Raw genomic sequence first — 144179 nt, 5'->3', positions numbered from 1 at the left:
ATGTAATACATTTCATTGAAAACTTGGATGTTATCAAACTTGGATGAAAACAGGAGGTTATCAAAATAATGGAAACACTTACAAATTTTTTAGAGAATTTTTTTTTTATTAATAAGCTGTAGGCCCACCTCAGGCTGTTAGAACACTATGAATTTGACATGGAATAGACTGATCCAAGTCATGTATATAAGATAATGGAATTTGGGACCATTCTTCCTATAAAATATGTCCCAACTGTGCTAGTGATGTTGCAAACAGAAAATGTGATCGAACTTTGGAGAACTGATTCGAGAACAACACCTTGTCCGTTTCCATACCTTATCATAATCTTCGATACTGTGGCTCATGGTACACCTACAATTTCTGCCATTTTAGTCACAGTAGCTCCTGCAAACTGCACTTCAATGATCATATCTTTTTGGAGGTCACTGAGGTCTGACATTTTGCACACTACTGCACAACAGCTAATTCAACATCAATTATGGCACTATATGACAGCCGATATCATACTGAACCGTCACATTGCAGATGACATCTCTATGAGTGCAGTTAATGTGCAAAATGTCAGACCACAGTGATCTTCAAAAGGGTATGATTATTGGAGTGCAGCTTACAGGAACTGCCATAACTGAAAAAGCAGAAATTATAGGTGGCTCGTGATTATTAATTTAACTCATTAATAATAGTTATTTTATGCAGGATGCTGCATAAAATAACTGTTATTAATGAGTTAAATTAATAATTATTAATTAATTATTAGTATAAAATAAAAAAAAATAGTGATTCGCTCATTAATGTATAGGCTAGACTACCGCGAAGCAATCGTATCGATTGCACTAGGCTACCAAAAACCAATCAAATTGCTGCTTCTATGTTATCAATGCATGAATCGTTATACCTGTAAATAAATATAAATTTCTTTTTCACATTATCTTTTCATTTTTGATGCCTAGTGTTAGTAATATGTATGACATCTACAGTGTTTTGTATCATATAAGAAAATATTGATGTACATACTGACAGATATGATTCATCTTGTAAACAGACGAAGTAAACTTACAGTATCCATAAATACAGTACAATAATGTAAATCTATTTTCACTTCCTTATGATTTTCTTAATAACATTTTCTTTTCTCTAGCTTTATTGTAAGAATATAGTATATAATACATACATACCATACAAAATATGTATTAATCGACTGTTGACCGGAAGTTTGGCTTCCGGTCAACAACAGGCTATTAGTAGTTAAGTGTTTGGGGAGTCAAAAGTTATGCATGGATTTTCGAACAATGCAGGGAAGGGTCAGCACCCTTAACCCCCACGTTGTTCAAGGGCTAGCTGTATATAGTTTTAGAGTAAAATTCTCAACATGGAGATGTTGAAGATCCTATAAAGAATTTTATTACTAAGTTTTATCACTGAAGTTTTTAATTTCTCGCTACATTCTTCAACATTAGCAGAATCATATAAAAAATACCAGCTGCATTTTTTATATGAGTCTTCAGTCATTAATTGATAATTGGCATCTGGTACATAATGTCCTTAACCTGTTGGAAACTGAGAGTTTTACTACACATAACTCCTTGTCTATAGATGTTTTTGTCTGTATGTCAGGATGTCTGTAAAATCCATCTAGGGACTTTACAAACATCTTGTGATATGAAACTTAATATAGGGTGGCCATGGAACATGCCATAGAAAGAACCTGTTTTTGTGAAGCTACTGCATAAGATTTTTAACATCACCAGATTTTTATTTTTTTTTTATTATTAGTTATGAAAACCCACCTCATGTAAATGTCTTCCAATTTCAGATTCACAAAGAATTTAAGGATCTTTCCTTTTTATCTTCTCTTTCGGGTCCTTTCTTCAGAATGTTCCATGACTTATCAGCCATCCTATATATATAGCAAGTGGCAGCACTGACAGGTACAGATTCTAAAGAGATAATTTTTTACATGTGGTGGTGCTACAGAATCAAATAATATGGCAATCAAAAGGGTAGCACATTTTTTTGCTGAGAAAAAAAGGCAGGTTATTACTACACAGATAGAGCCTCCGTAGCTCAGTTGGTATAGACCAATGTTGGTGAACCTTTTTATATGCACATGCCAAAAATTCACAAATCGAGTTGCTGACGTTGCCGGGCAGTTTTAATAGGAAAAAAATTAATATAACTTAATTAATTTAACAAATATAAAGTACGTTTAAATTAGTTATCAATCACTGGACTAATGAAATCTTGTAGCATATTGTAGTTTCCTCAGGCATCATTAAATTAATTTATGCTCATTTTCATTGACATACCCCATTCTGATCACCAAACATTTATATTATTCGGTGTAAAATTGATTATTATATTATTAAATTGATTTTAATAATGTTGGTTTGAAAAAAAAAACAGTAGTGAAAAAAAATATTTATGCATTGTAACTCACCATAGAAGTCAGCTGAGCAGGACAAGCAGCAGAAGGATGTCAATTTGTCGGTGAAAAGCTTACTGTATTTACTCGAATATAACTTGCACCCCTGATTTCACTTTATGAAAAAAAAAGACATTAAAAAGTTTTCTCGCACACAAAAAATGTTTAAACATGTTCACATCGAGGCAATAGTAACTTGCTCCCCCACGGTTAACAACACGTCCTCCCCAACAGCCATTATACTGCAGATGCAAGAAAAAACAAGTAGTTTTTTTGTATCCCTGAAAAGGTACAGAGGCTTTTGCAGTCTGTGTAATATATTTCTCAACAAATAGTGCAATTAGAGACAGCTGGAATAAAAAGTGCTAACTAATGAATCACATGTCCCCTCTCACAGTAACTATGCTGCATAGACTCAAGCAAAACCATATGTTGCATCAGAAACACAGTATCTAGCTAAAAACTACATGAAATAAGTGTTTATTTTATTGCATTTGAAATTCTCGATGTCATTATGACAGATCACAAAGGCTAACTTCAAATGAAATTCTACCACAAATTGAAAAACATGTCATATAATGAGTGAGTTCTCTTGCCAGCTCAAATGCAAACAAGCAGCAATAAAATTCAACCAAGGGTTGAAACTTTCTGTGAGTTGAGCCCGCCGGTAATGAGAAGTTCTGTCAGAATGATAAACGACATCCCGTCGTGAATGTGTTAAAACTAAGAAAATATATAGTGAATGTTGTTATGACAGTTTCAGATGTTATGGATTGGAAGAGAATTAGCATTGGTTACGGTTGAAGAGAATTAACATTTCAACTAAACAATTGTCGGTTGTCTTTGGGTCGCATGATCTTTTGTTAATACCACACCAATCGTATGCACGTCTTCATAGCTGCTCTCTCGAGTAAAACAAAATTTAACTTGTACGTATTGTAACAATTAAAAAAAAAAAGGTTGAATAATTTATAAGCATCTAAAAGGATATCACCTGTAAATTAGTAGATAGTGTGGCCGAGCGGTCTATGGCACTGGTTTTAGACACCAGTCTTATTGAGGCGTGGGTTCGAATCCCACCACTGCCATTTTTTTGAAGTGGCAGTGGTGGGATTCTGGTTTGAAGATTTTGGAAAAGGTTAGGGCCTGCATTCAGAAATGGGTTGACAGTGAATCTCTACTTTGCAATGAACATGGGTTTACTAAGAGAAGGTCATGTTTTAGCAACTTGCTCACATTCTATAACAATGTTACCATTGAACTAGACAAGGGGAATGGATACACCATGATACTTTTCGATTTTGCTAAGGCTTTTGGCAGACTGCTTCATAAATTGGAGAAAATGGGTTTGGGTTATACAACATTAGCATGGATAAGAGGATGGCTGACTGACATATATCAAACAGTGGTATACGGGGGATCTGAGTCTACAAGGTTTAAGGTAACAAGTGGTGTACCACAAGGATCAGTACTTGGTCCACTGTTATTCAATCTGTATATTAATGATATTGGGAAGGATTTGACAAGCGACATACAGTTATTTGCTGATGATGCAAAGATAGGTAAAATAATCAGGAATGCTGCTGATATGCAGTCTTTGCAGAATGATTTGAATAGGCTGGAATTGTTGGCATGGGAAAATGGGTGTCAGTTCAATGTTAGTAAAGTCATTCACTTCGGCATGATTAGATATCCAATGTCGTATTATATTGGTGGGATTAGGCAAGAAGAAACTAATGAGGCTAGGGATCTTGGAGTGTTAGTAGATAGGAAGTTGAAGTTTAGGGGCCATGTGGCAAAGATTGCAAATACAACTCAAAAGATAATTGCAATGCTGAAACGTTCACATGTAAAGATAAGGATGTTATTTTGCTTCTTTACAAGGTCTTGATAAGACCTCACTTGGACTATTGTGCACAGGTCTGGTCTCCTGGTTTCCGTTGTGATTCTGATATATTGGCGAGAGTACAAAGGAGAGTGTTAAAAATTATATCAGGATTATGGAATACTGATTATGATGAAAGATTGAGAATTTGTAGACTGCAGACACTAGCAAACAGGAGAAAGAGGGGAGATATGCCTGAGACTTACAAACTTCTGAAAGGGTCATACAGGATTTCAATTGATGGAATTTTTCAATTTATGAAGGGTGGGGAAAGGACGAGAGGACATCCTTGAAAGCTGAGAATGAAGGCCGCCAAGAAGGGTGTGAGGGCTAGATTTTTCTCTCAGAGGGTGTCTGATTGGAATGGATTGCTACTGGATGTTGTGAGTGCAAGCAGTGTGAATGAATTCAAGAATAAATATGATAGCTGGTATGTGTAGTATGTGGCCTCCCTCAATGAGTCTCTGACTCTCTGGAGGTCTCTCTTAATAATAATAAATCATTGACGTATCACAGGTTTGCCATCTAGGGTATGGACGAAGCCCTTTGGTCAGAAAGACCTGGATTCAATTCCCATCCATGATGTGTGGAACCATTATCTGGTCTCTTTCTAAAAGTGAGTTAACTGGGCTCATATGGAGGTAAAGGGGTTTTTCTCCCAGAAACTCGAGTTTTTCATCCCTCAGAACAGGCAAACCGGCCCATGAACACACAGACCTACATTCTTAAAAATACATACTTAATCCCTCACTAAGAGGGCTCGACCAGTCCACATGAATAAATAAATAAACTACACAGATGGTAAGTAAATTGTTTGAACAGTAGGTAATGATTATTTTATACTTAATATTGGAAGATAATCAGTACATAAACATGATGTCTTATCTAATACTTAGTAATTGGTGGGTTTTTTTTTTTTTCATAATACACAATGTATTTATTAAAATGAAGGATGTTATAGATTCATCTATATTTTATAGTCAAATACAGAAAATCATGGCCATAATTTTGGTCAGTTTGATTTGTTTCTTTCATGTTGCTCAGTTTACAGCCAAAATAATTAAAATTATTGACTTCTTCAATTTGTTTATTATTTATAACTATCTTGATACTTATTGAATCCCTTCCTTTAAATGCTTTAACTTTTATTTTATCAGGAGATATTCTCATGCCATAACTGGTAGTAATCTTATCCTGTATAGAGCAAACTATAGTTCGTCTTCATTAGCATATAATGCATTTAGTCAGAAATTTGGTTCTAATTGTATTCCTTTATTATTTATACTGCCATTCTTTTAATATCTCATTAATATATATACAGTCATCCCCCAACTTACGTGAATCCAGAGTTATGCGGTTTCTTATATGTACGTATTCCCGTCCCGCTTCACGCCTCACCACTAGTCGTATCTTTCAGGCGCCGGCTACATTCGCCAGTGTCGCACATGCTGTGAACAAGCAGTGACATGTTTCGCGTGGTCTCCATTCATACACAATTTTTATAGTCTACAAACCTTGCGATTGTTTAATGTTATGTTCTTGATAAAAAATTTTAATCACATAAAAAATAATAATGTCATCCAAAAGAAGCAAGTCTGATTCTTCTACAGCTAGCAAGAAAAGAAAAACATTGACTTTGGAAACAAAACTCAACATTATTAAGAATTTTGAAGGCGGAATGAAAATTTGTGAGCTAGCAAAGAAGTTCGATCTACAGGAATCCACAGTAAGAACAATCATAAAAGAAAGGTTTACAGATTTTGGAGGACATACATTCTAACGAGGAACAAACTGTAGCCCCAAGGCAAAAGGCAAGGAATAAAAAAAATCATTAGCTTGCTATGAAGAAATTTTGCATGACAAGAAAAAGACATTATGCCGCCTGATGAATCTATTAGATTTTATGAAACCATCAACATCGAAATAACTTTCTTTTTTTTTATGTACGAAAAACTACAATTGTGATTATATTTCTTAAAAAATATAGGTGTTTTTGTAAACCTTTGGTCCCAATTGTATATTTGTATATATATATAAATTACATGCAAAATTATACCCCGAGTTACGCGAATTCGACTTACGTGCTTTTTGTTGGTCCCACCTACCGCATAAATTCAGGGTTTTACTGTATATATATGTGTGTGTGTGTGTGTGTGTGTGTGTTATTATACAATGAAAAAACGAATTTATAATTTCCAAATTATGTTTATTTTTCAACATAATCTCCCTTAAAACTAATACATTTATTCCATCAATGCTCCAGCACCATTATCCCGTCCCTGTAGTGGTTCTCAGTAAGATCTGCAAAATACTGCTCTATAGCTGCAATCACCTCTTGATTTGAAGAAAAACGCTGACCAGTGAGGAAGATTTTTAGTTTTGGGAAGAGATGGAAGTCAGAGGGAGCCAAATCTGGGGAATAGGGTGGATGTCCCAACAATTCATAATTTTCCCACTGCCAAAACACTTTTGTGGGCAGGTACAATGTCCTGATGAAAGATGATTTTTTTTTCTTCTGCAAATAGGGTCTTTTCTCACGAATTTTTTCATCTAGTGTGGTCTTTTTTTGCCCTGCACAAAAGTGCCTGATCAGGCGGGGTGCCATTTCAAGATGATAATAGTAAATTTTTCTCTTATTCAAAATAAAACTTTACTACATAGATTGCATGACTTAAAATAAACAGTAAGGCAATAAAAAATGAACAGTAAGGCAATAAAAAATGAACAGTAAGGCAATAAAAAATGAACAGTAAACTCAACAACCGATTAGTCACTTTGCTTTGACGTACCGCTTCATGAGTGGTGCGTCAAAGCAGGTTTGAACTGTGTTGTGATTTTTTTGTGATAATTGAAAAAAAAAAACATTTTTAGATGCTCTATTTGTATATACATATACCTTGTGGTTATATACTAAATAAAAATTTCTTGAAATTAATTTCATTTTTTAATTTCCAAATTCTGCTTTATGTAAGTAAATTTTATAGTTCGTTGCTTGTGGTGAAATCAATTTTTTAATTAGAATACTGGGAATGCAAAAGTAGTATACAGTTGTGTATCTTTTATTATTTTGCATTCCTTATTTTTTGATTTGTTTTATGAATTTTCCAGATAGTTATGGCTGGTAATTTAACCAACAAGCAATGAAAGTGGATAATAAAACAAATACTGGAAGACAGAGAATGCTGAAAAGGTTCAACAGAAATGGGGTGAAAAAATTGATATACCTCTACCAAGTAGGTTAACAATTGACAGATGGACCCAGTCTGATCAATTTGGGCCCATCTGTAATGCACCAAAGTGTGGTCAACCTGTCAGCTTACTACCCATAAAATAAAAAGCTTCTAGTGAGTTTGGCATTCCCCACAGATCTTTGGGTTGTCTAATGCAACATTTAGGTATGAAAATGTATTGGCCAAGATTAATGCATAGATTATTAGAGGATGATCTTTCGTAATCATCATTATGTTTTTTTTTTCCCCATAATAACTATATACCTACTTTTGAACCCCTGTGTATTTGAAGATGTGTTTAATGGCTTTCTAGATAGTGAATATATGTATTGGCATTTTAGAATAATGTAGGGTTTAGACAAGTTACTTTGCAAAGAAGACATGCAATTGTGGACATTGTAAATAGCATAATTTATTAATTATTGGGGGATACTGGGGAGAACAGATGAGAGAACAATAATCTTTGGATGGTAACACCTGGGTTTGAATCCCATCTACGATATGAAGAACAATTATCAGAACTTTTCAGCTGAAGGTAAGGTAGCAGGTGTCATCATATGGAGGCAGCAGGTTTGTTTTTTTTTCCTCCCAGAAACTCCTGCAAAATATAGGCAAACTAGCCAGAACACATGCAACATACAGACATAGAACACTATGGAAATAAGGAATAACTACTCTGTCAGATCTAGTTTTGAAAGCCTGCATGGTATAGTGTGGGTCTAATGCATAAACATAAAACAGAATAAGTTTCTTGGTTTATACTGTGATTGAAGAAGAGTATTTGTAAGCATTAATGAAATGTGTTAACCAATCTTTTGATACAATAAGGGTGACTGGAAGAGAAATGTAAGTAGTTTCCAATGTTGGCAAATTAGTGGTAAAAAAAAAAAATGGTGGATTTAATATCCACTTTAGTTATATAATTTTGCATTGCTGAACTGAAGCCTTTTGGCTCTTTATTTTATTAAATACTTTTAAGCATCGACCGAGAGTTCATTTATGAAAAATACACCTCTCCGACATTTCAAGTTCCTTAGTACTAAACGAGAGTTTTTGCTCTCTTAAGGTTTCTGCCTGGTCTCTGTGGAGAACCAACCAGTTCAAAACAGCTGTCAGGCCAGTGAAACCTTATCAAAATGGACTAATAGAAAGCCAATATATAGATGCTTGGGCAATGACTATATTTTCTAAGTGGTCCACACTAAGGCACCTCGTAAATGACAGTGAGCTTATTCCCGTAAGCTCTCTGGTCAACTTATTTTTACGAAACTTTCATAGGTAATACATCTGGCTTTGAAATAATGCTGGATCTGATATCCACTTTACTTATATAATTTTGCATCACTGAACTGAAACTTTTTGGCTCTTTAGTAAATAAATTTTGATTTTTTTAGTAATGATCTAATTAGCTGGGAAATAAATTTTGTTGTGGTGTGTTTGTATGAAATTAAGGAGATATAGCATAGCCTGGTTTACATATCTTTATTTGTCTGAAAATAGTAGGTAAATGGCTGAACAAGGAGTGATTTTTGTTAAGAGTATTTATCAAAAATCACTCCTCGTTCAGCCAGAGTTGATGTAAAATTTTTTTTATTTGTTTTATAATATACGGAGTAGGGTCATTCTGTAATTATTTGCATGCAATACAATCTAAACATGCCCCATAATTGAAAATGTAACAATTTTTGAGTTGCTGAAAGTCTGTAGCAATAACAATCAATCAGGACATTAGAAAGACCCTATCTAATCTTGTCCTCTTGGCACTTGAACAAAATAAATTACTCCCCATTCATCTCAAACCACCAAAACTCCCTGCTACTAGTGAACCAACCAAACTTCTTTTAATACATAATCTTAAACTTTTGTTTAGTTTCTTGGCCATCTTTTTAGAGATGCCTTGGATATATGGAATGGTGATTTGTCGTAAGCTATGTTTAAATAAAGTCATCTTCACATGTGTAAAATTTAAACACTGCTTTCACTTGAGCAAGGTGCTCTGCATTTATAAGTGCACTAGCTTTGCCCCACTATCGGAAGCAATTAGCACTAAATGTTGCTTGTCAATGCTACAAAGCTATTTGTACACTGCAAGAGGAGCTTCACTGCCACACTGAATGCCAACCTATGGAAGATCCTCTTAGAAATTATAAAAACATCAGCTGACAAAGAATTCCAAAAAAAGTAAAAAATCAGCATATCAAAAAAGCTTGCCAACCTAGTGAAAAACTTTCCAAAGCCTCTAAAAGACTACTCAAAAACACAGGTTGACTGTGTTTTGGGGTAGTCCTTGCAACACAAACTATTAGTGCAGTGAGTTGTGAGCAGAACTTCACTATCACTCCCAGGAATATCAGACCAAAGATTTCAAGATACAAATCAAGCATGGAACCTACGACCTTTCTGCCAATGAGGCCAACAATATTAGGGTAGATGTGATGAAGGCGACCTTCCACTGATGGTACTGGGGAGGTCCCATTTTTTAGCCCCCCTTTTTATTCTTCCTATTTTTCTTTCCTTATTCTTCACTCTACTTCTCTTCTGATTTTTACTATCTTTTCTTCCAGACCACATCACTGGGATCCAATGCCCTGCTGCCGTGTTTGCCATGTAGTGTGAAAGGGGGGGGGGGATCCCGACAGTCTTGCACTATTTTGTCCTCTGCTTTGGCAAAATGGTGATCCTGGATGGCCTAGCCAGGATCAAAATGCTGGTATAGTGTCTGGATAGCCTTAGCATTCCACTTCCAAGCACAATCACTGCTTGCCAGTCTGCAGGCATACACGTGTGGCTCTGTGGTAGGTGGGGAACTCTGTTGCCAAACAAAAAAATCCTTCAGCATGAATTCTTCATCCTCAAATGCTTCAGGGGCCCTAACAAGGTCCCAACCAAGAACTGACAGCATAGACACATCATTTCTTAACAGAAGTAAAACACAAAAGATGTGATACCAGTATAAATGTACCAGTGTTTCTAATCATCCATGCAACAAGTGAAAAGCCAACAGGAAAAATGCCACCCTTCTTTATTAGAAGCGTTTAGGACTGATAGGATCTCCCAAAACTGTCAAGAAACAACATTTTGGTGATATCCTTGTGGAAACATCATGCCAGCAATATTCCGAGAAACTGCTGAGAGCAACATCAATAGGTAGAATACCATTCACAAGAAAACCTCATAAAACATTCAATTCTTGTAGAGGAGTGATGGAATAAGATCTCCTTGATGTTCCTGATGAAGAAATATGTTCAGAGCTTAAAAGTCAGGAAGTGAGAGATGTGAGGTGCATCCTGATACTTAGGAATGTCACTTGGTTCTGACCAGGAACATCATCCTTACTTATGATACCCTAAGCCTCCAACATCTGTAAAACCAGGATATCTCAACTGTCCTGTTAGACTGTAAATCCCTAATCCACAATGATGCCTTAAATGTCAAAAATATGGGCATGTCCAAACTGCCTGTCATGGCTCTACCACCTGTACCAATATGGTAGTAAAGAGTATGATAATAAAGCTTGCGGTACAAAGAAAGCTGACTGTGAGGGAGATAATCCTGCTTACTACCATACATGCTGGACATGGAAAGATGGAAAAGAAATACAAAAGATTAAAACAGAATAAAATGTATCATATCAAGGATGCAAAAAGGAAGTTAGCTACCACCACACCTGTCTTGAGATTCTCTTATGCTGAGAAGGTGGCAGCTAAGAAAATGTCAACAGCATCTCAAACATGTAAGTCTATTCCATTATCTGATAATTTCACCATACCTGAACTTTATGATCATGAACTTCTCTCTTGAGTACATCAATTGCATGACCTATAGTCTCACTCCAAAAATGGTTCCATTCAATGAGAACCCACTTGTCAAAAAAATTATGGCAAGGATATTACTTAAAGATAAACCACCAAACAGCCCAACAAAAAAAAATGGATACTTTGGTATCCATTGAAAGTAAATTAAACTTGCCAACTGATCCTGAAACATCAGATGATGTATTGAATTTTTTCAGAGGAAGAGATAGGCATTATACATCCATACTTCCCAAATTCAATTGATAAATATAAATCTGACAAATGTCAGCTCTCAATCTCCCGAAAATTAGACAAGTCTACAAAGCCAAAATAATAGGAATATTTTTACAATGGAGCTGTTGTAGGTTTTGCCAAAATATAGATATCAAGATTTTGCTGCACAAACACAAACCTTTGTTTCTGTCTGCAGGAAACATTTAAAACCAAATGAGGATCCTATCTTAAGGAATTTCATTATTGTACACAGGGGGAGAACTGGATGTGTCCTGCTCATGGTAGAGTATCTATTGTAATAGGCAGTCACACTCTTTCCATCATGTCCAGCTTAATACTGCTCTGGAATAGTAGGGATTTGCTTATCCATGGGATTTCTTATTACAGCATATTCAATTTATTTACCACCAGATATTGAGTTAAATGAAATTAATCTTGATAATCTTATCTTGCAACTGCCTCAGCTCATAATTCATATGGGTGACTTTAATGGGCACAACACTTTGTGAGGTAGTGCCAACACAAATGAATAAGTTTTTATCATTGAACAAATCCTTGACAATAATGACCTCTCCCCTTTTGAATAATAGACTCGATGCTTTCTTACATATGCTTACCTGTTCATATTCTGCAACGATCCTACAATATGCTTACCTGCCATTTTTCCACTGCTCACATGGGCTGCCGAAGACATCTATGGACATGATCATTTTCCTGCTATTTGCAAAATGTCATTGCACAAACCATGTTCTCCTACATTGATGTCCATATGGAAAATAGACCAAGCTGATTGGAATACTTTTCTCCATCTTGCAAAATTTAATGCTGATACAGTCTTAGTCAAACACATATCAATGAAGCAGTAAAGTATGTAACAGATTACGTAGTCCAGGCAACAACAACAGCCTCAATCCCAAAAACATCGTCTCGATTTCCACTTGATCCAAAGCCCTGCTGGAATCCAGAGTGCAAAGCAATCAAAAATAGATCAGCACAGAACATGGGATATATTTCAAAGATACACCATCACATCAAATGTAATAGCTTTTAAGTGTGCTTGGGCCAAAGCACATTATGTGAGACGTCCAAGTCAAAAACAATTGCGGATCCAATTTATCTCATTGATTAATCAAACAACCAGTGCAAAAATTATATGGGATAAAATCTAGAATATGAAGGGTATTGTTGCTGATCTCAAAAGTAATTGCAGATACTTTGGGGGAAAATTTTGCCAGAATCTCAAGCAACAGCTTCATATTCTCCTGAATTTTTAACATTGAAAGAGCAACAAGAGAAACAGCAACTTTTTTTTTTTTACACCAATAGTCGTACAATCAACCAACCAGCCAACGAAGAACTAAAAAGAGCTCTTCTACTGTCTCACTCTAGTGCAGTAATTCCTGATTACATAATTATGAAATGATAAAACATCTTCCATTACTTTCTATGGATCGTTATCTTAATATACAACAGAATACTTGCAGAGGAAGACTCTCCAGATTCTTGGCATAAATTAGTTGTCACCACTATCAGAAACAGGAAAGGATCCAACACAAACAAATAATTATTAACCTATTGCTCTGACTAGTTGCCTTCGTAAGACATTAGACAAAATGGTTAATGCCAGACTTCTCTGGTATTTAAAAAGCAACAATCTTCTCTTCAATATATAATGTAGCTTTCATAGAAATTGTTCAACTTTGAACCATTTAGTCTGTTTAGAAACTTATACAAGACACATTCCTGAAACAAGAACATCTGGTTTCTGTGTTCTTTGAAAATTAAAAAAGGATTATAACACAGCCTGAAGATATGGCATACTAAAAGACTTCTATAACCTTGGTCTCAGAAGACACCTTCCTGTACTCATTAAAAACTTGCAGTGTAAGCAAGCTTTCTAAGTCAGATTGGGAAGTATACTATCTTGGCCAACATCATCAAGAACACTATGTTCCCCAAGGCTCTTTCTTAAGTGTGACACTTTTTGCTATCAAAGTTAACTCAATTACTAAACAGCTTCCTTCTGCTGTAGGCAATGTTCTACATGTTGATGACTTCACAATTTACTGTCACTCTCATAACATGACAGTATATGAAAGACAACTTCAGCAAGCAATTGATCGGGTCTCTCCATGTGCTCTTAGTAATAGGTTCAAGTTTTCTGCAGAAAAAAAGTGTCTATGCACACTTCTGTTGAGACACTCTTCACCCAGATCCAGAATGACAGAAGTTCTTGGGACTCATCTTTGACAGAAAACTTACATTCCTTGCACATATTCATCAACTAAGAGAAAAGTGTAAGAGAGCACTGAATCCCCCTTTGCACACTACTGGATGAAGTACAGATCAATCTTCGTTGCTTTGTCTTTTTTGTGCACTCTGATTTCTGTTAGCTGTGCTTCCTGACATAAGCTTTTAATAGACTGCCACACAACACGCTGTTAAAATTGAAAATGAACCAGATGGGATTGGATAACAGACTTCTGAGCTGGATCAGTGACCGGCTCTCAGATAGGTATCAGAAAGTTGTATATGGCAATGCAGTATCCCGAAAGAGGAATGTCACTAGTGGTGTGCTGCAGGGGTCGGTTTTGGGACGATTGTTGTTCAATTTGTATATTAATGATATTGGGATGTGTTTAAGTAGTGATATGCAGCTGTTTGCAGATGATGACATTGGGAAGAGCAATGCAGAGTCAAGCAGATGTTATGGTCTTACAGGAGGACTTGAATAGAGTACATGAATGGGCAAGTAAGTGGAACTATCAGTTCAATGTGTAAGGTTTTGAAATTTGGTAAGCAGTGATGGGATGCAAAGCATACACTTGGTAGGGAAACTTTAAAAGAGGTAGAATAGATGAAATATCTGGAAGAAGTGGTAAGAGACAAGGACCTGAAATTCAGGGGCCACATTGCACAAGATGTGAAGATTTCACATCGGATAAATGGCAATGGTGCAGAGGACATGCAGAAAAAAAGGTTATGATGCTGAAAAGCCAAACGGCTATGTTTTTCTGGTGAAGTTAATTAAATTAAGGGAATAAAAATCCCCTTAATTTAATGCATACTGGCTGTAAAATAATAAGGGATTTTTATTCCCTTAATTTAGGTTATGATGCTATTGTATAAGGCCTTGATCAGGCTTCATATGGATTATGGTGCACAGATTTGGTTGCTGGTTTTTTTTTATGGTGATGAGGATATGTTAGAAAGGTGTCCAGAGAAGATTCACAAAGGTTGGAATGTGGAGTATGAGAACAGATTGAGAGAATGTAAAATGCAAAGCCTCGTGAATAGGAGGAGGAGTGGGGGATATAAGCTAGTCAGGAGTTATCCGGTTGACATAGAAGAGATTTTTCAGAGAATGGAAAAGGGTGTAGAACAAGAGGCAGTTGCTGGAAATTACATAAGGAGGGTGTGAGCAGAGGAGTGAGGAACAAGTTCTTTGCATGGAGAGTGGTTGGTTGGTTGGAATGCATTGCCTGAGTGTGTTGTGAATGTAGACAGATCGAATGAGTTTAAGGCATGGTTGAATGAGCATTGTGTGTGTGATAGTGTGTACTTCCCAGAGTCTCTGAACTCCATAGAGGTCTGATGTTAGTAATTATTATCATAATTACTAACATCAGGCCCCACGTGATTATAGTAATTATACAGCAGAGTTCCATACCATTCAGCTTGCACTTGTGCATATAAAAGAAAACCACTACCAAAAACATGTAATTTATAGACTGATTCAGTTCTTAACAGGTTATCTCCTCTTTCCTGTGTACAATCCACATCCAATGATTTTTTGAGGTAATACACCCTGTTTTACAAAATGAAGATCCATAATTTTGATGTTTGGTTGTGCTGGATTCCCAGCAACATTGTAATTAAGGAAAATCAGATAGCAGATACTATACAGCTCATACTTTTTCCACATAAAATCAAAGCTAATTGCTCAATGGTATTCATCATGGCAGGAAGCACTGACAAATTGCATAATATTAAGCATTGTCAGTGTAGTCAACATAGAAACAAAAGAGGAAATTGTTCTTGCTAGGTTCAACATAGGTCACAGTCTTCTTACACCTTCTCATTTTCTGAGGAATGATGACCCACTGTGAAAAATGCAACAAGTGTTTTACTGTTTGTCATATTATTGTGAAGTGCCAGCACTTCACACGAGAAAGAAATGAAATTTTTACCTATCTAGTCGAACCATACAAAGCCAGGCAGATGTTATCAGACTCAGACAAATTGCATGATGTGTTTAGCTTTTTAAAAAAAAAATAAAAAAAATCAGCTAATGCCTTTTTATTCTCGTATACGGGAGTAGGCGAGGCCATTTAGCCCTATCTAACTTTGGAGACTGAGTGGGCAGTTCAATCTCCACTGGTACCCAATCAGAGATAGATGGTCCAAGGCTATCACTAATTAAGCAGTATGCAGTGAAGAGAGAGATGGCTCAAATGTGCCACCATCTCGTGGTCCCTAACCCTAACACAATATATTTAATGTCTGAAATGATGTGGGTTCTACGGTCGATTTTCTTGAGTTTACAGGATGAAAAACCCGGTTTCTGGGAGGAAAAACCCACTTGCCCGTGCCAGAGATCGACTAACTCGGGAACCGGTCGAAAAAGGCTTAGAAAAATTTCCTCTAGTCGCCGACTAGACTCGAAACCAAGTCTTCCTTCGTGCGGCCAAGCGCCGTGGTGTGCAAATGCCACATCCACTGAGCTACACAGTTTAGCTTTTTACAAAGAATTAATTTATATGAACAGGTTTGATTATAAATTTTATTTATATGTAGATGTTGCACTGCTTAACTTAATTTTTGTACATACATATTATTTACTAATTTATATCTTTCTGACTATTTATTAATACCCTGTGTACTTCTGTAACCTTTGCATCAATAAACCATAAATCGACCAACCTTTTTAGCCAATGGCTACATCACCCTTCACCAGATAAAAATAATATAATACTAATACCTGCCCCCCCTCCCCCTTCCCCATCCAAACAGATTACAACAAATCCACCATTTCATATATACTGACTCAGGAAAGGTGGCCAAGATCTAAAAGAAATACAATCTTGTGACCACCATCATGTTTGTATTTTTAAAAAACCATAGAGAAAGTCAGCATCCCTTATCCACTCTCTTAAACAACAGCTGCAACCACTGGATTTACCTGGAGTCTAACAGGTACTTTACAGATTTTCCTACTTTAGCCAAACAGGCAGGACAGCCAACATTAGGATATCAATCAGAGCACTAAGACTACACTGATTTCCACTACTATGGCCACTGAGGTTTAGGAGACCATGTTCTAAATCCCTGCCACAGGATTTGATGGAGAAAAAAGCAATCTCATTCCACTGAAACAAATTTAAATTTGAGAAGCTTTTCCAGGAATCTGCTTCTGCCCTCATGAATTATCCTAACCTGAACAAATAAGGTTGACTCAAATTGCCTCTCAAAAGGAGAAATGCATCTGCAGACAATCAGCCCAACAGCCAATAAGTGGCACATTATACGCATCCCTGTATTTCTTTCATTCAGTTACTTACGTAGTTCCTATGAGCACGGTAACAAAAGCATATTATTCCCCTGAAGATACCAATTTAACTTTGGCAAAATACTGGAAGTAAATTTTATTATTGTACCATATATGTTGTTAATTTTCTTAAACGTCATGTGTACTATATGTTGTTAATTTTCTTAAACGTCATGTGTACTAATCAACATATAATGCAGCACCAGAATTAGTAAAAAAAAAAAAAAAAAAAAATCAGTTAACATAGGGAGTAGGCGAGGTCATTTTAGTTCCAACTAACTTTTGGAGACTAAGTGGACAGTTCAATCTCCACTAGCAGCCAATCAGAGATAGGGTTGCAATAAGATGGTGGCACTTATTAATTGCCATGCAGTGAAGAGATGGCTAACAAGTGGCACCATCTTGTGGTCCACTTGTTAGCCATCTAATGTCTGAAAATAGTGTGGGTTCGACGGTCGACAGATGAGAGAGGAGGGTCATATTTCTCTTAGTCATTACACTCTCTCCAAATACCAAAAAGTACTTGATCCTGATGGCAAATCATCGACCTATTCCAAAGATCTCTGTTCCAGAACTGAATGCTGTTCTATATCACCTGTTCAGTTTATTCTGAACCTTAGACATTAGTCCGAACTTATATCTAAAAAAAAAAAAAAATGACAAATCTTTACCATCAAAATTATTTCTCTTCATTACTTCAGAAAAAATTTAAGTGAGAAACATTTGAGACAGTAATTTTGATGGTAAAGATTGTCACTCTTTTTAGGAGTCCATTAACAGTCAACTACTATGCCAGTTAGAAACCTCTACACTAATCAACACCCATTACTGCTCAACAGGGAATCTTCCTTCATATAACACCTAGACAACTGCCACAGAAAAGTCTGAACCTTGTGATTGTTCTTGATATCTCTGAAGCACATGAACAAGGAATCCTGTAAACTTCTGGATGGGAAAAGAGATGAAAGTTGCCTCTTTGCAGAATGAAGCTGATCTGCAAAACAGATGAAGGAGACAAAGATTTATTTGACAGATATCTATTAAATAAATCTTTATCTCCTTCCATCTGCATTGCAAAAATGTTAACATAACTGAACCATACTGAAGGCTTTGGAGAGCAAATGGCATGACATGCCAGTGAAAGTGTGTGTTCCATGTAACAGTTTGCCGTGACAGAAGAGAATTCATAGCAGTTCCTTTAATTAGCCTGTATTGTTTATTTGGCAGAAAAAGTATCCTGCATTTATAGCAAAGTCAAAAATAATTTTACAGTATCTAGAGGGAAATCGTTCTGTAGTAATTCCCTCCAAATATCTTAATATTTGTAAAGTGTTAAACAACACTTAAATGGTCAGTTGCTAACAGAATTTCACTATTGAAGCAGAAGAAAATAACAGCCTTAGACTAATGGTTTACAGGTCAAGTTTGTCTCTTGCATTTAACAATGCATATTCTAACACCCACTTATTTTTAATTATTATTATATTTTCATTTTCTATTTCTAAGCACTGATAATGATCAAGAAACTTTAGTGAAAATTTTGCATTTATTATATAACATTCTTAACACAACTGAATTCCATATTTTATTTGTATTATCATATCATTATTTAAGTGTTAATTTTTTGCTATATTCCAAAATATCAACCTCTACAACCCAAATTTCAATTACCTTGTTAATTTCAACATGAGCAAAAGCCACTCACTCTGTTTGAAAAACCATTCTTACTTTTGACAACACTCAATCCTCTGAACATGACTAGATTTCTCCTCTTCAGATAACTAAACACCAATCTTTCCTGGCATACATTATTACAAATATTGCCTCAGAGCACCCAAGAAACTGGTCCTCTTCTCCCAAGGCATTAATTATAGTGCATGTACTTCTGAACAGCTATTAACTCTACATCTATTACAAATTTATCCATTCACTAAATAATGTTAGACTGTTCTCACAATCAGGATGGTGTCTCTGAGAGTTCCCTAAAAATACTCAACTTGGTACAGATTAGAACAATTAGGTTGATTAATGACCAATCTTTCACCAATTCCCTCTGCACTTTCACATACAAATACACAGTTTCTGCTGCTTGCATTTTCTACCAACATTTCCTTGGTCACTGTTCATCAGAACTTGCAATGGTAATTTTCCCACTCACCTACAAATATGTTAAACATATGAAACAGATATTTAATACTCCTTCACAGAACAAATATTTCTTTCTCTTTGTTCATTCTCTTATCGCTATCTTTTAGAACAGTCTCCCCTCTTGTGTATTTCCTAAATAGCATAATATGCAGGTTTTCAAATCCAATGTCAAATTTCTGCCTGTCTTCAGTAAAAACACAATATGATTTAAAGCTCTAATGTATGGGATTTCCATGAAAAAATTTCTCACTGTGTATGCAACAATAGTCATTTAAAGTGCATCCCCTTGCCTTTGTACAGTATGGTACAAAAAAGTACTGAAAACTACAACAATATATGTTAGGAAGCTCAGTACCCTTTTTTTTCAGCATTCCATGCCTTGCTGTGACATGATTTGTCACTAGAATGCATTCTGGGATAAAAATGGAAGTATCAGTATAATATTTGCAGCATGTTCAGACAGAATATTCATACTACACGATAAACTGGGCATTTTCCTTGGGTGCTTTTTTCCATTATTTTCACTTTGGATAATGTAACAAAGCTATTGTTACTGTGAAGATCACCATTCTGAGGAATACGTCTACTTCATCAAATTGACATATTCCATGTAATATCAATCTTCAGCTCTAGCAACTTTGTATTATATTGTAATTGTGTATAAAGATATAACAGGAAAATCATATTTGACAGGAGACTTTTAATCAGTGAAGTACCAACTTGAAGAAAACTGGGTTTTAATGGTCATAAAATATAACTAAGTAAATAAAATTATTCCACTAGTTTCACAACTAAAAACCTTGCAGCTTCTTCGAGATGTTGATCTGGAAACATCAAGTAGGTGAATACAAAAAAAAATTATGAAATCAGCAACTGTAAATACTAAGCAAAAGTTGTAGGAATTATTACAATATATATATATATATATATATAATGGAAACACACGGAAACATGAGCGGTGACATGAGTCAGCTGTTGTCCAGCATTGTTTGTAGGTGTTTGCTAAAAAGTTGAAATCTGGCATCTGAAAGGATCTCATGATATTTCCAAATATCACATAGGATAATTCCTTGGTTCTTATTGTGCCATGTGAAAAGATGACCATGGCAGATTGCCTTATCTTGTGAGAGATGAAGTTCTCTAAGTAGGGAACAGAGTTCTTGTTCCAGTCAATATTGTGGTGTATGGGAGAAAAATGAAAAGCTAAACCAGAGTTTTCTTCTCTGTTGTGAAGATTTCCAATATATTCTGTCTTATCTCACAACTTCTTGAAATCTGACCTAAAAATGAAAGACCACATGAGTAGGAAATCCTGTAAACCCCAGGATGCTTGGTCTTTAGGAAAGCAGAGAAGTCTCCATATAGTAAGAATAGGTTTATAAGTCACCCTAATATTATAAGGTTTAAGGAGACTAGTGATCTTGATAGAAAGTCTACTGATGCACGGAACAGACAGTCTCTGTAGTAAATATATCAGGATTCTGCTTTAGAATGAGATTAGAGAAAAAGCAATTTCCATATGAGATTTTTTGAATATCCATTGCAAACTAATTGCTGGAGTAGAATTTGTAGTTCATTAATTTTCTGCTCATTTTTTAAAGCATATGAACAATGCCCAATTTCTGTGAAATGTGGTGCAGTGAAGATGGAGGTAATGACCGGTGTTGACTCACAGTATACCTCAAGTGTGAAACCATTATCAATATTTTTAATGATTAAGACATCTAGAAAGGGTAGTCTTCCTTCACTTTCTAGTTCCAAAGTAAATTTCATTTTCTAGTGGAATTAGTTGATTCAGATAAGAAAATTGTTTAACTCATTGACCCTATGTTTCCAGATAATGATGAAAATATTGTCAACATATCTCCACCAGACTGAAGGTAGATTCATTGCCATTAGATATCGTTTTTAAAAATTTTCCACAAATAGGTTGACATATGGAGACAGGGGACTGCCCATGGCAAGGCTGAAAAGTTGTTTGAAATTTTGTCCATTCCATTTCAAGCAATTAGAGTAGAAGGCAATGCTTGAATAGATGGAGGAAATAGATTGACAATAGCTCTAGAACTTCATCTACAGAGATTGGTAAATAAGGTACACTACATCTACACTAGTGAGGATGTCTGACATGATGGAAATTTCACATAGTTTCTGAATATGGTTTTTTAATAAAGTAGAAAGGTGCCTAAGATAAGTAGGCGAGTTTATTCCATTCACTATTGGTTATAGGGGTATATCAGCCTGGTGAATTTTTGAAACTCAGTATAATCACATGGAGTTAATGGATGCATGGATTTAAGTTTTTTCTTTAAATCTGTAGACCAGGTAAGTATGTTGCATAAGAGTTCATGGGTCTCTTCATGATGAGCCCAAGTATTATCGTAGTCTGAGAGAGAGAGAAAGTAGAAGTGCCTGAAAGTAGTAGCAAAATCTTTGACATTTAGCCTGCTATGTCTGTGATAACTATTATGTTGCCTTTGTTTTGAGGATGACGATTCCTTTGTTTTTTCTTAAATTAAAAAGTGCTCTTCTTTCTGAGTTTGTGATGATGTTTGGAAGGAGAGATGATGATTCAAGACTGCAGAAGAATTCAGTCTTGAATATAATAATGTTAGCAATATTTTGTGGTGGAGGATAAAGGGCCTTTTCTATAATGTACTAAAATTGGCCTTGGGAATGTGTTTGGAAATGACTACAAAGCTAAAGCCCTTAATGAAGATACTGGTTTCAGTTTTCATTAGGCGATACTTGGAAATGCTGACTATAACTGTATCGTTAGGCATGGAGACCACAGATGAAAGTTTTCTTATTGTAAAGCATGTGGAACTTATTAATTTGTCTGTTTATTATTTTTTCTGTATTTTATGTTTATTATTTTTTTCTGTATTTACCCAGAAGAAATCACAAGGATTTTAATGACAGAACTAATGGGTTAATTTTATTTACTATAGTCATTTTACAAAAATTAAAATCCAGTTTTTTCTAGTAAGTTGTTTCTGTTTTGCCACTATTCTTACATGATGGTTCTATCTCATCCTCTCTATTCCTTTTGGAGGTTTCCAATTTTAAAACTCATTAAACAAATCAAAGTAAAGTTTCTGTTAATTACTTTAGACATTTATGCAACTGTTATATGCACTGCCAATTCATCTATTGAATTATCTCACATCTCTCCGAGTGAAATACTATTTTCTTAAGATCAATATGAAACTTTCACAAAGTACTCATTGAACAATTTATTATTATCATCACTCCTTTCTTTCCCACCCACACCACAAACTAGATATAACAAAACAAATTTACAAATTCTTTTATGGTTTTTTATTTTTCTTTTCTTACTATATTTACTCGCCATTTAGCATGAATTCCATGCGTCATCATACAGTGCAGTAGCTGAGGAAAGTCTAGTTTCATGAACATTCCCAAAACTTGATATACTGTCGCTTTTCTTTAACACAATTAGCTGCAGTTTCGTGAGTACTTAAGATACTTAAAATTTTCATGTAGTACACCCAAGAACATAAAATACCTCTGTTTCAAATATAAACAATTTATTCATAACTTATAAATTATTGCATAAATTACACAGATCCTTCAAGTAAGTATACTCAGTGCACCATTTTATGTGCTAGTGATTGCAGCCTAATCACACCTTGAAAATGCCTCAGTGACAGGGGAAAAAGTAATATTAATTGTTTGATTAATGTTAAGTGCAATATTAATAAAAAGTATGTTGTTTTTAATGTTATTGTTAGACATAATTTTTAAGCAAAGTCGACAATAAATCCAACATTGTTTCAAAGCCAAATATTTGCGGAAACTATGAAAGTTTCGTAAGTTGACCTGAGAGCTTACAAGAATACAATCCCAGGCATCCCTGAGTTGCCTTAGCTTGGACTACTTAAAAGAGTGGTGTACTCAGGAAAGAGTGCTGGACTTCGATTTTCTAGGTACTCAGTACTTAGGAAATCGAAATGTCAGAGAAATGTATTTTTCGTAAGTGAACGCTCAATCAGTGCGTAAAAAATAATTACTAAAGAAAGAGTCAAAAGGCTTCATTTCAGCAATGTAAAACAATGTAAAATTACATAAACAAAGTGGATATTAAATCCAACATTATTTCAAGTCAACTTATGAAACTTTCATAGTTTCTACAAACATTCGGCTTTGAAATAATGTTGGATTTACTATCCACTTTGCTTATGCAATTTTACACCACTGAAATGAAGCCTTTTAGCTCTTTCTTTAGTAATAATTCTTAAGGCTTAAATAAATCTTCATTTTGTACAACAGTAAGAGTTATAATATCTACTGTTGGAAAGAAAAGCTGAGTCAGCAAAGATAAGCTACAGTGAATAACAATTTTAATAACGATGTGAAATACATTTACATTTCTGTGATCATTACATAACTGAATACAAGAAGTGTCGTGCATAACCTGTCCTTATCATTTGTGCTAACACACTTATCCCTGTTTATGGAGATTAAACTGCCTACTCAGTTTCCAAAAGTTAGATTGGGGTAAAATGGCCTTGCCTACTCCTTATAAGGGAGTTGGCAAGATAAGGAAGTTTGGCTTATAGAAAACTCCCTACAAGAGAGTTTTCTATAAGCCAAAAAAATCTTGGGATAACTAAAGGTTTGATTAATCTGTTGAATGAATTACCGAATTTGAATTTAATTTGCATTTTTTTGCAGAAATATGTAACAATAGATACCCCCCTCCAAAAAAAATAAAATAAAACAAAAATAAAACTGAAATAAATGAAACATGATTAACTTTTATCCATATGAATAATAAATCTTGCAAGTGTAAACAGCCAGTTTACAAGTTACCAGTTGTAGTACTATGACTATACAGATCTCTGGGTGTCTATGCGTTCTAATTGAGAGCTAGATCAAACTTATTTCTGTGAGCAGATCAGTAAGATTCAGTGCAATCTGTTTTCAATTTAACAACTAAATAGAATTTCAGAACACACTGCTGCAATATAACAACACATGTGAAAATCTATCCATAATTGCATTAAAAGGATAAAAAATATGTTTTTAATTTTTTAATTTTCTTGTAATTGAAATTATAGATAATGGAAGTACCTGTGGAGGCATTCCAACCACTGTTTTAAAAGTACATTTCCCTGATTTTTTTTTTATCAAGTTCTTCTTCAATATTCACTATAAAAAACATTTTATGGTAACAAACTGATCTAAAAAAAAAGCATCTATAAAGCTGTTTAGTGATTCATTTTAAAGCCTGTATTTTCCTAGAAGATTCCTCTGAAATTTCTTATAATTTGATCTAATCTCTCACCTCATTATGCTGGAACACTGCCAGATTCAGGTGTTACCTGGCATTACTGAACTGTCCACAAATATGACAGTATGTCTTAAGTGCACGAACACATGCTTCCATGCCTTGTGTGTGTGTGTCATAAGAGGAAAAAATTGTGCAAAAGCAGGCTCAGTACAATGCCCTTTTAAATATGAGTTAATTGAGGAATATAATATTGTCTTCCACAATGAAGATCCTATGATGAAGTGCTAACTGACTGTCAAAGTTTGCTTCAAAGCAGAGTACACTGTCAGATGTTGGCTGCACAATGGTTTGGTTTATTTACCTAAACACAAGTTGATAAACTGTGGAAGATTTCCAAGTTATTTTCTTACAAACAACTGACCAAAGCAAATTTGAAACACTTGAATATATATATATATATATATATATATATAAACACAATGAAGTGTTATTTTAAAACATTTTTGACAAGGCATCTTAAGCTACTACTGCAAATCTAATTCTGGTTTATGATCCTATGTTATTTAAAGTCAACAAATGTTGAAATGCATGCAAGTAAGCACAATAACAAAATATGCAGAGGACTGGCTGGCTGGAATATGCACTTCTATTAGTCATACCTGGTCCATAGAACTATGGCTTTAGAATTTCTTGGGTAAACAGCTTTGTGTGTGTGTGTGTGTGTGTGTGTGTGTGTGTGTGTGTGTGTGTGTGTGTGTGTGTGTCATGTACATACATATCTTAAAATACATTATGTTATATATATTCAAAACACAACAACTGATATGCTTCAACATATGCTTTATCTTCAACAGTCAAAGTTTACAAGAGGTTTTCTCTCTCTGTGTGAGTAGCTTTAGTGACTTCAGAGATTACAATTCTAACAAAACTTAACTACTCAATGAAAGAAAAAAATACTTTTGAACATTTTAAAAAACCAAACTTTAAAAATTGATCATACTGTACAATAAATAACACTTGAGGCATTCTAAATCTGGGAAGAGAATTACAGGAATTTCTCCAGGAATGCAAAACATTTTTAGTTAATTAAATAAAATGGCTTTAATTTTTAATAAAAGCCATGTGAATAACAGGTAATATACACAAAAAAGATGCATCCATTAAGAAGGCAATTACTCCCTGACATATTTTCCAGTAATGCTATGAAATCTTTAATCACTCTGCATATGCTTTACTATATATTTCAGAGCATACTTTATGTATATCTGTTATTTATTGCTTTTGTCATGTTTAAGTACCAAATAAATAATTAATATAATTCAATGAAAATATAAGATTGTCTTTTAGCTGAATATAATTCAGCTAAAAGAAAATCTCACAAGGTTAATTTTTTTTAATTTCTTGTGGTATGATTTTAAGTAACATTTGTTTTAAGAGCATTAATTTTATGATAAGGTTTTTAAATTTACATTTTATAAGTGAATCATAATTGTATACAAATAAATAAAAATCTCATATACATACATATTCAACAATAAATGGATGTCACAGCAATTTAAGATGTTGAAACAAATTAATCATCTCTTATCAGATAAATAAATATGGATGTCCTGTCCAAATTTAAAAATTCATCATATTGCTGATGTTTTAATATACTGCTGTTGAATAAGTTGCAATTTTGAATCTCTAATTACTTTTTATGCTTAGTATTTAATGCTTATTTCTTTCATTAGGTGGATACATTTCTTACTGTGGATACATATGCAATTGTTTGGCTTCAGTTTCAAAAGAGAGATATGATTTTAAATGTCAAAAAACAAATCTGACCTAACAGAACATCCCTTTATTAAATTACTTCAAGCATTTTAATATTAACTGAGAATCGGAAGTACTACTACCTATTTTCAATGAAATTTATTAATCAAATATATATTGGTACAAAACATGACAGAAGTAATACAAAAGAAAAACTAAACAATACATCTCTATAGTTTTAAAAGCAGCAGACTGATTAATTACTGCTTGTTAGTTCACAGGGATATTTATACAAAATTTTAGATTCTATACAAAATTATTGTCAAAAGTCAACAGAAAACTGTTTTAGAATGAAAATAAAACAGATCACAGGTCTGATTCTGACACTCACGGCACTGTGGACAGCAAGAAGCACAGGACTGCAGGTTGCATTAAGAAAGGGACATCACTCTTTGACTGGCACTCAGGAAAGGCTGCAGCACCACCTAGTGGAGACAGCAGACAAATCACTTGTAGCAGTCTGTCGATGTGCAATTCAGGGCTGGTTTGTTGAATGTGGCGGAGTAAAGCAGCAGAGCTGGTGCATAAACAACTGCTACAGCTCATTCATGTCATGCCTGAAGAATAAGAGAATGCATATGATCTCTAAACAGTATAGCAAAATTATTTTGTCTAGGAGGAGAGAGAGAGAGAGAGGAAAAACAAGGGAGTAGAGATTTTAATAAGTGTATAAATATAAGAATGCATTTTAAAAGCAAACTGAACAAAAACTATTTATAGGAAAAAAAACAAAATATTATACTTGCTAAATACTTAGCAAGAAGTGCATGCTAAATAAAGGAGCTTAACTTACAAAATGCAATTTACTTAAAATTAAAAATTTCAAACTTCTATAATACTGTATAAAATAAATTTTTTGGAGTTAAAGCAGAATTTAAGTTAATCAAGATGCTTAATGTAAACATTCCAAATTTATATTTAAGAGAGGAAAGTCTGATAAGATGTTAAAAAGTTCAGCGCGACCTTCCAGGCCATTGTGACTCCTTGTCCGTGAGTGGTACATAAACAACTCCCATTAGTGGTGTTCTCTTAACTGTGCCATCAGGTAATTTGTCAATCTGCTCCAACATCTGGTTATGGCTTTCTCTTCCTACAGGCACTATTAATCTACCTCCTGGCTTCAACTGATTTACAAGCTTTAAATAGTAAAACAAAAAAAAGTAATCAGTAAAAGTAGAAACATATGATGCACTATACAACATTAATTATAAAACTCAAAAAAAGCAATTTAGAAGATAGTGAAGTACATATATTTATAATGAATAAATAAACCATCAATATAATGAGATACATGGAATACATTACACACTTAAATTATTTTATTACCATTATTTTCACACAAACAGATAACATGAGTTATTTCACATTACTGGGAATTATGTTGTCATGTTACATCTCTACTGGCAGTTTGTTTGGTGATTAGGACATTGCACCAAAATCTTATGGTGCCTGTCAGCAGAATTTATGTGGTCAGCTTAACCAAGAGCAAATGATACGTAAAATTTGGAATGTTTCGATACCATGACAACAGATCATACCATCAAAAGATAGGGTTAGCATTTGGCCAAAAGAGGCTATGGTAAATACTACTATGATGTTATGCTTCTAACATCAACAGTAGGAGAAAATGCCAACTGCTACTACCAGTATACCATGCAGATAAATAGCCACCTGCACAAGAATCTGACTTCACTATACCTGACTGTGGCTTCAACTTTTGATAATAATTAAATGCTTCTGCACTAACACTCTTGTGAAAGAAAAGAAAAACTGTTTCTTTGTATGCTTAGATTGCCTGACCTATGAAGATTAATACACAGGATACCAAACATCAGCTAGTGACTAATTGCTGTCCTGGGTGGCTGAGTTGTTAGCATACTTACTCTCCATCCAACCAACAGGCTGCAGGTTCAAATCCTGCCATGCATGAATGTGTGACAATATTTTTTATAATTAGTATGAGACCAGTGTCTCACTTATTGGAGGCCTGAAATGGCTTGAAAAATGTCTATGTTTGGCCTCTACAGCAGGATGTCTGGATTATGTAAAAAAATAAATAAAATTACAAAAAAAAAAAAAAAAAAAAAAAAAAAAAAAAATCTCAGCCTACTCATAGCACTAACATGTTTACAATTTTTTATGAATGAGAATCACGAAAAAATTATTAGGAGACGAAATTATACTTAAGTGCTTGGACTCCACTGCTTATGGTAGCATCACCAAAACTAACTGATGCAAAATTTGTTAGTTAAGAAACTTAAATTGCAGGGAGCTAGAAGACAAGTTACTGCCATATTCCTAAGATTAGGGAACTGATTTTGCTGGATCCTGAAACAAATATCCCTACTTTACCAACCTGAGGACAATTAATTTAATTTTTTTTTTTTTTTTGTAATGTCTTGACTGAAGAATTTCAAAAGTAAAAAATTTGAGGCTACTCTACAGAAAGTGACAAACAGGAAAAGGAGACACTTAGCTGTTGGAATTTTTTTTTTCCCCACCTGGTTAGACTATAATAAATTTAGTTTAATCCTTTATCCAAGTGTAAGCAAACAAAGTTAGCACCTGAAGTATCTTCAGGGCTGAGGCAACTCGTGGTAAAAGGTGGACCATGCTCTCATCCAAGCTATACATGGCAGGGTGAGCCTGTTACTGAGGGGAACAACACTGAGTTTTTGGAGTTTGACCTGTACTTGGAACATTCAATAAAGGTTGAAACCGGTTGGAAGATTCGATGATAAATGGCAATGCTGCAGCCCATGAAGTTTTAACCGAGGCTTGGCTGTTGCTGTCAACCAGGTCCTGGGTGGGGGTAATGAATGGCAATGCTGTAGCCCATGAAGTTAACTGAGGCAAAACTGTTGCTGTTACCCCCCTCGGATGAGATATGAACGGCTCTGATGGGTCGTGGGGGTGAGCCTGCCATGGTGTAGAGCCGTGTCACTGTTACTGAGGGGAACAATGCCGAGTTTTTGGAGTTTGACCTGTACTTGAACATTCAATAAAGGTCGAAACCAGTCTAGGTAGTGGCCCTTCCCTTAATGCATAGCATTATACATGTCCGCAAGGAGAAGTGCTGTGCATTATGGGAGATACTGAGACAAGGAGTGATGAGAGCTTGGACCACCTTTACGAGTTGCCTCAGTCCTGAAGATATTTCAGGTGAAAACTTTGTTTGCTTACACTTGGATAAAGGATTAAACTAAATTTATAAGAGACACTTAGCTGGATAGCATTTCATGCATATACTCAGGACATAAGGAGAGCAAACATCAACAAGTGTAGGACTTAATAGAAATGCAAGCAATGCTTTGCTTGGATATAATCGCATTAATAATTCGGTTTAATTCGTTGTCTAATTGCTAAATTTAAGACAAGGATTAAAACTTGATGTGATTAGCTATTATGTATTATGCTCCTAATAAGAATTCAGAGGATGGAGGAGTGCTTGTATAACTAGCTAAAAAATAAATTATAATACTTAACAAGAAATTATATTCTTGTTTTGATCCTTTACCTATGTATGAGCACACAGAAACAGATGGTTTCACATCAAATGTCCTTAGTATTCCATAATGCACAATACAGCATACTTCCATGTGTATAATGACGTGCATTATGGCAAACATTACTGCTGATGCTTTTGACCTTTATGGAGGTTTCATTAGTAGAAGCTAGATCCATGGAGATACTGAGAGTTACATCAATGGTGGATGTCATCTTTCTATATATATAAGGGGGACCGGAAAGTAATCAATGATTTTTAATAGGTCATTTTTAGCCGATTGTTTTTTCTTAAATAACACAAATTATTAAATTTGATTTTTATTTAAATATTAGCATTACTTTTCTATTTAAAAAATCTGTTTTTTTTTTAATTTAGATTTTTTTTTTTATATGGCGGACTTTAAAGTTGAAGAGCACCATTTACGTCATTGTATGCTGTTTTTGTTTCACCAAGGAAAGAATGCTACCGAGGCTACCAAAATCATTTGCTCAACTTATGGAGACGGTATTGAAGGTTACCAAATGTTAGCGATGGTTTAGGAGATTTGCAGAAAAAAATTTTGATTTCTCTGATCGTCCTCGATCTGGAAGACCTCTTACTCTAGATGACGATGCTCTTAAGACTCTCGTTGAATCAGATCCAAAACAAACCATACAAGAATTAGCAGAGAAACTTAATTCATCATGGTCAACTGTCCAAGGGCACTTACATAAGAGTGGCAAGGTTCTTAAACAGGGTGTATGGGTATACCGCATGAACTATCAGAAAACAAAGCACAGAGACGGGCAATTTGCAATTCATTGTTGACCAGACAACAAAATGACCACTTTTTGGAACGAGTCGTAACTGGTGATGAAAAATAAGAATATGAAAAATAGGGTGCTGTATAAGAATAATAAATACAAAAAAACAGTGGCTTTCTCCAAATCAAACTCCAATTCCAACACCTAAAGATGGACTTCATCCACAAAAGGTTCTGTTGTGCATTTGGTGGGGATATTCATGGAATTATTCATTACAAACTCATGGAACAAGGTAAGACTATCACAGCAGCCATCTACTGTGAACAATTAGAGAGACTACATCAAGCATTGTTAATCAAACGTCCTGCACTTGTCAATCGAAAAGGGGTAATTTTGCAGAAAGATAATGCAAAACCACATTCTGCAAGAATGACTCAAGAAAAAATTAGGCAGTTAGGATGGGAACTTCTACCACATCCTCCATATTCGCCGGATATTGCCCCTAGTGACTAACACTTATTCAGGTCCTTAGAACACAGCATAAGAAATAAAACCTTCTGTTCGCAAGATGATGTCCAAAGGAGTTTGATATCATTTTTTGCCTCCAAAGAAAAAACTTTTTTCAAAAAAGGAATTCTAAACTTAGTAGATCGTTGGAATAAGGTTATAATTAATGATGGCGATTATAGAATTGAAAAATGTTAATTTGTTCTTTAATAAAATTTATATTAAAAATGTAGTTCAAAAAATGTATTACTTTCCAGTCCCCCTTTTGGGATAAGAGATGATTGTAGCAATAATTTTGCTTATTAATTTTTCCCTAATTCCTTATAATTTCCCTAGCATTCTATAACACACAGAACACTTGTTTTCAAAGTCCTTGTAAATGGACCATTTCATATTTGCAATTACAGTGACAATCATGAGATGTGTCTCTAGTTAAGCAAGACTGAGAATAACCGGTTGGAAGTTGTTTTTTTTTCTCCCACTTGGTTACACTATAATAAATTTAGTTTAATCCTTTATTCAAGTGTAAGCAAACAAAGTTTGCACCTGAAGTATCTTCATGACTGAGGCAACTCATGGTAAAGGTGGACCAAGATCTCATCACTCCTTGTCTTAGTATCTCCCATAATGCAAAGCACATCACCTTGCGGACATGGATGTACTTTGCATTATGCATTAATGGAAGGGTCACTACGCAGACCAGTTTCAACCTTTATTGAGGTCTCGTCAGTGGGAGCCAGACCCAGAGGTGGTGATACTAAGGTGGAAGCAATGGAGAAGTCATCTTTACCTATACAAATTGCCAAAAGGTGTCTCACCTTATTAGGAGAGACCTCAATAGAGATAAAAATCAGTCTGGGGTGACCCTTCCATTAATGCATAGCATTATACATGTCTGCAAGGAGATGTGCTCTGCATTATGGGAGATACTAAGACAAGGAGTGATGAGAGCTTAGTCCACCTTTACCACGAGTTGCCTCAGTCCTGAAGATACTTCAAGTGCAAACTTTGTTTGCTTACACTTGCATAAAGGATTAAACTAAATTTATTATAGTCTAACCAAGTGGGAAAAAAACTTCCAACATCTTTCTCTAAATCTAGAGTAATTTAATAATAAGGTGAAACACCTATTGGCAATATAGGTAAAGATGACTTCTCCATTGCTTCCACCTTAGTATCACCACCTCTGGGTCTGGCTCCCACTGACGAGACCTCAATAAAGGTCAAAACCGGTCTGGGTAGTGAACCTTCCATTTATGCATAGTATTATACATGTCCGCGAGGAGATGTGTTTTGCATTATGGAAGATACTAAGACAAGGAGTGATGAGAGCTTAGTCCATCTTTACCACGAGTTGCCTCAGTCCTGAAGATACTTCAGACGCAAACTTTGTTTGCTTACACTTGGATAAAGGATTAAATTAAATTTATTATTACTGAGAATAACCAATGCACTATTTCATTTACTTTTCACAATCATAACAAGTACAATTATGTCCTAATAGTAAATGAGCAGGTTATATGCAAAAAAACATACAGATGTGTAGAAATAAGTTCTGCTCACTACATTATTAATAGTACACTACAATTGAAGCTTAGAAAATATACTCTAATACTGCCTACCAAAGTCACTATTAACATTGCAACAGTGGTAAGCAATGCTGATATTGTCAGAGTTTACCAGAGTGAGTCACTGAAATAATTGCTGAAAGAACAGAATACAATAAGAAACTGAAGCAACATTCCAAATAATGAGAACAAACTATGGATATAGGGAAGCTGAGAAACAAGTCAAAGCACAGCTGAAAATAGATAAAAATTTATGGCTTACAGCATGAGACACAAAGTGGAGAAGGCAGCAAGATAGAATAATCAAAGGACTACTTAAGACCTCTTTTTTTAGTTAATAAGTTATATAGAAAGAGAGAGAGAGAATGGAGTGAAATAATAGATAAAAAGTAAGAATACAGCTGATAACAACAAATATGACAAAGTGTGCAGAACATTTTGATGCTCTTAAACAATATTCAACATTGTGACCTGACTGTTCTTAGTGGGCAAGCTAGTTCCATATACCAATTTCATATCAGTCTCATTACATTGGCTGAATTTTAATAAATTGACTATAAATGAAACTTGATAAATAGCAAAGATATATTAAATTACTATACAAATACTAACAGATGGTTGGCAACATAGCTGAATGAGAACTTGTGAACATTTTCTATTAAAGTGTTATAGGTTCAGAAAGACTTCACCATAAGTATAATAGTGCCCATTTTTAAGCTGCAGACAAAGTACTATGCGAGAATTAAATAAATCAGTCTATAATCTATTTCAGGTAAGGTCCTCCTACATTATTACACAACAGGATTAAAGTCTCTACTCCTCTCTACTCAAAATGTAGTAGTAGGGCAGGTAGAGACTAACACAGGTTAAATATTGTCATTGAGGAACATCTTGAGATATTTTCATGTTTAAATTTCTGTAGCTATTATTCATGTCAGTTTCTAGAATGCAAAAAAAAAAAGACAGAAATGAAAATAATTTTAGTTAGTAAATTATTTATTTACAAGTTGCGATTTTGTTAGCTCAAGGTAGCATTATCAGAGACAATTTAACACTACACATTCAGTGAAGACATAAACCAAAATGACCCAATTAACAAGGACAGTCGTGCGTGAAGGCCTGTTGTTCATGCTGATAGGTAGATAGGACAATACACCAAAATCTAAGTAAAAATCACACCACTGGTTCTGTTACAAGTAAAAGAATGAGGGTTCTGTAGAATTTGTCCTGCTTCTGGGAACATAGTCTCTCTGATTAAAACAAGGATTTGTGAAGTAGACTACTTCATAAGATGGAAGAAATTTAGTATTTCTCCAAGGAATGTTGAGATAGTCTGCTTTTTGATTGTCCATTCTGGATGTTCTTTCTTCCTGACCAAAGTAGTTTGTCCTGTGTGTCCAAAATATTGAGTACCATGCAAGCAGAGGATGTTGCAGACACCTGGGAAGGAAAGAGGGTCTAGGCAATCTTTGTCTTAGGAAGGTAGATACTTTGTTCAGAGATTTGTATACTGTTCCGATTCTGTGTCATTTCACAAGGGAGTCCAGCTTATTTGTTTTACCTTTGATGTAAGGTAAAGATAGTGTGTGTATATATATATATATATATATATATATATATATATATATGACTGGTTTGTGGGGGGGGTTGGGATTCTTCTTTAAGGAGTTTGGCAAGGTTTTTTTTTTTGTTGTTGTATCCATTTTATTGGAATAATGTGAGTTTTGTTTTATTTTATTTATTTTTTAAGGAGAACCCAACCATGAGAGGTTGGTTGACCTACAGTACACTAGTGCCATGGATGGGCAAGAAGGAACTTGTTCACATTTATCTTGAAAAGCTGTAGACCGTATTCCTTTGGAAATGTTTTGGGAAAATTTTAAAAAAAAGAACAAAATTACTAATAATGGTAAGTACCAGCTGGATTTCTGCTCAGGACATGGACTAGTTATTACTAACACCCTGTTCCAACTTGCACAAATTCGCATGGATAGAAGATGCAAGAAATAAAGACTCATTGACTTTTTATTGTTTGCATCTGATTCAGGAAACAAGAATATGCGGAGGATTTGAAATTAGAAGTGATCCCTATTTAGCTTTGAGAAGGATAAAATTTAATTTCATATTGAAAAGAAGGGTGTGTTAGAAAGTTTTAAAATGAATCAAAATTGAACAGCTTTCAGAGATGAACTGTAGACTCAAATACACAAACATTATTCAAGAATAAATGAGTTTGAAAACAAGAACCAAACCAAACATTGAATGAGCCAACCAGAGAGGTAGGTGGGTAATCTGCAAGAAAGAAAAATCAGAGCTCCATAATGGACTCAGGGAGTTAAAAAGATAGTCAAGGAAAAGACGAAAGCATATCAAAAGTTCCTGGCAAGTAAGTTGGCTCATGCTTCTTAGAGAATATAGAGAAAAATGTAAGAAAACAAGTACAGTGCAAAACAAGCTAAACAAAAGCCATGACAAGACTGCGGTAAGAACATAAACTAATTATCAGGAAGGTAGTAAAATATTCTGGAGGTTATTGAAAAAGCTCAAAAATGGAGAGGAGTATGGTAAAAGGAATCACAGATGATAAAGATGACACAAAAGTTGAAGATAAAGATATTCTAGATGTCTGGAGTAATTACTTTGAAAGCTTGCTAAACGAAACAAGGAGTGACAGTATGGTGATAGAAAATACTCAACAGGAATGCAATACATATTAATACTTGAAGTAGGAAAAAAACATCAAAAACATGAAAAGTGGAAAAGCAACTAAAGTAATTGATATCTGACCAGAAATGAAAATCAAATATGGAGGCATAAAAGTTTTACAGTGAATAAGTCAGAAGGTTGAATTTCAGATGACTAAAGTAGCATTCCTGGAAAGATTTATGCAAGTATGCTTGAGAAAAAGTTAAGAAAAATTGTGGAAGGGAAGCTTGGAGAAGAACAAGCTCTTTTGTTCCCAGCTTTTCATTTTACTAGTATAACTACTGATATCCAATCATTAATGTCTATAATCAGCATATAAAAAATTCCCTTTAATGATTATTTATCAACAAATGAAACAACAACACAAGATTCATACAAAGAACCTTGAAGGCAATAAAGGAAAGACGTCATAAATTCCACAAACATTAAAAGTTTTAAAAGCATAATTGTTAAGAAGAAAATTGATTTAAAAAGGCATGTAGAATGAGTAATCTAAATAAAATACAATGAACCTATAAATTCAACGAGTGGGAAGAAGACTACCGTTTTATCCAGAGTGAAGAGAAATGTTTTTGCATATTATGTGATGGTTTAATTTAGTTGTATAATAAATGTTACATGTGTATTTATCCTACTTTCATAGTTAATTTGTTAATTGTTATCATTTGATATAAGTATAAATTTTCATAGAAAAAAATATTAGTGCCCACCACTCTCTTCCCAATCTTGAATGCACCCACGACAACAACTAGATTGAGAACCCCTGCATTAGGACAATAATGGACATTTATTAGAATGAATAGTGTTCGCTAACAGCAAATGATTATAAGTGAATGAATCATAATTTTTTGAAGGATGAAATTCTCTGCTTTATAAGTGATAAATTTGTAACATTACACAGACATATAAAGCATATAAATGCGGCAAAGTAATTATACAAAATCTGCTTAAATGATAAATATGAAAAACTTGCTAAAACTGATAACTATATGTTGAATGAAAATCCCAAGTATAAAAATTAAAAAACCTGCTTAAAGTAAATGTTCACTTTAGTTTTTCTTAAATACAGTAAACTCACTGACAAATTGATAGGACCAGAGAAATAGTTGTAGGGAATTTTAAAAAAAAAAAAAAATACTGATTCTGAGGAACTTTTCCATTATACACCCTCTATCCAAAAAGAAACCGAACTTTTGATAGAAAATAAAACACAGGCCAATTATAATTATTTAAATCATTTATTTCAATCAATATACTCTCCCTCAGCTTCGATACAGCGTTTGGCATGGTCAATTAATTCGTTGAATGAGTTTTTTATATCGGTTTTTGGGATACTGTTGAGGATCGTGGTTACTGCCGTTTGAACGTTTTCAATGGTGTCGTATCACTTTCCTTTCATTGGCAAATGAAGTCAGGGCAAAGAGAAAGAAGTCACGGGTGTTTTATCAGGTAAATACAGCGGGTTTGAGTCCTTACGAACGGTTTTAACGAGGTCCTTGCAGTGTTCAATTTGATACATTTTTTTGGTCGTCGATCAACTTGTGGGGAACAAATCGTGAATTCAATTGACTCTCGGTCAAAATGTTGTGTACAGTTCATTTTGGAATCCCCAATTCATCTTCAATAAATCTCTTCGATGATTTCGGATTTTCTTTGATGAAATCACGCATTTTTTGGATGTTAACTTCGCTCAGTCCAGTTTTTGAACAGCTCGGTTTTTCGGTGTCCTCAAGCATCTCACAACTACTCGTAAACTTGAATACGGGATAAGCTTTCATGACCGTATGCTTTATGAAGCATTTGATGCGTTTCGGTAAAACGTTTACCAAAGTAACACAAAAGTCAATCGCAGCTCTCTGTTTGAAACTCATTTTCCGACCATTCGTCAAAACACATCGTCATTCTTGGCACTATAACTTGGCTTCTAATGAAGCAAATGTCATAAACAGTTGACAACACTAATGAAGGTTGCTGCTTTCGATAACAAAAAGATACAACAGGTGGCGCCACTAGTTTCTTCTATATTCGAAAAGTTCGGTTTCTTTTTGGACATAGGGCACACTTTAAGTTAACTCTTTCTTTTAAGGTTACACGGTGATCAGCATTCAGATCCATATTTACGAATTTAGGGACACAAAAACACAAGTGTGGAAATGATTATTTTACTTATTATTAATAAAATAACACTTGACGTTTTGACCCCTGCATTGAGGTCATCATCAGAAAAATATGAAGACAAGCTACATGCTCTTGCACTCTACAAAGGTAAATTGAATCTATGCTGTTAATTGATCTCTTACTTAGCCTGACCTCTAGTGGTGAAAAAAAAAACTGCTAAAGTCCTCCTGTACTAAGCTTTTCTTCAGGAATTGTACAGTTCAGGTTGCTATTAAATGTTGAAAAAAAAAAAAAATTCAACAAGTCTTCTTGTATTGAGATTTTTCTTTGGCTTGTTCTGTAAATGGGTCCTCCACATTCTATGGTTAGACCATCATTTTTGTTCAGATTAGGATTGTGTTTGAGCATTTCACATGCTTCTTTAAATTTCCTCTTAAACCAGGTTTTGGTGTGATGTAGGGACTTGGTACCTTTCCAATCAATTCTGTGGTATGTCTGGAGTGTGTGTGGTCTTACCAGACATAACCACAGAATTGATTAGAAAGGTACCAAGTCCCGACACCACACCAAAACCCACAATTTTTTTAACATTTAATAGCAACCTGAACAGTACAAATCCAGAAGAAAATCTTAGTACAGGAGGACTTTAGCAGGTTTTTTTACCACTAGAGGCCAGGCTAAGTAAGAGATCAATTAACAGCATAGATTCAATTTACCTTTGTAGAGTGCAAGAGCACGTAGTTTGTCTTCATATACACATGCATTTTTCTGATGATGACCTCAATACAGGGGTTGAAATGTCAAGTGTTATTTTATTAATAATAAGTAAAATAATCATTCCAACACGTGTGTTTTGTGTCCCTAAATTCATAAATATGAATACTTAGTAAGTTAAATTTTCAGTTTATGTTATGCCGAGTAATTCACTATAGTGAGAGATGACTGACACTTGTTGCATTTTAATATTTGAAACAAAGTTTTTAAATTCAATTAGCAAATTTAAGAGAAACAAATCACCTCTTCTGGTAGTTTGGGAGCAGCCGCTCCCACATGAATCGCATCATATGGGGATTCTTCCTTATGGCCTTGTCGTCCATCGCCAACTTAAATTAATAAAACACATTATTATATTAAAGAAAAACAAGTGAATGAAAATGAGTAAGTTTACAGATTAAAAAAAAAAACGACAACAACATTTAATAAAACTTATATTTAACCCTAAATAAATTGCCCACAATAATTCTGATTTTGTTAAAGAAAATTTAAAAAAGGTACAGATTAGATATTATATAGTGGTATTATACTGTATTCAGTTTGCATTTCTGCTGAATTAAATCTCACATCAAATGCTATCATTATTTATGGCAACTGAAGAAAAATCTACTAATGTCTTCAATAGACAAGTCAGCCAGCACAAAAGTTAATCTTTTACAAGAAATACAGTTTGTGGCAGATAGTTGGCAAGGAATAAATAACACCATTCAAAATCATTTTGCTTTCTCTGGTTTTCAGTATTCGATCATGGATATGCAAGATATGGCCAATAGCAAAAATCACATCTCATTAGAAGTGAACTGCATCAGAAACTACGAAGAGTTTGTATCCATTGACAAAGATATCTCTCTCCAACAAATTTATATTATTCAAAGATCTCGATTTATATTATTCAAGAACTCAAAATACCACACATACTAGATTTTTACTTATGTAAAAATCTGTGTGTGTGCACATGCACACGTGCGTGCGTGCATGCATGCTGATGTATCTGTTTTTGCTTATGTACTCGAAACATAACTGTCAGCCATTTAGCCACAAATGGCTGAAACCGAAATTCAAACAAATCTAAACTGTAATAAAATTCTAAATACCAAATTTGATTATATTCCATCGAAAACCATAATATTATTAATATCAGACTGAATCATTTTGCCAATAAAAATGACCCAAATGAAAACAAAACTGAATTACACTGACATTCTTATGTAATTCTAAAGGAAATGTTAAAATGATATATAGCACTAAACTATATATAATTTTAATATATCCTTTATTTGTCTCTGCAAATGGGTTAATTAAAACAAAAATTAAAATATCAAAATCAGCTCAGCTAACGCCTTTTTATTCCCATATATAGGGAGTAGGTGAGGCCATTTTTAGCCCTTTCTCCAGTTTAATCTCCACATGGTACAACATCAGAGATAGCTGGCCCAAGGCTATCACTAATTAATCGACACGCAGTGAAGAGAGACAGTTCAACAAGTGTCACCATCTAGTGGTTACTAACCCTAACACTCGTATTTAATGTCTGAAATAACGTGGGGTCTACGGTCGATTTTCTTGAGTTTACAGGGATGAAAAACCCGCCTGCCCGTGCCAGAGATCGACTAACTCGGGAACCGGTCGAAAAAAGGCTTAGAAAAATTTCTTCTAGTCGCCAACTAGATTCGAAACCAAGAAGTCTTCCTTCGTGCGGTTAAGCACCATGGTGTGCAAATGCCACATCCACTGAGCTAATGATTCCAAACACTTAAATTTCCAGAAAATGTGCACAGACAGTAGTAATCTGCATATGCAGACAATTGAATGCATGATTATGCATTTTGAAAAACATAATTAAAGTGGGATAAAATTGAATTCATGAAAATCATGCAATTTTCTCAAGGTTAGTGATTTATACAAGCATGCTTGAGAAAAGGCTAAGAAAATTGAGTGAAGGAAAAACTAGTGAAGAATAAAATTGATTTAAGTCAAACAAATAGTTGCAAAGATCAAGATTTTACCCCATGATGAACACTAGGAAAATTATGGGAATATAATAAGCATCTCTATTTAACCCATTAACATACAAAAACGTCTGTGACAAGTCTTTTGTTTATTGCACCAAAATTGATTTTGACATATTGTAGACGTTACAAAGTTCACGTAAATTTCAAACGAATTTAGAGTTAACATGCAAAGACGTCTGTGACACGTTTTTTTGTTTATTGCACCAAAATTGATTTTGACATTTTGTTACAAAGTTTGCATTAATTTCAAACAAATTTAGGGTGTTAGGCAGTGAATATATATGCATATAAACTCTATTCACTAGTTAGTTTGTGTTGCAATTTATTATCGTCCCTAATATGTCTGCAAATATTTATATGTTAGCCGAAAGTGATATTGAAAGCGGAGAGGACAGTTTGGATAAAAACAGTGAGACAAATTTATATCATCAAAGTGTTGGCATTTTTGACTTGTCAAGTGACAATAGCGACAGTAGCAGTGGAAGTTTGGTTCAAGGCAATGTTCGTAAACGTTTGAGACCGATATCGTCTAGTAGCGATGATTCCAATGTAACAGAAAACGAATGGAATTGGCATGAAAAGGAAAATATTCCTATTATAAAATCATTTACGGAAATTCCCGGCATCGATGCAATTGCTTTGCTATGATTTGGTGCAAATCCGACACCTCTTTCTGTTTTGAAACAAATGCTTTGTGATGATTTCTTTGAAATGATAGTTACAGAAATTAAATAGATATGTGACTCAAGCAATAAACGAGGAAATTACTAAAAAGATTGACGAATCCAATAACAAGTGACAAATTGCAGGCATATTTTGCATTATGTATAATTATGTCACAGGTAAAAAAATCTAATATAGACATGTATTGGTCAAAGAGGGCTGTGGTCAAGACACCCATATATTCCAAAATTATGCCTCATAAAAGCTTCTTGGCTATATCTCATTTTCTTCATTTCATGGATAATGAAACAATAAAGAAAGACGACAAAATATGTTAAAGTGCAAAATATAGTCGACTACCTGAATAATAAGTTTCAGCAATTATATACACCAGATAAAGATGTAGTAATTGACGAATCCCTTATGAAATAAAGAGGTCGACTAAATTATGTACAGTTCATTGCTAGCAAACTAGCACGATTTGAGATAAAATTTTACAAGCTATGTGAATCAGACTCTGGATATTGTTCCAAGTTCGAAATTTATACAGGAAAGGATAAAATTCTGAGAAGCGATACACCTGCATCTCAAAATGTCGCCATGGAGTTGGCCGAACCTATTTTAGGAAAAGGATATACGTTATTCTTAGATAATTAGTATTCATCACCAGAATTATTTTATTTCTTGAGAAAAAATAGTACAAATGTTGTGGGGACAGTTAGAAAAAAATCACAAGAATATACCTAAGAAATTGACGACATATAAAATAAAAAAAGGCAAATCAAAAACTTTATCTTATCAAGGAATTTTGTCATTACGTTGCCGCAATAAGAAGGATGTTTACATGATAAGCACAAAGCATTCAAAAGAAGAAATGGTAGATACAGGAAAAGTAAGAGGGGTGATGAAGAAAAAGTAATAAAATCTAAATGTGTTCTTGAATACAATTGCGGAAAGGGCAGTGTTGATAGGCAAGAGACCAAATACCTGCTTGTTTTCCAATTATGCGAAAATGCATCCAAGGTTACAAGAAAATATTTTTCTATTTGATGGATATCGCTATTTACAATGCTTATGTTTTATATTCCAAACTCCCAATACATCAAACTAACAATACAGTGGTGCCTTGGTTAACAACGGCCTCAGAAATGATAAAAAAACACGAGTAGCTGTAAGAAAAAAATCTCTTGGTTAACAACTCTCGATTATGTGAACCTCTATCCGATCTAAAAAACCGGAATTTTCCGATCGCACTCAGCCACACACGGGAGGACACTGTCAAATAAAGAACAGCCACGCGGCATAGCTGTGTAGCTCAGATATGTTTGACCCATCATAGCCAGCTGTTTACGTTTTCTGTTTATTGTTTCTTTTCTTGTGGTGTACTCTGCTTTATTATAAAATTTGTGGTTATAAATACGTTTTATGATGAAAATGAGTATTTAAGCATTTATTTTTTGTGTTGGTTCATATAGATAATAAATCGGTGGGTGCATGTCACTGTTCGTTCGCCATCAAAAGGCAAAATCAAATCTCATCTGTATAATAATGTTATCTATAAGCTGCTAATCAGTGTATGTTACAGTAAGTGCTGTATCTAATATCGTCACCTTACAAGCAAAATGCACTAAGTTAAAAATTGCAGGTTTTGAATTTAACTGTTAACTTTTATTTCAAAAAGTTTTTATTTTTGAACTTTTACTTTTATTTTCAGGTGACGATATGTTCTTTGTATCCCTTGTCTTAGTGTTGTACAATTTATAATAATACCGTATTTTGCATATCTTTTTTTTTTTATAGAGTGAATTTTTTTACTGTGTGACAAAATGGGTCCCAAAAAGAAAGCTACTGAGGGAAAAAAAATAGAAAAATTTTCTCTATGGAACAGAAGAAAGAAATAAAGCAAAACATCATGAAGGTGTTGAAAGTTATGCAGCTAGCTCGAATATATGAAACCAGTCATTGTACAATATCAACCATTTTGGCTAAGAAAGAACTTATGGTAGCTAAGGGAACTTCAAGGTTGAATGTCAGAGGGCTTCTTTTTGAGCAAATGGAAAATCTATTACTAATTTGGATCAAAGAAAGAGAAATGGTGGGCGATACTACATCTCAAAATGCAATCTTTTAGAAAGCTAAACAGATTTATCAAGATTTGAAAAAGAAGACTTCGGGATCAAGTTCTGAGGTAAACGTGATTTCAAAGGTAGCAGACATTGGTTTGACGACTTTAAAAAAAGAACAGGAATTCATAGTGTGGTCAGACATGGAAAGGCAGCTAGTGCTGACAAAGCAGCAGCAGCAGATAAATTTGTCAATAGCTTTACAAGAATTATAGAAGAAGGAGAATACCTACCTCAACAAGTCTTCAACTGTGATGAGACTGGGTTATTTTGGAAGAAAATGCCCAACAGGACATTTATCACAAAAGAAGAAAAAAACAATTCCTGGGCATAAACCAATGAATGATAGGTTAACATTGCTTTTAGCAGCAAATGCAAGTGGAGACTGCAAGGTAAAACCAATGTTAATCTATCACTCAGAGAATCCCCAGAGCATTCAAAAAGTTCAATGTCTCTAAATCCAATCTCGGTGTTTTGTGGAAGTCTAACATCAAAGCCTGGGTCACAAGAATAGAATTTAAAAACTGGATTCGCGAAGTGTTTGGACCAACTGGAAAAGCCTATCTTGAGCAAAACAATCTGCGTCTAAAAGCCATTTTAACCTTGGATAACACACCTGGCCATCCAATGGGCATACAAGAAGAGCTACCAGATGAATTAGATTTTATCAAGGTGATTTTTCTTCCTCCCAAAACTACATCTCTGATTCAACCTATGGATCAGCTGATAATTGCAAATTTTAAAAAACTTTACACAAGGGCACTTTTTTACCAGGTGCTTTGAAATGTGTGAGGCTACCAACATAACCCTAAGAAAATTTTGGAAGGAAGAATTCAACATTGTCATAGCAATTAGGCTAATTGTAAAGGGTTGGCAAGAAGTAACAAAGAAATGTCTCAAAGCAGCATGGAGGAAACTGTGTCCTTCCTTTGGTAATGAAGAAACTTCAGATGAAGGATACAAATTGGTAAAGAATATTGTGGCAACTGCTCATGATCTTAATTTGGAAGTAGAGGAAGGAGATGTTGAAGAATTATTGGAGATGAACGACTGAGAACTGACTAGTGATGAGCTAAAAGAACTTTTCAAGCAATGTGAAGAAAAGGAAATGGAAATTTCATCTGAAGATGGAGAGAAAGAACAAATTATGACTGATGAAATCAAAAATGTTTTGGCAAAGTGGGAGGAAGTTCAAAATGTTGCTATGAAATGGAATCCAAACAAATCTGAGGTTATCAGAACTGCAGATCTATTTAATGAAAAGTCCATGCAGTTTTTCAAAAACATTTTAAAAAAGAGGCAGAAGCAAACAACCCTAGACATGTTTTTTACAGGTCCATTTGTCAAATAAAAACTCCGAAGTGAGCCCAATTGTCCTTCTGGCGAAGATTGATAATTAAAAACTGTTTTCATGACCAATTCATTTTATTAATGTTAATTTTTTTGTAGCAAATACATATAACTGTATAATAAATAAATGATATTTATCATATTTTTATGACATTTTAAATGAGTTTTATCTGCATTTTTAATGTGTACTATGGTTGTGGGGAGGAGCCGGAACAAATTAATCGATTTTCAATTAAATCTTATGGGGAATCGCGCCTTGGATAACGATGGTAATCCTGGAACGGATTACCGTCATTAACCAAGGCACCACTGTAGTCAATTTCCGTTTGAACATAGCAGAAGATATGTCGTCAAATATCTTTACCTAATTATAGTACCCATGGACGTCCATCGCAAAAGGACTGCCCAATTAGACTGCAGGCAAAAAATTGGGCACATTAGCCCCCCCCCACTGATAAAAAGCAACATCCAGCAAAGAGATGCCACGTATGTCCCAAGCATAATGTAAGAAGTGAGACTACATAGCAATGTAAAAAATATTTGATACCGTTACAATTACCTAAGTGCTTCGAAAAGTATCATCATCAAATTCCTGCCATGTACCCTCAAGGGGTGTACAGGATATGATAGTACTACATGAAAAAAATTACATCATTATTAATTTCCTATCTACAATTTTCCTCCAAATCAGTCTGTTACTTGTCAACACTCCAACATTATCAGATCTTATATTACTATCGTCTAAAGCATTTTGTACCGTATCAATCCACCTATATCTTGGTCTTCCTCTGGGTCGTTTTGCTGCCAACCTGGCAGAGAACACTTGTTTTGCTAATCTTTCCTCACCCATTCTGTTTAAGTGACCATACCACCTAAGATTAGCTCTGCTAACGCATTCCTGGATGCTGACAATGTCAAGTTCTTTCCTAATATACTCGTTTTTAATATGATATTGCTATTGATGCCATCTGTTCATGCCTATAATCTTTCTCAGGACGCTCATATCTGTGGTCTCTAGTCTTTGGTCAAGTGTTTTACTTCTGACCAAGCTCTCAGATCCATAAGTTAAAACTGGTTTGAACACTGTCTTGTACACAGCTAATTTAGTGTTCCGACTGATTTCTCTCTTATTCCATATAAATTTATTCAATTGACTTCCCACCATACCAGCTTTGCTGATTCTGTTGTCTATTTCTATATTTAATTTACCATCTTCAGTAAAAATCGTGCCTAAATAGCTGAAATGTTTTACTTGTTCCACAGGTTCTCCATTCACAACACAGTTGACATTTTCAATGATTCTGCCTATTTTCATTGTCTTTGTCTTTTTATTGCTGACCTTCATACCATATCTATTACAACAGCTATTCAATTTAGTCAGAGAATCTTGCAGACTTGTAGCGGATTTATTTAGAAGTATAACATCATCCGCATAAAGCAAAGAGCTGACATTAACATCTCCAATTTTGATATCAGGTTTAATACTACATTCCTTCATAATGTGATCCATATAGATAATGAATAACAGAGGGGATAATGTACATCCTTGTCTCACACCAGATTTAACATTAAACCATCTTCCTGTACTTCCTTCAATTCTAACTGCTGACTCACAACTCAAATAAAGACTAAGTATTGCTTGATATAATGCCCCATTGACACCATATAACTGCAGCGTATTGAATAGCTTCTCTCTTGGCACCTTGTCATATGCCTTTTCCAAATCGACAAAACTTAAATACAGATCTTTGTTATATTCCCATGCTTTCTCGACTATTTGTCGTAAAGTGAAGATCTGATCCTGACAGCCTCTATTTGGCCTGAATCCAGCTTGTTCTTCACCAAGCTTTTCTTCCACAATTCTTCTCAACCGTTTCTCAAGTATACTTGCATAGATCTTGACAGGAACACTCAGTAGGGAAATACCTCTGTAATTCTCACATTCAGTTTTATTTCCCTTTTTATATATGGGTACTATGAGAGCTCTACTCCAATCATCAGGAATTCGTTCCTCTGTCCAGGCTTTCTGAACTATGCAGTGCAGCCACTGTAAGACTCTTATACCACCATACTTCAGCATTTCTGGTCGAATATCATCTACTCCTGCTGCCTTTCCACATTTCAAGCCTTTGATGGCTTTTTCTACTTCAAGTATGGATATGTATTCCTGACTGCATGCCTGGTCAGTGTTTTTTATCACTGTGCTGTCATCACTGCTTGTTTCATTTAGCAGTTTTTCAAAGTAATTACTCCATACTTCAAGGATATCTTTTTCTCCTGTTTTCATTTCATCTTTATCATCTCTAATTCCTTTTACAGCACTCTTTCATCCATTCCTAAGCTTCTTCAACAATCTCCAGAATATTTTGCCACCTGCTTGATATTTATTTTCTATATTCTTGCCAAAGTCCTCCCATGACTTTTGTTTAGCTAGTTTTACACACTGTTTAGCTTTCTTACATTTGTCTCTGTATTCTGTAAGAGTAAAAGCTGACTTATTTGCCAGGAACTTTTGATATGCTTTCTTCTTTTCCTTCACTGCCTCTTTAACTTCCTGTGTCCACCAGGGAGTTCTGATTTTTTTATCTTTGCACACAACCTCACCACATGCCGCTCTGGCAGAATCAATCAATGTTTCCTTCAGAGTTTGCCACTGAATCTCCAAGGTTTGATTCCTGTTCTCAAACTCTTTCATTTTCTTTTCAATAATATTTCTGTATTTTAGTCTACAGTTTACATTTGAGAGCTGCTCAACTTCTATTCGCTTTAAAACTTTCTTACATGTTATTCTTTTCAATATGAAATTCAATTTTATCCTGCTCAAGACTAAATAGTGATCACTTCCAATTTCAAATCCTCTGTACACTCTGGTGTCCTGCACCAGGGAGAAAACATCACTATCAACAATAACATAGTCAATGAGACTTTTCTTATTCCTAGCCTCTTCTCTCCATGTGAATTTGTGCACATTTTTATGTTGGAACATGGTGTTAGTAATAACCAGTCCATGTCCTGAGCAGAAATCCAACAGATATTTGCCATTATTATTAGCTTTGCTCTTTTCTCCAAATTTTCCCAAAATATTTTTGTATGTCTCACACTCATTTCCTACTCTACTATTTAGATCCCCAACAAGGACCAACTTTTCCTTTTTCATTGTGTCAGTTGCTTTTTCTAAAGCCTCAAAAAATTCCTCCACTTCTACCTTAGTAGAACCTTCTGTGGGACCATAGGCACAAATAAGTCTCATTGTCCAGTTCCCCATTCTCATATTTGCCCACATTACTCTACTTGAGACTGACTGCCATTCAAGAAGATTAGCCTCGTATTTTGTGTTGAATACTATGGCTAATCCTTCTTTTCCTTGATTGTTATTGCCTGAATATAACATTTTGTATTTATTGCTCAGAAAGATCTCAGCAGTTTTGGTCTTTTTTGTTTCAGTCACCCCTATTATGTCGATCTGGTACTTATCTAATTCCTCAGCTAGCTCCATTTCTTTGCCATTCAGGCTTCTTACGTTGATAGTACTGATCTTTAACTCTGGTGATGTTGAGTTGGGGTTTGTTTTCAGATTTGTTCCAGTAGCTGACTTTTCGCTGTTCGCCCTGGTTCCCTGGCGAAAACAACGGGGGCCTTGTTTAACCGGGCGACGCCCCACCCGGCATGAAATTTTGTCATGTTGTACCATCATTTTTTATTTTGGTTTAACCAATAAGAATACAATTTGGTCGGCTAAATCCCAAATTGCCAGCCCATCCTCGTTCGTTCAGTATCAAAGTAGATACCCAACAGGGTGCACCACGAGAAGGTGAGGATTGGACATTAGGTCAGAAGCCCTGGTCGGTTCTCCGCATTCCTTTAAAGGCTATGTGGAGGTCTCCTCTCAGTTATACAGCTTTGACCCTTAAGCACCCCCCCGAAAAGTATCATACCTTGCAAAATTATTAAAAATTAACGAAATAAATCACATGAATTAAATAAATAGAAGTTTTTTGTTCCAACTTTAAAAATAATTTATATGTCAAAGGGTTAAGCATTATCTCAAAAAGCATGCCGGCGTAAAAATAATCAATTTAAAATTATATTTTTACAAATTGTTTATGTTAGTATATTATTAGTTTTGTTTTCGTAACACGTATATTAGCACTTGCGATGTGCCCGTTATTGATATTATTATTGTCAAAATGAAATGTAAACCATTTGAAATTGACTTAATTACTAGATTCTCGTAGTTTGTAATAATTTTTAATCTTCTTTATTGTAACATAAAATTGTTAAGTGTTAAGGTATTTGTGGTGGTTTGTTTAGACAGCCTGTTTACACTAACAAAAACGTGTCAGCCATTACACGTAACTTCTCGCTTGCCACTTACACGGAGTATACATGGATACCAAGGAGTTCGATGGGTGATTGACAGCTGATAGAGAGAGAGTGTTCAGTATCAGGGTAATGAGGAAAACGAGAGAGCTAATGGAAGTTTAAGAATGCAGACAGGAGAAATTTTGTTCTTAGGAAGATTTTAAGTTTTAAGTGACGGTTGGGAGAATATTAATAGAAGATTCTGAAAAGGAATTGTAGAACTGTGAGTCTTTAAACTGGAGGAGTTGAGACTGCCAACAAGTGTTTAGTAAATAAAAGAAGTATTGGAGTCTACGTCCTAATTTCAATGTTCGATGAAACGCTGAATGGAAAGTTTCATCTGTCTTAAGGACACCACATTACTCTGATTATTATGGAAAAAGCAATTGGTGAAATTTAAAACTGTAAAGTGACTTAACATGAAGAGATCCACTCAGATATGTTGTTTATGAAGTAGAAAAGGAAACTTCTTTCTCTAGTACAAAAATTAGTAAATTGTGAGTCAAATAGAACTGCAAGAAGTAAGAATATTTATACTTCAGGGAGATAGGAGGAATAATATTGTATGCTACATAAGGGAGATAAAAAAACAGATCCCATGGAAAAGAAGAAAATTTTATATTTTTGGAAAGGGCCTAACAAAGAAACCGACTCTGATGAACATTTTTGTCGTTGTGAAAACAAGGTGTTTAATCTAGCAGATGTGATAAAGTATATGTTCAAACAATCCAATAATGAGTCAGAGAATGAATGATTTTAATATTTTTGGATAAGAAAATCTCAAAAGGTATATTTATTTTAGAAGGCCTTGGATCCAGTTATTTTTGTAACTATGTAATTTTATGTGAAGTGTATATATTGTTTTAGTTTCATTAAATGTATATAAATTTTATTTTGGTCTTGAATCAGTGATTTTCCAGATTCTAAATGAAATATTATTATTACCTGACACTTCCAGGGAGTCCAATGACTCATCGAGGAAGGACACCTACTCTAGAACTCTTCATCTCCAACACTCAATCCACAACTACGAACCACATCATCTATATCAAAGCCATCTACTGCCCACCAGCACCACTAGTATTTTCACAGACAATCACAGACATCCATGGCCACGGCGTGATTCGAACCTGCAGCCTTTTGACTGAAGAGCAGATACGCTAACCACTCAGCCAACCATGCCAGCAAATAGTTAAAAGTCATTGCACTAATCGGAATTGAACCCTTGTGTAATTTAATAAACAATCAGAGTAAAAAAAAAATCTCTTTATAGAGATGAAATAAACAATTTATACAAATGGTGCCGTCAACTGATAGGATTGGCTGTTACTCAACTTTATTTTAGACACCAGAAAGCTTAATTTTGACTCAAGTGCAATGGCTACAGGAGATAGTAATTCTAATAGTGCAGTTTCTTCAATTAAGGATGAGGAATTTTTTAAGTTAATTAATCCAAACTTTGTAATACCATCATTCTCAGGTGACAGTCATGAAAGCATAGAAACATTTTTTAAATATGCAGAAAAGACTCAGTAAAAAGAAAAGATGCAGCAAAGATTCAGAAAAGATTCAAGGTACAATCATGTGATTGTACCGTGGATTGTACCAGGTGCAAACTATGTTTGCTTACACTTGGATAAAGGATTAAACCAAGAATATAATTTCTTGGCATCTTTATTTTATAGTATAAACAAGTGGAAAAACTTCCAACAATTATCTCTAATCCAGAGTTTTAATAATATGGTGTGATGCCTTTTGGTGACTCGTATATGGAAATATGACTTCTGCATTACCTTGGTATCACCTCTGGGACTCAAAAGCTCAGCCATGATGTTTTCAAGAAGAAAGATCTGCAACAAAGAAGACATCCTGCTCTCTGGTCAAAAGATCCCATGGCAATCAGACCAAATATCTTGGGGTATTGATGGATAAGAAACTCCTTTTCAACAAACACATCAATCTCATTTGCTCCAAATCTTCCAAAGTCATAGCTCAGCTCTACCCATTGATCAACCGCAAGAGCAAATTGAACCTACATAATAAATTGCTTCTTTACCGGATGGTAATACGTCCAGTCATTACCTACACCTCACCAGCATGGAGTCACACTTCAAGATCAAACATTTCAAAATTGCAGAGAATCCAAAACAAATGCCTTAGGATGATCCTGGTTCATCAGAAATTCACAAATTTACCGAGAAACCGGCACTCCATACATCTCCTCCCTTCTTCCTGATCTTGCAGAAAAATTCTTCGTGAAGTCAAGTTCACATTCAAACCCACTAATCGTGCAAGCTGTTAATTACAATGAGACTGATTACTACAAACACAAAAGAACGAAGGCTATTCTTCTCTCAACCGATCATAGCTAACACTACTGCCCTCAGAGGGCGAGCTTAATTGCTCACAAATCTCCCATTCCCAAACAACTCTCATTACAGATAAAGGGGAATATGAAAAGCACTTGTGCTTCACCCATCCTGTCAGTAATGTCAATGGTATCACCTCTGGGTCTGGTTCCCAATGATGCACTTTAGTGTTGAAGTGGTCACTGCACTGAGATATCAGAGGCTATGCTCAGAAGTCGGTTTTTACCTATCTCTGAATGGGGCCCTGCTGCTGAGCTTATGGTTCTGCCTGGGTGGTGGGGGTGAGCCTGCCATTGGGAAGAGGCAATGTGAGGATTCCTCTCCATGACAGCATGGGCCTGTCACTGAGTGGAACCACCGCTGAGTAAAATGGTCCTTTAGATCACTCGAACTTGCTGAGTTTAGACTTGGATAAAGAATAAAACCAAGAATATAATTTCTTGTCATCTTTAATATATAAAGAAATAATTATGATCAACTTAGAGATTGGCTTATAGCAGGGCTTCAGAAATACCACTTAAATTTACTTGTCCATAGTATGAATTATGATAAAAGGTTATATATATATATATATATATATATATGACTACTACTATTAACTCGGGGTTGGGATATGTTCATTTAAAACCTGAGAATTATAACAAAATGAGATTTATTTGAAAACGCAACATGTTTCATCGAGATCGACTTCATCAGGCGTTAAGAACATAGAAAGATATTAAAAGACACTGAAAATAACATTGAGACACTCTAAAGCCATACAATTATAAAGTCATAATATTCGACTGTGAATTACAGTTATTATGAACTTGAGCTATAGTCCGTGTTAAAGTTCTATTGTTGTATACTTGTGCGTGTGTGGAACCACGCGATCTCCAGTATCTGATAGTAGAGCTGAAAGAGTCAGGCAAATTATAGCTGAGATTATTGTTCATATGAAGTGGGTCTAAGGTGATTTCTTTTGACTCCACAATGCGGCGTTCCACCTCATCATGGCAAATGTGTAGGTTTGAAGTTGATGTCCAATTTATCTCATGTTGGCGGCTTTCGTTGTTCGTGTTTATTGAAAACAGGACATGGCCCGACAGAGCAGTTGCTCTGATTCTCTTATAAGCAATGTCTCTCTGGTGCTCCTCGAGACGCAGTAGGATAGATTTCTCCGTTTGCCCATAGTAAGGCTTTCCGCACTCACATGTGACCTTGTATACACCTGGGAATTGTAGAAGGTTTTGAGATTGTTTATAGTTGTTGAAACGTGATCTTATTTTTGGCAGAGTCGAGAAGCACGTTTGTATGTTAAACTTCTTTAGAATTCTACTCAGCTTTTTGGATAGTGTGCTGATATATGGCAAGACGATATGACTTTTGGAGTCGTCCTGTGTCTCTACGTTGCTATGTTGACGGTGGGATAATTGGTTGTTAATACTTTTTAAAGAGTAGCCATTGTTTTTAAAGGTCCATTTAAGATGTTGTAGTTCTTTTTTCAGTTCTTCTTCATCTGACAGTACAGATCTTGCACGATTCGCAAGAGTTGATATAATACCCAACTTTTGCGCTGGGTGGTGATGTGAGGACACATGCAGATATCTGTCCGTGTGTGTTGGCTTTCTAAATATAGAGACTTTTATTGATTCAGGCATCTTGGTGAGTTTAACATCTAGGAAACAAATGGAACTATTTTCTTCAATCTCCATTGTCAATTTTATATCCTGATGGAGGTTGTTTAAGTGGTTAAGAAACCTGTGAAGATTCTCAATACCATGCTCCCATATGAGGAAAATATCATCCACATATCTAAGCCAAATTCTTGGTTTTAAACTAAAAGAGGAGATTGCCTTTTGTTCAAAATCCTCGAAAAAAATGTTGGCTAATACAGGAGAGAAGGGCCTTCCCATAGCTAATCCTTTGACCTGTTTATATAGTTTACCTTCGAATTCAAAATAGCCAGAGTTTACACAGTGAGATAGCAGAGAGAACATTTTATTTGAAATCTTGCTCTTTAAAATATGGAGAACGTCCTGTGTTGGAATGTTGGTAAAGAGTGCTACCACGTCATATCCAAATGAACATATCCCATCCCCGAGTTAATAGTAGTAGCCATCATTTCCCTTCTGACGAGGGTAATTGTGCACTTACGAAAGCATATCAGAAGACACTCAGGAGCATTGGGATTAATATCAACAGACTTATCTTCTTGAAGAGATGTAAGTTTTCCTCAATTATTCCAAAGTTCCTACAATTTAAAGAAATCATTACTACAGAAAGAGAGCACCGAATTTACACTAAAGCTAAACTAGATCTTTTAACGGAGAGGATTTGCGATACAAAACGCAATCTGTTTTTGCTTTTCACAGAAAAAACAACATTAGAAACCAATTAGCAGCCTGTTTAGACCTGGATTCTTGGGATTACATTAAAGATTCAAGTACACACCGTGCATTACGATATCAAAACTTAAACAAACACAAGCTAATCAGAAAGTTCAACTTACTCAAGTCAAAACAAGAAAGATCTACTCTAAATAATTGTCATAGCAGACTTAAAAATTTGATGATTAACAAATCATCATATGCTAAGTCCCGATGAAGAGAAAATTCTCGAAAAAGGTCTAAATTTTGTGTTGGCACCAAAATGAATTCCTAAAGAACTACTTTTAACTAAGATGGAGAAAGCAGCTTCGCTACTTCCTACCGCAGACGCGGGTTTACTTCGCATAGAAGCAATTCTTGCAATCAACAATGCAAAACCTCCTTCTGATAATATATCCCCTGGTGAGAGACTTGCAATTAAAAATCTACGGATTAACAAGGACATCGTCATCTTAAAAGCTGATAAGGGGAATGCAACTGTAGTTCTAGATAAAACAGACTACCGAGAAAAAATCTTAACATTGTTAGAGTCAGATAGTTATTCGGAAATTGAGAGAGATCCAACAAGAGAAATACACAATAGAACCAATAATCTCCTACAAAAGACCACAGAAATCCTACGAAATACACGGCTTTCCATCCGTTCTTTACACCCACTCATTCCAAGGTTATATGGTCTTCCTAAGGTACACAAAGAAAACTATCCACTGAGACCTATAGTAGACAGCATTGACTCACCCACATACAGGTAATCCAAATATCTGGCGTCATCGTTAAAAGCTTATGCGGGAAAATCTTCTTCTTATATTAAAAACTCAACAGATTTTGTCTCTAAAATAAAGAACTTAAAACTAAAATCTTCTGACATCATGGTGAGCTTTGACATTGTAGCACTCTTTACCAACATTCCGACACAGGACGTTTAAGTCTGCTATGACAATTATTTAGAGTAGATCTTTCTTGTTTTGACTTGAGTAAGTTGAACTTTCTGATTAGCTTGTGTTTGTTTAAGTTTTGATATCGTAATGCACGGTGTGTACTTGAATCTTTAATGTAATCCCAAGAATCCAGGTCTAAGCAGGCTGCTAATTGGTTTCTAATGTTGTTTTTTCTGTGAAAAGCAAAGACAGATTGCGTTTTGTATCGCAAATCCTCTCCGTTAAAAGATCTAGTTTAGCTTTAGTATAAATTCGGTGCGCTCTTTCTGTAGTAATGATTTCTTTAAATTGTAGGAACTTTGGAATAATTGAGGAAAACTTACATCTCTTCAAGAAGATAAGTCTGTTGATATTAATCCCAATGCTCCTGAGTGTCTTCTGATATGCTTTCGTAAATGCACAATTACCCTCGTCAGAAGGGAAATGATGACTACTACTACTACTAACTCGGGGTTGGGATATGTTCATTTGGATATGACATGGTAGCACTCTTTACCAACATTCCGACACAGGACGTTCTCCATATTTTAAAGAGCAAGATTTCAAATAAAATGTTCTCTCTGCTATCTCACTGTGTAAACTCTGGCTATTTTGAATTCGAAGGGAAACTATATAAACAGGTCAAAGGATTAGCTATGGGAAGCCCCCTCTCTCCTGTATTAGCCAACATTTTTTTCGAGGATTTTGAACAAAAGGCAATCTCCTCTTTTAGTTTAAAACCAAGAATTTGGCTTAGATATGTGGATGATATTTTCCTCATATGGGAGCATGGTATTGAGAATCTTCACAGGTTTCTTAACCACTTAAACAACCTCCATCAGGATATAAAATTGACAATGGAGATTGAAGAAAATAGTTCCATTTGTTTCCTAGATGTTAAACTCACCAAGACGCTTGAATCAATAGAAGTCTCTATATTTAGAAAGCCAACACACACGGACAGATATCTGCATGCGTCCTCACATCACCATCCAGGGCAAAAGTTGGGTATTATATCAACTCTTGCGAATCGTGCAAGATCTGTACTGTCAGATGAAGAAGAACTAAAAAAAGAACTACAACATCTTAAATGGACCTTTAAAAACAATGGCTACTCTCTAAAAAGTATTAACAACCAATTATCACACCGTCCAACATAGCAACGTAGAGAAACAGGACGACTCCAAAGGTCATATCGTCTTGCCATATATCAGCACACTATCCAAAAAGCTGAGTAGAATCCTAAAGAAGTTTAACACACAAAAGTGCTTCTCGACTCTGCCAAAAATAAGATCACGTTTCAACAACTATAAACAATCTCAAAACCTTCTACAATTCTCAGGTGTATACAAGGTCACATGTGAGTGCGGAAAGCCTTACTATGGGCAAACGGAGAAATCTATCCTACTGCGTCTCGAGGAGCACCAGAGAGACATTGCTTATAAGAGAACCAGAGCAACTGCTCTGTCGGGCCATGTCCTGTTTTCAATAAACACGAACAACGAAAGCCGCCAACATGAGATAAATTGGACATCAACTTCAAACCTACACATTTGCCATGATGAGGTGGAACGCCGCATTGTGGAGTCAAAAGAAATCACCTTAGACCCACTTCATATGAACAATAATCTCAGCTATAATTTGCCTGACTCTTTCAGCTCTACTATCAGATACTGGAGATCGCGTGGTTCCACACACGCACAAGTGTACAACAATAGAACTTTAACACGGACTATAGCTCAAGTTCATAACTGTAATTCACAGTCGAATATTATGACTTTATAATTGTATAGCTTTAGAGTGTCTCAATGTTATTTTCAGTGTCTTTTAATATCTTTCTATGTTCTTAATGCCTGATGAAGTCAATCTCGACGAAACATGTTGCGTTTTCAAATAAATTTCATTTTGTTATAATTCTCGGGTTTTAAGTCAGTTAATATTAAAAATGAATATATATATATATATATATATATATATATATATATATTTGTTTATACTTGGATAAAGGAATTAACCAAGAATATAATTTCTTGGCATCTCTTTAATTTATAGTATAACAAATGGAAAAACTTCCAACAACTATCTCTAATCCAAGGTATTTTAATAATAAGGTGTGACACCTTTTGGTTACTCGTAAATGGAAATATGACTTCTGCATTACCTGTTAACCAATTTCAATTTCAGCAACAAAAAGAAAATTAAAAAAAAAAAAAACTAAAAACAGCCAAATTCAAATTATATGCAATAATTTGTATGATCTGGCATGCCTCTAATTTTGGCCACTAGTCCATTTTCTTTCCCCAGGATGTTACATGCTACTTTAGTGCCACTGCCTGCTAACCAATTATCAGTCTTCCATGACAAGAACTATTTATTACTGCAGCTGAGTTCATCATCATCAAATTCCTGATATACATCCCTTGAGGGTATATAGGATATTGTTAATATCTAGAGATTTTTATATTTATTTGATCTCTTTATAGAGATGATCTCTGTTCAACAATTATTTTTTTTTTAATTCCGAGTGTACCTATATATTTATTTATTGCACAAGGGTTCACTCCGATTGGTGCAATGACCCCTTTTTTACTATTGTTTTCAGAATCCAAATAAATCACTGACTCAAGACCAAAATACAAAATAAGCACATTTAATAAAACATTTAATAATATATATGCACTTCAAACAATATTACATAACTAAAGCTAACTACAGAATTAATTGGATCCAAGGCCCTTTTAAAAATAAATTTACACTTAAAACTAGACTAAACACTTTGTTTTCACAATGACAAAATATTCATAATCAGTTTCTCTCTGTATCAAGTCCCTTTTCCGGAGATATATGACTTTATTCTTCATTTTTACAGGATCCTTTCTCATCACTTAGGTAGCACACATTAATTCTTCCTAACTTAATTCTGTCTCTTTTCCACTAGAAATAATAGTTAGATCCAGTGTCCTTAATACAGATGACACTTCCTAATCAGAGTTTTCTCGAACATTCCTTTAGAACGTAAATAGCAATTTCATCTTTTATTCACCAATGCTTATTGACAGTCTTAACTCTTCCATTTAAAAAAACTTACAGTTCTACGATTCCCTTTTTGGAATCTACTATAAATCTTCCTCCAACTATCACTTAAAAAAAACCCTCAAATTCCTCTGAATCTAAATATCTGCCAGCCTGTGTTCTAAATTCCTTCCGAACACTATTTTGTTTATTTCTGTTACTCAGATACCGAACGCTTTCCTTGTCAGCTGTCGATCACACATCAAATTTCTCTGTGAGCATGCGCACTCCTTGAAAATCACAAGCGAAAAACTAAATACAATAATGGCTGACACTGCTGTTTCCTTTAGCGACAAGAGAATGTCTTCATAAAACACAAAACTTAATATTTTAAACTACTATAAAAGTTTTTAAAGTAATACAACTATTCAAATCCAGTAAGTACATAAACTTTTAACTGCTTTACATATCATTTTGACAAAACAATTTTAATAACGGGCACATCGCAAGTGCCGATAATGCGTGTTATGAAACTAAAACTAATAAACATTCTAATATAAACAACTCGTAAAAATATTCAGAATTTTAAATTATGATAATTTTCACAATATGATAGTACTACATGAAAAATTTACATCATTACACCATTACACCATTCTGTTTAAGTGACCATACCACCTGAGATTAGCTCTCTGCTAATGCATTCCTGAATGCTGACAATATCAAGTTCTTTCCTAATATCCTTGTTTTTAATATGATATTGCCACTGATGCCATCTGTTCATGCCCCTAATCTTTCTCAGTACTCTCATATCTGCAGTCTCTAGTCTTTGGCCAAGTGTTTTACTTCTAACCCAGCTCTCAGATCCATAAGTTAAAATTGGTTTAAAAACAGTCTTGTATACACAGCTAATTCAGTGTTTTCACTAATTTCTCTCTCATTTCATATAAATTTATTCAGTTGACTTCCTAAAAAACCAGCTTTGTTGATTCAGTTGTCTATTTCCATATTTAATCACTAAAAATCATGCATAAGTAGCTGCAATATTTTACTTATTCTATAAGTTCTCCATTCACAATGCAGTTGATATTTTCAATGTTTCTGTCTAATTTCATTGTCTTCGTCTTTTTAATGCTGACCTTCATACCATATCTATTACAACAGTTATTCAATTTAGTCAGGGAATCTTGCGACTTGTAGCAGATTTATTTAGAAGTATAACATCATCTGCATAAAGCAAAGAGCTGAGATTAACACCTCCAATTTTGATATCAGGTTTAATGCCACTTTCCTTCATACTGTGATCCATATAGATAATGTACATCCTTGTCTGACACCAGATTTAACATTAAACCATCTTCCTGTATTTTCTTCAATTCTAACTGCTGACTTACAACTCAATCAAGGAAAAGAAGTAGCCATAGTATTCAACACTAAACACGAGACTAATCTTCTTGAATGGCAGACAATTTCAAGTAGAGTGATGTGGGAAAATATCAGAATGGGAAACTGGACAATGAGATTGTGCCTATGGTTCTACAGAAGGTTGTCCTAAGGTAGAAGTAGAGGAATTTTTTGAGGCTTTAGAAAAAGCAACTGACACAATGAAAAATGAAAAGTTGGTCCTTGATGGGGATCTAAATAGCAGAGTAGGAAATGATTGTGAGACATACAAAAATATTTTGGTAAAATTTGGAAAAAATAACAAAGCTAATAATAATGACAAATATTTGTTGGATTTCTGCTCAGGACATGGACTGGTTATTACTAACACCATGTTCCAACATAAAAATGTGCACAAATTCACATGGAGAGAAGAGGCAAGGAATAAGAAAAGTCTCATTGACTATATTATTGTTGATAGTGATGTTTTCTCTCTGGTGCAGGACACTAGAGTGTACAGAGGATTTGAAATTGGAAGTGATCACCATTTATCTTAAGCAGGATAAAATTGATTTTCATATCGAAAAGAAGAATATGTAAGAAAGTTTTAAAACAAATAAAAGTTGAGCAGTTCTCAGATGTGAACTGTAGAATAAAATATACAAACATTATTCAAGAAAAATGAAAGAGTTTGAGAACAGGAATCAAACCTTGGAGATTCAGTGGCAAGCTCTGAAGAAAACATTGATTGATTCTGCCAGAGAGGCATGTAGTGAGGTTGTCTGCAAGGATAGCAAAATCAGAACTCCCTGGTGGACACAGGAAGTTAAAGAGGCAGTGAAAAAAAGATGAAAGCATATCAAAAGTTCCTGGCAAATCAGTCAGCTTGTGCGCTTAGAGAATACAGAGACAAATGCAAGAAAGCTAAACACTGTGCAAAACTAGCTAAACAAAAGTCATGGGAAGACTTTGGTAAGAACATGGAAAATAAATATCAAGCAGGTGGCAAGATATTCTGGAGGTTGTTGAAGAAACTCAGAAATGGAGGAAAAAGAGTGACGTAAAAGGAATTAGAGATGACAAAGGTGATGTGAAAATTGGAAAAAAAGATATCCTTGAAGTATGGAGTAATTACTTCGAAAAATTGCTAAATGAAATAAGCAGTGATAGCACAGTGGTAAAAAACACTCAAAAGGCATAGAGTGAGGAATACATATCAATACCTGAAGTAGAAAAAAACATCAAAGGCTTGAAATGTGGAAAGGCAGCAGGTGTAGATTATATTCGACCAGAAATGCTGAAGTACGGTGGTATAAAAGTCTCACAGTGGCTGCACTGCATAGTTCAGAATGCCTGGACAGAAGGACGAATCCCTGATGATTGGAGTAGAGCTCTAATTGTACCCATATATAAAAAGGGAAATAAAACTGAATGTGAGAATTACAGAGGTATTTCCCTACTGAGTGTTCCTGGCAAGATCTATGCAAGTATACTTGAAAAACGGTTGAGAAGAATTGTGGAAGAAAAGCTTGGTGAAGAACAAGCTGGATTCAGGTCAAATAGAGGCTGTCAGGATCAGATCTTCACTTTACGACAAATAGCTGAGAAAGCATGGGAATATAACAAAGATCTGAATTTAAGTTTTGTCGATCTGGAAAAGGCATATGACAAGGTGCCAAGAGAGAAGCTATCAATACGCTACAGTTATATGGTGTCAATGGGGCATTATATCAAGCAATACTTAGTCTGTATTTGAGTTGTAAGTCGGCAGTTAGAAATAAAGGAAGTACAGGAAGATGGTTTAATGTTAAATCTGGTGTGAGACAAGGATGTACATTATCCCCTCTGTTATTCATTATTTATATGGATCACATTATGAAGGAAAGTGGTATTAAACATGATATCAGAATTGGAATGTTAATGTCAGCTCCTTGCTTTATGCGGATGATGTTATACTTCTAAATAAATCTGCTACAAGCCTGCAAGATTCCCTGACTAAATTGAATAACTGTTATGATAGATATGGTATGAAGGTCAGCAATAACAAAACAAAGATAAAGAAAATAGGCAGAAGCATTGAAAATATCAGCTGCATTATGAATGAAAAAACTATAGAACAAGTAAACCATTTCAGCTAATTAGGCATGATTTTTAGTGAACATGGTAAATTAAATATGGACATAGATTCAACAGAATCAACAAAGCTGGTATGGTAGGAAGTCAACTGAATAAATTTATATGGAATGAGAGAGAAATTAGTGAAAACACTAAATTAGCTGTGTATACAAGACAGTGTTCAAACCACCAATTTTAACTTATGGATCTGAGTGCTGGGTCAGAAGTAAAACACTTGACCAAAGACTAGAGACCGCAGATATGAGAGTCCTGAGAAAGATTAGGGGCATGAACAGATGGCATCAATGGCAATATCATATTAAAAACAAGGATATTAGGAAGAACTTGACATCATCAGCAACCAGGAATGCGTTAGCAGAGTTAATCTCAGGTGATATGGTCACTTAAACAGAATGGGTAAGGAAAGATTAGCCAAAGAAGTGTTCTCTGTCAGGTTGGCAGGAAAAAGAACCAGAGGAAGACCAAGATATAGGTGGATTGATAACGCAAAAAGTGCCTTAGAAGATAGATATATAAATATAAGATCCGGCAATATAGCTTTGATTTTTCTGCCAAATCAATCTATAGCTATAGATTGGTTTGGCATCCAGCTAAATCCAGCTTGTCATATGCCTTTTCCAGATCTACAAAACTTAAATACAGATCTCTGTTATATTCCCATGCTTTCTCAACTATCTGTCGAAAGTGAAAATCTGATCCTGACAGCCTCTATTTGGCCTGAATCCAGCTTGTGCTTCACCAAGCTTCTCTTCCACAATCCTTCTCAACCATTTCTCAAGTATACTTGTATATATCTTACATCTTACCAGGAACTTAGTAATGAAATGCCTCTGCAATTCTCATATTCAGTTTTATTTCCCTTTTTATATATGGGTACTATGAGATCTCTACTTCAATCATCTGGAATTTGTCCCTCTGTCCAGGCCTTCTGAACTATGCAGTGCAGCCACTGTACAACTTTTATACCTCCATACCTGAGCATTTCTGGTCGAATATCATCCACTCCTGCTGCCTTTTCACATTTCAGGCTTTTGAAAGCTTTATCTACTTCAAGTATGGATATGTATTCCTGACTGCATGCCTGGTCAGTGTTTTTTTACCACTGCGCTGTCATCACTACTTGTTTCACTTAACAGTTTTTCAAAGTAATTACTCCATACTTCAAGGATATCTTTTTCTCATGTTTTCATGTCACCTTTATCTCTAATTCCTTTTACAGCACTCTTTCCTCCATTTCTGAGCTTCTTCAACAACCTCAGGAATATCTTGCCACCTGCTTGATATTTATTTTCTATATTCTTGCCAAAGTCCTCCGATGACTTTTGTTTAGCCAGTTTTACACAGTGTTTAGCTTTCTTACATTTGTCTCTGTATTCTCTAAGAGCACAAGCTGACTTATTTGCCAGGATCTTTTGATATGTTTTCTTCTTTTCCTTCACTGCCTCTTTAACTTCCTGTGTCCACCATGGTGTTCTGATTTTTTCTATCCTTGCACACAACCTCATCACATGCCTCTCTGGCAGAATCAATCAATGTTTTCTTCAGGATTTGCCACTGAATCTCCAAAGTTTGGTTCCTGCTCTCACACTCATTTTTTCTTGAATAATACTTTGTGTATTTTAGCCTACAGTTCACATCTGAGAGCTGCTCAACTTTTATTCGTTTTAAAACTTTCTTACATATTCTTCTTTTCAATATTAAATTCAGTTTTATCCTACTCAAGACTAAATGGTGATCACTTCCAATTTCAAATCCTCTGTACACTCTGGTGTCATGCACCAGTGGGAAAACATCACTATCAACAATAACATAGTCAATGAGACTTTACTTATTCCTTGCCTCTTCTCTCCATGTGAATTTGTGCACATTTTTATGTTGGAACATTGTGATCTTGCCATTATTGTGTACTTGCCATTATTATTAGCTTTGCTCTTTTCTCCAAATTTTACCAAAATACTTTTGTGTCTGACAATCATTTCCTACTCTGCTATTTAGATCCTCAACAAGGACCAACTTTTCCTGTTTCATTATGTCAGTTGCTTTCTCTAAAGCCTCAAAAAATTCATCCATTTCTACCTTAGTAAAACCTTCTGTGGGACCATAGGCACAAATAAAGTTTCATTGACCAGTTCCATTCCCCATTCTCATATTTGCCCACATCACTCTACTTGAGACTGCCTGCCATTCAAGAAAATTAGCCTCATATTTAATGTTGAATACTATGGCTACTCCTCCTTTTCCTTGATTGTCATTGCCTGAATATAACATTTTGTATTTATTGCTCAGAAAGATCTCACCAGTTTTTGTCTTTTTTTTTTTCAGTCACCTCTATTATGTCGATCTGGTATTTATCCAATTCCTGAGCTAGCTCCATTTCTTTGCCATTCAGGCTTCTTATGTTGATAGTACTGATCTTGAACTCTGGTGATGTTGAGTTGGGGTAAGTTTTAGGATTTGTTCCAGTAGCTGACTTTTCACTGTTTGCCCTGGTTCCCTGGCAAAAACAGCAGGGGCCTTGTTTAAACGAGCGACACCCCATCCAGCATGAAAATCTGCCATGTTGTACCATCATTTGAAATTTTGGTTTCAGCCAATAAGAATACAATTTGGTTGGCTAAATCCCAAATTGCCAGTCCATCCTCGTCCGTTCAGTATCCAGGTAGATACCTAACAGGGTGCACCCCGAGAAGGTGAAGACTGGACATTAGGTCAGAAGCCCTGGTCGGTTCTCCGCATTCCTTTGAAGGCAATGTGGAGGTCTCCTCTCAGTTATACAGCTTTGACCCTTAAGCACTGAAGAGGAATTATGTAAACAAATACTTCTGATTTCTTATATATGCATCTCATATAATGAATGAGTTTCCTCATTTGAAATATCTGCAAAAGTATCTAGAATAAGACTCACTACTGAAGTCTGATTTCCTTAACTAATTTTTCTTTAATGACAGCAGCAAATGACAAAAATGCTTTACATTTCACATAATTTTTGTACTCTCCTATTACTGGGCATCAATGAAGTATTTTAAGTCAGTAAATGGTTTATTGAATTTAGCTTTATAACAGCCTGTATTAAAAAGGCACCACATGTTTTCAATCACTTTTGAATCCATCTTGCTTTGGAAACCAGCTAGAGATTTTACAGACAATTTCAGGACTAAGTTTATATTATAGCATATTTTGTGAGAATTGGATGTTTCATGAAACCTAAATGTCTCCAATTTGAAAGGCCCTCAAAAGCCTCGGGATAATCTAAACTTTCTATCAGAAGTCCCAGGATATTTTTAAATTAAGTGGATATTGAATCCAACATTATTTCATAGCCGAATATAGAGACTATGAAAGTTTCAGCAGATACAAGCGTATGCCAACCTTTCATGACGGGCAACTCGTAGTGAAGGTGGAGCAAGCTCCGATCACTGTCCTTAGTATTTTCCCATAATGTAAAACATATCTCCTAGGAGATGTATGATGTTATACATTATGGGGGAGGTCACTACCCAGACCGGTTTCGACCTTGTTTGAGGTCTTGTCAGTGGGAGCTAGACCAAGAATACTCAGTATGAAGTGATACAGAACTTGTACTTTACGATAAAAGTTGCAGCATGAAACTCTTATAGTTTCTTTATTCGGCTATGAAATAATGTTGGATTCAATATCCACTTAATTTGAATAATTTTGCATTGCCAAAATGAAACCTTTTTGCTCTCTCTTTCAGTAGTCCCAGGATATTTTTTATACATTACCGAATGTGACATCACTTCACCTTTATAGCACAACCACTTGAATTTCTTGAGCCATGTCTTAAGAGTACATCTTGATTGTGTTTTAGTTGGTGACACAACTGAACCCTTTCTCCAGAGTTTTTATTATATATATTATAGGTATATGGGTATATAAAATAGTATACAAATCAAACATTTGCTGATAATAAATCATAAAGAAATTTATTTTATAACAATTCTTTGGTATACATATAATTTTACCATTTACATAAAGAATTACAATACAATAGTCTCAAATGTGAGCCGAGGTGTTTCTGACAGTGTTCGTTGGCATTGCATGGCACAACGGCATGCGCAGTGCATAGTGCACGTTGCGTGTTTAGAACCAAAGCTGCAGTGAAGTAGCGCGATGCAACACGGGCAAGCGCTGCCAGAAACATCTCGGATGCATTACGCATTTGATTTTGAATTAATTTTTGGTTGTTGCGCGTTCAGAAACCATTTACTGTTGCCAAATTTTTCACGACCCCCACATTCAGTTATGTGACCCCATTTGGAGTCATGACCCACAGTTTAAGAAGCTCAGATCTAGATGATTTGTAATATCCTATAAGGCTCGTGACTTGACTGCTGCTATTTAATTTATATATTAATGATCTGAAGAGTAGCAACTAACCGTCTGCTGATATGCTAAACACACTGATGAATAGAGAATGATATTGTTCCTTTTTATGAGGACTTCATACAATCACATCTGGACTACTATGCTCAAATTAGATCATTTGAGTTCTAAGGAGATGAAGTGGTGAGAGGATTCATAATCAGATTGCAAAATGTGCTTGAAAGTCAGAAAATAAGGATATAATATAAACATAACTAAAGGGATTGGGTAGGAGGAATGCAGAAGAAATTTTTCAATACAAAGCAGTGACAGAACAGGTTCTCTCTAAAATTGAGAGAGCGGTTAGAAAGGATCTGAGGACCAATTTTGTTTGGAGAGTTGGAGAACACGTAAAATGGACTTCCAGAATGACTGGAGCATATACTATCAGTGAATGAGTTTAAGCAAAGATGCACTGTGAGGACCTACAGTCTCCCACATAATGATTCCATTCTTAGGACTATAGTGATACCCAAATAAAAATAGTGTATCTCCTCATATCCCAATTATGAAGTATTATAATGTGGTATAAGGAAATACTGTGGAAAAAAAAAAAAAAAATCTAACTAGTAGAGTTAAACAGAAAAAAGTTATCAGTTGATTTCATTTTTAAAATTTTGGTTTCCTCAATCAGTTTCATTAAGGATTCACACACTTCATTTTAAATCTGCTTAGTTTACTAATATGTTTCTTGAACCTCACTAGTCCTTATCTTTATTCTTCAAGCATCTTTACACTTTCAATAAGAAGCTGGTAGTCTTAACATCAGGCAACAAAAATCATCTAACACCCATCCACATCATGGTGGATCCGAAAACAGTCGAATGGTTGCGCCACTCAATCATTCCAACCAACATATTTAAAAGAGTGATTTAGAAGGTCCAATTGCAACACCGTACAGAATAGCAACATGTTGAAACACTTACCGATCACCTTTATTTTTCCAGAATCCATCAAACCGGGTTGATCTTTCTTGATATTCTCAATTGACATATTGACTAGTTCTTCAATGTGATCGATTCCTATAGCTTTTCCTTTATCACCTACCTGAAATCAAAATGCACAATAATGCCACTCACAAAATAATTATATTTCAATAATAATTATATTTTAATAATAAAACTTGTCTTCGTTCTGTACATGACTATAATTTGTACATATCTACAAAAATCATATTTACTGATATAAATTGGTGTGAAATAAAAATTTAAATATATTGCTTCTTCCTTAATTCTTGAAAAGAATTATAAAAATGGAGGAAAACTTATGTAAAAAACTTCATCAATGTAAAAGTATCAAAGGCATCGTAAGTACAAGATCACAAAATGGCAATTAATAGCTGACAATCCTAAAAAGCATCACCCGAGTAGCTAATGTAAGATAATTAAAAAAAGGTCAATTACCTAACTTATTTAAAAAAATATATATATATATATAGACAAAAATAAAGTTAGGAAAGATTAGTAGTTTTAAAAAGTACTATCTCCTGCAAAGGGGATAGATATAGACCACCGGATCTGTTTAAGTTAGGACAATGAAGTAAAGTTTCACGCATTTCTTTATAAGGACATTCTATGAAGAAACAACTTTTATGAAGGACTCTTATCTTGTTATAATGAACTATGTTTAGTGTCGATAGCATGCTCCACAAGTTCAGACTGTTCACAGGTTCATGGTGTTTAATGTAACTTGTGTTCTTCTAGACAAATAAAGTTCTGCCTTTATTTGTCTAGAAGAACTTCTGAAATAAGATAACCCACAAGAGCAAGGAATCTGATAGATGCCTGGATAAATGAGAGGCGGAAGCAAGAAAGGTGAAGATTTTTCTGATAGGGTGAAATGCAACAAAATTATTCAGTGGTTGCAAAACTTTCACTAAATGTTCACTAATGTCATATACATAAGGAATAGGAATTCGAGTGAATTCTGTATTTGAAGAAGTAGATGCTATAACTATTAAAAGCTTTTTTGATGAAAGAATCCTTAAAACCATTGGATAAAAAGGTAGAATTAAAATGTTGTAATTCCTTGTGTTAAAGTTCATCTGAAGAAAATAAAGAATGGAGATGATGTGCTAAAGTCTTAATAGTTCCAGCCTTCTGACTAAGATGGTGATGAGATTCAGTGTGGGTATAACGGCCTGTATGAGTCTTCTTCCAAAAAACTGAAAAATATAGGCTATGTGGTTGACAAAGAATTAGAAGATCTAAAAAGGCTAATTGTCTATTTACTTCTTCTTAAGTGAATTGGATTCTGAGTTGACGTGTATTTAATTTAGAAATGCTGTACCTCAGATGAAGATCGATTCCAAATTGCAGAAATATCATCCACATATTTGTACCAGTGTATAGGTCTAGATGAAATGTTATCAAAAATACGTTGTTCAAAGTGTTCCACGAAGAAGTTGAATTTGAAGTTCCATGAGAAATATGATTGTCCATGGCTGTTCCTTTGATTTGTTGATATAATTTTTTAAAGGAAAAATAAGCAGAATGTATTACAAAATCAAATAGTTTAACAATATCTGAAGGAGTTGAAGTTCCACGAGAAATATGATTGTCCATGGCTGTTCCTTTGATTTGTTGATATAAATTTTTAAAGGAAAAATAACCAGAATGTATTACAAAATCAAATAGTTTAACAATATCTGAAGGAAATTCTTCTTGAAGTAACTCAATAGTGTCAGATAAAGGAATACTTTGCCCCATCAGAAAAAATTTCCACCTTTCCTGCTTCATCTAAGGACAAGCTTCCACCTCTCAAGTTATCCAAGCATCTACCAGATTCCTTACTCTTGTGGGTTATCTTATTTCAGACAAACAGGAAGATATGCTTTTATTCGTCTAGAAGAACACAAGTTATATGCATTCTTGCTATAAATAAAGTTACAACTTCTGCACATACCCCCCCCCCCTGCCTGTGCTGCCAACAGAACTGCACGAGCCCGGTTCCATTAGTGCACTGTGCATAGCCAACATCTGTGTGCTTATCATTAGCGAGAGAGAGTTGTCTACCTGTATGGATTAGCATGCAGTGGGAAGATTATGATAACTGTGTAGCTGCAACAACGTTTCACAAGGTTAGAATGCAGCCAACTGTTATTTTCAACACACTAAAAACACTTGGGGATCAGTAGGATGTTTATGTATCACTCTTAACCACTATAATGATACAGAAGATAATGATATCTGACTGCCAAGGAACATGTTGCTGTGAACATAACTATGCTGTATTAGGATGCAATAGCTTGTGAGAGCGGCAACGGTGCGCCTCCACCATAATCCTGTAAGAGCACAGAAAGTGATGTCACGAAATGAACATTTTGCAGAGAATGATGTCACATGTACTAACTGATGATCTGGGTGAGTGAGAGCCTATCATCATTCTACTGGACACTTCCTAACACCACAACTTATGCAGCAGAGGCCTCACAGATTTCAGGCATGTGTGAAGATAAAAGGGGGCATTTCAAACATTGAGTGCTGCTATATGCACATTATACATGTGGTTTGTATGTACTGAAAGCTGGAAATGATTTACTGATAGATTAAAGGTTTATGCACTGTTCAAGTTGTAACAGTATTTATGGCTAGACAATGTATTAAATAGCATGAGCCTGGACTTGAGGAGCATGACACTAAACATAGAGTTCATTGGAACAAGAAAAGTCCTTCATAAAAATCTTTCCTCAAAGAACATCTTTATCAAAAAACATGTAAAACTTTACCTCACTGTTCTGTCTTAAACATATCCGATGGTCTACGTCTATCCACTGTTTATTTGGGAGATAGTACGTTTAAATCTTTTTTCCTTTAAATAATAAGTTAGGAATTATTGACCCTTTTTAGTTATCTTACATTAGCTACTTAGAATTGCGGGTCTTCAGTGATGTGTTTTGACTCCATGGAATATAAATAATAATTACCGTTCTGTGATCTTGTACCAATAATGCCTATGATACTTAGGTGAAACTTCTATGTTACTAAAGTTTTTTATGTGAGTTTTCCTCCATTTTTATAATTCTTTCATTATGCCAACTTGCAGTATTTTATTATTGAAAAAAATTCCTAATTCTTATTTTTACATATAGAAAATAATATGTCAATAAAATCCAAATTTTCAAAATGGAAACTATAGTTAACATGTATACAAATAACAATGAACTATAAAAAGGTAAAAATCAAATAACCACCGATGAAATTCTTTGTAATTGGATGCAATAAATGCAGCATATTGAAATGTTAAGTTAATCTCTATTTTGCTTTAATAGTTTGCAACCCATTTAATAAGACTGTTAGAAGCTACAGAGAATAGTCAGCCAATATTCCATAGTATCTTATTCAATGGTAGTAGCTTGTTTTTATTTTTTTAAACCTAATTTTGTAAAGGACAATTGATCCTATCTCATTAGAATGATATATTGTCAATGCATGTCTTCTCTGGATAGCTTGTATATTCTACAGGGAGAAAAATCCACCTTCAGATGAAGTCTCCAAGATCTCCCCACAAATAGCACCAAACCCTATACATACACACCCATACCTATGATAAAGTTTAATTTATAAATTAGACACAGTAAGAGATTAACAACAATAACTAATAATAAAATAGAACAATTATAAGAACATACTGTAATAAAAGTTATCTGAATGTGAATGGAATCTTAGCAACCTCAGCACATTTTTTTTTAAATTATTATTATTATTTAATGAAGAAAACTTTTACCTTTTCACTTAAAAGGAAGCACTTTACAGCTTCTCTTTGGCATATCTGAACTGACAGCATCACTACTCTTGCAATTTTGGGACATTATTAAATAAAATAATGGTTGCTTAAACACAAGCACTGCGATACCACAACAATCAATCTGATAACTGAGAACTACTCAGAACAGCGTGCAATTTAAAACTTATGAATTGTTTATTTCTGGAATTTTCCATTTAATACTTTTGGACTGGGGTTGACTGTGGATAACTGAAACTGCAGAAAGTGATCCACGGATAAGGGGAGACTACGGTACATAAAATTTTCCAACTCCAGCAAAATAATTTGATACTCTGGTATATGTCTGTGCAGTTAGCCTAGTGGCTATATGCTTCACAACCATATGCCTGGGGAAAGAAGGTTCCTAGGTTCGATTCCTGTTGATGACGTGAGTGGCTTAAGGATCTTCCTCAGCCATATCCAAGTTACTTGGTCTTGGGCATGGACAGCAGGGTTTTTTTCTGCCAGTTTATTTGAGGTTTTTCATCCTGCAAGCAAGCAAATCGGCCCCGTGAACACACAAGACAGCTATATACACGCCAAATAGATGGTGGCATGTATATAGCTGGGGCTACAACCACAACAACTCTGATATATATATATATATATATATATATATATATATATATATATATATATATATATATTAGTAAATGAATACTTCTGGTATATATATCTATTGTATAACACAGGAAAATAATTTCTCCATACAAAAAATAGACTTTAGTATTGTACTGAAATAATTAATTCAAAGGTCAAAATATGATGTACAATAATTTTATTAAAAATTACTCATCATAGTGAACTTTCATTATAGCAAGCTAGGAGACCACAGGAATGGTTAGAATATCATTTATGGGACTTTAGTAAGGACTTTGTTGATCATTTGTCAATGATCAACAAAGTCCTGACTAACATCATTATAACAAACGCATTCACTCAGAGTGAATGCGTTTGTTATAAATGTCTGCTATAATGAGAGCTAACTGTATAACTAATAATAATAAAGCATCATCATCATAACACTAATTACAGGTATAGACCATACTGGTCTGTTCCGGTCTCATTATCCATCCAATATCCTTTTTTGAGATCTACCCTGCCTTCTCTTTCCAATTGGCTTATATTTTAGTATTTGTTTAGGATGTCGGGTGTTGGCCATTCGGTTTACATGTTCAATCCATTTTTGTTTATAATTGTTTAGTTTTTCTTCTATTCATTTTGTTTTTAGTTCTTTTAAAATGTCTTCATTCCTTTTTTGATCTAATAATGTGTATTTTGCAGTTCTTCTCATAAATCTCATTTCACTTGTTTTTATTCTTTGTTCATCTTGTTTGTTTATTGCCCAAATTTCACTGCCATATAATAATGTGGGCACTGCTAAAGTATTGTATATTTTCAAGCGTGTTTCTTTTTGTACTATATTTGGATTGAGTGTTCTATTTATCAGGCTTATAATCTGTAAAAATTTTGAAGTTTTTAATTTTATGTCTTTTTCTCCTTCATATGATATTTCACATCCAAGATAACTGAAAGTATTTATCTGGTCTATTATTTTATTATTAATAACTATTTTGCTTCTAACTGGAGTTTGTCCACAAAATGCCATTGTTTTAGTTTTATCTATGGGAATTTTCATTCCAAACTGTTCTATTATAATGTTTAAATTATATATTGCTCTCTGTAAACTGTCTTCCTTATCTGATATTATTACCTGATCATCTGCAAATAACAGTATTTATTTTGTTATTCAGGGAAATTTCTATACCTTGATTGTTCAAGGTGGTAAGATATTCTGGAGGTTGTTGAAGAAGCCTAGAAATGGAGGAAAGAGTGCTGCAAAAGGAGTTAGAGATGATAAAGGTGACATGAAAACAGGAGAAAAAGATATCCTTGATGTATGGAGTAATTACTTCAAAAAATTGCTAAATGAAACAAGCAGTGAGAGCACAGTGGTAAAAAACACTCAACACGCGTACAGTCAGGGATACATATCCATACTTGAAGTAGAAAACGCTATCAAAGGCTTGAAATGTGGAAAGGCAACAGAAGTAGATGATATTCAACTAGAAATACTGAAGTATGGTGGTATAAAAGTCTTACAGTGGCTGCACTGCATAGTTCAGAAAGCATGGACAGAGGGACGAATTCCCGATGATGGGAGTAGGGCTCTAATAGTACCCATATATAAAAAGAGAAATAAAACTGAATGTGAGAATTACAGAGGTATTTCCCTACCAAGTGTTCCTGGCAAGATTTATGCAAGTATACTTGAGAAATAGTTGAGAAGAATTGTGGAAGAAAAACTTGGTGAAGAACAAGCTGGATTCAGGCAAAATAGAGGCTGTCAGGATCAGATCTTCACTTTATGACAAACAGTTGAGAAAGCATGGGAATATAACAAAGATCTGTATTTAAGTTTTGTAGATCTGGAAAAGGCATACGACAAGGTGCCAAGAGAGAAGCTATTCAATATGCTACAATTATATGATGTCAATGGGGCATTATATCAAGCAATACTTAGTCTTTATTTGAGTTGTAAGTCAGCAGTTAGAATTGAAGGAAGTACACGGAGATGATTTAATGTCAAATCTGGTGTGAGACAAGGATGTACATTATCCCTCTGTTAGATTATCTATATGGATCACATTATGAAGGAAAGTGGTATTAAACATGATATCAGAATTGGAATGTTAATGTCAGCTCTTTGCTTTATGTGGACGATGTTATACTTCTAAATAAATCCGCTACAAATTTGCAAGATTCCCTGACTAAATTGAATAACTGTTGTAATAGATATGGTATGAAGGCCAGCATTAAAAAGATAAAGACAATGAAAATAGGTAGAATTGTTGAAAATGTCAACTGTGTTGTGAATGGGGAACCTGTGGAACAAGTAAAACATTTCAGCTACTTAGGCACGATTTTTACTGAAAATAGTAAATTAAATATGGAAATAGACAGCAGAATCAACAAAGCTCTTAAGGTAGGAAGTCAATTGAATAAATTCATATGGAATAAGAGAGAAATTAGTCAGAACACTAAATTAGCTGTATATACATGACAGTGTTCAAACCAGTTTTAACTTATGGATCTGAGAGCTGGGTCAGAAGTAAAACACTTGCCAAACTAGAAACCGCAGATATGAGAGTCCTGAGAAAGATTAGAGGTGTGAACAGATGGCATCAATGGCAATATCATATTAAAAATGAGGATATTAGGAAAGAACTTGACATTGTCAGCATCCAGGAATGCGTTAGCAGAGCTAATCTCAGGTGGTATGGTCACTTAAACAGAATGGGTGAGAAAAGATTAGCAAAACAAGTGTTCTCTGCCAGGTTGGCAGGAAAACGACCTAGAGGAAGACCAAGATGTAGGTGGATTGATACGGTACAATGTGCCTGAGATGATAGAAATATAAGATCTGATAATGATAATATTGGAGTTTTGACAAGTAATAGACTGATTTGGAGGAAAATTGTAGATAGGAAGTTAATAATGATGTCAATTTTTCATGTAGTACTATCATATCCTATACACCCCTTGAGGGTACATGTCAGGAATTTGATGATGGTAATTGTTTAAGGTGTTCCACTGTATTAATATTTCATTAATGTAAATATTGTAATAAATTTAGTTTAATCCTTTACCCAAGTGTAAGCAAAAAAAAAAAAAAATTTTGCGCCTAAAGTATCTTCAGGACTGAGGAAACTCACAGTAAATGTGGACCAAGCTCTCATCATTCCTTGTCTCAGTATCTCCCATAGTGCAAAGCACATCTCCTTGCAGACATGTATAATGCTCTGCATTAAGGGAAGGGTCACTACCCAGACTGGTTTCGACCTTTATTGAGGTCTTGTCAGTGGGAGACAGACCCGGAAGTGGTGATACTAAGGCAGTAGCAATGGAGAGGTCATATTTACTTATACGAGTTGCCAAAAGATGGACCACCTATTATTCATTTACTCTGGATTTAGAGAAAGATGTTGGAAGTTTATTCTCCACTTGGTTAGACTATGATAAATTTAGTTTAATCCTTTACCCAAGTATAAGCAAAAAAAAAAAAAAACTGGGTAGTGACCCTTCCCTTTATGCAGAGCATTATATATGTCCACAAGGAGATGTGCTTTGCATTATGGGAGATACTGAGACAAGGAGTGATGAGAGTTTGGTCCACCTGCATGTAGTAAAATATTAGGTATATTTATTCTTTGTAATATATCAAACAGTATATATCTTTTTACTTTGTTGAATGCTTTTTTGTAATCTATAAACAAAAGATGAGTTTCCAAATTAAATTCTCTTCTTTTTTCTATAAGTAGTTTTAAACAGAGAGCTGCATCCATTGTAAAGCATCCTTTTCTTAATAATAAAGCACTGAAGACTAAATAACAGATCTTTTAGTAGTTAAGAGTAGATAATTGAGAAGAGACCTTACACAATCTATAATTCATCTGAGAATCCAATTCATCTGGGTTAAATTCTCACCTTCCCATGATGCAGCCCAAGAAGGTGAGAACTGGTGGATATTAAGCTGGATAGTGAATGAACAAGGATACTCCAAATTTTCTGACCAAACTGAATTCTGTATCAGCTAAAACTAGACGTGCATTGTAATAGTGTGCACAACATATTATAACGAATAGAATAATCATCTGGTTAAACAAGACCATTCCAACAAAATGTTTGAGAACTAGGACAAACAAATTAAGCTATTGGAACAACCTCAAAGAACTAAAAGAAAACTATTTGAATTCCACATATTTCGATAATGTGGAATTAATAGTGAAAAGTTTAGTTAAGGCTGGGTAGTATTTGTGCATCTCAGAAGCCAAACTGACCAAACTCCACGAAATAAAACAGAAAAAAAAACTGATGTTATAAACATTCTTTAAAATTTCATATATATTAAGTTTAGCTTGAAATATATGAGCAAGCAAATGTTATATACTGAATTATTTAAGACATAGATTAGTCATTTGATTTCTGAAAAGTAAAGCACTAATCACGTGCTCGTGTATACAAAAATTTAGAAATTTACAGAACATGGAGTTGATAAGTTCAGCTTATGTGGCTCATTTATGTCTGTCTATTACATATATTCCCTGGCTGGTTTATTTTTTGCAGAATGAAAAGCCTGCTACTTTTATATCAGAATGGCTAACCCAAATTCACCTATGATGTTCTTTATTGTCCTTTACAGGATTTGAATCTAGATCTTTCCAAAACTACCATATTAACACAATTGATAAGAATGAAAAACAACAGGTGAGAACCATCTCAATAAGAACTAAAATTTTGATTTATATGGGATAAAGAACGTTGAAAAGAAGGATTGGACACAGCCTTTAACACTAAACAAATATCAACAATGATCGTCTTTAATGAAAAGAAAATTTTGAGTAGAGTAACATAAGAAGTTCAAAAATGGAAATTGAAAATTATTTGCACATATGGTGGCATCTTCATTGAAGACAGACAGACAGTAATAAAAACGGATTTTTTTTAAAGTCTTTATACTTTATTTTTAACCATATCAATCCCAATACACAAGGGACTGCAGAATCTATGACACACTGATGCCATGTGTATGCAGGGATTAAAGATCATTTTCTTAGGTCTGTGCACTTTATTATATCCAAACTATTTTCTTAATTTTATTTAATAACTGAAAGGCTCAACAATTATTCTTTATTAAAAATAATATCAAACAAATGGGCCATAACATTCATTAGTTATTAAAATTGCAATCTCCAGTAAGCAGTGGAGAGGTGCATACTATCATTACACCTCCCCACTTCAAATTTCTGATTCCTGAACAATCTATTTGCTTCATTCCTGAGAAGACCAAGATTTATATATCATTTATTGTAGGTGACACAGATCAGTTTTAATATATATAAATGACATGATTAAAAAAACGTATCAAAAACTTCAGGGTACATACCATAAGAGCCATACATGCAGTAAGATAACCACTACCTGAACCAACATCTAAGGCTTTCGCTCCTTCATAAAGATGATCTTTCAAAAGTTCTAAAGCATGTGCATGCTGCAAAAAACATATACACATAAATATATTTGTTTATGTAGTTGTTTGTACACACACACATAATCACAAGGTGTGACAAAATTCAACAAATTTTGGAAGTGAACTCTCCTCACCAAATAAAAAAACATTGCAAACTTTTGTCGCATGGCTTCCTTGTAAGAACACTTGCTCTACATACAAAGACACAACTATGAGTATACACTGGCCTAACAGTGACGCTCAGCTAAGAGATATGAACATATTAGGAGCAGCAAAAAAATAAAATAAAAAAATAAAAAAAAAGCAACTCAATGACATCAACGAAACATTTCTCACTGATTGTTGTTGAATATTTTTCTTCATGACAACAACACCATTACACCATTTTGGGACAACCAGCAGCTTCAAGAAGCTGGCATGTTGAAATGGAGTTGTGCACGACATAGATTCCCAGGAAACACATGAATGCCAGGAATGGAGCAGTGGTATTGCAAATCATCAAGAACCAACTGTCAACTTGCACTCACACATTAGCTACTGTACATGCTACAAAAGATAGTCATATGGATTTTTGGCATCTCATGCATGAGCAGGAATTGCATTGTTTCTATATGCAACAGGAGCAAAACAATGCCAGCTGATTAACTACAATGGATGAGTTTTGGCAGCAATTTCCTCAGAATTTTATAATGTGTAACTTGACTTCAGCAGTACTTGATTCGTGTAGGCAAAATTCACAAGTCAGTCCTGTTAATAATTAATGGAAAGCCACACATTACAAAGAGAATATTACACTTTTCCATTCATTTCTGTGTAGTATCTTCACCAGAATATCCCAGAACAGATAACTGCTAAATTATTGAGACAATAGTTTATTTCAGTTTATTTTTAGTTTATTTTCTGTCTATAATTTTATAAAATCTACACATTAATTTTTTTTTTTTTTTTGTGTATGTGTGTGAATGCGCACACACATCATTTTTGATTAGCATTTCTAATAAAAAATGAGAAAGAAGTTTCTGAAAGGAAAGATTCAATACATGCACTACCTTAGACTGGTCTTAGATATGCTTGAAAATCTACAAAAAATTCCTCTGTCCTCAACAGGATTTGTACAGGGTCTTTCTAATGAAGTGATCCACAACAAATTGTTAACAACAGAGGTTTTACTTCTGTTAAACAGAGGTTTTACTTCTGTTAAACCTGAGATTTCGTTTTAAATATTCAATAGTTTTATTACAAAGAAATCTCAGGTTTAACATAAGTGAAACTTACATCATTAAAAAGAATGACTTGTAAAGTTTTATGTGTTAATTAGTTACAGATATTTATTTACGAGTGAACAATCTTCACAGCTCAGTCAGTAATGATAATGCCCTTTGGTTGGAAAGACCTGGGTTTCTGTTCTTTCTAGGACACAAAGAGCTTTTATCAAGGATTTTTAACTGAAGGAGAATAAGCTAGTTTCATACAGAGGTGGCAGGGCTTTTCCTCCCAGAAACTTGGGTTTTTCATTGTACAAAACAAAGCCAACTTGCTAGAAGTACACATTTAATTTATGCATAAAGCAAACAATGTAGACAAGATTAACCATCCTATCATAAGCAGGTTTATTTATAAGAAGACAAAATACTTGGCTGTGACAGGCAACTGAGCCTAATACAGTGGTACCTTGGTTTGCGAGTATAATTCGTTCCGGAAACGTGCTTGTAATCCAAAGCACTTGTATATCAAAGCGAATTTCCCTATAAGAAGAAATAATGGAAACTCAGATGATTCGTTCCAAAACTCAAAAATATTCATATAAAAATGATTAATACAAAATGCATATACCTTCGTATACCTTATACAGTATATGTATACCTTTTTATATTTTTATTATGTATTTAAATGTAATACTGTATACATTAAAATAATCGAATTTATTAATTACATTACAATTACATATTACAGTAATTGTATTGGGTAGGATGACTTTCATTGTCACTAACGGAATCACTGCTATCTGTTGGCTCTTTTTCTTTTTGTGTGACTTTAACAAGGAACCTATCCAATGACACTTGCTTTTGCCTCCTTTTGAGGATTTCAAGGAAATATAACATTGCATTGTCGTTAAACAGATTCATCGCTCGCACTGCCACAGCCTTACTTGAGTGGTGCTTTTCTACAAAATTTTTCGTTTTCTGTAGATGTACCTGGCAGTTTACTTATGAGGTTGGCGTACAAGGCCTTTGCCTTCTCACAGTATCACCTGCTAGTTGCTTCTCGTTTATCCACACCAAAAGCAACTTTTCTACATCTTCCAGAATACGTGGCCATTGCTTTGATACTCTCGTGACTCCTTTTGCTACATCTAGCCCCCTTAGTTCTTCTTTCTTCTTTAATACTGTGCAAATCGTTGACGCAGTCTTCTTATAAAATCTTTTGATGGCGGCCACTTGCATACCTTGTTCATGCTTCCCGATGATTTCCTTCTTAACTTCCACCGTAATCATCTCCTTCTTACCGCCTTCCTTTTCAACCCTTTTCTTCATTGGGGCCATTGTCGTAGTACAGTTAATAAAGAACAGTCACTACATTTGGACACAAAATAAAAAAAATGCTTTACACACACACATGTGGTCACAACACTAGCACGAATGTTGCCTATACGAATGAGGTATACCAACTGAGACCGAGCATGTGAGATGATTACCCACAATCCCGAATGGCTTATGATCACGTGACGCTCAGCAGACAAAGCTTATAGGTAATACTCATATTGCAAGACCTCGCTCGTTTATCAAGTTAAAATTTATTAAAAATCTTTACTCGTCTTGCAAAACACTCGCAGACCAAGTTACTCGCAATCCAAGGTACCACTGTATATGAAAGAGAGGATAGAATATTTATAAGTGTTCAATTACAATAAAAGATTTTCTTTAAATTGTTTATATCAGTAATAAGTGATAAATGCAAACAATAATTTTGTATTCAAATCTCTTCAAACTATCACTGAACAATGATTAACAGTCAGACTAAGATTCCTAACACCACAAAATTTCAATGTGCTATTGCTGAAGTTTCTATTATGGTGACACCATAATGTGTACATAAGCTGGACAAGGTAGGAATTACAAGCTTTTTATACATCCATCATAAACTGAGAGATCTGTTCTTTTTAAGGGTTAAGTTACTCACTGGATATAGGTGCATCACTTTTTCTTTCTTTTTTTTTTTTTGCAATAATCCCGTATATGAGATCAGTTTAACAATTGTGTGTGTGGTCACCATAGAAGCAAGATTAATTACTGGATTATAGAAATAATACAATAGCTTTCAGCTTTATCAGCTAAGAGTTACACTATTAGGTGCTAAATCTGATTTGTGAAACTGTTAAAATGGCAAACTATGTAAAATAAATTAAATTATATATACAGCAAATAAATTATATATACATACAATGAAGTATATTTACCATATGTGGAGCACTGATTGTTACAGAATACCCAATACCCTGGGGAGAATCCATAAAAGGATTCACTTTACAATAGTTAGACCTATCAACTGCTAACATGGCCTCTTCCACTCGTGTACTCTTAATAATGCCATTTTCTAAAAAATAAATTGAAAAAAAAAATAAGTACATGATATAATATTAAATACATTAATATGATGAGCAAATATTTATAATAATCTGATTTTCTTCATAATTAGGGAAAAAAGCAACATTATGATCCAGACTCCCAGAAACCAAATATTTCCTTCATAATACATTTTGATACACAAAGAGGCTTATAATCCTAAATAGTGCCACCTATTGTGCTTGATTGTGTTCTTGACCATTTGGCTGATTGCTTGTGGATGAGTTTCCTAAATGAAAGTCAGCTTGATGGAGCCATATTTGTTGAGATTGGGGTGGTCTGTATAGCTGAAACAGATTCCAGGAAAAGTCTGATATTTAATACTTGCTTTGGTGGAGTAAGGTGGCTTTTCTCCAGTGTATCCTGTGGTGGGTATCCACCACAGGATACACTGGAGAAAAGTATTATGGCCTCCCTGCTAAACCAGAGAGGCCATAATACTGGAATCAGATCCAGTCTTGATACTCTGAGATCTTGATGTTGGCTGTCCTAAAGTAAGAAAGGTCGAAGCTACAGAGTACCTGGTAGATCCAGAGGTTGTAGCTGGTCTTTAGGAGAGTAAATAAGAAATTCTAATTTCTTGTCTGGTTTTAAGGTAGTCACAAAATTCTATTTGTTAAGGATTAGTTTGAAGAGCTGGTAATCATCAACAGGCAATCAGTCCAATAGCCAAGAACAACAATCAAGCTCAACAGGTAATGCTATTTATGACTACAGGCTTCTCAAGTTTCGTCTTTTCCCAGCCTTACTGATGTTGATTTATTGTAGTCTGTTTGGAAGGGGGGGGGGGAGATGAGTATGGATTTGAGTTAATATCTATTTCATCTGACAGGGATTAGAAATATTAACTAAACAGTTGTGTATATGACTCCATTCTGAAGTGAGTGCATTATCATTAGAACATATTAATTTTGCCCTGTTGACTAGGATTTTTGGGATTCCCTAATGCTGCTGAGAGGGGTGATGCAACTATTGGTGGTGTATTTATCTACATGTGTGGGTTCTATAGATAGTGAAGAACAAGGATCCATCAGGCTGATGTGTAACCATTGTATCTAGGAAGGGCAGACTGTTGTTTTTGCTTTCTATTTCTATCATGATATGAATTCTTCATGGCAGATGTTTAAGTGAGAGAGAGAAAGATTTTAGGATGTCTGATCCATGTGGCCAAATAGTAGCAAACACAGTGTCTACATTACATAACTAGATGGTAGGTCAAGGGGAAACATTTACGGCATTATTTTGAAACTTCTCCATAAAGTAGTAGGTCGGGGGGGGGAGTTAAATTGTGAATGAAAAGATATAAGTAATAATACTTCATTCATAATTAACATCATCTACTATGTCATAAGCAGGACTTATTTAAATTTATTCTGTTAGTTTCTTGCTTATAAAATGTTATTCATGTAATTCCTTTTGAGTTTTGTTAGTTAATTTTATTTATGTGATTTTAAAATATATTATAGACATGAAAAGGCTCTATATTAAATTGTCATTTATTTTATTTACTTTATTCCTTTGATAATAATATAAGAAACTGTAATGTATGTAATTTTAATATATCCAGAAGATTCTTTGTGACATCATTTGATTGGTTGTTGTGAGAAAACATGCAAATTTCTCCTAGCACGTGTCGGAGCATGAACTACTATATACGAAGGGAAAAACAAGTTCGATATGAGTTAAACCGGTGAGAATCATTTTTTGGCGGGAAAAAGGAAGGAGTGGATACGAAAACGAAAGTAAAGAGAGAATCGAATAGGGGAGTATAGAGAACAGTAGCTGGAGACTGGAGGGGAATTTTGACGTGCTGAAAACAGTATTTAAAGGACCGGGAATCACTTGGTATTTTAACTTACCTTTTTCTGAGTTGGATTTTTACCAAACTTCCTAACGCCTAGCAGTGGAACAGTGCAAGAAATAGGTTAATACGTATAAGAAAATGAAGAAATAATTAGATAACTTAAACCAAGTGCATAAAGATTATATTCTCCCAAGTCTATAAATCAGTCGCAGAAATGGAAGATTCTTTTAATATTTTTTAAGTCCTTGCTGACTTTTACTACATAGTAAAAGTCAGCAAGGACTTAAAAATTGTTGTTCGATCTACTTATGATGTGTTGAAGCCATATCCTGGTAAGATTACCTTTACTATACTTAGCGAGAAGTAACGAAAATTAATTCCTCCGAAAGTAAATTGTTCCTAGTTGCAGTATTCAGCAAGTCAAGATTTAATATGTGATGTGCTAAGACTTTTCCCTCTTCAAATGATAAATGCTATGTTATTTAATTAAGTGTTCATTAACTGAATGAGAATCGCCGTAGCACGTGGCGGTGAATTTGAGCTGTGCAGAAGAAAGTGATTTTTAATCGGTGAATAGTCCGCTTTTTCCCCCGTTTTTCTACGTTTTTGAGTGCTAAATTGTTTCTCTGAATACGAGTGTACTTCAGTGGTTGTTTTTTTGGAAGTTAGTTGCTGTCGCGATATAATATATTTTGGTACCGTCGGAATCGAACGCGTAACGGTGGAAGACAAAACGAAGCTAAGTTACTGTATTTAGTTATATTTCATTTTATTTAATTATATTTAGTACTTAAATGTTCTGATGTTTGTACTTTTTTTCCTCTTATTTATTAATTGAATAATTATTAAAGATTAGGGTATAATTTGACAAAACACGTCACAGATAATAATGGCACCTGTGCAAAGGAAAATGGCGGCCAGAAATGAAGGTTCGCCATCGTTATCAAAGAACGGTAGCATAAAAGAAATGAGTCGGTGTACTAGCTGTGAAATGTACGCTTTGTGGAGTGCGGTCGGTGTGTGGTTAGATGATAATAAAGGATTGAATGTGTGTAGAAAATGTAGGGAGAATGCGGAATTGAAGTGTATTTCGGATCGTGAGTGTGATATTTTTGTCAACCTTCAGAATGAAGGAAACAGGGATATGACAGGAAACGGCAAGGTTGTACATGAAAATTGTGAGAGTGTGAATGTAGAAAGTGTGAATGATAGTATAAATGGTTTCTCAGAGAACAAAAAAAGATGAGATAGATGCATTGAGTGAGATCGCGTTGTTGAATAGTGCGATAGAAAGAGCAAAACAGCAGCTAGAGTGCATGAACAAAAGTAGACTGAATGAACCAACCAATAATAAAAGGTATGACAGGAAAAATAGACGTATGAATGTGAACATGAACAAAATGAAGGATAGAGTGCTGTATGGAGACTCGTTAGTACGAGGTGTGTTAGTAGAGGATTTGACAAAATCGTACCAACCTGGTGCGACCATAAAGGACGTAACTGCGTCTATTAGAGAGCAAAAGGAAAGGGTGAAAGAAATGATTGTTGTGGCAGGTACGAATGATTTGAAAGGAGATAAAATGGAAATGATAGAAGACCTGAATGAATTGTTTGAGGTAGCAAAAGAAAAGAGTGAGAGAGTTAGAATGATTAGTCTTTTGCCACGGTATGACAGTGAAATGTTTAAAAGGAGGGCTATAATTGCAAATGACTTTATGCGTGGGTTATGTATGACGAGTGGTGTGGAATTTGTGGATGTGTGGAGTGAGTTTGATGGGCGAAAGGATCTATATAAGATGGATGGCTTGCATTTGAATGGTTACGGTGTAAGAAGACTTGAGAAAGTGTTGCTGAATGTAGTGGATGTGCAAACTCAGGGAAACTAGATTTGTTAGGGGGGGGGGTAGAGATACAGTCCTTATGGAGGCAGTTGAATGTAAGAATGAATATAATATGCCAGAGCAAATAAGGACAACAAATCTGAGTGGGATAGTTAATATAAGGCATCAAGGTAGGGTTGGGGCTAATGGGGGTCTTAAATTCATGTACACTAATACTAGGAGTATTAGGAACAAGAAGGAAGAGTTTTTGGCCATGGTTGGCACTTCCAGACCACAGGTTATAGGTATTAGTGAAACATGGCTGACTGTAGATGATATAACTAGTGGGATTGAATGTGATGGGTATAGTGTGTTCAGGAATGACAGAAGAGAGAATAAAATGGGGGGAGGAGTATTGTTGATGATAGCTGATGAGCTCCAGCCAAGGAGAATAGAAGTTGAATTGCAGGATAGAGAAAAGAGCACATTTGAGGCCATTTGGTGTGAGATTGTGGCTAGCAGAACTAAATATACAATTGGGTGCTGCTATAGACCAGGTGATGGAAAAGATGGTGGTGACAGTATGCACAAGCAAATAGAAGAAATGGGTGGAAGGAGGGTGATTATTATGGGAGATTTCAACTATGGTCGCATTGATTGGAGTGAGGAGAGGACACACGGAAGGAAGGAACTGGATTTTATGCGGTTATTAAGGGATAACTATCTGCGACAGCATGTAATGGAAAATACTAGGGGTCAGAGAGTGCTTGACCTAGTAATTACATCTGAGGATTTGGCTGTAACAAATATGACCACATTGCCACCAATCGGTGAGAGTGATCATAGGGTCTTAACTTGGGAGGTGGCTAAAGGTGTAGAATTTTCAATTAAGACAGGGTACATGTGGAATTATCGGGCTGGAAAGTATGACAAGCTTAGGCGTTTGATTGGTTCAGTGCCATGGCATGTACAACTGCAAGGACTAGAAGTTGATAGTGCATGGGAGGTAGTTAAGAAGTGCTTGCATGAAGCAATGGCTGACTGTATACCTAGAGTCCGAATAATAAATCAAGTAGGGGTTAAATGGATGAATAACACCATTAAGCTTGAGTTGCAAAAAAAGAAACAACTATGGAGGGAATTTAAGGAGAAGGGTGACCGGCAGGCACATGAATGGTATAAAGCACAGGCCAGAAGGGTGACGAGTGTGGTAAGAAAAGCAAAAAAGGATTACGAAAGAACATTGGCCATGCAGGCTAAAGAGAATCCTAAACAGTTTTTTAGATATGTAGCAAGTAAAAGGAAAAATGTACATGGCAGATTGATTTTAAAGAATGCCGATGGTAGGGAGGTAACTGAATCAGTTGAGATAGTTGAGTTACTGAGTGAGCACTTTGCAAAAGTATATCATCCAGGTGGTGACATTGCAGAAACGAATAAACCAGTAGATTATACGGGAATTGTGGTTAATGAAGTGGAGGTGAGTAGTCTATTGCATAACCTCAATGTCAATACATCTGTGGGATTGGATGGTATACCAGCTCATGTTGTACGAGAAGCAGCTAAAGAATTGTCAGTACCCTTGACCATTTTGTTTAATTTGAGTCTCGGGTCTGGGTTAGTCCTGAGCGGGTGGAAAGAGGGGAAAATAGTTCCACTGCATAAAGGTGGTTCCAAGACTGCTGTAGTAAATTACCGACCGATTAGCATATCAGGAATCATTGTCAAGGTCTTAGAGAAAATAGTCAAGAGGAAAATACAAGATTGGATAGAAGAAAATGGGATACTGTATCGGGGACAGCATGGTTTTGTGAAGGGTAGGTCATGCCTCAGTAATTTGCTCACGTATTATAACAGTGACGGCTGAACTGGATAAGGGTAATGGGTTTACGGTGATTCTACTGGACCTTGCCAAGGCCTTTGACAGGATATCACATGGAATTCTAATCAGTAAATTGCAGCATATGGGAATGGACATAGGGTTGGTGAGATGGATAGGAGGGTGGTTGATGGAGAGATATCAGAGAGTGGTTTACTCGGGAGTAGAGTCCACAAGACGGCCTGTGACTAGTGGTGTGCCACAAGGATCTGTTCTTGGACCACTGCTGTTTAATTTGTTCATAAATGATATAGGAAATGATCTGAGAGGAACAGTTCATTTGTCTGCGGATGATGCGAAGATGGGTAGGGCAATAGTGAATGCAGATGACGTCAAAATTTTGCAGGATGATTTGGATAGATTGGAGGTCTGGGCTAAGGAGAATGGATGTCAGTTTAATGTGGCAAAATGTAAGGTTATGCATTTTGGGGTGAAAAGATTGGCAGCAGTTTACTGCATTGGTGGAACCGTGCTCCAGGAAATTGATGAGGCACGAGATTTAGGAGTGTTGGTAGATAAGGAATTGAAATTTAGGGGACACATTGCAAAAGTGACCAAAACAGCTCATCAAATCACTTGGTTGCTGAAGAATACGATGACAAGCAGAGACAAGCAGGTTATTGTTCCTCTGTATCGAGCCTTGATAAGACCCCATCTAGACTACTGTGCTCAGATTTGGTCACCTAGGTTTCTTCTTGATGGGGAGGAGGTGGAGAGGATCCAGAGGCGAGTGACCAAGATGATAGCAGGTCTGTGGAATGAACCGTATGAGAACAGGTTGAGGATTTGTGGGTTGCAAAAATTGGTTGATAGGCAGAGGAGGGGAGATATGATTGAGACATTCAAATTACTGAAGGGTTTCTATAAAATTAATTCAGAAGATATTTTTGAGAACAGGGCTGGTTGTGGGAGGACTAGGGGACATCCATGGAAACTGGGCAAAAGTGTGGTTAGTAAAGGTGTTAGAGCTGGGTTCTTTACTTTTAGAGTAGTGAATGAGTGGAATGCGCTCCCTGAGTCTGTGGTGGATGCTGTGACAGTGAATGAGTTTAAGGCGAGGTATGATAGATACTGTATGAATGTCAAATAGTTGTGATGAATATGATTTGGGGACTCCCTCGATGAGTCCAATGACTCCCTGGAGTTGCCCGTAATAATAGTAATAATAATAGTAATAATACTGTAATTTAGGAATCTCTAACTTACATGAACTAAAATTGATTAACTGAGTCTAGAGAACTACAAACGAATGTCTGAATGTTTCATGAGTTGTATTCTTCTGAATATCTTGAACTGATTTGATATTTAAAAACGTTTTGAAATGTAACATTAATCAGAGTAGAGTTATAAGTTCTTTGTAATAAGATGGATAAGATCTGTTAAATATAATCTTTAATTATAAAGTTTAAGCTCAACTGAGTAGTATACTAGTGACTTAATGAGAGCTTTATATTCGTTCAATCATAATGTCCCTGTTGGAATATTGTGTTATGATGTAATTTGTGTCACTGCATTACATAATTGTGTTTGAATTGAATCTTGTATTTGCCTGATTGTTTTATTGCACCGCTCATTAAAATAATTTGAATCTCAGCGGGAACCCTATGTAATAAAAATAAAAACCTCAGCCTAAAATCAACTTATGATAACCTGATACAGTTGAAAGTTGATTTATCTAAGTTGCTCTTGCAATTTCTGAATATGGAGTGGCGCAGTATAATATAAATTTTCTTCATATTCGATTGATATATCAGCCTACAACCAATAAATACCAAGAGAGAGTTATAGACGATAAGACGTGATTGAGCAGAAGTTTATGATCAAACAAAGTGGCGCAGTCGACGGAATGTTGATTCATGAATATTAATTGAGAGATTAGATTTTTTTTTTATGTTTAACTTAAGAACTTATTCCTAAAACTTTAGTAGTAAAGTTAAGTGAATCACGGTGAGTTGGTTGTGGAACAAATCAGGCAAAGAATTATATTTTGAATAGTTTTAAAGTTGAAGTTGTGAAAATTAAAGTAGCAAATGATAATCCAATATGGCTCTTGCATCTAGCAAGGCAATGGAAGACAGTGAATTCTTCAGAACTGTGAACCCCCAACAGGTCTTTCCTCAATTTTCAGGAGAGGAATCAGATGATGTATTGTCATTTTTTACCTTTATTGAAAAACTCAGATAGCAAATTGGACTGACTTTCAGTTATTGATATTGCTCAGAAACAAATTAATTGGTAAAGCAAGAACATTTTTATACTCATCTCCAGTACATAGAGAAACATTAGAGTACAAGAAATTTAAGGACGAACTAATCTCTAAATTTTTCTATACTAAGTACTACTGTCAAACCCTTATAGAGCTTCACGAATACAAGCAAAGTGACACAGAAGATGCGACTAGTTATTTCAATAGATTGGTGAACATTGCTAAATCTATGAGAATATCCCCTGCAGAAAAACCTCACCTAGATTGGATTACTTTTCAACTATTTCGACTTGGATTGCATGAAAAATTAAGAGAGGTGATTTACAAAAAAAAAAGAAAAAGCTGTCAGTATAGAAGGATGCTATAGTGTGGCCAAGGAAAGAGAGAAAATACTGGAAGAAATGGAACAAATATGCTCCATGAAACAATCACTTATGCAGGACTGTAATGATCAGCTTACACCCTTACCAATTCTTGAATACTTTTCAAACTGTAAAAAGAAAAAAGGAAATAAGAATGAGGAAGTTAATATAAATGTCTCTACCATCTCGAATGACAAACCAGATTCACTAGACTACAATTCCCATAGAATGCAAAACGTGACAATGGCAAAAGAGAATGGTAGATTACCCTTATCTCTTGTGCAGAGTCTAATTGGGAAGATTCCATGCGATATTCTTGTAGATACTGGAGCCCACATATCAGTTATTCCTAACTCCATGGTGAATAAACTTGTTGATGACTTTTCTGATAACATCACCATAATTCAGAAACCAGTAAAAAATCACTGGAATCGCTAAAATTGAACTGATTGCCACAAGAAAAATAAATGCTAAATTTTCCATACCTTGTTTTCTGGTGAAGTTCTCACATGAACTCATTATCCTTCCAGAAATTGCTGACACAAATAACCAGATCATACTAGGACTTGATTTCCTGGAGAAAAATTAATTCATGTGTGACTTTGCCTCCGGAACCATTTCCTTGTGTGGCATGAGTTATCAACCAATGTACGATGAAGAGAATAAAAGAAGAGAATGTAACAGGATGGAGATTGAAACCTTGAATTTTGAAGACGGATTGAGTGATGAAAAAAAGAAATTGTTGCACGAAGCTATCAATTTGGCAGAGTCAAAGACCGATAGAGTATAAATAAGGAAATTCGTTCTATCAATTTTCCAAAAGTATCCCCAAACATTCACTGAAGATATTAGCTCGTTATCCTGTACAGACAAGATAGCCAACAGAGCTGGGATCATAGAAAAGTCTAATTCCAGATGGAATAGCCCCTTTTTGTTGGTGGAAAAGCCTGATGGAAATCTGAGAATTATATTAGATCTGAGTGAGATTAATAAAGTCACAAAGCCCATTGATTTTCCTCTATGTAACATAGAAGAACTTCTGACTGGTCTAGAAGGAGCAAAGTACTTTTCGAAATTGGACCTCACTCTAGCTATTTTCAGATACCTCTTAGAAAAGAGGACAGTTTTTTGCCTTCACCACTCGATGGCAAAAATACCAACTCTGTCGGCTTCCTCAAGGGGCCAGAAACTCAGCTATGAGTTTTCAGTGTCTGATGAACACTGTACTCTCAGATATGTTGGGAAAGGGAGTCATATGTTTCCAAGATGACCATATGTTTCCCCAGACCTAACATCACATAAAGAAATCTTAGATAATGTATTAAACAGACTGGACTTGTCACATCTATCGTTGAAGTGCTCAAAATGTAAACTCTTCATGAAGAAGGTTGAATACCTAGGACATGTTGTCAGTGAAAGAACAAGTACGAAGGTACTTAGGAATGGTAAACTTCTATAGAAAATTCATTCCCAATTGTTCTCAAATAATGGAACCCATAATCAAATTAACTAAAAAGGAGGAAAGGTTCTTTTGGGGAAAGGAACAGGAATCCGCCCATAAATCCCTCAATTTAGCGTTAACCAGATCTCCTGTCCTCGCTCATCCCAAACTTGGAAAATCTTTCTATCTTGTAGCAGATACCTCAAATGACACCACTGCAACTATAATAGAACAAAAGCAGGAAGAAGAAATTAGACCCATTGCATTCTTGAGTAGAAAACTATCTGCATCAGAAAAAAATTACTCAGTTATTGAAAAAGAAACACTAGCTATTGTGCATGCCTTAAGGAAATTCGGATATATGTTACTAGGACAAGAAATTTTTTTAAGATCTGACCATAAACCCCTAACTTTCTTATCCACAATGAAGGATAAAAACCAAAGGATTATTCGATGGGCCTTAGAATTACAAGAATTCCAAATACAGATATGCTATATTCCTGGAAAACTTAAATGTAGTTGCTGACTACCTATCCAGGGCCTCAGATGATAAAGTAGATGAAAGTACCAGTGCAAAGAAAAAGATAATGAACTTGATAGCCAAAACAAATGAGGGAGAAGAAAACAAAGGAAAACCCACACACTTTCAGAATTGGGGCAAATTCTCCATTATAGATGCACAAAAACAAGACCCAACATGGGGGGGGGGGATATATCAACGAATCAAGAAAGGGAAGAGAATCTTGGAGGAACACTCCTTTCTGCATTCTTTATTCCTGGATGATGATGGCCTCCTGTTAGCAAAACAAGATATCACCGGAAATTAGAAGGACAAAATAGTAGTCATGATTACTATTGATAATAGTCCTGCTGTCATGATTCCTTGGGTATTGTATACCTTTCATGATGCTGATCTAGCAGGGCACCAAGGTTTCTTTTGAACATGGGGGAGAATAAGAGACATATGTGTGGAAGGGAATGAGATGAGACGTTGAGAGTTATGTGTCTTCATGCCATCTATATCAAAGAAAATCAAGTTACGGAGGAAAGGCTCCTCTTCAGCCTTTCCCTATCCCTAGTCACCCTTTTCAAGCTATAGCCATGGACATTATAGGTCCGCTCTCTATTAGTTCTAAAGGAAACAAGTATATACTTGTTGTGATAGATATGTTTTCTAGATTTCCAGAAGCCACAGCTATGAAGGATCAAACTGCACAAACAGTGGCTAACAAATTGTTTAAGATGATCATTTCAAGATATGGAACCCCCACAAACACTCCTCACTGATCAAGGCTCAAACTTTACAGCTGAAGTCATGCTACAGTTGTGTAAATTATTGAAGATAAGAAAAGCTTTTCACTACTCCCTATCACCCCCAGGGAAACGGAATGTGTGAGAGGATGAATCGTACCCTGAAACAAACCCTATCCAAACTTGCTGATAATCATTTGTCTAATTGGGATAATTTCCTTTCACACATCCTTTTTGCCTGTAGGACAGCCCTGCATGCTGCTATAAAAGAAGATCCCTTTGTGGTTTTATATGGTTTTGAACCACTGTTTCCCAGTGATTTCAAGGACTCGCATGCAAACTCTGGATTTCCAGACATTGATGAGTACCTTAATAATATGATCACTGAAAACAAAGTTGCACATGACCTAGTAGCGGAAGCCAGTCAAAACAGCTCACAAAGGGCTAGAGCCTATGCAAATAAATTGAGAATTTACAAAGAATTAAAACCGGGAAACTTAGTACTTTTACGACAACAGCCTAGTAACAAGAAAACGGGGAAGTTCAGAAAATGTGCGACGGGACCTTATGAAATTGTCGAAAAGACATCTCCTGTCAACTTTCAGATAAGAGAATCAACTGGATTAAAAAGAACGCTAATCGTTCACTAGGACCGATTAAAATTGTTCAAGAAGAGATCTGACCAATTAGTCTGCCTAGGGGATTCACTGGAGGCAATATGGAGAAAAAGAAAGAATTACCATGGAAAAAGGTAATTACAGAAAGAACACAAATAATACAAAACAGCCAAAACACAATATCAACGGAGAACATGAATTTATTACTGAAGAGACAGTTCTATACTACAGGCATAGAAAACATGCTGACTTTCATAATCAAGGTAATAAGAATTCTAATGAAAAAGTGAACAAGGATAAATGCACCAACTTATGATAACCTGATACAGTTGAAGGTTGATTTATCTAAGTTGCTCTTGCAATTTCTGAACATGGAGTGGCACAGGATAATATAAATTTTCTTCATATTCAATTGATATATCAGCCTACAACCAATAAATACCAACAAGAGAGAGTTATAGACGATAAAAAGTGATTGAGAAGAAGTTATGATCCAACGGGGGGGGGGGACTGGCAATTAGTTCAAAAGCCAAGAACACAAAAAGTGATGCTATTTAGCACTATAGGCCTCTCATGTTTTGTCTTTTCTCAGTTTCACTTACTGATTTGGTGCTTGAATGCATGTATTTGTACTTGTGTCTACTTCCCCTGATGCCAATTTAACTTTTGTAAAACACTGGAATTAATAATTAAATTAATTATTAAATCTTCTATATGTCATTTCCTGAAATAATCACACATAAGCTTAAACATAAGGATTATCTTTCCTTTTGACAGCTCTGATAATAACAATGTTGTCAGTGACCTACAAACAGCTAAAATTCATTCTCTGTAATATAATGGTTAGGGATATATTAGCTCTACATAAAACATCAGCAACTTATATCTTAATGAGAATTCAAGAGAAAATAATTCAAAAAAGAGAATTCAATAATGAGTAGATAAATATATAATACTATATGAGGGTCAACATGAATTTGTGAAGAATTTGTCATGTCTTAGTAACATATAATATAAAGTAATAGCTGAGTTGGATAAAGGAAATGGCTACGCTATGATTTTGCAAAGGCATTTGACAGAATACCATAATCCTTCCCCTTCTTTCTTTGCTTCTGTCTCCTCTCCTTGCTCCTTTCCCCTGATGCTATTAGAGTATTCGAGGACTAGGGGTGAATCTTTTCTATCTTGCTAAGTTATTTCGTCTTATGCAGCCACCGTAGGAGGCAAACTAGCCTCAATAGGTGCCGGTCCCAAGCCCGGATAAATGGCAAGGGTTGATGTCAGGAAGGGCATCCAGTCATAAAACTTCACTGCCAGCTCTAGCTATGATATGAGTCAAAGAGAAAATGATAAGGGCTAGGCATACCCCTTAAGCGACGTGCAGCCACATCGCCCTACAGCTGCGAGAACTGGACGAGGGCTACCGCATCAAGGACAGGTACGGTTAAAGAAGCGAGACCAGCAGGGAGAGGATGTTGCGAATGGGAACACTGAATGTTGGAAGCATGACTGGAAGGGGAAGAGAAGTGGCAGACATGATGAGGAAGAGGAAGTTGGACATTTTATGTGTGCAGGAGACAAGGTGGAAGGGGTAAAAGGCAAAGGAACTGGGAGATGGATATAAATTGTCCTACTCTGGAGCGAATAACGAGGAAAGAAATGATGTAGGAATTGTGGTGTTTTGCAGAATGAAGGGCGAAGTACTGGAAGTGGGTAGAAGGAACGACAAGATCATGCAAATGAAATTGGGAGTTGGAGAAGAGTGGGTGGTCGTATTATGTGTATATGCCCTGCAAGTTGGCTGTACAGCAGAGGAGAAACATGAGTTCTGGAACGTGTTAGATGAAGAAATGAGGGAACTGGAAGAAAACGAGATGGTGATTGTCGGAGGAGACTTGAACGGGCACATAGGGAGACAGAATAGAGACTGTGAAGGGATGCATGGTGGCCACGGAGTGGAAATGATGAACCAGGAAGGAGAGGGGGGTTGTGGACTTTGTAGTAGCGTTTGATCTGGCAATTGCGAACTCGTTTTTCTACAAGAGGGAAGAACATTTGATAACATTTAGGAGTGGTAACAACAGTTCACAAATTGACTACATTTTGACTAGAAAACATCTTAAGGTTGACAAATTGCAAAGTAATTCCAACAGATCAAGTGGCACAGCAACACCGACTGCTGTGCGCAGACTTTAAAATAAGATTGAAGATAAGAACCCCTGGAAGCCATGGGATGAAGACAATTAAGTGGTTTCGCTTAAAAGAAGAGAGTGTGAGGAATCATTTTAGGGAGAGGGTGTTAGAGAGGATTTCGGATGGACTGGAAAGTGTACGAGATTGGTGGAAACATAATTCAAAAGTAATCCTGAGTGCAATCGAGGTGCTTGGTGAGACATCTGGAAAGATTAGAGAGCAGAAAGAGGGTTGGTGGTGGAATAATAATGTACAAGTGGCAGTGACAGCTAAGAGGAAGGCAAAGCAGAAGTGGGACGAGTCAAGAGTGGAAGAGGACAGAGAGGTGTACAGAGAGAGAGAGAAAGCAAGAAGCCAAGAGAGTTGTGGCACAGGACATGGCATATCAAGATCTGTATGATCAATTAGAAACAAAGGAAGGACAGAGAAAAATTTACCAACTAGCGAAATGTAGAAATAAAGCAGCAAAGGACATCTTACATGTGAGGCAGATCAGAGACGCTGAAGGAAGAGTATTATGGAGGGATGTGGACATAAGAAACAGATGGAGAACATACTTTGAGGGGCTTTTGAATGAGGAAAATGCAAGGACTCACAGAGAGGATGGGCAGCCTTCTGAGGGGATGGTGCAGAACATCAGTAGAGTGCAAGTGATGGAGGCCATGAAGAGGATGAGGAATGGAAAATCATTGGGCCCCGACAGGATTCCAGTGGAGACATGGAAGGCACTGGAGGAAGATGGAATTGACCTGCTGTGGGACCTGTTCATGAAAGTTTGCCAACAGGAAAATATACCCGAGGAATGGAGGGAGAGTACTCTTGTCCCCATCTACAGCATAAAATGCCACTCATTTTATGCTGCCTCCACCATGCCTTTTTCTTCCAGATTGCATGTTCCTTTCTTCAGTCATCCATTTTATGTCTACCTTATTTAATCTCCTGACTTTTGGAATAAACTCAGTCATTGCCTTTGCCAGATAGTTCCTGAGTAAGGACCAAGCAGTGACTTTCTTCCCATCCATTCCTCATTCATAATATCACTGCAAGCAGCCTCCTGAATTGGTCACAATAAATTGCCTTATACTTCTACATGTAACCCTTTCTCACAAAAGTCCTGATATGGCTGGCCACCACCCAACTGGAGAAAGATGTGACACTTCGTTTGCTATAATATCCTCTAGTGAGATAATCAAAATCCAAGATCCTAGAGTTTGTTAAATTGTGAATGAATACAATTCACTAAGGAATGTTTCGTTCATAATTTGACAAGTTAAAACCCTTGAAAAGGATATGCTTGTATTATATAAGTTATATATAGCCTGACAAATATTACATACCGTAACTAGTGTAAAACTAGTGAATATTCCCGTGTAAAATATCTACTAAACTGTATGTTAGACAATGAATTTGTTATATACATGTTTTCTGTTAGAATTGATATAAAAGAATTACTGTAAATTGCATATAACCAACTGAGATTATAAAGTCAAAGTATGCAGGCAAGACACCGGATTAGTAAGTTGCCTCAAGCGGTCATGCACGCATACGGCATGTGGCGACCTAAGTTTTCGGGGAAGACGCTACGAAAAGGCAAGACCCACGAGTGCAAAGGAACAACGTGTCGGGTGAAAATTTAGGGTTACAAGTAGTCCCGGTAGGGGTTGATATAAAAGGGCTAGAAACCCCTCGCCCCAAGAACTTTTTGTCGGGATTCTCTGTTCTCTTTCTCTCGGTGGCAGAAGTTGGTGGTGTCGGGTCGTGATTAGAGGGATCACGATTCCAAGTCCTATGATGAATGAAGTGGATTTTCGAAACAATGGGCAACTCCCAGAAAAGATAGTGACCAGGTAGCGTGCCATGTGGATGCAGAATCGCCTTGCGCTAAGAATACTCTAGGCATAGATGATCGGTATGCAGACTCCATGAGGACCAACCTAAGCTGACAGGAATTTTAGTCTTAACATAGAGGGAAGAAAATGTTTGGAAGGAAAGGAATCCAAGAATCAAAAGGACAAGCATGAGGAATTCTCGAGTTCGGTATAGTAAACCTTTAATCAAGTAATGTGAGAGAGGAAGGTAATTGTAACTTAAGAATCTTAGACCTTCATAAAGTTTTGAGACTATCTAAAATTAAGACAGAACTGTGATATTTTAATTGTAGTCGGTGAGCAATATGTGCTATGTATTATAATTGTACTTGTGTTGATTGCTAGCTATGTTTAAGAGCTGTAGAGATGTCTAATCCAGACAGCTTGATTAACACCTAAATGTCATTATTGGTTTTATAATCTAAGAATGCGAGCTTTGAATCTTTGAACAATGTTTTTTGTAGTATTAATTACTGTGTGATGTATATTGATTAATTTTACTTTGTAATCTAGTAGTACAGTGATAACTGAAGGTTCTTTATTCTGTATGATGATCATTATGTTAAATAAACCTTTTGCTCTTATTAATATGATTGCCTGTGTCTAAGAATCCGATGTACCACTCATAAATCATTCGGATCTAAGCAGGAGATAATAGTTAATTAAGACCATGACTGCATACATGGTTGATTATAGAAGGTATTGATAATTGTTAACTTAGTATAGAAATAGATTAGATTAACCACGTGCATATCTAAAGGTTCACTTCTTGACTGAGAAGTTTTTCCAATCCTAGGGTTCTGGGTGCCCCAGCAGAACAAATAAATTTTCCCAGAACTTAAGAGAAGTTAACTTCAGAAGTTTTGTTAATAAGTAGTTGGCTTACCTTTGAGACAATCTCTGTAGATCAGACTCGCACACATGATAATCTGAGGGGCTGAAGTATATAATAGTAAGACAAAGACAGACACATTATAGGCGCTGCTGAGATAGGACAAATTATTCAAGAGATAGTTAAAGGAGTTAAACCATATTAAGTAAATACCTATTAACAACTACGACATTGTAACAAGTTCCCACGTCTCTGATCCATATATAATACAGCCTTGACATTGCTACTTGAAGATCTTTATTTTGGTTTTAGTATGATATTTGGATGATTTCCATATATTATTTAATTTTCTGAAAGCAATACAGGAATACCTTGTATAGAGCAGTTAATTGGTTCCAAGAAGCGTCCCCGCTATGCAAAACCGCATTCTTCAAGGTCTATTTATAAAGGTTTTCAATTTAATTTGTTTATTACAAAAATTTAGGATAATAAAAATGTTTAAAAATGAAAAAAAATTGTTATTTTTATTAACTAAATAACAAATAAAATCCTTTTAAACTGATATAAAAGTTGTAGAAAACAAAACAAATATTGCTTCAATTTTAGCATACAGTAATTTACTTTTTACTAAAGTAGTCTTTTAGTTTTCGTTGAACCATCCTTGTCTTCTTTGTCTCTTCAAATGCTACAGAGATCTGTACACTAGATCTCTGTAGCATTTGATGGCATTATTGAGACTTTGTCTCACTTTGATGCTTCTTTCCAAATTCGGGTCAGCATTTATGAGAAAGTCGAAAGCTTCATCGATTATTCTCACAAAAGTTGAAAGGTCAGCAAAGGAAAATTCTTCAACCATGACATCAGTGGGGTCATCTTCATCTTCTTCTGCTTCATAGGCTCATTGTTGTTCCAACTCCAAAAGGGTTTCATCATCCAGATCATTTGAATGAGAATCAATACATTCGTTCACATTGTTAAAATCTAAACTTGTAAAACCAAGACCTTTGCCATTGCACAATTTCTGTTGAGATTTCCTCTTTCTGTGTTGCAAAGGCAACAAAGTCCTTTGAACAATGCGGCAAGATATTATGCCATATGGCTCTCATGTTGCTTTGAGTCACCTCTTGCCAAGATTCATAAATATTTTTGAATCGCATCTTTTACGTTAAATTTCTTCCAAAATTCACTCAAAGTCCACGAATCTTCTTCTGCTGCAGGCTTTAATAGCTTGAGCAGAAGTTCGTCTTAAATAGTAAGCCTTGAAAGTGGAGATAACGCCTTGATTCATCGGCTGCAGAATTGATGTTGTATTTGGAGGGAAAAAATGAATCTTGACATTTTCATCTAAGTCAGTCAATAGAGTTGGATGGCCTGCTGCATGGTCTAATAAAAGCAAAATTTTGAAAGGAATATCATTCTTTTTACAATAGCGTTTAACTTGGGCAAAAACAAGTTTTAAACCAGTCTTCGAAAATTGAACGAGTCACCCAGGCTTTTTTTATTCAAATGCCAATGAACAGGTAAATTGTTCTTTGTAAAGCCCTTAAGAGCTCTTGGGTTTTCCGCTCTGTGCACTAACAGTGGCTTCAATTTTATATCACCTGATGCATTACCTCCTAGTAAAAGTGTCAATCGATCTTTTGACACTTTATATCCAGCTTGTGTTTTTTCCTTCTCTGCTAGAAATGTGCGCGATGGCATTCTTTTTCAGAACAAGTCAGTCTCGTCACCATTAAAAATTTTATCATCTGTGTAGCCTTCCTTCTCAGTAAGCTTCAATTCATTGAGAAATAATTCTGCAGTTTTAGTGTCAGCACTTGCGCTTTCACCTTGGATTCTTACGTTATGGAGTCCCATATGCTTTTTGAAATTGTAGAACCACCCGCAACTTGCTATAAAAGTTTCACTAGTTGTACCTTCTTCATTTCGCTTTCATTTTGTCATATAGACTTGTTGCTTTGGCCTGGATTATCATTTGACTCAAAGGAATCTTTTTCTGATTACAATCTTCAATCCAGATCATTAGAAGACGTTCCATATTTTCCATTGTAGAAGATCGATTTCTCGTGATCACTTTTGACATAACAAGCGGTGCTCATTCCATGTTGTTTAATCTTTGCTTTGCTCTGAATAATTGTTCGTACAGATGACTCATTTATCGAATTCTCATGTGCTATTTTAGCAAACGAAGCGCCATTCTCATGACATTTTATAATTTCAAGTTTCTTCTCTAATGTCAACCACTTGCGGTTTTTGTTACTCCAACAGTGTCTTCTTTGTTTTGTCTCTTTTCACTCATACTTAAATAATAAAAAAATATTAAATACTAATATTAACGTAAATAATAAAATGCCACAAGGAAAGAATGTGTGTACGTGAGAGCCAATCGAATAACTACTGCATAAACGTGGCTCTCGACTGTCACTTGTGGCGCGCCTGGGAGTTGCTGGTCAGTGTTGACAATGTTAGTGTAATAATGATAAGTGTAATAATAAAAACCCGCATTGTTCAAAACCGCGCTATACAAGGTATTCCTGTATTTGCTTTTATCAATCTTTGCATTATATCCCTTTAGTATCTGCATTTGTTCCCAAGTATGCAAAATTCTTAACTTCTTCTACTGCATGTTGATTGATTTTAATTTCTTTGTGGCATTTCCTGTTCATTTTAAGAATTTTTGTTTTAGCCATATTTATTTTACAACCAACCTTTTCAGCTGTTTCATACAAGGCTTTCAATTTTGCTTGTATATAAACATATTTTAATGATATCAAGACTATGTCATCTACATAATCTGGGTTCTTCCAATTCCCCTTAATTCCTCTTCCCACACCTGTCACTTTTCTCATAATCCAATCAATGACTATGTTAAACAATAAACCAGGCATTACCCAATCCTGCCTCATGCCAATCCTTATCTCTAACCATTCTGCCAGCCTGGGTGACTGAGTGGCTAGCATACCCTCTCCAACCAACAAGCTGCAAGTTCAAATCCCGATGTGGACAGATGTTTGCAATTGTCTTTAGGTGGAAGATGAATTTCATTGCCTGGTGTGAGACCATTTCCTATTTATTGAAGGCTTGAAAAAAGTTCCATGTTTGGTTGCTAAAGCAGGGTTTCCAGACTATGTAAAAAATAAATTAAATATACATATAACCTTTAGTGGGTGGAAGCAAAAAAAAAAAAAAAAAATTCCTGATGTTTGCTGTGCAATAACTTTTACTTCCTTTATACATTTCTTTGATTATCCTCACATATTTGTCGAAATTCCATAGCTCCTAATAATTAATCATAATGTTTCTATATCAATATTATCAAAAGCTTTGGCAAAATCTATAAAATTTAGGTATAATGAACTTTAAGTTTCATACTTTGTTCAATGATGTTCCTTAAGGTAAAAATGTGATAAACTGTTTCCACCTGTTCTAAAACAAGGTTGTTCAATCCCTTAACATATTTTCTATTTCACTTTTAATCCATTTATCAATATTTCACAGAAAATTTTTGCAAGTACTGACAGTAGACTAATTCCCTTCCAATTTTTACATCAGGTGAGATCTTGTTTCTTTGGGATTATAATTGCTGCATTATTTTCAGTCTCTATCACATTATTAAAGATCAGTTGCAATTTATCAGCAGCAGCAGTCTCCTTAGTTGTCAAACATTTCTATTGCTATATTTTCACTGTCACATGCCTTTCCACTTTTCATCTTCTCTATTACATCCATTGTTTCATTTTTAGATATTGACTCCAGGAGGTTCCTCCATTATCAAACTTCTAATCATGCCAGTGTAAAATATGATGGGTTTAATCCTGTCGTAACTGCGCCATTGTAATATCAGGGGGAAAAGTCTTTATTATATATTCCTTTATATATATCTTATACTTAATTATATATCTCCTTTTTCTCTATGCATTATTTCGATCTCCTTATCACTCTTTAATCTCGTATATATCTCCTTATGCTAAACTGCCTTCCGCACTTGTCTTCTTATTCTTCGAACGCCAGAAAATTTATTTGTTTAAAAGCTGCGCCACTGATGTTCATTTTCTATTAAAAAAAGTGTAACATGCATCCAGTAGTTTTCTATTTATCCTCAGAGCATCTCTAATTTAATTAGTAACTGCAGTCGTGGTCTACTATCTGTTATTTACTATCCTTTCTCTTGGGTTCCCGGTAATAGGCTCTAATATTTTTTTTGGAACAGTGCATGAAATAGATATTAAATGGATAAGAATTCAATTGCCAGAAAACTAGCCTTTTGGCTTTTTATTTTAATTAGTGCATGAAATAATTAAGAATCAGGCGACACTTATTTAATATTTAAACAACAAACTTTTAATTCACATGAGACAAATTTACACTGCATTTGCAATAATAAAAAAAACATCTCAATTCAAATCTGCACAAATAAATTAGTTAAGTTCCTGCATTTTACTCACACAAATCATATCACATATTTAACTAATTTTCTTAATATATCATAAGTCATTTATACTGAGCAATGGTACTTATTACTTAATTGTTAACTCTAATTCATCGAACACATAGACAATATCGTTTACACACAATTGCTCCTTACTTTCTATGCTAGGAATATTCTATAGGTAAGTTTCACCAATTAAGCAAACAGTTACACTATGACTTATTTCAACAACAAATTCCTGACAATTAATTACTTTATAATCTTTAACTGTTAAATATGCCTATTTATATCAGCCTCTGCTTTACAGTCCACTAATAAAAGTTCTCTTAAAAGCTCAAGAAAATTTAATAAACGGGTCAACTCACTTTATAGCTGCTACCCACTGTACACTTGGCTTCGAATTGGACTTCTATTCCCTTTACTTCTGTGTCAGATTTTTCTCTCCCTCTTTATGCCGCTGATAGATTTATTTAACGCTTCTGGGGTGCTGTACTCGCCGCACTTCGGACGAAGATTATCGGCTTGTGGAATGCTTGCATGCACATTGGACTAACAGAGCAATTTCTTCCCTCTGGTTAACAGCTCCTGGCGAAAATATCTGTTTTGCCTAGCGGATCGGCTCCTCGTCATCTTTCTTTTAGATCTCTGGCATGATTTCTCCTGAAGTCGTGATCCCGATGACGTACATCTGATGGTTAACTGCCAACGACTTCTAGACGACCTCTGGATCACTGACAAAAATTTCTGGAACCGATCATGCGATCTTTTCGTCAATGCCTTTTATTTGGTCACTTGTGAATCCTTGCATGGAGGTATGTGACCCCCAAAACATTTTGGTGAAATCTCTTGATCCTTTTCTCAGACTGACCCGCCTTTGTTTTTCTCCAACACTCCCTAAATCCTATTCGTTCTGGCAGCGGACATTCGTTTGAAGTTTTTGTCAGTCCACCTAGCACCGACCTTGAGCGTTTCCATGTAGAACACACACAAAATGTGATGTCTTTACAAATAGCTAAAAATATACTGTTTACTAGTGGAACGGTATTGCCTTAATACTACACCTTCTAGAATATTGCCTTATTTGGCAGAGAGCATATACAATTCCCATTGGGATTATTTATATCTAAACAAACATCTATGTACAAGTTACAATTCTTACTGGGCTTGACCTTGGCAAAATTTATGTAAAAATATTTAGACTTTTTGGAGCTACATAAATATTTTTACACCAGTTATATTGTTTTCAACATTTAAAATCTCATTAAAGTGTTCTTTACATCTAATAAACTTATTCTCTTCAGCAAACCATTTTTATCCCTTATAGCATTTACTTTTTTTTCTTCGTAGCACATTTTTCTTCACCTCACAGTTTTCAAATAGGTCCTAATGCTGCAGTGTTTTGTGCTGCTTTTGACAAACTGTCCACATAATTCCTTTCATCTTCTCTTACAGATTTTCTAACTTATATTTCACTCTTGTAAATGCTCAAATGAATTCCTTAATTCTGTGAGATTTATCATTTTCCAACATTATTTTAATTTCATACCTCTCTTCTATGAGTTTCTAGTCTTATCCAATAACCGATCATTGTTTTTTTTTTCCCCTTCTTAATTCAACACCCAATTTTCTATCCATCTCTGTAATCTATTATCACATTTTGCTCAATGGACAAACTTGCCATGCTACAATCTGTCAAACACTTATGCAAAGTCTAAAAATATCACTCTCTCCCTTATCCAGCACACTGATTCAATCTCTCTCTTTCTAGTACCTTAATCATAGCCACAGATACAACCTTATGATTGTAAATCTTAGTACCACCCTTGTGCAGTGCATTCACATTATTTTGCCATCTAGGCATCTCTCTACTGCAACTCATTACACAACCTGATTTAAGGTATGGACAACTCGTTCACATAGTCCCCAAAAATATGATTACCCATCCCACAACCTTATTTAATATGTAGCCTCCTTGACAACTAAAACATCGCTGGTAGAATCAATTCTAGCCTCCATTCACAACATTACCATTTCCTTTTGGTCTTTCCCCAAAATGAAATACATTGGCAGAATGCTCATTAATTTCAGTACATCCTTCAAAGTGGTAACTTTGTCACCACTTTTCCAAAATCATTCCTCTTCTTGCTTACGATGTAGAAGAACTTCCTTGGATTTCAATTTCCTTTACTGTCATTTTCTAGTCTAAATTTTACACATTTGTTCATTTTCATTTGCAAGAAAATAATTCATTAATAATTTAATGACATCTTGTCAACTAATTTACTTATACATATCCTTTGATTACACAAAAAAATTCATTTTTTTTTATTTGCTAAATAGAGAAAACCACTCAGTTTTATCATTACTTTACCTGGTTCTCCAAATGTTCCAGTAATGTTTATTTATTGGTGAATTATAACAATTATGATCAAGAAAATTAGGAATACTTACTTCTTAGATTCTGGACCATGTCCGTATTATTTTTTCCATGTGATCTCCACGCCATGTGAAGATATCGATTAAAGCACATTAACTGAATAACAACAACAATTGCCTTGGTCAGCCAGTTCATCTACATTATCGCTAGAGATGACATATCTGAAGCAGAAAAAAAAATGATGAATACAGATTTTAAAAAAAAAATGAATTAAGTTCTGTATTTTCACCAAATAACTTTTTTATAAGTATTATTACAGAATCAAATTTATAGTTCATTAAAGGTTTAATTTAATTTAACTGTAGTAACTCATTAATATCTGGCTTATAACAATATACAGGAATTGATCAGAATAAGTCTGACAGTTTATTCACTTTCTTTACAGCATCTACCAACAATGATGAATCCTGTGAGGAATCCACTGCTGTTTGATGACAACTACTATTCAAATGTTATACATATTATAGCTTCTTCTTCCTCTTGTGCTTTATCCCATCTATTTGGGGGTCAGCCTTATTATGTGCACACCAACCAGCTTGTCGAAGAGCCCGATGTTGGGTGGGGGGGAGGTATTTTTTTGGCAGTTTGCATGATTTGAGGGCAAACTGCCCCCCCCCCCCCCCCATCAGGCTCCACGACAAGTCAGTTGGGATCGCATGCGTAAAGTCACATCATATAAAAGGCCAACCCTAAATAGATGGGATAGGGCACAAGAGGAAGAAGAAGAAGAATAAGCTATAATATGTATAACATTTGAATAGTTGTCGTCAAACAGCAGCGGATTCTATACAGAATCCATCATTGTTGGTAGATGCTGTAAAGATTCCTCACATCTTGGAAGGGAATTGAACCAAGGTCTTTCTGACCAAAGGGCTTCATCTATACTGACTGAGCTACAGAGGTTCTGTTATGCATATTATAGCAGAGGCACTTAATCCATTGCATATTAGAAACTTCAGATTTTATCATTATTACCAGACCTTCATGGAGTCAAAAGTCATTATAGGAGGCTCTCACTATCAACACAATGCTCATACATGCCCTAACATCACTTACTGTTTCCACAATCACCACACTTTCGGGCAATGAATTCTACTCATTGACTGCTATCCAAGTAAAAATAAAAAAATAAAAAAAAAAACGCTTCTCACACTCTTCACTCTATAAAAAAATTTCTTCTGCATTAATCTGGTATAAATCCCTCATCGATTATATATTTAATCAAATGATTCAATCATATCACCCGTCCTACTCCTATCCACTCCCCTCCATGTGGGGCACCTGTTTGTGGTGGAGGGGACCTCCCACTGATGGTACTGGCCCTTTTCATTCTTCCTCTTTTTCTTTGCTCTACTTCTCCTGAATCTTTTTCACTATCCTTTTTCCAGACCACCATCACCGGGATCTAACGCCCTGCTGCCGTGTTTGCCATGCAGCGTGACCCGTGGACATCCGGAAAGAGGGATCCTGGTAGTCTTGCACTAATTTGGCCCCTGCTTCGACAAGATGGATGGTCCTGGATGGCCCAGCCAGGATTAATCGGCTAGTGAGCTTGCCTGCAAGGGTCAACGGTATTGCAGCAAGTCTCTCACGGTCCGGAGTCGGGATCCTAGACCTGCTGCAGTGCCGGTATAGCATCCAGGGTAGCCCTGGAGTTCCACTCCTGAGCGCAGTCTTTGCTTGCCAGGTAGTGGGCATCGTGGTGGGTGGGGAGCTCTGGCGCCAAATTAAAAATTCTTTAAATATGAATTCTTCATCCTCAAATGTTTCAGGGACCCTAACAAAGTCCCAACCAAGTACTGATAACATAGACACAGCATATGGAAACAGAAGAAACAAAAGATATCGGATACTAATATAAATGTACTAACCTTTTTAATCATTCATGCAACAGGTGAAAAACCAATTGGGAAAATGTCACCCTTCTTTATCCAAAAAGGTTTAGGACTGGCAGGATCTCCCAAAACTGTCAAGAAATTGTGTTCTAGTGATATCCTCATGGAAACAATGTGCAAACAACATTCTGAGAAACTACGACAATGGGTGGAATACAAATTGCAGTAACACTTCACAGAACACTCAATTCCAGTAGAGGAGTGATATCAGAATGGGATCTCCTTGATGTTCCTGATAGGAGATATGTTCAGAGCTTAAAGATCAAGGAGTGACAGATGTGAGGTGCATCCTGATATGCAGGGATGGTCGCCTGGTCTCAACCAAGAACATCATCCTTACTTTTGATACACCTAGACCTCCGACATCTGTAAAAGCAGGGTATCTCAGCTGTCCTGTTAGAATGTACATCCCTAACCTGCTGAGATGCTTTAAATGTCAAAGATATGGACATACCCAAACTGCCTGTCGTGGTTCTACTACCTGTGCCCGATGTGGTAGTAAAGAACGTGAAAATAAATCTTGCTGTGAAAAAAAAGCTAAATGTGTCAACTGCCAGGGAGATTATCCAGCATACTCTTGTGCATGGCAGAAATGGAAAGATGAAAAACAGATACAAAAAATTAAAACAAAACAAAACATAACCTATCAAGATGCAAAAAGAAATTCTACAATCCTCTTATGCTGAAAAAGTAACAATTAAAAAAATGCCAACAACAACTCAAACATGTATGTCTATTCCACCATACCTGAACTTTATGATGGCAAGTGCTTCTCTGTTGAGCGCATTACTCACAAGACCTATGGCCTTACTCCAGAGACAACTTCAAAAATGGTCCCATTCAATGAAAATTCATCTGCGAAAAAAATTATGGTGGATAATTTTATCTATAAATTTATCTTCACTCAAAGATAAAACACCAGGCACTCGCACAGAAAAAAATGGATACCTCGATACCCACTGAAAGCAAACTAAGTATATCAACTGACCCTAACACATTTGATGTTTTGAACACTCTACCAGAGGAAGAGATGGACACTGGCTGTCCATACTTCCCTAAAACAGTGGATAAATATAAATCTGACAAAGGTAAGCCCTCAACCTCTCGAAAACCAGACAAGTCAATAAAATCAAAACAATAAGAAAATTTTTACAATTGAATTGTTGTGGGATCCGCCAGAATATTGACAATATCAAGATGTTGTTGCAGAAACACAAACCTTTCTGTTTCTGTCTACAGGAAACTTACTTAAGACCCAATGAGGACCATACCTTTAGGAATTTCACTGTTGTACGTAAGGATAGAACTGGAGATGGTCCTGCTCATGGATGAGCAGCTATCCTAGTGGGCAGTCATACTCCTTTCCATCAGGTCCAACTTAATACTTCTCTGGAAGCAGTAGCGATTCGCTTCTCTGTGGGATTCCTTATTACAGTATAATCAATTTATTTACCACTAAATGCTGAGTTAAATGAAATTGATCTTGATAACCTTATCTCGCAACTGCCTGAAACCATACTTTTGATGGGTGACTTCAACGGTCACAATACTCTATGGGGGTAGTGCCAACACTAATAGATGAGGTCAAATCATTGAAAAAAATTCTTGATAATAATAACCTTTCCCTTCTAAATAATAAACTCAATACTTTCTTCCATATGCCTACCCGCTCATATTGCAATTGATCTTACAATCTGTTCCCCTTCCATTCTTCCACTGCTCATGTGGGACGTTGAAGAGAACATATATGGAAGTGATCACTTTCCTGTTCTTTGTACAATGTCTTCACAGGAACCATGTTCACCCACACGGATACCTATATGGAAAATGGACCAGGTTGACTGGAACACTTTCTCTCATCTTGCAAAATTTAATGCTGATGCCATCAGTCAAACACCTATCAATGAAGCTGTAAAATATATAACAGAATGCATCATTGTCCAGGCAGCAACAACCTTCATCCCAAAAACATCATCTTTCCAGTCTATCCAAAGCCTTGGTGGAACCCAGAATGTCAGGCAACCATAAAAGATCAACACAGAGCATGGAGCATATTTCGTAGATACCCCACCACATCAAATTTAATAACTTTCAAGCGTGCTCGAGCCAAAGCATGTTTTGTAAGACTTCAGTCAAAAACAACCATGGATCCAATTTACTACATCAATTAACCAAATGACCAGTCCAAAAATTGTATGAGATAAAATCCGGAAAATGAAAGGCAGATATAGTACACATTGTTTGTCCACCTTAGACTATAAGGGAAATGTTCTTGCTGATCCCAAAGCTATTGCAGATACTTTGGGAGAAACTTTTGCTAAAATCTCAGCAAAAGCTTCATATTCTCTGGAATTTTTAATCATACTGAAAGAGCAGCAAGAGAAACAAAGGCTTAATTTTTCTACCAGCATTCTTCAGCCATATAATCAGCCATTTGTCAAGGAGGAATTAAAAAGAGCTCTCCTACAATCTCACCCTCGATCTTCTTCTCTTATTATACAATAGAATACTACTTGCAGAGGAAGAGTTTCCAAATTCTTGGCATAAGTCAATTGTCATTGCTATCCCAAAACCAGGAAAAGATCCAACATAAGCAAATAATTATTGACCCATTGCTCTGACCAGCTGTCTTTGTAAGATACTAGAGAAAATGGTTAATGCCAGACTTCTCTGGTATTTAGAAAGCAACAGTCTTTTTTCCAATACACAATGTGGTTTCCATAGACATCGATCAACTTTAGACCATTTAGTTCAGTTAGAAACTTGTATAAGAGATGCATTTCTGAAGCGATAACATCTTGTCTCAGTTTTTTTTGACATGGAAAAAGCTTATGACACAACCTGGAGATATGGCATATTAAAAGACCTCTATAACCTAGGTCACAAAGGACACTTCCCTATATTTATTAAAAACTTTCTGTCCAGGCGAATTTTCCAAGTCAGAGTGGGAAGTAAGCTATCTTGACTATATCTTCAAGAACAAGGTGTTCTCCAAGGCTCTATCTTAAGTGTAACCCTTTTTGCTATTAAAATCAACTCAATTATTGAACAGCTTCTTCCCACTGTAGACAATGCTCTATATGTTGATGACTTCACAATTTACTGTCACTCACGTAACATGAGGGTAATTGAAAGACAACTTCAGCAAGAAATTGATCATGTCTCTCTGTGGGCTCTTAATAATGGGTTTAGGTTTTCAACAGAAAAAAGTATCTGTGTGCACTTCTGTCGAAATTCTGAACTAAGAATGGGACCTACTGTTATTCCAGTAACTACAGAAACCAAGTTCTTGGGACTCATCTTTGACAGAAAACTCACATTTCTAGCACACATTCGTCAACTAAGAGAAAAGTGCAAAAGAACTTTGAACCTCCTTCGCACTCTATCCTCTACTGGGTGGGGTGCTGATCGAGCTTCATTGCTCCATCTTTATTGTGCACTTATAGGTTCAAAGCTGGATTATGGGTCCCAAGTCTATGGTTCGGCAAGACAGAGTAACCTACGATGGTTGGATTCCATCCATCATCAGGGTATATGGATAGCTACTGGTGCCTTTCGCACCTCACCCACTCCACGTCTCTATGTAGAAGCAAATGAACCAGCTCTATCACTTCGACGGAAACAGTTGTCTCTTAGAAATATATACACGTTAGCACAAGAATAATGTTTAATTTGCCAAATATTTCAGTCTGAATAGTACAGACCATCTTCAGTGGCTATATAGGAATAGTTTTTTTTAAAAAAATTAAAATAAATAAAATAAAATAATTTTTTTTTTTTTTTAAATATTCAGACCAAAATATTTGGCAAATTAAACATTATTCTTGTGCTAAAGTGTATATATTTCTAATCATTATGTCACAAGTATCGTTAAAAAATCAAAGTTGTCTCTTAATTATGGCCTAAAAATAAAATCTCTCCCAGATCACCCTACATGGAATAGATCTTCTCTCTGCATTGGGAAGCTCAATATCACACACATCAAACTGCTATACATCCTTTTGGTATGTGTATTAAAGAAACTGTACAAGCTGTTAGTATAAATGTTGACAACATTAGCTAGCATTCCTCCATGGCAGGTTTGCACACCATCCTGCAACCTCTCACTTCGTCAACTACAGAAATCTTATACCTCCCCATCCATTTACCTGCAATTGTTTAATGCACACAGAGCAGCACATGCTGATTTCTTACCCATCTATACCGATGGTTCAAGAACTAACACCTCTGTTGGCTGTGCTGCTGTGTTTCCTGACATTATTATCTCAAATCAGATCCCACCAGACTGCAGTAATTATACAGCAGAGTTACATGCCATTCAGCTTGCACTTGTGCATATAAAAGAAAAATGCTACCAAAAGTGTATAATTTACACAGACTCATTGAGTTCTTTATAGGCTATCTCCTCTCCTATGTATAATCCTCATCCAGTACTTTATGAAGTGCTACACCTGATTCACAAAATGAAAATCCTTAATTTCGATGTTCAGTTCTGCTGGATTCCCAGCCACATCAGAATCAAAGGAAATGAGGCTGCAGATGCAGCTGCTAAATCAGTCCATACCTTCTCCACATACTATTTGGCAGTTCCATATACAGACTACAGACAACTTATAAGATCAACGCTAATTGCTCAGTGGGAGTTAACATGGCAAGAAACATCAACAAACAAATTATATAACATTAAACCTGAAATTAAACACTGGCATTCTAGTCAACGTACAAAGAGAAGGGAGGAGGTTGTCCTTGCTAGGCTCCACATAGATCACAGTCACCTTACCCATTCTCATTTACTGAGAGCTGATGACCCTCCCATATGTGAAAAATGCAACACACATCTCACTATTCATCATATTCTGGTAGATTGTCAAAAATTTGCACGAGAGAGGAATGAAATTTTCACCTATCTAACCAAGCCATATACACTCAGGGAAATGCTAGCAGACTCAGGCAAATTGCATGATGTTTTTAATTTTTTAGAAAGAATTAATTTGTACACACATTTGACTGTAAATTTGTTATATGTAAATACTTTTTTTTTGCTTAACTTTTATACATATATATTATTCATTAGGTAAAATCTGATCAATTATGTATTACCATGGGCCTTGATCTTGTATATTTGCATCACCCTGCTGTAATTTTGTTAATATGTAAATACCATTATGCTAAACTTAAATTTTTTGCATAAATGCTGTATAATAATTCCTTTCTGACTCTAAGTATTAGTATAATAATGTTTGTTGTAATCTTACTAGATGTAGACACTGCTTTCCTTGACTTGTTTTGTATACACATATGTTGGACAGCATGGATTTGCTAAAGGGAGGTCGTGTTTTAGTAATCTACTTACTTATTACAATAAAGTGACTGCTTCCTTGGACAGAGGAGAAGGATACACAGTAATATATTTGGATTTTGCAAAAGCTTTTGATAGAGTACCTCATGATAAGTTGACAGTCAAACTAGAGCAGATGGGGTTGGATATTAGATTAGTGCATTGGATTGGAGACTGGCTATCTGATAGGTATCAACAAGTTGTGTATGGGGGTGCAATATCCAGGAAAAGGAAAGTCACTAGTGGAGTGCCTCAGGGATCTGTTTTAGGGCCATTACTATTTAACTTGTATATTAATGATATTGGCAAAGATTTGGATGGAGATATTCAGTTGTTTGCAGATGATGCAAAGTTGGGACGAACCATAAAGAGTAGTGAAGATGTTGTGGCCTTGCAAGAAGACTTGAATAAATTGAGTGGTTGGGCAAGCAAATGGGGATGTGAGTTCAATGTTGCAAAATGTAAGGTTTTAAAATTTGGAAAACAAAGATGGGATGCAGAATTTATGCTTGGTGAGAATATATTGTTGGAAGTAGAGGAAATAAGAGATCTGGGAGTGATAGTGGATAAGGATCTAAAATTTAGGGGACACATCGCCAAAATTGTGAAGACAACACAAAGACTTCTGGGAATGATGAGGAGGACACTGACGTGTAGAAGTAGGGAGATTCTTGTTCCATTGTATAAGGCTTTGATTAGGCCACACATGGACTATTGTGCCCAGATTTGGTCACCTGGTTTTCAGAAGGATGAAGAGATGTTGGAAAGGGTCCAAAGGCGACTGACTAAGGTAGTTTCTGACCTCTGGAATGTCGAGTATGAGGAAAGATTGAAAAGATGTAATTTGCAGAGTCTAGTGGAGAGAAGGAAGAGGGGAGATATGATAGAGACCTACAAGTTGGTAAGGGGTTGTTATAGGATCAATGGTGGAGAAGTTCTACAGAGAATAGTGGGAGATCAGGGGAGAACCAGAGGTCATGCCTGGAAACTGTATAAAGAGGGTGTGAGTAGGGGAGTGAGAGGCAGGTTTTTTTCGTGCAGAGTTGTGAATGATTGGAATGCCTTGCCTGAGAGTGTGGTGTCTGCAAGGAGTTTGAATGTGTTTAAGACCCGGTATGATGAGATGTGTGTGAGATAAAAGGACCTCCTAGATGAGTCTTTGACTCCATGAGGTCTTGTTTAATAATAATAATAATAATAATATGTTAACCTATAGTTATCTATTTATGTACTGCTGAAACCTTCGCAGTAATTTTGTTTATATGTAGATACTGCATCACTTAACATACATTTGTACTTTCTAGTAATTCTGTTTATATGTATTCTAAATTCTGTTTCTAGTGCATTGCTAAATTTAATTTTCATCCATGCATATTGTATAATAATCCCTTTTTGCCTATTTTTGTACTGCTATAAAGGCATCTATTATAATTTTACTTATATGTAGATACTGCATTCCTTGGCTTAGTGTTTCATATATTATGTATTAACTTATGTTGTTAACTATTTTTGCACTATTGTAATAACCTCTGACCTTGTGTGTTGCTGTGTCCTCTGCAGCAGTTCTGTTTACCTAGAGATGCTGTTTTGTGAAACTAGATTCTTGTACAGACATATTGTTTACAATTTTCTTTAAATGCTAATGTTGTAACCTTTAGTATGGCACAGTATGACCTTTGTAGTTTTTGTGCCAAATAAACTATAAACCAACCAACCTATCCATTATGCTTTGCAGATGGTCTCCTCTCCATTTATCCTCATGACCACCATCCCAAAGATCTCACTATATCTCATTATAGAATCCTTTCCAAAGAGTTTTCATCTCTTCGAAAACCAAGTAATCAAATCCATGCACAGCACATATAGGCAGAACTATCATTACTAGTTCTGTAGTAAAGGGAAAAAAATATCTTTTTTAGGTTCATGTGATTTTTTTGCCATTTGGAAAGGCAAAGACAGATGAGCAGATGGGGTGGTGGAGGACAGAGTAAAAACATAATAAAACTTGAAATAAACATTTGCTTTGATGTTGGTTGGAATCGCAGCTGAGGATATCAAGGCTGTAAGGCTAGTATACCATGTTTCCTTAAACATGGCATACTAGCTTCTCCATATAAAACCAACTAATTCAAAGGAAGGAAGTGCCTAAGAATCTAAGACAGAATTTGAACTTCTTTCCAACCAATGAGCATATGGTGTGTCATTGTTAAAACTGCACTACAGGAAGCAATGTATGTATAGAATCAGTAAAGAGAAAAGTAATTTTCTGACTCTCTTGAGTATGCACAATAGTTTGATCAATATTATGTTGATCAAACTGATGTGCAACTAATAGTTTAAATATGTTCAGGAGTAGACTCAATATTTATTCTAACATAAGTTGCATTGAGGTGCTTAAGGGTCAAAGCTGTATAACTGAAGAGACCTCCACACAGCCTAAAGGAATGCAGAAAACCAACCAGGGCTTCTGATCTAATGTCCAATCCATACCTTCTCATGGTGCACCTTGTTAAGTATCTACCTGAATAGTGAACAAACAAGAATGGGTTGGCAATCTGGTCAACCAAATTGTATTCTTACTGGCATAACCACAATATAAAATGATGGTACAACATGACAGAATTTCATGCCAGCTGGGACATCGCCCAGTTAAACAATGCCCCTGTTGTTTTTGCCAGGGGAACCAGGGTGAACAGCAAAAGGTGAGCTATAGGAAAAAATCCTGAAACACACCCCACTCAACATCACCAGAGTTCAAGATCGGTACTATCAACATAAAAAGCCTGAATGGTAAAGAAATGGAGCTGGCTGATAAATTGGATAAGTACCAGATTGACATAATAGGGGTGACCGAAACAAAAGACAAAAACTGGTGAGATCTTTCTGAGCAGTAAACACAAAATATTATATCTAACAGATAAGCTTAGGTGTTGATGGTTATTCATGACTTATTTTCACGGTATTAACAACACCACAAACACTTTTAACAACAAAGATGTTTTATTAATGCTTATATTTCGCTGATTTTCAACTCAGCATCATCAGAGCACAACACACATGTAAACGCGACAGTGAGTGAGTGAAACAATATAATTGCAAAAGACAAAAGATCTAAAGTCCTATTTTTGGCGCCCTCTAACAAAGGAAAAAAAAAAAAAAAAACACAGCAGTTATCCAGGAGTTTTTCTTAGGATAACCGTCTCCCAAATTTTTGGCAAATTAATGCAACCATATTTGTTAAGGTTGGGAGAATTCTTCAAAGCCATTGCTGACTCAAAAAATAATTTTCAGATCTATAATGACTCCTAAATAGCACATTCGTTTTCCTCCATCTAATCCTGTGTGAAGGAGTGTCCAAAGCGTGGTCTGCCAGTCCCAACTTGCCATAGTAATAGTAGCGAATGTATCTTTCATGTTCTTCCAGGCGGATGTTCACTGATCTTCCTGTTTGCCCATAATAGACCAAATCACAGTCACACGGAACTTCATACACTCCTGGGTGTGCTAAAGGGTGAAGTTTATTCTTAGGCAAGCAGATCATGTTAAGGATCATGATCAAACCTCATGTCAAGCTGGCAACTCTGATCCGCTCGCTTAAGGATAAACTTCACCCTTTAGCACACCCAGGAGTGTATGAAGTTCCGTGTGACTGTGATTTGGCCTATTATGGGGAAACAGGAAGATCAGTGAACATCCGCCTGGAAGAACATGAAAGATACATTCGCTACTATTGCTATGGCAAGTCGGGACTGGCAGACCACGCTTTGGACACTCCTTCACACAGGATTAGATGGAGGAAAACGAATGTGCTATTTAGGAGTCGTTATAGATCTGAAAGATTATTTTTTGAGTCAGCAATGGCTTTGAAGAATTCTCCCAACCTTAACAAATATGGTTGCATTAATTTGCCAAAAATTTGGGAGACGGTTATCCTAAGAAAAACTCCTGGATAACTGCTGTTTTTTTTTTTTTTTTTTTTTTTTTTCCTTCGTTAGAGGGCACCAAAAATAGGACTTTAGATCTTTTGTCTTTTGCAATTATATTGTTTCACTCACTCACTGTCGCGTTTACATGTGTGTTGTGCTCTGATGATGCCGAGTTGAAAATCAGCGAAATATAAGCGTTAATAAAACATCTTTGTTGTTAAAAGTGTTTGTGGTGTTGTTAATACTGTGAAAAATAAGTCATGAACAAAATATTATATTCAGACAATGACAATCAGGAAAAGCAGGAATAGCTATAGTATTCAAAAACTAAATACAAGACTAATCTTGAATGGCAGGCAATATCAAGTAGAGTGATGTGGGCAAATATCAATGGGAAACTGAACAATGAGACATTTGTGCCTGTGGTCCCACAGAAGGTTCTACTAAGGTAGAAGTGGATGAATTTTTTGAGGCTTGAGAAAGCAACTGATACAATGAAAATGGAGAAGTTGGTCCCTTTTGGGGATCTAAATAGAAGAGTACGAAATGATTCTCAGACATACAAAAATATTTTGGGAAAATTTGGAGAAAAGAGCAAAGCTAATAATAATGGCAAATACCTGTTTGATTTCTGCTCAGGATATGGACTGATTATTACTAACACCATGTTCCAACTTAAAAATGTGCATAAATTCACATGGAGAGAAAAGGCAAGGAATAAAAAGTCTCAGTCTCATTGACTATGTTATTGTTGATAGTGATGTTTTCTCACTGGTGCAGGACACTAGAGTGTACAGAGGATCTGAAATTGGAAGTGATCACCATTTAGTCTTGAGCAGGATAAAATTGAATTTCATATTGAAAAGAAGAACATGTAAGAAAGTTTTAAAGCAAATAAAAGTTGAGCAGCTGTCAGATGTGAACTGTAGACTACAATACACAAACACTATTCAAGAAAAAGTGAAAGAGCTTGAGAACAGGAACCAAAGCTTGAAGAATCGGTGGCAAATCCTGAAAAAACATTGATTCAGCCAGAGAGGCATGTCATGAGGTTGTCTGCAGGGATAGAAAAATCAGAACTCCATAGCGGACACAGGAAGTTAAAGAGGTAGTGAAGGAAAAGAAGAAAGCATATCAAAAGTTCCTGGCAAATAAATCAGCTTTGCTCTTAGAGAATACAAAGACAAATGTAAGAAAGTTAAACACTGTGTAAAACTAGCTAAATAAAAGTAATGGGAACACTTTGGTAAGAACATAGAAAATAATCATCAAGAAGGTGGCAAGATATTCTGGAGGTTGTTGAAAAAGCTCAGAAATGGAGGAAAGAGTGCTGTAAAAGGAATTAGAGATGATAAAAGGTGACATGAAACTGGAGAAAAAGATATCCTTGATGTATGGAGTAATTACTTCGAAAAATTGCTAAATGAAACAATCAGTGGCTGCACAGTGGTAAAAACACTCAACAGCCATGCAATCAGGAATACATATCCGTACTTGAAGTAGAAAAAGCCATGAAAAACTTCAAATGTGGAAAGGCAACTGGAGTAGATGATATTCGAGCAGAAATGCATGGAGGTATAAGTCTTACAGTGGCTGCACTGCATAGTTCAGAAGGCCTAGACAGAGGAGTGAATTCCAGATGATTGGAGTAGAGCTCTCATAGTGCCCATATATAAAAAAAGACAAATAAACTGAATATGAACTGAATAGGGAATTACAGGGGTATTTCTCTACTGAGTGTTTATGGTAAGATTTATGCAACTATACTTGAGAAACAGTTGAGAAGTTGTGGAAGGGAAGCTTGGTGAAGAACAAGCTGGATTCAGGCCAAATAAGTCAGGTTGTCAGGATCAGATTTTCACTTTATGACAGATAGTTAAGAAATCATGGGAATATAACAAAGATCTGTATTTAAGTTCTGTAGATCTGGAAAAGACATATGACAAGGTGCCAAGAGAAAAGCTATTCAAAATGCTATAGTTATATGGTTTCAATGAGGCATTATATCAAACAATACTTAGTCTTTATCTGAGTTGTAAGTCAGCAGTTAGAACTGAAGTACAGGAAGATGGTTTGATATTAAATCTAGTGTCAGACAAGGATGTACATTATTCCCTCTGTTATTTATTATCTATGTGGATCACATTATGAATGAAAGCAGGATTAAACCTGATATCAAAATTGGATATGTTAATCTCAGATCTTTACTTTATATGGATGATGTTATACTTTTAAATAAATCCAGTACAAGTCTGCAAGATTCATTGACTAATTTGAATAACTGCTGTAACAGATTTGCTATGAAGGTCAGCAATAAGAAGACAAAGACAATGAAAACAGGCAGAAGCACTGAAAATACCAACTGCATTGTGAATGGAGAAACTTATAGAACAAGTAAAACATTCATTCCAGCTACTTAGGTACGATTCTTAGTCAAGATGGTAAATCAAATAAAGAATCAACAAAGATGGTATAGTATGGTAAGAATTTTAATTTATGGATCTGAGAGCTGGATTAGAAATAAAACACTTCACCAAAGACTAGAAACTGCAGATATGAGTCCTGAGAAAGATTAGGAGCGTGAACAGATGACATAAATGGAAATGTCATAATAAAAAATGAGGATATTAGGAAAGAACCTGAATTGTTAGCATCCAGGAATGTCTTAACGGAGCTAATCTTAGGTGGTATGGTCACTTAAACAGAATAGGAAGAAAATATTAGCAAAACAAGTGTTATCTGCATGAAAAAATTCAGAGGAAGACAAGATAAAGGTGAATTGATACAGTAAAAAGTGCCTTAGAAGATAGAAATATAAGATCTGATAATGTTGGAGTCTTGACAGGTAACAGATTGATTTGGAGGAAAATTGTAGATAGGAAGTTAAGATAGTGGTGATTTAAGTTTGTTTCATGTAGTACTATCATATCCTGTACACCCCTTCAGGGTACATGTTAGGAATTTGATGATGATGACAGATTTGATTTCTGACAATGAGTAGACTCCATAAAAATCTTATTAGTCAAAGCAACTGCAACAAGGAAATTACATTTTAACACATTCACACTGGGTGGTGTTTTTATAGGTGTTTGTTCACTTCACACATGAACTCATTTTAGTGTATATTAGATCATTTCTGCATCAGGCAGGCACATTTTTACATTTTTCATATATGTGCCATGTTAGTTGCAATTTATTTTTTTGGCGATTTCCAGTTGCATATATATATACATATGATATAATGTAATACAATATAATATAATACAATGCATGAAACTCACAAGGCAGTATCTGACAAAAGCAATGTACGACTGCATATCAAGGGTTAAGAGAAATTAAACGAGCTGTGCTGAAAAAGAAAATGTTATGGAGGTAGTACAAGAAAGTTGGTGGTGATCGGATCCATGAAGAGTATAAAGTGCAGGATAGAAAGGTGATGAGCATGGTAAAAAAAGAAAGGTGCATGAGAGGAGATTGGCTGGTTAGGCCAAGGTTAACTCAAGGGAATTTTTCTGCAACACGCCAAGCAAGAGGAAGAATAATTATGGCAGATTAACACTGGGGATAGTGTTAATCTCACTATCATGACAGCAAAGTAACAGCTGTAAAGGATATAGTGGAATTATTGAACGAGTATCAGCATATATCATACTGATGTAAATGCCCTTGATTTGGTTATTTAATGAATCTTGTAGCTGGAGGGTTGCTAAGGAGTAGAAAGAAGGTAAAATAGTACCACTCCACAAGCATGGTTCTAGGACGGAAGTCTCCAACTATAGGTCAGTCTATAACTATCGTCAAGGTGTTGAAGAGATTGGTAAGGAATAGAATAGAGGATTGGGTTAATGGACATAGCATTCTTTATGATGGTCATCATGGATTTGTAAAGGGTAGGTCCTGTTTTAGTAATTTACTTGCGTTAGATAGTGATATTCTTGTACTTTGCAAAAGCATTTGATAGATTATCATATGATAAATTGGTGTATAAGCTGCAGAGGATGGGAATAGATAGTATATTGGTTAGATGGATAAGAGATTGCTCTCTGAACGATACCAGCAGGTTGTGTATGATCGAGCAGTGTCTCCAAAAAGGAAAGTAACCAGTGGCATGCCTCAGGGTTCTGTTCTTGGGCTCCTGCTGTTTAACTCGTTTGTAAACAATATTTCATGTGGATTGACTGGGGATCTTCAGTTGATGATGCAAAGTTGGGAAGAATTAAGTAGCAATGCTGATGTTAATTCCCTTCAGGAAGAATTGAATGGACTTTTTATTTGACAAAAGAGTGGGGTCGTAGTTTTAATATCAATAGGTGCAAGGTGTTGCATTTTGGAGTGCAGAAATATAAGGCTGTGTACTATATTGATGGTGCCATACTGCAAGAACTGGATGAGATTAAAGATTTGGGAGTGATGGTTGACAGTAGACTGAAGTTTAGAGGGCATATTGCTAATGTTGCAAAGGCTGCACATCATAGTGCTGCTATGATAAGAAGTACTCTAACATGTAGGGGATATAGGGGATAAGGAAGTGGTTGTGCCACTGTATAAGGCACTCGTTTGTCAGGCCACACTTGGACTTTGCACTCACCTGGTTTTCAATGTGGTGTGGAGACATTTGGAAAGGGTCCAGAGGCGAGTAACTAAGACAGGATTGGGACTTTGTAATGCTGGCTATAGAGAGAGGTTGAAGAAATGTCGATTGCAGAGCTTGGTGGATATGAGGAAGAGAGGTGATATGATAGACATTTAAGTTAGTGAGAGGATTCGATTAGATTAATCCTTTTGCATAACTTCCATCCTGGAAGTTATGCAAAAGTGTGGTGAAGAGGGGTGAGGAGTAGATTTTTTTACATGGAGATTTGTCAGTGAATGGAACACATTACCAGAATGTTTTGTTAATGCAAGGGGTTTAAGGATTTTAAGATTCTATATGATAAATATGTTGTCAGTTGAGTGAACCTCCCACAATGAGGCTGCTGACTCAATGGAGGGTGTAATAATAATAATAATAATAAATTTTTATTTACTTCTTGATTAGAAATATATACACGTTTACACAAGAATAATGTTTAATTTGCCAAATGTTTCGGTCTGAATATTACAGACCATCTTCAGTGGCTACATAGGAATAGTTTTAAAAAACAAGGTGGAATACGAACAATTGATCATTCACACATAGAACGAGCGGCGTGATGTGATATCACTAAGTATTAGAAGAGTAAACATTTTTAAAGTCATAATTAAAGATATTAATTCAGAAATTCATATAATAATCTTAAATAACATTAGACTAATATAGGAAATTTACACAAAAAAAAATGTGTTATCCTGATTAAACTTTCCCAAATTTTTGATATAGATATACAGTCATTATGATTCAAGTTAGGACGTTGAAGTAAGGCCTCCACACTTTCTTTAAATAAACGTTAAAATTTGTAGCAATTTCTGTGTAGGAGGAGAATCTTGGACCAAAGGATGTTATGGCTTGTTTCTAATCCATGCTGAGCTAATCCAGATTTCTCGGGTTTGTTGTGTTGAATTGATGCTCTTGAATTCTTTTTTCTATAGAACGTCCAGTTTGTCCAAAGTAGGAAAGATTACAGTTGCAAGGAACTTGATACACACCAGGTAGAGACAAGGTTGAGCGTTTATCTTTAGATGAAGGAAAATGGATGGATAATTTGTTAATAGGTGTATAAGTGGCTGTTAAATCATATTTCTTCAGAATTCTTGAAATTGGTTCTGAAATCTAGGAAACGTAAGGAATTGGAACTCGATGTAGTGAATCTTTGCTGTTCTGTGTTTGATTGTAAGAATTGAAAAGATGTTCTGTACTCTTTTCGGAGAAGCCATTTAGTTTCATGTGATGTTTGATAGTCAAAAGTTCTTTTTGTAATAAATGAGAAGTTGAACAGTTAGTTTTGGCTCGTCGGATTAAACATTTTATGATTCCTGTTTTTTTGACAAGGATGATGAGCAGATTCTTTGAGAATATAATGACCTGTGAAAGTTGGTTTTCTGTAAACTGTTGTTGTAAGAATATCTGAAGGTGAATGGATGAGAAGGACGTCTAAAAATTATAACTTGTCATCTCTTTCAATCTCCATGGTAAACTTTATACAAGGATGTAAGGAATCGATACTGCTTAAAAAGGAAGGTAAGGAGTCTTTGTTGTGAGGCCATACAGCAAAGATGTCGTCTATATATCTAACCCAAAAGGATGGTTGAGGGAATATAGATGAGAACAGGACTTCTTCTAAATGTTCTAAATAAAAGTTGGCAAGAGCAGGAGAGAGTGGACTTCCCATGACTGTTCCTTCCACTTGGTTGTAAAATTTGTTTTGACATAAGAAATATCCAGAGTGCATTACAAAATCAAATAACTTTATAATATCTTTATATACGAATGTACCTCTCAAAGAGACTTTAGAATTATTTGTTGACATCTTCCCACAAGATATTATAAAGTTATTTGATTTTGTAATGCACTCTGGATATTTCTTATGTCAAAACAACTTTTACAACCAAGTGGAAGGAACAGTCATGGGAAGTCCACTCTCTCCTGCTCTTGCCAACTTTTATTTAGAACATCTAGAAGTCCTGTTCTCATCTAAATTCCCTCAACCATCCTTTTGGGTTAGATATATAGACGACATTGATGTTGTGAGGCCATACAGCAAAGACTCCTTACCTTTCTTTTTAAGCAGTATCAATTCCTTATATCCTCGTATTAAGTTTACCATGGAGATTGAAAGAGACAAGCTATCATTTTTAGACATCCTTCTCATCCATTCACCTTTAGATATTCTTACAATAACAGTTTACAGAAAACCAACTTTCACTGGTCATTATATTCTTAAAGAATCTGCTCATCATCCTTGTCAAAAAACAGGAATCATAAAATATTTAATCCGATGAGCCAAAACTAACTGTTCAACTTCTCATTTATTACAGAAAGAACTTTTGACTATCAAACATCACATGAAACTAAATGGCTTCTCCAAAAAGAGTACAGAACATCTTTTCAATTCTTACAATCAAACACAGAACAGCAAAGATTCAATACATCGAGTTCCAATTCCTTACATTTCTGGGATTTCAGAACCAATTTCAAGAATTCTGAAGAAATATGATTTAGCAGCCACTTATACACCTATTAACAAATTATCCACCCATTTTCCTTCATCTAAAGATAAACGCTCAACCTTGTCTCTACCTGGTGTATCAAGTTCCTTGCAACTGTAATCTTTCCTACTTTGAACAAACTGGACATTCTATAGAAAAAAAATACAAGAGCATCAATTCAACACAACAAACCCGAAAAATCTGGATTAGCTCAGCATGGATTAGAAACAAGCCACAACATCCTTTGGTCCAAGATTCTCCTCCTACACAGATGTCACTATTTTAAAACTATTCCTATGTAGCCACTGAAGATGGTCTGTAATATTCAGACCGAAACAATCGGCAAATTAAACATTCTTGTGTAAACGTGTATATATTTCTAATCATTATGTCACAAGTATCGTTAAAGAATCAAACTTTATTTACTTCTGAAAATTTGCTTTACACAAGTCATTTGCTTCCTGCACCCAGTGACTGCATTAGAAAAATATGTCACCGTGTATTTTCTGCATTGAAAATTTGAAAGAAGACAATGTATTTAGTTAGATGCTGTGTTTGGTATTATAATAAAATTGCTTTGCTTGTGTGTATGCAGCATTGTGTGTGGGGGAGGAGAAGGTAGTGTTTTTCATTATATAGAATCATTTTCATTCCAGATGTCTCTAATTACATTAACTGTTGCTAAATATATTATAAAGGACTGTAAATGCCTCTGTAATGTATTTAGTGATACAGTAAAATACTTAAGTTTTAATGCATCTGCAGTATGGTGTGTCTGTTGGGGAGGGGACGATTTTAACTATATAGAAACATTTTCATTCTGGTCTTTGGAAAGAATAGATGTAGTGACTAAAAATTAATCTTCTTCTTCTCTTTTTTTTTTTTTTTGAAGAAGATTGTCTGCTGATCTCTAACAGAATACTAGCATTTGCAGAATAGCTATGATTGATAAGATAAGAGTTGCTAACAAAAAATAAACTCATGATGAAGGTAGAATTTCTGAAAAAGGTAGATAATTCTGATGATCAGAACTTATTCATGTATATATATTACTATGAAAGAGTGTACACTAATCATTAGTGAATAAAATAACATTCTTAGAATACAATGTAAAATATACATAAAAAAATAGAAATAAATACACACAACAAATTGTACAAAATGATTAATTGCTCCATCCAACACGACTTCCAGCTACACCTAGAATTACTTGATCAACAACAGTTTATTGAAAAAGCCCTTTATATAGTTATTTACTGAGCTACAAATGTATACAGCAGTTGTTTATTAGATGCTAGTTATTTATATTTTGCTAATAAATCTCTTTCCCCTCTCCTAATCATATTTATGATGGACCTAATTAAAAAAAATAACTAACATGTCTAGAGGTTATAAGATCACATGTAATTTTCTTCACCTCAACAACTTATTGGATACACATATCATACCACTACTACAAATTATTAGTAATTCATTTGCTTCTAAGTGATGTACTTCTATTCACATCTGTTCTTTCTCTCCCTTATATTTGCCAATTATTCTCACATGATTCATGTCTAATTAATGTTGGTTCACATATTTACACCTTTTAATCTTTTAATAATTTAAACATATCAACCAAATGTAGGATTCTCCTTAATTATTATTTTCTAATACATCCTTTTGTTTTGCTAATGTATTATGATGAATCTAATACATCCTGAAGCAAACATATTCCTTCTTCCTCCCTCCTCCTTTCTATGCAAATTTATTATAATCGAAGAACCTATCCCAATTCATATTTTGTATTACGTATGAGAGTGCAGAAAATTTGTGATAATCACCATGAAGGAATTAAAATAGAATCATGTAATTTACACATTATTCTACAAATTCCCCATAAAGTGTTATACACTTGTTACAATGCTGCTGCATTATTTGCAATCCTCTGAGAAAAAAATTATTCCCTTGTTGCCCAAACCAGTTTCTTTTTGCCCTGACATGAGTATATTAAAGGTCCAAAGCAGAAAAAAAACTACAAAAATCTATTAATTAATATCCAGTACACAACCAGAACTAGCTAGAAAAGATTACAAACCATATGAATAATTTTAAATCACCTAATTTTATTAATACAGAAATCAATTCGTCTTCTGGCTACTCTATATATATAGTAGCCAGAAGATATAAATATTCATATACTTCATATATAGGACTCAGATATTTATAGCCAAATAACCTCTCAGACTAATCACTGACAAACTCTTTTGGAATTACTAAAAGTATTGAATTTATACTGAAAAATTCAAAGAAATCTTCAAAGTCAAGAAGTACCAAAAAATATGATTTCAAATGAAAAAATATCTAGAATTATTTCTAATCAAAACTGATCATTTGCTATATATACTAATTTAGAAAATATTAAAAAAAAAAAAAGAAAGAAAGAAAGAAAGATGATAAGTATGCTCGTGAGCAACAAGGCACAGGCAAGAAGAGTGACCTATATGGTAAAAAAAAATCGAACCTAATTATGAGAGAAATGTAGCTGATGAGGCCAAAAGAAATCCTTAACTGCCATATGACGAATAAACGGAGGAATAACTGTGGATTAAGATGACTAAAAACTGCTGACAGTAGGGAGATAACAGAAGCGAACCAAATAGTTGAGTTAATGATTATGAAATGAAATTATCAGCTCCTCTGACCAACCTGTTTAATTTAAGCCTCAATACTAAGAAATACCAATGGAGTGGAAAGAGAGCAATATATCAGTGCATACAGGAGGCTCTGAAACAGAATTAGCAAATTATAGAACAATGAGTATCTTAGGTGTACCAATTAAAGTATTGAAGAAATTGGTAAAAGAATTCGAGAGACATGGTAGATAGGAATATAATACTTTATAGGGGCAACATGGTTCAGCAAAAGGTAGGTTTTGACTTTATTATAAAAATTAAGCAAATTATTAAGTGACAATGAAGTTGGATAAAGGAAACAGCTACTAGTGATACTGCTGGACTTTGCAAAGATATCTGACAGGATTCCACATAGAACTCTGTTGCATAAATTGGAGAAAATGAGGATGAATATGAATCTGGTGATTTGGATTCAAGAGTGGCTAATGAGCAGATATCAAAGAGTGGTTTGTGAAGATGAGTCCAGGAGAAGGCAGATGACTAGTGGTACAGCTCAGAGCTAAGTACTTGGTCCTCTGTTGTTTAATTTGTGCATCAATGATATAGGTATTTAATGAGAAATATTCATTCATTTGCTGATGATACAAAACTGAGAAGAGCAACAGTCAATGAAGGTGACACAGAGATCCTGCAGAATGACTTACATAGACTGGCAGTATGGACATAGGTAAATGGCTTCCAGTTTAACATGGCCTAGTATAAAGTGATGTACCTTGGAAAGAAGAAATTCAGGCTGTGTGCTACACTGATGGAGCTGAACTGCAAGAAACTGATGAGGCCAGAGACCGGGAGAAGATTGTGGACAGGAAGTTGAAGTTTAGAGGACATACTGCAAAAAAACACATCAGGTTGTTGAAGAACACACTGACAAACAGGGATAGGGAAGTTATCATTCCCCTTTAAATAAAGCCACATTAAATCTGGACTACTGCATGCAGATCTGACCACCCCCACACAGAATCCAGGTGGTTGAAGGTCTGAAGGCTCCAAAAACTAATAGACAGGTAAAAAAGAAAAAGCATATAAGTTATTAAAAGGGTTTTACAGGATTGACACTGAAGACTTTTTTTCAGTACGTGACAAGAAGGGAAAGAACGAGAAATTGAGTAAGAGTGCGATTAGTAAAGGCGGGTTGTTTTGGACTATATATTTTGCTTGAGGGATGGTGAATGGGTTGCCAGAGGAGGTTGTGAGTGCTTCCTCAGTGCATGAGTTTAAGGAGAGGTATGATAAGTATTATATGAATAATGGGTTTTCCACAATGAGTCTTCTGACTCCATAAAGATACCATATAATAATAATTATTTATTTCATCTGTAGCAATGCACGCAGTAGAAAGAAGCATTTCAAACCTGAATCATCTCAAAAGATTATTATTATTAACATCTGACCTCCACAGAGTCAGAGACTCATTATGGAGGGTACACTCTATCACACATGCTCATCCAACCATGCCTTAAACTGATTCAATACGTCTACATTCACAAAACACTCAGTCAATGCATTCCACTCATCAACCACTCTCCATGCAAAGAACATTCTCCTCACTCCTCTGCTCACACCCTCCTTATACAGTTTCCAGCAATGGCTCTTGTTTTACCCCCCCCTCGTCATAAACTATAACAAGATTATAATACAAATGAAATTGCATCTGAACTGCAAATCCTTTATATGAAAATATTCAAATTGAAATATGAATATTTTCATATAAAACTAGCTCACACTACAGCACAATGGACCATAAACAGTCAATTACCAGTTACATCAATTACACCAACTGTCATTTTTTAAGGGCCGTATAATATGGAAAAAATATGGAAAACAAATTATACTATGCTATATGCCATAAGTTGTGTTCTATGTTCTATATAGGAATGATGTGAGGGGGAATTCAGTTGCTTCCAGATGATGTAAAATTAAGAGCAATAGTTAGTAAAAGATGGTGTAAATATACTGCAGAACAAATTAAACTGCCCATATGGACAAAGGACAAAGGTTTCAAGTTCAATGTGGTAAAGTGTAAGGTTATGTGCTTTGGGATTAAAAGATTACAATCTTTGTATTACACTGATGGAAACCAGACTGTATGAAACTGATGAGGCCAAGGATTTAAATTCAGGGGGCACACTACAAAAGTGAGCAAAACTCAAAGGATCACTTGAATGCTAAATACACAGACATGCAAAAATAAGGTGGTTATAATTCAGCTTTACAAGACATTAATACAACCATATCTAGACTATGATCTGGTAGCTTGAATTTCTTAGGAATGTGAATGCATTGGAGATGCTCCAGAGGCAAGTTTTTGTTAAGCCAGATGTTTGTCATCATTTAGTTAACCTGCTTTTACTTGAAGAGTACATGAAAGTTAAAATTAGCAAATTGATGTTCTATTACTAAGTTAATACCAATTGCTCAAAAGATGTCCTGATAATCATCTACCTATATTAATCACTTTTTGGTATTGATCATATAATCCGTGTTTTCACATTAAAAAAAAAGCAATAAATTCATCTAAATGCCAAAATAATTTTATTTCTTCAAAATTTTCAAGAATCTATATGGAGAATAAAAACAAACATGCTATTTACATTAATTAAATATCAACTATATAGATACTTTAATAACGAATATCTAACAATAAGTAACTTATGGTTAATAAACTTTTCATGCATTTATATTCTTTCTGCTTATTCAAGTATTAATTAAAAGATCAGCTGGTCTGGGTGACCAAGTAAATAACATAACTGCTCTCCAACTAACAAAATGGGGAGGGTGGGGGGGTTCTAATCTCCACGGACACAGGTTGATTAATTTATACACCCAGTGTGAAATCTCCACCTTGCTTATTGGAGATATGAGGTGACTTGAAAAAGTACCACAACTGGTCTTAACTGTTCTGGAATGATAGATGGATTAAACCTGTGGTCCATTATCCCTTTGTGAGATTTACAACAAAATTTTTGGATTAAGGAATATTAATGAGCATTTGGCTCACCATTGTGGGCTACTGGCTACCAGTGAGTCTTTTTTTTTTTTTTTTTTTTTTTTTTTTTTTTATTAGAAACTCATCTTAGGTTTATAGATTATGAAAAAGCATCTGGCAAAGATATATACTACTGTTTGATATATTACAAAGAATAAATATACCTAATATTTTACTATATGTGGTATTAAATATATACAAAGATAATGAAATTAAAAAAAATAAATGAAAAAATGTCCAAAAAACAATCTATAAATAGAGGAGAGTAAGACAGGGATGCCCTCTCTCTCCAATACTTTTTTTAAATATTTATATTAATGAAATATTAATACACTGGAACACCTTAAATAATCCAGGTATAGAAACTTCCTGGAATAACAAAATAAAAATGCTATTATTTACAGATGATCAGGTAACAATATGAGATAAGGAAAACAATTTACAAAGAGCAATATATAATTTAAACATTATAGTAGAACAGTTTGAAATGAAAATATCCATAGATAAAACTAAAACAATGGCATTCCATGCCAAACTCCAGTTAGAAGTAAAATAGTTATTAATAATAAAATAATAGAACAGATAAATACTTTTAATTATCTTGGATGTGAAATATCATATGAAGGAGAAAAAGGCATAAAAATTAAAAACTTCAGAATTTTTTCAGATTATAGCCCTGATAAACAGAACACTCAATTCAAATATTGTACAAAAGGAAACATGCTTGAAAATATACAATACTTTAGCAGTGCCTACATTATTATATTGCAGCAAAATTTGGGCATAAGATAAACAAAGAATAAAAACAAGTGAAATGAGATTCATGAAAAGAGCAGCTCCATCAGGCATGATGGAGCTGCAAAATACGCATTATGAGAAAAAAAAAGGAACAAAGATATTTTAAAAGAACTAAAAATAAAATTAACAGAAGAAAAACTAAACAATTAGTTTTTCCAAATAGAACATGTAAACCGAATGGACAACACCCGATATCCTAAACAATTAATAAAATATAAACCAATGGAAAGAGAAGGCCAGGTACACTTCAAAAGAGGATATTAGATGAATAAAGAGACTGGAACAGACCAACATGGTCCATATCTGTAATTAGCATTATGATGATAATGTCTTTTTTTATAAAAAAAAAAAAAACTACTTGTTCATTATGGTTTTTTGGAATGTTTGTTTTGAGATATTTTAGTCACTGTTGAGAAGAATGAAAGACAACAGTCATAAGATAAGATAAGGCCTGGGAATATTAGGAAAGGTTGTGCAGTGTGTTGCTGAGGTATGATGACGATGAGTTGCAACAGATAGTCAAAAACATGAATGGTATGCTAGCAGAACTGTGTGAGGAGAAGGGAGTGCAGTTTGTGGTGTATGATATGTTTGAAGGCAGAATGAAATTATACAGGTGTGATTAATTGCATTTATATGACTTTGGAGTGAGTGTAATGGAGAAAGTGTTGCTGGATGGAAGTAGTGTGTGTGTGTGATACATACAAGAGATTAGAAGAAAGAGATGAAGGGAAAAATCAGGAGTGGTATTGAAGAGACAGAAGTGCTTGGCAGTGGAAACAGTAGTAGTGTGAGAGATAAAGAGAACAGGAATGCAAGAGGAATAGGGAAACAAGGGAGGCTCGGATGGAAAGGGAGACATGGCATAGAGAGAGTAGATGTTGAAAGCGGCAGTGAATGTGTGTATGAAGATGGAGTTGTTGGAAGGAGTATATTGTGATGTGGGTGCAAAATTTGAGACTGAGCAGATATGTGGTAAGTGGTGATTAGGCAGGTATGGCAGGGAAATCACAACCAATACATGAATTGGATAAGACTGGCTACAGACCTAAAAATGAACTGCTGTATTTGTTCACAAATGCCAGAAGTATCAGAAATAAGGGGAATGAAGTGGTTCCAATGATTTTGGGATGAGTAAACTCATCCCAAAATCATTGGAATAAGTGAAACATGGTTGAATGAAGATGATATTTCGTGAGGATAGAAAGGGCAAGAAATGAGGACGGGGTGCTGCTGATAACAGCAGGGGAATTAAGTCCACATAGGGTAGGCATGAAAGGGGGAGAAATAGTGGCAATGGTTATGAGACAGTGTGATGTAACATGGAGGTTGAGAGTAAGACATATTTAGCTGGATGTTGTATAGGCCTTGGAATGTGAAAGGTGGTGATGAAATGTATAAACAACTTGGATTAGTGAACAAAGGAAGGGTAATTATTATGGGTAACTTTAATTATGACAGTATAGACTGGAATGAAGAGATAGCATTTGGGAATAAGGAAAATGAATTGAGTTCTTGAGAGATCACTATTTCAGGCAGCACGTAAAGGAGGACACATATAAGCTCGAGTTCTAGATCTGATCATTTCATCAGAGGATGTAAATGTGAGGGGGGTTGCACTTTCCTCCAGTTGGTGAAAGTGATCATGAAGTAATCACCTGTGTTGTGGCTAGTCATATGCAGACTTTTGTGAGGAAAGGATATATGTGGAATTATAAGACTGGTGATTATGATAAGAGACAGCTTGGAGCTATAACATGGAACAAGGAGTTGAGCGATAAAGAAATAAATGCTGCATGGGAACTGACAAAGAAATACATAACAGCATCAATGTGTGAATGTATTCTGAAGTCCAAAAGGCTGAATATGGTAGATGTAAAATGGATGAATGTGGAGCTTAATCATGAAATCTGGAAAAAGAAAGTACTTTGAAGGAACTACAAGGCGAATAATGGTAATAATCAGTTACATGAAATTATAAAGAACAAGCTAGGAGAGTGACTCAATAAGGAAAACAAAAGTAGAGTATGAGCAGAAATTGGTAAATCAGGCAAAGAAAAAACCCTAGAGACGTTCTAGATAAGTGGCAAGTAGAAGGAAGAATGATCATTGTAAGATGAAGTTAATGAATGAAAATGGTAGAATGATAACTGCCGCAGAAGATATTGATCAAGTATTCAATGATCAATTTATAAGGGTGTTTCATCCTGATCAGGATGGAATCATGAGGAACTTAAGTGTAGAGGACATAGGAGAGGATGGCTTAACTGAGAGTGAGCAGGAGGTATTTGAGAAAATAAACTTGATGTCAATAAGGCGATAGGATTTGATGACATATCATCACACATCTTAAGGGAATTGGCAGTAGCACTGACATGCCTGTTAAATAAAAGTCTTGTGACAGCACACAGGTTCCAAGGGAGTGGAAAGAGGATAAAATTGTTCCACTGCATAAAGATGGTGACAAGGCTGTACCTTCAAATTATAGGCTGGTCTGTATATCTGGAGTTTGGTAAGAGGTAGGAATTGATACAGAAATGGGTTGATAAGGGGAGATCATGTTTCCCTAATTTATGTACTATAACAAGATGACAAATACCTTGGACACAGGAGATACATATACAGTGGTGTACTTAGATTTTGCAAAGGCTTTTGATAGATAAGCTCTTAAACTAAAACAGATAGGATTGGATAACAGACTTCTCGATTGGATCAGTGACTGGCTGTCAGATAGGTATCAAAAAGTTGTATATGGGGTGTGTGGTATCCCAAAAGAGGTAGGTCACTAGTGGTGGGTCGCAGGGGTCAGTTTTTGGCCATTGTTGTTCAATTTGTATGTTAATGATATTGGGATGGGTTTAACTAGTGAAATGCAGCTGTTTGCAGATGAGGCTAAACTGGGGAAAGCAATGTAGAGTCAAGAGGATGTTATGGCCTTACAAGAGGACTTGAATAGATTGCATGAATGGGTAGGTAAGTGGAACTGTTAGTTCAATGTTACAAAGTAAGGTATTGAGATTTGGTAAGCAACAATGGGATGTAAAGTATACATTTGGTGGAGAAACTTTAAAGGAAGTAGAGGAAATGAGAGATTTAGGAGTGATGGTGGACAAGAACCTGAAATTCAGAAGTCACGTTGCACAAGTTGTGAAGACGTCACATCGAATAATGGCAATGTGTGGAGGACTCTGACGTGTAGAAATAGAGAGGTTATGATGCCAATGCATAAGGTCTTGATCAGGCCTTATATGGATTATTGTGCACAGATTTGGTCGTGGGTTTTCATGGTGACAAGGATATGTTGGAAAGGGTTCCAGAGAAGATTCATAAAGGTGTTCAGTGGTCTTTGGAATGTGGAATACAAGGACAGATTGAGAGAATGTAAGTTGCAAAGCCTCTTGAATAGGAAAGAGAGAGAGAGAGGATATGATTGAGACATAAGCTAGTCGGGATTGTTATCAGATTGACATGGAAGAGATTTTTCATAGAAATGGAAGGGGGGGGGGTTGAACAAGAAGCCATCACTGGAAACTTTATAAGGAGGATCTGAGTAGAGGAGCGAGGAGGTTCTTTACATGGAGAGTGGTTGGTGAGTGGAATGCATTGCCTACTTGTGTCGTGAATGCAGACACATTGAATTGGTTTAAAGCACGGTTGGATGAACATTGTGAACAATAGAGTGTACCTCTCACAATGAGTCTCCGACTCCGTGGAGGACAGATGTTAATAATAATAATAATAGTAATAATCTAGGTGACAGACCATAACGAACTTGGAATATTACTGAGCCTTTGGCTCATCCAATTTGGGCTTCTGGCAGTGGGTCTTAATAAAACTTACCTGTTCAGTATGGTTTGGGACATTTATGTTTTGCAAGATCATGTTCACTGCAGCCAGCCTGGATGGCCGAGTGGTTAGCATAACCACTCTCCAGCCAAGAGGCTGCAGGTTCAAATCCCATTTAAGGCATGGATGTTTGTGATTGCCTTTCACCTTCATACATTCACTTGTGTGTGTGTTCTTCCAACATCAGGCTCTGCAACAAGCTGGATGAGGGAAGTGGGGGGGAGGGGTCTTCCAAAGTCACATCATGCATCAGCAGACTCTAGCAGGACATAACGCTAGGAAGAAGATGCTCACTGTAGTCTACCACCTCACAGATTAGTGGGCTAGGATGGATAACAGCATTTGCAAAGAAAATTGCAGCTTTTCACCCAGGAAAGGTTGATCTCAGGAATATCAGCTTCTTAGTGAAGCTGTATATGTTTCTTACAAACCATGGTATGTTAAACACTATGTGTAAACATTTGTTTTAGATTGTCTCTAGTTTGCTAATGTTTAAATCTGCTGTGTGACTCCACACGGGTTAGCCACACATTAGGTCTCACCTGATCATCATCTTGTATAGCAACAGTTTTGAGTTCTCGATTGAGCCAGCTAAGCTGATTCAGTAATGAGTATAGCTGCCCCAATGCCCTATTTGCTTTTGAACAGACATGATCAATACGAGTTGTAAAGTGAAGGCCTTTATCTAGTTATAACCCTAAGTATTTGGCTATTGGTTGCCATGGAATGGGGATGCCAAACATGATAACTCTGCCCTCCAGGAACACTTATCTTGGGAAATAGCACTGTAGTGCTCTTGTGTACATAACATCAATTCACTATTTTTTATAAAACGTATAAACACAGTCTCAGTACTAACTAGAACAGTGGTTCTAGTTAGTAATGAGACTGTGTTTTGCAGTTTGTTGGTTAGCAATCTAGGTTGCAAGGAGTGAACCATAATTGCAGTATCATCTGCATATAGGGCATTGTGGTGGTAACTTTGCATGGGATGTCAGCCATATGGATAGTAGGGAGCTCTGATGGATACCTACAGTGATGTTGCATTCAGATGATCTAATTCCCTGAAGCATCACTCAGAGTTTAAGATAGCTGAGGTACAATATGGTAAGTTTCTCCAGCTCTAGTGGAAATTTGGCCCATAAGAGTTTGAAAAGAAGCCCATTTTGCCATATTTCATTGAACGCTTCGGCAATGTCCAGGAAGATCACTTCTGTGTGATGCTTCCAGTTGAAGTTCTCTACAGTAGAGCTTCTGGATTATTTAACCTTTAGCCCACCCATTGTGCTAATGCACAACATGGGTGCAGTACATTTACTACCTTTAATGAATAAGATTTACAATTAAAAAAAAAACAAGGAAATTTTTGTATTTAAAAAGTAATTTTACATGCAGTCTTGCAATTTAAAAAATTCTGAAGGTGATGAATTGTTTCTTTTAACATGGTAATGTATTAAAATTCCTTTATTCATATTATTTAAGCAAACAGGAAAATTACATAATGTCAAGAACTATCCAACATTTGTGCAGTATCTATTATAGTTTGCTTTGAACTCAATTAGATATGACACCCACAACAGACTCTAGCAACTTATTCCTCTCATTCACCACTCTCTAAGAAAACAAAACCTAGTTCTAACACCCTTGCTAACCACATTCTTAGTCAGTTTCCATGAATGGCCCGTAGCTCTCTCACCACAAGACTTGTTCTGAAAAATTTCCTCTAAATTAATCTTATAAAACCCCTTCAGTAATTTGTAATGTCTCAATCATATCACCCGTTTTCTGCCTATCAACCAGCTTCTGTAACCCACAAATCTTCAACCTGTTCTTGTAAGGTTCATTCCATAGACCTGTTACCATCTTCTCCACCAAGAAACCCTGGTGCCTAGATCTGCATGCACTAGTCAAGATGGGGTCATATCAAGGCTTGATAAAGAGGAACAATAACCTGCTTGTCAAAGTATTCTTCAGTAACCAAGTGATCTGATGAGCTGCTTTATCCATTTTTGCTATGTGCTCCCCTAACACTCCCCAAGTCTCTGGCTTTGTCAATTTTCCTGGGACTGGAATACAGTCCCAGGAAAAAAATTGGTGGACTTTGCAAAGTCCACCAATGTAGTATACAGCTGGTAATCTTTTCACCCCAAAATAACATCCATTAAATTAAACTGACATCCATTCTCCTTTGCCCAGTCTGCCAATCTATTCAAATCATCCTGCAAAACCCTGACATCATCTGCATTAGCTATTGCTCTACCCAACTTTGCATCATCAGCAAACAACTGAACAGTTACCCTCAGATCCTTTTCTATATCATTAATGAACAAATTAAACAGTAGTAGTCCAAGAACACAATCTGCAGCACACCACTAGTCACAGGTCTGCTTTTGGACTCTACTCCTGAATAAACTACTCTCTGATATTCCCCAAGCAGTTTACTTATTAGAATTCCATGTGGTATCCTGTCAAAGGCCTTTGCAAAGTCCAGCAGAATCACTGTAAACCCATTTCCTTTATCCAACTCAGTCATCACTATATTATAAAATGTGAGCAAATTACTGAGGCATGACCTACCCTTCACAAAACTATGCTGCTCCCATAGAGTATCCTATTTCCATATACCCATTCCTGTATTTTGCTCTTGACCAACTTCTTCAATACTTTGACAACAACTCCTGATATGCTGAATGGTCAGTCATTTGCTACATCAGTCTCGGAGCCTCCTTTATGCAATGGAACTATTTTCCACCCTCTTGGGACTAACCCAAAGCTGAGACTTAGATTAAACAATATGGTAAAGAGCACTGACAATTCCCTCGCTGCTTCACATAAAACTCGAGCTGGTATACCTTCTTACTGTTTCAATCCCACAGCTGTATTCACATTAAGGTTCTGTAATATGATAAGCACCTCCATTTCATTTACCTCAGTTCCCACATAAGCCTTTGCTTCTCTCATTCCTGCAATATAACGACCTGGATGATATACTCTTGCAAAGTGTTCACTTAGTAACTCTAATATCTTGACCGATTCAGTTACCTGCTTACCATTGGCATTCATTAAAATCATTCTGCCATATGCATTCTTTCTTTTACTTGCAGCATATCGAAAGAACTATTTGGGATTCTCTTTAGCCTGCATTGCTAACTTCCTTTCGTCTGCTTTTGTCTTTCTTACCACATTAGTTACCCTTCTGGCCTGTGCCTTGTACTGTTCATGTGCCTGCAGGTCACTTTTCTCCTTAAATTCCTTCCACAATTGTTTCTGTTTTTTTTTTTGCAGCTCCAGCTTAATTATATTCATCCATTTAATTCCCACTTGATTTACTCTCCTGACTCTAGGAATGCAGTTCTGCCATTACCTCCCTCAAACACTCTTTTACCATTTTCATGCACTATCAACATCCAGCCCTTGCAGTTTTACATGCCATAGAACTGATCCAAGCAATCTCCTAAACTTGTCATACTTACTAGTCCTGTAATTTCACATATACCCATCTTAACTAAAAATTCCACACATTTACCACTTCCCAGGTCAGGACCATATGATCACTCTAACCAATTGGTGGCAACGTAGTCATTCATTATAGACAAATTCTCAGATGCAATTACCAGATTGAGCACTCTTGAACTCTTAGTATATTCCATCACATGCCATCTCAGGTAATTATCCCTTAATAACTGCATAAATTCCATTTCCTTCATCCCATGTGTCCTCTTTTCAATCTATGTTCCCATAGTTGAAATCATCACCCATAATAATTACCTGTTCTCTGCTCATTGAGTCCATTTGCCGATGCATACTATCTCCATCTTTTTCATCCCCTGGTCTACAGAGGATGAAATATACAGTTGGATAGCAGTATCTAACTGTATATTTTGTTCTAATGGCCTCAATAAGTTATAATATGTTCTAAGTTACATTACACTCCTATTATAAGTTATATCATAGGGGAAAATATAATAAATATTCCTCAAAAAATTAAAACAGGCCTATGAATTTCAAGATGCTAGACAAGAAAACAATAATAGTACACCAAGAGTGTAATTTCTGATGAAAGTGTAGTTGCTTTTGTCTTTAATCATTTTTATAAAAAATGAAATACTTTGCAGTTATCCGGTGTTGCTGTTATCAAATAACAATTTCGGTTGTTTCATATATATACCTATATTTTATATCAATCTGAAATCAAATATGAAAAATCCTGATAGTTGGTCTTATAAAAATGCGATCAAAATATAGAAGTGAACAGAGATTATTCCGCTAATATAAATGTCAAAGAAACTTTATTTCTACAGGTAATGACCTTTTAAAATGAAAATACGTAGGTAATAACCTTTCACCAAAAATAAATAAATAAAACGTAAAATCAAGACTTCACACATTCCTCCCATTTCTAAATGAAATATATATTGTCTCTGCTAGAGTCCTCTGTAGCTACTACACCACCTCAGCCACTTCGCTGAGTTGGTGGATGTAGTATGCATCGCTACTACATCCACCAAGGAAAAGAATCATTTGTGATTCTTTTCCTATTATGACAAATACAACGACGATCATACCGAATACAATAACAAAATGATATATTTATATTACTAACTTTAAATTAACATTCCACGAGGGGAGGGAGGAGAAGCGAGTTCAAAGATATTTAGGAGAACTAGTTCTGCTTTCTTACTCTCCAAACGCTGTTACCTTCAAACATGATCATATCAACTGCGTCAACACGAAAGGGTTGGGTTAGCTCATTTAAGCCTAAAGGTGCCTTCTAACAAAATTAATGGTTGGCTTTTGGCCGGCGGCTAAATATTGTTTATCTTTCTATTGAATTTCTATTTTTTCCTTCATTTGTTAACTTATATATTGCATAATTCTTAGCATCACCAAGCCAAAAACTCAGGCAAAATCTTAAGACGTTCTATATACCTAAGAAAATAAGAACTTACATTCCCAATATGTGAGGATCACATTCCCCACAACATAAGCAAGACGAGAAAAAAAAAAGTTGCTTAGTTACTAAACACCACCACCACCTAGAAATCAAAATCATAATATATGAAATATGCAGAAATTTAATAAAATCAAAAATAAATTATGAGTTGAGAAACCATACATTAATATATAATAATATGTTTATATATATAAATATAAGTTTATTATATACATAAAAGGTGATCAAAATGGAACAATTATAATCCAATTATTCTTCTCGATCACTCTTACAAAATCTTTGTAAAAAATACGGAATAATCCAAGTAATATTTACAGACAGCTAATAGGGGGGGGGGAAGCTAGCTTTATATTAAAAAAAAGGGTCAAAAATTGACTATATCTTTACTCTTCATTGTCTAGTCGAAATCGCAGAACAAGGAGAGAGAGACCTTTATTGCTGTTTTGTGAATTTTAAACAAGCATTTCATTCTGTCAATAGAGGAAAACTTATTAAAATATTAATAAAAAAAACATAGACTTTGAGATACTAAAATTTGTGTCAAACTACTATCAGAACACAAGTGCAGCAGTTCGATATAAAAATATCATAACTAAGCAAATATGAAATCAAACGAAGAGTCATACAAGGATACAAGGATGTCCACTCTTTCTCTTCATTAAGTAACTTATTAAAGAAGCATTGTCCTCAACTAATGGAGTAAAAGTCAATGGAAGACCAATCACACATATATATATATATACACGTAGATGATGTAAGTCTCTTGTCCAGTTGGGACTCAACCCGTCTGGAGAAGGGAAGAGAATTTAATAACAATTTAATTATTTGTTGCAGTCTGGCTCAGTGGAAGACTGGATGATATCTGGGCGCACTTTTCTCTTCATGAAAGATAAGGATAATGGTGCAGGCCCAAGTAACTATCGTCCAATAACATGCCTACCAACTATGCTTAAGCTGTTCACTGCAATCATAGCAAATTCCATATACCGTTACTTATCGGATAATCAGATTTATCCGATTGAACAAAAAGGCAATTTTCAAAATCTAGAGGAACAGAAGACCAGATCCTTATTAATAAATTGATTCTCAGAAACTCAAAAAGACGAAAAACTAATTTAAACATGGCATGGATAGATTACAAGAACACATTCGATTCCCTCCCACACTCCTGGATCCTAAAATCACTAAAAATATTTGGAATTAGCAAAAACATATGTTCGTTTCTGGCTATAGCTATGAAATCATGGAAAACAACATTAATAATGAATAATGAATGATTTGGAGATATCAGCATTAAACGTGGAATTTTCCAAGGTGATTCCTTGTCACCATTGCTCTTCAACATTCCTTTGATATATTTGTCTATGATTCTGAAGAAAACAAAACTTGGGTATGAAATTCCTAAATGTAATATTAAAATTTCCCATCTGTTTTATATGGATGACTTGAAGCTATATGGAAAATCGGCCCAGCAAATAGACTCTTTATTGAACATAGTTCGTATTTTCAGTCAGGACATCAAAATGGTATTTGGTTTAGATAAATGCGCAATTTTATCTATTAAACGAGGAAAAATTAATGACACTAGCAATTTTAAATTTGATCAAGAGAAATATATAAATTTCAGCTGACGAACACTATAAATACCAAGGAATATTAGAAGCCAATGATATTCTCCACTCGAAAGTTAAACAACAGACAGCATGAGAATACATCAAAAGAGTTAGAAATATTATGAAAACAAAACTAAGTGGATTAAACACAATTACAGCAATGAATTCTTGGGCTATACCAGTGATCCGATACACATCTAGCATAATAAATTGGACAAAAGAAGACCTGGACAAACTACACCGCAAAACTAGAAAACTAATGACTATGCATCATGCATTACATCCACGAAGTGATGTTGACCGGTTGTACCTACCGAGGGGAATAGGTGGACGGGATCTGCTGCAAGTGAGACAAACTGTGGAAGAAGAAGAAAGTGGTTTAAGAAATTACATCAACAATAGCTCTCAGCCAATGCTTCAAGCAATTACACAAGAGGGCCTTCTAAAAGCAACAGGAAACAAATCCGATTACAAAAAGGAACAACAAAATATCCGATATGTGCACTGGAAAAATAAACCCTTGCATGGCCAATTTCTTCGAGATACTGAGGACAAAACTGACGTGAACAAGACATGACAATGGTTACAACACGGATACATTAAAAAAGAAACAGAAGGATTTATTCTAACAGCTCAAGAACAGGTATAACAAACTAATACAATCAAAGCAAAAATTTTCAACATCAATAACAGCAAATGCAGATTATGCGATCAGAAAGATGAGACTATAGAACATCTACTCAGTGCCTGTAGCAAAATAGCACAAACTTACTATAAATACCGCCATGATCGAGTGACCAAAATAGTTCATTGGCATGTATGCAAAAAATATGGCTTTCTTACTTCTGATAACTGGTGGCAGCATAAAATAGAGACTGTATTGGAAAACGAAACAGCAAAAATTCTCTGGGACTTTAGAATACAAACTGATCGGCATTTGGAACACAATAGACCTGACATCACAATTATCGAACATCGACATTGACAGGTTTGGATTATTAATATCGCAGTACCCAGTGATAACAACATTAACAACAAAGAACTGGAAAAATTACTAAATATCGAGATCTGGCAATCGAAGTTGGCCAACTGTGGCTTAAACACACCAAAGTCATCCCAATAGTTATCGGTGCACTTGGTGCAACTTCAAAGAAGCTGTCCAACTATTTACAGCAATTAAAAATCAATGAATTGACCCCATATGACCTACAAAAAACAGCATTACTTGGAACAGTCCATATTTTACGACGCTACCTGACGGACTATTCTTAGATTCTTGGGGAGAATCTGAATTGTTCTGAATCACCAGTCAAATTTTTATTTATATGATATCTTGTTTTGACTGTGTATCAATTATGTGAATAAAATAATAATAAAAAAAAAATAAATAAATAATAATAATAATAATAATAATAATGTGACTTTGATTGGCTAATGAAGATTATTTGATTACGCGATGATAATACCACCTACTTCGAAGCTAGGGTTAGCTTTTATGAAGAGAGTGGAATTAGCATACACTATTTATTTTTGGTATTTTTATGTTATGGCTGGAAAGCGGGTGTTGGTGGACGCTGGTGGTTTATAAAATCAAAAATAGGTGTGCGTGCTATATTAATTGTGTTGGTATAGCTTCCACAGGTCGTGTTTTAATGTTCTGTAATTGTCTATGTGTTTTAAATTTTGTGGTAGGCTGTTGAGTAGTGTGGGTATGAAATATGATCTCATTGCAGAACCGTATGAGTTGTTGAAGGATGTTGGGGGTGCAGAGAGTTGTGATGGGTCATGTTACGCGATACATGTCCTTATCGTAACAACAGAGACACGTATGGCATAACACGACCCACCACAATTCTCTACACCCCAGAATCCTTCAACAATTCCTAGAGTTCTGCAGTGAGATCACATCTTATACCCATGCTACTCAACAGCCTAATAACAATAAAGTGGCTGAAAGTATAACAGATACAATTAAAACAATCTGTGAGGTTTCCAAAAGACACACACACACACACACACACACACACACACACACACACACACACACACACACACACACACACACACACACACACACACACACACACACACACACACACACACACACACACACACACACAGTTAAGCACAATATAGTGATATAGAGTATTAAGGGTGAGATTGCATCAGTGGTTAACTGTGACCCCCATTAAGTTTATTATATTTCTAGACACTAACAAAAAAAAACGATAAAACGAAAGAAATATAGGTTAAGCGATATAATTTATTCAACTAATTTAATTATCACATCAGAATCAAAACAAGATCTTAAGTGACATTTGTGATACAGTAAGAAAGTTTAAAAATGGGAGATTTGGAAATGAATTAAAGGAAAAATTGAAGAAAGATAAGGGATGAGTAAAGAAAAGTAATGAAGATTGTACATAAAGATAGCAGAATAAAAAAAAAATAATATAATAATAAACCTTCTAACGGAGCTAATTTTTATTTATTTCATAAAATGAATTTCATTGCATAATGCCATTGGACATATGTCCCTCTCAAATTTCTCCATTGTTCTCTCTCATTACCATTCTCACTCAGTTGTTTTATTAAGCCCTCATTTCATCTCATTCTATGACTTCCTATGGATATCTGGATATCAATCTTTCTCTCTCTCTCTCTCTCTCTCTCTCTCTCTGGGAATCAAAATTGCATCGTCCCACTTTAACTGCTTGGCTTTTGAATAACATCTGCAATTTTTGTGATCTGCCGAAGTCTGAATTTTTTACCATCTCTGCATTTTAACTTCCACAATACTTCCCCCCACTGTTCATTGGTATACTTGAGTATTTGCTATTCATTAGTAATTCAATATTAATAATTATAATAATTTTTATAAAATATGAATAAATTTTGTTTTATGTGTAGCTCAGTGGAAGTGACGCTTGCATCCTTTGTGTTAAGCTGCCCGAAGATAGACTCAAGTTCCTCTAGTCGCCGACTCGAGGAACTTTTTCTAAGCCTTTCTTCTACTATTCCTTAGTTAGTCGATCTTTGGCAGAGACAAACCTGTTTTTTTCTCCCGGAAACTCCGGTTTTTCGTCCGGGAAACTCAAAAAAATCGACTGTAGAACCCACACTATTACAGACCAGAATATCTTGTTAGGGTTAGGTACCAAGAGATGGCAGTACTTGTTTGACAATCTCTTCATCGGTTGCCACTCATAATTAGTGGCAGTTTTGGCCCAGCTATCTCTGATTGGCTGCCAGTGGAGATTGAAATAGATGTGCAACCATATTAAGCATTAGATCCATAAGAAGATGATGTGGGAAGAATATCGCGAGTGTAGAGATGTGGAAAGAATATCGTGAGAATAAGAGCAAGAGGAGTTATGAAAAATACATAAAGTGCAGAACAGTATTGTGCGGAAAGCTAAATCGGAATATCAAACGAAATTAGCTATTATTATTAATTATTATTATTGTTCCGGGAAACTCCAAGGAGTCGACAGACTCATCGAGGGAGGCCCTAACATCATGTCAAGAACAACTATTCAACATTCACACAGTATCTATCATACCTTGCCTTGAACTCATTCACGGTCGTAGCACCCACAACAGACTCTGGAAGCTTATTCCACTCATTTACCACTCTCCAAGTAAAGAACCTAGCTCTAACACCCTTGTCAACCACGCTCTTGCCCAGCTTCCATGCATGGCCCCTAGTCCTCCCACCACCAGTCATATTTTCAAAAATATCTTCTGGATCAATCTTATAAAAACCCTTCAGTAATTTGAATGTCTCAATCATATCACCCCTCCTTCGCCTATCGTCGAATTTCTGCAACCCACAAATCTTCAACCTATTCTCATAAGGTTCATTCCACAGACCTGCTATCATCTTGGTCACTCGTCTCTGGACCCTCTCCACTTCCTCCCCATCACGAAGAAACCCTGGTGCCCATAGCTGGGCACAGAAGTCCAGATGGGGTCTTATCAAGGCTCGATACAGAGGAACAACAACTTGTTCGTCTCTGCATGTTAAAGTATTTTTCAGAAGCCAAGTGATTTGGTGAGCTGTTTTAGTTACTTTTGCAATGTTCCCCCTAAACTTCAACTCCCTATCCACCAACACTCCCAAATCCCTGGCCTCATCAATCTCCTGGAGTATGGTTCCACCAATGCGATATACTGCTGCAATTCTTTTCACCCCAAAGTGCATAACCTTACACTTTGCCACATTAAATTGACATCCATTTTTCCTAGCCCAGTCCTCCAAACTATCCAAATCATCCTGTAAAATTTTGACATCCTGTGCACTCACAATTGCTCTACCCAACTTTGCATCATCAGCAAACAAGTGAAAACTTCCTCTCAGATCCTTTCCAATATCATTTATGAACAAATTGAAAAGCAGTGGTCCAAGAACAGAGCCCTGTGGCACTCCACTAGTCACAAGACGTCTTTTAGACTCCACTCCTGAATAAACCACTCTTTGATATCTCTCCTTCAACCACCCTCTTATCCATCTCACCAACCCTATATCTATACCCATCTGCTCCAGTTTACTGATTAGGGTTCCATGTGGTATCTTATCAAAGGCCTTGGCAAGGTCCAGTAGTATCACTGTAAACCCATTACCCCTATCCAGTTCAGCCATCACTGTGTTATAAAACGTGAGCAAGTTACTGAGGCATGATCTACCCTTCACAAAACCATGTTATCCCCCATACAATATCCCATTTACATCTATCCAATCCTGTATTCTTTTCTTGACTAATTTCTCTAAGATCTTGACAATGATTCCTGATATGCTAATCGGTCGGTAATTTACAATAGCAGTCTTGGAACCACCTTTATGCAGTGGAACTATTTTCCCCTCTTTCCACCCGCTCGGGACTAACCCAGACCCGAGACTCAAATTAAACAAAATGGTCAAGGGTACTGACAATTCTTTAGCTGCTTCTCGTTCAACACGAGCTGGTATACCATCCAATCCCACAGATGTATTGACATTGAGGTTATGCAATAGACTACTCACCTCCACTTCATTAACCACAATTCCCGTATAATCTACTGGTTTATTCGTTTCTGCAATGTCACCACCTGGATGATATACTTTTGCAAAGTGCTCACTCAGTAACTCAACTATCTCAACTGATTCAGTTACCTACCTACCATCGGCATTCTTTGCAGGCTAAAGACAATTTTATCGTTATGCCAGAAGCAAAAGAAAGAATGGATGCAGAAGAATAACTTTAGTGAATACAGATAGTACTTTTCTGTCAGAAGCTAATGAAAATGTTCAATTAATGAGTGTTCATTTTGATGTGATATATCAACCAGGCATATGTAATATGGTGCACAATACTGCTACTATATTGGATGAAAAGAGGAAGATGCATGAGAATAAAATTGAAAAGGTGTTGCATAACCTTGATAAAAATTTGGCAATCTGGACAGATGGGATATCAACCCAGCTGTAACAAACGTTTACAGCTGGGTTGGATAAAAGAAATGGATACACTATGATAATGTTGGATTTTGCTAAGACATTTCATAGGATACGACACGAAAGGTTGTTGCATAAACTAGAGAATATGGGATGTATATAAACTCTTGACTTGGATCAGTGGATGGTTGACAGACTGATATCAAAGAGTGGTATATGGTGGGTGTGAATCTACGATTTAAGGTAACCAGTGGTATACCACGGAGTTCAGTCCTTGGGCCACTGTTGTTCAATCTATACATTAATGTTAATAAGGAGGGTCAAACAAGAGATATGCAAATGTTTGCCGATGATGGGAAGGGAATCAGGGATGTTACTATTATCCAGCACTAACCGAATAATTTGAATAAGCTGGAAATTTCGGGAAACAAAAAATGGCTATCAATTTGATGGTAGCAAGTGTAAAGTTATGCACCATGGTGTGATGAGATTTCCAGCAGCATGCTATATTAATGGGGTTATGCTGATGAGCACCTTACACAATGATGAGTGACTTGTAGGTTTTGAATTGAATAAAAATACTGTCTCCTAGAGTGCCACTTGGATTAGAAAATCAAAATTAATATGACATTCTAGGAGACAGTATCTTTGTTCAAGTCACTCATCACTGTGTAAGGTACTCGTGAAGTTTCA

The 144179-nt window shown here is 35.5% G+C and overlaps 1 protein-coding gene and 1 non-coding gene across 3 annotated transcripts; one reads left to right on the top strand and one right to left on the bottom strand.

Annotated features, from left to right (window-relative positions):
* The first annotated feature begins 3432 nt into the window (after positions 1-3432).
* Positions 3433-3513, top strand: TRNAL-UAG (transfer RNA leucine (anticodon UAG)). Its single transcript has one exon. It is a non-coding gene; the product is annotated as a tRNA-Leu (tRNA).
* A 21831-nt stretch (positions 3514-25344) lies between these two features.
* Positions 25345-136527, bottom strand: Pcmt (Protein-L-isoaspartate (D-aspartate) O-methyltransferase). 2 transcript variants are annotated; one of them, XM_090399716.1, is made up of 8 exons: positions 136435-136527; positions 102911-103057; positions 79592-79728; positions 76051-76155; positions 66266-66386; positions 38504-38589; positions 27300-27472; positions 25345-26893 (listed from the first exon to the last, which is right to left on the bottom strand). In XM_090399716.1, the coding sequence occupies exons 2-8, from the start codon at positions 103029-103031 to the stop codon at positions 26872-26874; spliced, it is 765 nt and encodes a 254-aa protein (XP_090255842.1). In that variant the 5' UTR covers positions 103032-103057; positions 136435-136527; the 3' UTR covers positions 25345-26871. The 2 variants fall into 2 exon arrangements, with proteins under 2 accessions (XP_090255842.1, XP_090255843.1); XM_090399717.1 differs by lacking the exon at positions 136435-136527 and adding an exon at positions 136089-136237.
* Positions 136528-144179: the final 7652 nt, after the last annotated feature.

Source organism: Typopeltis vanoorti, chromosome 10 (genome assembly GCF_054136105.1).
Source record: "Typopeltis vanoorti isolate ZY-2024b chromosome 10, IOZ_Tvanoo_1.0, whole genome shotgun sequence".
NCBI lineage: Eukaryota > Metazoa > Arthropoda > Arachnida > Uropygi > Thelyphonidae > Typopeltis > Typopeltis vanoorti.
This window is presented reverse-complemented; position numbering and strand designations above follow the sequence as displayed.

Excerpts from the sequence above, each read along its gene's own strand:
- Pcmt (XM_090399716.1), bottom strand. The coding sequence starts at position 103,031 with ATGAACTGGCTGACCAAGGCAATTGTTGTTGTTATTCAGTTAATGTGC. Across the intron at positions 79,729-102,910 it reads CATGGTCCAGAATCTAAGAA|AAAATGGCATTATTAAGAGT; the intron begins GTAAGTATTCCT and ends TTTATTTTTTAG. Across the intron at positions 76,156-79,591 it reads CAATCAGTGCTCCACATATG|CATGCACATGCTTTAGAACT; the intron begins GTAAATATACTT and ends TGTTTTTTGCAG.